Below are 144179 nucleotides of genomic sequence, written 5' to 3' on the forward strand. Positions count from 1 at the left end.
CAGTACCAGTGATAGTTTGATTGAGGAGAATGCAGACAGATTTGACAGTATTGGCAAGATGCGAGATACAAAAGCAAATTTGCATATCAATATATTAGTAAAACCAGTTGCACAGCAGCATCGGCGAGTGCCCTTCCATGTACGTGAGCAAGTTGAAGCAGAGATAAATAAGCTAGATCAGTTAGACATAATAGAGAAGGCAGATGGAGCCACTCCGTGGGTATCTCCCATAGTAATAGTACCTACAAATATAGGTGTTGACATAAGAGCTACCAATCAAGCTATAGAAAGGGAGAGACATCCCATGCCAACAATAGAAGACCTGATTGTGGATCTGAATGGTGCTTGATCTCAACCAAGGTTACCATCAGCTGGAGCTGGACACATGATCAAGGCCTATAACTACGTTTGCTACGCACATGGGTTTATACAGATACAAGAGACTGGGTTTCGGAGTAAACTCTGCTGCTGAAATATTTCAGAAATCAGTATCAGACATGATACAAGGTATACGTGGTGCTAGAAATCTTTCGGATGACATTATCATATATGGCAAAACACAACAGGAACATGATGAAATGCTAAGAGCAGTGTTCCAAAGGCTGAGAAAGTATAACATCACAGCTAATCAACAGAAATGTGAGTTCAGCAAGTCTTCAATTCAGTTCTATGGTCATACATTTTCCAGTGCCGGTATAATGGCGGATGATAAGAAAGTGACAGCAATAATCAATGTCAGAGCACCAGAAGATTCAACAGCTGTGCGTAGTTTCCTAGGCATGGCTCAATACATTGCTCGGTTTGTGTCTAACTTTGCAACTATTGCAACACCATTACGTACTCGTAGATGCAAGCCCAACAGGCTTTGGTGCAGCCTTAACACAAGAGATACTTGTAATATCATTGCATATGCAAGTCGTGCACTGACTGATACAGAGTCGTGGTACAGCCAGACAGAGCGAGAAGTCCTTGCAGTTATATGGGCTTGTGAACATTTTCACTTCTATGTATTTGGTTCTGAATTCAAGGTGATAACCGACCATAAGTCATTAGAAGGTATGTTCAATAAGCCTAATTCTAAATTAACAACCAGACTTGAAAGACTAAGTTTGCGTCTTCAAACGTATCAAGTAGTTCTTGAGTATCAACCAGGTGAAACCAACCCTACTGATAACATGAGTAGACAGCCTAACCAGCAAACCACTGTAAAGGCCATGTTTCACATATTGATACATACATAAATTTTAGAATTGAAAATGCCGTACCCCCTGCTATGACAATGGTCGAAATTATACAAGCAACATCGGAAGATGAAATTTTAAAAGTTATTAACACACAGAAGTGGTATAATTTGCATCACGATGTTGTACAATATAAAGCTGTCAAAGACGAACTGTCAACAGCCAGTGGAATTGTGTTACGTGGAAACAGAATTGTGGTTACAAAGAAATTGCAATAAAAAGCCATATGTTTAGCCCATGCTTGTCATCAAGGTGTTGTGAAAACAAAAAAAGTTGCTGAGAGAAACTCTTTGGTTTCGAAGTATTGGCAGAATGGTGGAAGAAACTGTAACCAGGTGCACACCATGTCAAGCATCAACACATGGACCAAAACCTGCTGGCGAGCCATTAAAAATGTCTACACTGCCAGATGGTCCTTGGCAAGAGGTCTCAGCAGATTTCTGTGGTCCATTCCCAAATGGTAAATATTTGTTGGTAGTTATGATTACAGTAGATATCCTGAGGTAGAAATTTGTCATTCTACATCTGCAGAAGCAGCTATCCCGCACTTTGATGCAATCTTTGCCAGACAAGATATACCGGACATTGTTAAAGCCGATAATGGCCCGCCATAAAATGGAGATGAGTTTAAACGCTTTTCTAAATATGCTGGATTTAGACATAGAAAAATAACACCATTGTGACCAAAAAGCTAATGGAGAAGCCGAGAGGATGATGCGAACGCTGGAAAAAGCAGTCCGTGCAGCCACGATAGAAGGCAGAAGCTGGTGCCAAGGACTTTTTCAATTTCTGCGTCAGCTACACCAAATTCAACTACAATAATTTCTCCATCAGAAGCTTTGAATAGTGGAAAAATGAAAACAACCCTGCCTCAGATATATAATAATAAACCCGATAGGAAAATTCAGAGAAAGAAAGAGAAAATTATGTATGAAGAAATATTCAGACACGCGTAACCATGCAAAAGCATCAGAATTAGTCATTGGAGACCGAATCCTTGTAAAACAACGAAAGAAAATAAAATGTCAACTGCATTCAATCCTGAGCCATATGAAGTTGTGAATAAGAAAGGTTGTATGACCACCGTCCAGAGAGGAAATCGTGAGATCACCAGAAATGCTTCATTCTTTAAAAGAATTCCTAATGGAAATAACGTAGAAACTAATCAAACAATATCGGACAATACTCAAATATCAGACAATCCTCAAACATCAACAAATCCACCAGAATTGATGCGTAGATCCAAGAGAGAAAGACATAAACCAAGTTATCTTCAAGACTACATATCTTAGTATCTAAAACATGTTATACTTTCTTGATTTTGGCAAAATAATCCCAGAAAGATGGCATTTGAGCAGAAAGCCGTCGACCCCTCCAATCACGTTTGATACAATTAGTTAAGTTTAATATATATATGATGTAAATTTCTAAACGTGTCATACTTAAGATGGCATTTAGGAGTAAAAGGACGTCGATTCCTTCACTCACAATGGAAACGATTTTAACTGTTAGTGTTATGTAATTTCTTTTGTTTCATTGAGTGAACATATGCCTATGTTTTAAAAATGTAAGTTGAATGTTCATGGATATTGATTTGCAAGTTCAAGTTCGTACTTTCATAAATATTGTTTGTTCTTTGACTTTGATATTCACAATATCAACAATTACAACTCGAACACTTTTAAATATTAATGAGTTATATTTGTATATACGCATTCGTGATTTTCCTTGTTTATCTAAAAGAGAAGAGCGATCAAGTATTCTACTTCTGTGTGATTTATGACCTTTGACCTAGTCTTGTTTTGTAATTAATTATACGGGCATGCTCAGTAGCACCGAGCAACCAGGAGCAGTCATCAGTTGGTTAAATAAACAAACCAGTCCTTTCCCTCAGATAAACTGTCTCACAATTGCTTAACAAGAAGCAGTTTGGTTTACTGTTCTAGATTCGAGCGTATCTCAACTAAGAATATCTGAAATGCGCCGGTGATCTTCCGTGGAAACAGTATCGTAGTGCTGTAAACTTGACACGTTTTTGTGACTAGTTATCTTTATGATTGGTTGTGATGGAATGCCGGCTTTCGTCGGGGTAATAATGAGTCCAACTGGTCTTTTGGTATATTTCACATCCACTGAATAATATTGTCAGCCATTATCGAAACGCAGACGATAATCTCAAATTACGCGCGTTGTTTGTAAACAGAAAGTAGTAGTAGAAAATAGACGCGTTTACCAAATATGGCAAACGGGCCCGGGCGTGATATGGAAAATTATTGCACGGCTTGCGCATCGGGATTCCCATAGCGTTACGAGGCCGGTCAATACGAGGTATATGATAATGGATATTACAGCGATATTGGATATGTTCCATCGTCGTCAACTACTAAACATGTATGCGTCATTTTGAAAATGGAATATAAATGGGGTGTCACCATCAGATGGAAATGCGACGGCTTCAACTTAATTAAAGCGGAAGGGTCGTCACCTGCGCACGCGCGGGAATAGAGTTCCAAGCGACGATAAAAACGCACGCTAAAAACGAAAAGGCTCATGGATAGACGCTTGTTTGTAAACAATGGCACAATATGGCCATCTGACACATGCTCATGTGATGATCCTCCCCGCTTTAAATAATATAAAATGCGTCGTCGTCAACTGCAATAAGAAACCGCGTCTGTGACTACTGCGCCAATATGTGTTAGCGACTATTACATTTCGATTTACGACAACTACTAATTGACGACGGTCAATAGGTCATAGTAATAGGTATTAAGTAAATAAGTTTTTTGCTGATTGCTTCCACTCCAATTGACAAATAGGCGTCGGAAATTAGCTTTTGTGAAAGAAGCAGCAGGATTTTGATGTATATTTTTTTTACAATGCAATAAAATTGACGCAGCAGCTGGTGAGTCCACGTACAGATTTCCATGAAAATATGTGTGATGTTAGCTTAAAACTACAATGTTGATGGTGTCAAGCGGTCACTGCCTTAATTAGAATATATTCATCGGCGAATTGAATATGTTTTGGCTTTTTTGAAAACTGTGTTTGAAACGATATATTCGTTAAAACAGTCCAAATATAACGTAAACTTGAAAGCTCAAAATTCTTGTACGAAACGACACACATCAACTGGATTTTGTGGCAATGCTGTAAATGAGTTCCGGTGTCAAAATGTAATATGTCCTACACGGCACAAGTAAAAAAAGAAGAACGATGGACCAAATAATAGGATTAGGATACTAGATGAATTTAAGCAAAGTAATCCAGAAGTTCGACTTGTGTGTATTCTTAAGGTCGAGCCAGGAAGTACAAGGAAGTACAATCATAACGATAACTATTTGATATACAGACAAGGAGGTATGTCTACGAACACAAAATAACGTTAAATCCGATCACGGTAACTCGTATGTACTTATAGAACGAATTGGTAAATGTTGTGTGAATACTCAAATGATTTGGGACAGTCATCCACAAAGAAACCCATAAGAACTGTGTTCAATTTCAGGTTTGAATATTTCTTTATTATCTATAGCTGTGTTTGAAACTTTCACCTAGTGGAACATTGGCTCTATATCAGCCGTCACAACCACAGCTTCTTGTCTAAAGCTCAGAAGTACACTTAAGATACTATTCATCAGATCAGATAAGTCATGCCATTTTGCCCAAGAGTTGAAAAACACTTCTTGGTTTATTGGAGGCACGATGGTGTGGCATGAACCACACTTTACCATCATTCCCATCCAGCAATTCAAATAGGAAAAAACAATGTATTTCTTGTTAATAATAACATCTGTTCTCAATCTCGTGTCAAGGTCTTAGAAGTCCAACATCAGCATTTATTTTTGGTAGATCTAAATCATGTTGTGCAGCCATCTTGTGATGTCTTTCTTTATATAATCATTCATCTTCCTTTATTGTGTATATATGTGTGGGTTAGGCCATTATATCTCTAGTGATGTTGGCTCTATTGCCACCTGCATCCAGTTTTTTGTTATTAGATACACCCTACTATCAGGGTCCAAAAACAGCATACATCTCTAAAGCTATAATTCCATCATTGGCTTTGCAAGTACAGGGGTAATGGCCATGCACAGTCCCACTATAAACTACAGAGGGACTGTAGGCCATTGTACTTTCAGAATTACCACCCTTATATGGGCCCATATGGCCTTGTTCTCTGCCTTATGTGATGATGTCTCTAGTGTTAGCTTACTAATCCTTTTGTAGTTCAGATCATGAAAAATGGTCGGGTAGAAAGCATTACAGGCGGTGCAGACTGTCCTATTTTTGCATATTTTACTAAATACCCTGGTCTTAGACATCCAAAAAATGATACCCTTTGACTTTAGGAAAATCAGCCTGTCTTCCTTGCATAATTTATCACATTTGTCCATGAAATGATGAACATCTTTGTAATCTTGCTGACTGGCTTAGAGCTATGGTTTCAGTGTTGTTTTGTTGTCTCTTACTAAACCACCTTGATCTGACTGACTAGGAGATTTCAGTAGCATAACTTCTCTTCACTATATTGGACATGCATGTGGGTTGTTACCTAAACCAGTTGTTCGATATACATGTTTTTAACTCTGCTTTCTAAATCCCATTGATAGCTAAAAGTGACAGACTTCTTTCGTTTTCTGGAATCATAGACCTTACTACTCCATCTCTCATGCATATAATGACAGTTTCTGCACCAGAAATCCTAGGTGGTCATAGAACGCCATCGTTCACAAAGCATCAATGCTCTGTGTGGCATATTCACACTTGCATAGAATGTTTCGTAATGCCAGCTTGAAATCTGGCCGGTCATCAAGTGTGCGTTGGCAATCATCTCTACATTGCCATACCTCTCCTCACTTTCTTTCATGGCTGTCGGATTTTCTGTTTCAGCATCAAGGTAGCTGTAACCAATCACTATTTGTTAGGCTCAACAACTATGCACTGCTCCAAATAATTCATATTTTTGTTCACATCTTTCGTAACTGGTAGTATTCAGGCATTGAATTGATATGATCTTTTATATTCTTCCATTCATATACTTTTTTTATATCGGTCCAAAGCTTCTGCAATATCCCGACTACCGCTTGGATGCTCTCTTCAGATGATACTCAATACAGAAGACCTATGATGAACATCACCAAGATTTCAATCACGAGAGCAAACAATATGAGTGTACATGTTTACTGTTATGTGTTACCGCTGTCAGTGATAGTATTTACTGTTACGTGTTACTGCTGCTCATGGAAGTGTTGACTGTTACGTGTTACTGCTGCTAGTGAAAGTGTTTACTGTTACATGTTACTGCTGCTGCTGCTAGTGAGAGTGTTTACTGTTACGTGTTACTGCTGCTCATGAAAGTGTTTACTGTTACATGTTACTGCTGCTAGTGAGTGTGTTTACTGTTACGCATTACTGCTTCCAGTGAGAGTGTTTACTGTTACGTGCTACTGCTGCTCATGGAAGTGTTTAGTGTTACTGCTGCTATTGAGAGTGTTTACTGTTACATGTTACTGCTACTAGTGAGTGTGTTTACTGTTACGCATTACTGCTTCCAGTGAGAGTGTTTACTGTTACGTGCTACTGCTGCTCATGGAAGTGTTTAGTGTTACTGCTGCTATTGAGAGTGTTTACTGTTACATGTTACTGCTACTAGTGAGAGTGTTTACTGTTACGTATTACCATTGCTTGTAGAAGTGTTTACTGTTACATGTTACTGCTACTAGTGAGAGTGTTTACTGTTACGTGTTACCACTGCTCGTAGAAGTGTTTATGTTACATGTTACTGCTACTAGTGAGAGTGTTTACTGTTACATGTTACTGCTACTAGTGAGAGTGTTTACTGTTACGTATTACTGCTGCTAGTGAGAGTGTTTACTGTTTCGTTTTACCACTGCTTGTAGAAGTGTTTACTGTTACATGTTACTGCTACTAGTTAGAGTGTTTACTGTTACGTGTTACCACTGCTCGTAGAAGTGTTTACTGTTACGTGTTACTGCTACTAGTGATAGTGTTTACTGTTACGTATTACCATTACTTGTAGAAGTGTTTACTGTTACATGTTACTGCTACTAGTGAGAGTGTTTACTGTTACATGTTACTGCTACTAGTTAGAGTGTTTACTGTTACGTATTACTGCTGTTAGTGAGAGTGTTTACTGTTCCGTATTACCACTGTTTGTAGAAGTGTTTACTGTTACATGTTACTGCTACTAGTGAGAGTATTTACTGTTACATGTTACTGCTACTAGTTAGAGTGTTTACTGTTACGTATTACTGCTGCTGCTAGTAAGAGTGTTTACTGTTACGTTTTAGCACTACTTGTAGAAGTGTTTACTGTTATATGTTACTGCTACTAGTTAGAGTGTTTACAGTTACATGTTACCACTGCTCGTGGAAGTGTTTACTGTTACGTGCTACTGCTACTAGTGATAGTGTTTACTGTTACGTATTATCATTACTTGTAGAAGTGTTTACTGTTATATGTTACTGCTACTAGTTAGAGTGTTTACTGTTACATGTTACCACTGCTCGTGGAAGTGTATACTGTTACGTGTTATTGCTACTAGTGAGAGTGTTTACTGTTACGTATTACCATTGCTTGTAGAAGTGTTTACTGTTACATGTTACTGCTACTAGTGAGAGTATTTACTGTTACGTGTTACTGCTACTAGTTAGAGTGTTTACTGTTACGTATTTCTGCTGTTAATGGGAGTGTTTACTGTTACGTGTTACCACTTCTCGTAGAAGTGTTTACTGTTATATGTTACTGCTACTAGTGAGAGTGTTTACTGTTACATGTTACTGCTACTATTGAGAGTGTTACTGTTACGTGTTACCATTGCACTTCGTAGAAGTGTTACTGTTATGTATTACCACTGCTAGTGAGAGTGTTCACTGTTACGTATTACTGCTGCTCGTGGAAGTTTTTACTGCTACGTGTTACTGCTGCTAGTGAGTGAGTTTACTATTACGTATTACTGCTGCTCGTAGACGTGTTTACTGTTACGTGAGCTTGCTGCTAGCGGAGGTTGAACTAAATGAACAAGTGATTTACAATGCAGTGGTGAGTGGGCCGTGTGTCAATAACTAGCAGATTTATACATGTAGTGTTGAATTATTAAACTTGTAGATGGCATTCAATATCATGCCTTGAGACACGTTTAACCTTTCAATAATAATTCCCACACCTCTTTACCTTTTTCTAACTTCTTGCATAAATCATAAAGGTCGATATGATAACGTGAGGTAAAAAAATATTAAAGTGAGATAATTCAAATTTAGGATTATATTTTATCAATAAATGTTAATTTAAGAGATTCTTATATCTTTGGAATTAAATTAGTCTTAACTAAACAAGTCTGTCAATACGGTTATATTTTGCATTGTTAATCTACATACAACATTACGCTGATTTGACAGGCATTGCATATCACCTTATGTCATTTGTCTTTTCAGCCAGTCGATGTCAATACACTTCTCCCGAATATATCCATGCTCTCGTCGCATGGGTGATTAATAAGGCTGCATGGAAAACGCATGCCGTTCCTTATTTTGGTGACAATCGGAAAATAATCACTGGATTGGTTCACAATTTTATTCACGAATTACAATGTTATCGACATTTGGCTTTCTGGCACAATCAATTTACCCAAATATGTATCTGAATAAAAACTTTGTGATTGTTGATGCGGAGAAAACGGTCTTGTTTTGTACTACATCCCTACAACATATGCAAATTAGAGAGTAGATCGTCATTAATTTCTATGGGCGGTGTCTTTTCATAATGTGTGTGTATATTTTACTTAGCATGTACAAACATGAAGTTATATAACTTGGAATGAAATGATTATAAAAGCTATATTATATTATTCAAAACTGTTCTGAAATCAATATTTTACTAAGGATTTTATTGTCGGCGACACAAAGGGGGTTGTCTGCAATTTGACGTTTATTAAAGAATTACTGTTTAAACACAGGCTGACAATGCCGGCATTGGTGTCGTACAGTAACAGGGTGTGGCATTCTGGGACATACTAGGAATGCCGTGCGTTGAATGGGCTGACATTTCAAATAGTACTTTAGAGTGCAACATATGTATGTATCGGGGTTTTCAATTAGACATTGCATAACCTCAATTCAACATATAAATCGTGAATACATATCATTATTAAAATACGACTTTATTGATCCCTACATAGACTATCGACAATCGGTCATACCTAATCTGTTATTATTAATAAATATTGTGTATAAACGTAATAGGCGTGAATAAATTTCGAACGCCGGGACAAGAAGTATGGAGTGCCGTTAGGGACTACAATCCTTCCCGTGAAATGCTTCGCATTTTCTATCAAACGCATTCGGCGTTTAAATGTCTAGGATACACAATTACATTGAGCCCGAGGACTGTCGACAGTAAATACTGTAAAACATATTTTTTTATTCAGCATGTTATTTGTTTTTTATGTTAATTCATCCTATAATTTTGCTAATTCATGATGTTCCTAATTTAACATTAAGTACATTCTCATAATGAATGATTGTTGACACTTTAGCTAAATTAATATTACGTTGATTCTCGTGTATTGGGTCGAATTCGTTGAAATGACATGTATCAATTTCCATTTTTACAGTAGTTTTAGATTACATGAAGACCGAATGTGGTATGTAACAAAATATTATTCACGACAAACTCGGTAACGTGATAGGTTTTATCATCAATAATTCATAGTTTACGTAATCACAAGGCGGCGACTCATCTCTGATGAATACCACTTCACATATGTAGCTGTAGGACAAATCAGATATAATTATAGTTATTACGTAAAGAAAATCGCCACCAAAAAGCACGTGCACGCAGTGAAATTAACGGGGGGGGGGGGGAGTAACAAATAATAGGTTTCATATACTATGCTATGAGTATTTAAAGCGGGAGAGTCGTCACCTACGCATGCCTCAGATGACCATAGCGTGTCAATGTTTACAAACAAGCGTCTACTCATGAGCCTTTGCGTTTTTAGCGTGTGTTGTTATCATCGCTTGGGACTCAATTCCCGCGCGTGCGCAGGTGACGACCCTCCTGCTTTAACCAATCTTGTTTGCAGTGCTGTATTGTCATTTGATGTTGTTTACGTGAAGCGTGACATTTTCAACGCATGCATTATAAATACATTGTGTGTAGATTAAAGGGCGACAGTCGTCGTGCCGCGTCCTGCTCGATATGGGACTCATAGCGACGAATACAACGCGTGTAAAATACATTGTTTATTTACATGAAATTCGAACACGCACTGCGCGACGACCACCGCGCTTTAAATTCGAACGCACGCGGCGTTTAAAAATCATCTTGACTTATTAAACGTACTTACCTGCAATATCTTTTGTTCTGCTGTCCTGTTCCAGGATTTCAAATAGTTCCAGTATATCTGCTTTCCCGCCATGGTTCTCACGGAACCTTTTTGCCAAATCTTTGCACACTTCATTCACATTATTGAGTGGTGTATCGGTCGACGTGTCGTCATCCAATGCGATTGGCCTCTCTGGGAGTCCCAGTATCTCATGAATATTCTCGAGCCTGTACAGCTCGTGGCGCTTGAGACACAGTTCAAGCATTTGGTCCTGGGGAGATTAACAAATCGACGTTTTCATATTAGTACTTATTTACAATTTATCAAATCCCGAATGATAAAGCTACGTATTATCGGCTCACGACGATTGTGACACCGCTTCAAAAGTACGTTTTCTTGAAACAAACAATAAAGTAAAAGTGAAATGGACCTTGTTATCGACTAAAATTCCCACATGGGTTGGAGGTGGCGGGTTAGAAAATAGTACCTGCATTTTTACTGTGTTTTCTATCAGCTGTGTAACATTATATCGTAATTCCTCGTTTTCATAACAGATGGATTGCTGCACACAGTCCTTCACGGTACGATCTTTCTGTGTAGAAAACATTTAACATTTACTGTGCAGGATGGGATATGTTAAACAGTCGAGGCAGCGTTCATATATGTGTGTTTGGACATTTCTCTACCTGTATTAGCTCGTATTTATATTGCACGAGAACAAATACCAATTATGTGTTTGTTTTAAAAAAAATAATGTCGGGGAAAGCAGAAATAATCCCAACAAAATATTACTTTATACTATGTTTTTTTCCCTTTGAATATATGGATATTATACACACAGAAAAGCTTTCTGAACTCAAGTCTAGAGGAGGGAACATAGTTTTTCTGTATCGACAAATTTACAATATCTGAAAATAGCAACTGCAGCAGAAATGATAAAATTACCATCGTGAAGACTAAAGTATCGACAATCTGTTAACTCACAGCTAAGTAACTGTGTCTTTCCAAGTCATTAATGCGGTGGTTCGCGTTTCCCTAGTGTTCTCGTGTGTCGTAAGAATTATAACACCTACACACTGATACGGTATTATTCTTGTAAACACCGTGACATACAAAACGACCAGCGATAAAACAAGAGGACACGCTTTGACGAAATACGTTTAGTTTATTCTGCGAGTGAAATAAACTGACTGGCATTATTCTCTCGTGTTTGTTCTTCAACATACACAAACACGCAAACCCCTCACTACTACAATATCACTAGAATATAAATCGGAAAACCCGATATACATCACACATCTGGGGCCTTTATTCAATTTGTATGATGCTAATATATTATTAATTTCTTAAGGCGCAAGGTGCAGTTAATTCAGCGCCTCGCGGACATATGTTAACTTATTGAATTGACGCTTAATGTATAGGGATCAACTGTGTACGGTGATCTGTGTTTCGTGGGCAATTTTCCTGCGAGTAATCCACAGATCTAAAAAAAAAATATTAAAGGGCGGCAGTCGTCACGCCGCGTTCTGTTCGATATGGGACTCATAGCGACGTATACAACGCGTGTAAAATACATTGTTTATTTACATGAAATTCGAACACGCGCTGCGCGACGACCACCGCGCTTTAACGCTGTAAACGGTGCTCCCTTCACTTATTTACGTCTCAACAAATCTTCGACTATAGGGGGCGTGATTGTTATGCACGATGTTGTCTGATAAGCACATGGAGGAATAAATTATACCGTAATTTAAAACATATTCCATTGATAGACATTGCGACAAGTCGAATTTTCTGTTTGCAGTAGATTATTTTGTATTAAATGACTACAAAAACCTCCCTTGTTTGTTTTATAAACATAATACAAGAAAAGCAGTATTACTTTTAAACAAAACAAAACAAAACATCTATAATGCTCTCTAATCGAAGTAACTCGGGGTTCTGTTAATTGAACCATAGATCCAAGGTCTATGATTGAACATCGAGTTACAATTTGGGCATGGTTTGGCAAAAGTGGGGGTTATTTTTTTAAACATATGGGCGTAATAATTTTTTTAACTCCATGTTCGTAACACAATGTATGTAACTCGAGCGATTGCCATGTGCATCTCGAGAAACAGCTGTGTTCGGCCCGGTGTTCGACTATGAATTCGAAAAGACAACTTGTTTGACTTAGCAATCGTTCACCATTTTATTCTACAGCATATTGACGGAAGACCAAAGTTATCCTAATAATAAGGATGTTATGGACAACGTCTCGTTTACGTCAGAGAATATCATCGTCTCTAGAGGGCGCATTTTATATGAAATGTGTATTACCGTATAAGTACGCCGAGCCAGACGAATACTAGCTAGTTGTAAATGACAAGATTTTAATTTAAATACGTACCTCGTCCCGCACTGTAACGTCTGCTGCATATACAATCAATAACCTTGTGACATCACTGTGGCCGTACCATGCAGACAAATGAAGCGCTGTCTCACAGTACTGTATCGAACAATAAATGGCAATGTAATTAAATAATGTTTTGCAATATTCAAATGTGATAAAACAAACTCCGTATCTCCGTATTTCGTCGTATTTCCTATGCTGGCTTGTTTTACGCACAAAACACGGCTTGTACGTTCGTTATGGAATTCAACATCAAATTATTATGCATATATAGGACTAGTGAAAAGATTGCATTAATTGCCAAATGTACACATAAGTATGTTAAAGCGCGGTAGTCGTCGCGCTGCGCATGTGCGGCATTTGTGTTGATAAACATTGATTTTCCCACAATCCAATGCGCTCTTCAAATGGAAATTACAAGTATGAGGTTTGACCTGGGCGCGACTTGCACTGATTACCGCCGGTGACTCCTTGATGCCTTCGAATAACATGAAAATTACCTAATTAAAGCTTGGAAACGTCTCAGTTTGTGTTCGTTGATCTGCGCAACAGTGAAAGTCGCCATCTTTGTTTATATGAAACCCATATATCTCGCTCATGCGCAGCGCGACGACTACCGCTCTTTAAAGTTGTACAATACACCGAAGTCGACAATCTCATATATTTATACATAATAAAATATCCAGTTCATAATAATCACGAGAACCAGCAGCATTCTGGTCATCCTTAGTGAAAAAAAAAATTACTTACATTGTTTTTTGCACCAACACGTGCTCCATGCTGAAGTAAGGTTCTTGCTGCTTCGTATTGTCCGTAAGCACATGCGATGTGCAATGGTGTGGCTCCATGCTAAGGAAAAAAAAAACAAGGTATAAAAAGCAAAAGTCGGGGCCTGCTTCAATCATTGTTGTTTCACTGTACATGCTATAACCTGGTTATGGCATGGTATACACGATTAAACACAGATTGTGATTCAGAATTAGATTGACTATCAAATAAGATATACGTATAGACAAAACTTCTCAAAATGGTGCCGCATTTGACATTTCTCCAAGGACCCCGGTAAGTTGTCATATTGTACCGTAATCCCAGTGGTTCGCTTGACAAAACTGGATTTTAAATAGATGGCGCCTTCCGGAGACCTGATCGACTATGCTATGTATGGCCATTACATATTAATATTGGTACTGATGACACAAGAAATGTTTTATTATAAAAATTCTGAGGAAAAGTTCGATAGTTACTGCTATTGCGGCTGAACATGTTGATAAAATAGACATGTTAAGATGATAAATTGTCTGTAAAAATACGTTTCAACATATAATGTATGTACCTGGGTTGTCTTTGCATGTATATCGGCACCTGCTTTAGTGAGTTTGCATATCGCCGAGTTACTACCAAACATGGCGGCAACGTGTAAAGGTGTAGCCCCAGACTGAGAAGAGTGACGATATATTAGTATATAAACTATATACAATAACATAATGTCTGTGATACGTGTAAATTGTCAACGTTTTACAACTACACACAATAATGCAATGTTCATGTTTTTAAAGCTTAATACCGCGATATGTCACTTTATATCATACATTCTTTTGGATTGCAATCGTGACATTATGCTGTAGATTGGTTCAAAACTACAACATTTAGTGATGGTTAACAGTATTTTATTGACGAACGACCACGATGTACAGCGCGCCTCTTGCGTCCAATTACATCATAAAAAGCGTTGTCGCTGGATGCGCTACGTGTAGCAAAATATTGCACAGAACGTTTCAAGAATACATTGGACTATAAGACCTGACGTGTAAAATGGTGAGTCGAAAACATTTAGGTTCCGCTAGAAAATAAAATCGTTTTCTGATGAAGGTTTGTAACATACATAGCACATGTGTGAAATGGAGTGAAGTGTGGTCGGATTCATTGAAATGAGTCAAATTAATTTGATTTACCGTAGTGTTTTTTCTTTCCAGATTCGCTCCACTTTTCACCAAAATATCAATCGTGTCAACATGGCCACGTGCCGATGCCTGGTGCAGAGGAGTCGATCCGACCTATCGAAGCAACATACCACAGGAAAAACAAAAAAAATATAATATCTCAAAACAACTAGTAAAGGCAATGGATGTTGTGAACGATTGCGTTCGAATTTGGAGTGAACAAACTACGTTTTCACCGTGACACTAAACAGCGATTGCGTTAGTTTTACTTTCGATGGATTGAAGTGTCAATTTTTCAATATGTTCCCAGGTATCTACTTTAAGATGTACATTATGGTTTTAGACCTATCTTTAATTTTCAAGTAAAATATTAAAGCCACATGAAACAAAAACTAACAAAGCAGGACAAATTGGTTTACCTAGTCTGCAACTTTTATCTAGTTAGCGTACATCAATTTTTAATGTAAAAAAATGCAAAAACATAGATTTTCAAGGAAGAGTATGTTCACATATATCGAGGAAGAGCAAAAAGTTTCATTGACAATTAGAGCTAACATAAAAGATGTAACATTGGTCTAGTCAAATGCAATTTTATTGCAGAACTATGAGTTTGAAAATTAATGACATCATATCTCATTTCATTTCATCATTGACCCATTAACAATTTTTTTATTCGCGCAATTAGCTTTTGTATAATTACCATGGGAGACGGCATGTTCACGCCTGCGCCGTTGTCCAAGAGTATCTGAACAATTTCACTGTGTCCATTGTTAGCAGCTACCTGCAGAGGGCGCCATCCATCAACCTACGGAAATTACGGAACCTATCAATGACACAGAAAACTAAGAAATCGACTTGATGCGACTCGTTGGATGAAAATGAAAAAAGGGATTATTAGGTCATAATGTGTATACTTATAATTTCCATAATTATTTCGATAGTTTGGCCTTTGATTATGATTGTTTTATTTATCGTAAATGTCAAATGTTAAAGCGGGAGGATCATCACCTGCGCACGCGCAGGAATTGAGTCCCAAACGACGATAACAACACACGCTAAAAACGCAAAGGCTCATTGGTACACGCTTGTTTGTAAGCAATGACACACTATGGCAATCTGACGCATGCGCAGGTGACGACTCTCCCGCTTTAAAATATAAAAAAAATATGACAAACAATTTGAGAAATATTTTATTTTGTATTTGCATCTAATTACACATATTTTGTATCGGTGTTTTTGTTAACAAGCTGTGGTTTATTGAAAAGGTTTGACATATTGAGTCCACTAAACCCAGTGTGTAAAACATGTATACTCACTTTCTCCGTATTAGAATACTTTAATTGAAAGAGCGCGTTGGGGTCACATCCGGGATCTTTAAGGTGTTGTTTCACGTCACAGATACTGCCTTTTTGTGCTGCTTTGAACAGTTTCTGTGAATTTGAGTGAATGACGTAACGTTATTTAATTCTTGTTTCGTGCCAGCGTGACATAAATTGCGTCATATAACAGGCTCGTTCGTAGTTTATTTTAACTGGCGTTATTCTTTTATGTTCTTCAAATCGAACAATCGCTTTTAAAAACATGTTGTGGTGGCAAATATATACTTGAATGGACTATGTGAAGGAACATATTACAACTAAAACGGGAACAAATATTCATGATGTATCGTGACACAGAAACTCACTTATAGTTCATTGAAAGAGGTCGCTACATTCTGTGTAAGATATGAAAATAATCAACCCTTTTATTTATTTAATCGAAGAGATAAATGTCAAAGTAAATGTCATCCAGTCTGCGGCATATGTCAATATTTGCATCAAATCTGATGACAACAGAGCGGGGAAAAAACATAATGTCATATCAATGTATATCAGACTTATACCTTTGACACGTGTTCGCTTGTCTGTTCCATTTTTTCTTCACCTCTTATGCTATTTTATATCGGCCTTTATATCGCGTCTGACAAAAAAAAATACGTGTTAAAGTCCACACTCTATCGCAAGTAGGAATGACGAAATTTAATATCATGTAAGGGGCTGCTCTTATCAAATAGACCATTTTCCGTTCACTGCGAGAATCACGCGTTATGCGTGAAATAGAACGTAAAAACAGGACAAACAAAGGTCATAGCGTCGTAGTCGCGTCAAACATCGCGTGGGATTCGTCAAAAGCGAAGTATTTTGGGGAACATTTCCATGCTTAATAATGTGCTGTCCACATTTGATGATAGGCAATTTCGATTAAGTAAGGGTATTCGGAAGCAAAATTCCTTTGTCGAAGATCGGCCGGTCAATGTAAGCTGCGAAATAAAGAAATTCTAGTTCAAAATCAAATCGTTCGATTTTTTGCGGCAGACGTTCGACGCGCGTCGTTCATGCATCTCGCGAGATCTCGCAATTGTTCGAAAAATCACCTTTTGAGTACAGGTGTAAAACGATTTCGTGAATAGCTTAAATACACTTGTATCTCTTGCACAAAAAAAACACAGTTCTTTTCAGCCATTACAGGTTCTCATATATACACATCACAACACCAGGTATATCATGTACTTTATATAATTAAAACCGTCATATGCTAGCTAGTATTAGTTCACATGCTTACCTCTGTCCGCAATAACAATCCGCGTCCAATTTGAGACCGACTTGCATAAACTGAACTGTTATCTCGATATTCAGAAAATCGAAATTCTCAGTGTTGAACGCCGAGTGGCATTTTGAGAACGTCACCCGTGATTTGTTTCGTTAATCGATAACATCACCGTGTACGTTTCTGTTTTTATCTTATTTACAAATTCACAAACAATGGTTGTTGTCTTATCCACAATCGCGTTATCATCTTTGGGCTCGAAGTGCATTAACCAAACTTCAGCAAGTGGTGGCGCTTTTCATTTAGGGGATTTTGCCTTTGAAGCACAAGAGGGCGCTCAGACAGCAATCTTGTTAGAGGAACAACAGCCTGAAAACATTCGGATATTCAAACACAGTTCGTTTTGTTTCCTTTATGCATCTCCACTCGGCATCAAAGCATGTTGGAAAATTGCCAAGAAAAAAAGATTTTACAAACATCTTCCTGGCGGCGCACTCATAAAATTATAACCTGAAAAGTGTTTAATGTTTTTGTGTGTAATCGACATTAGTAAGCCATTACAATACCACGTGACTTGTTATAGACCACACATAGGAAACTGACGCAACTATATACTTAATATACATCATACTACAATGCATAGGAAGGTATTGCAGTCAGAGACATTCTCAATATCTAGGGAGTAAATTAAAGTTCATAACTTATTTAATTTATTTATATATGTTTATGAACTTCTGCTACAATTGTCGTATTATTAAAATGTTATGCATGCACACTGTTTAACACTGTGTTATAGACGTTACGTTAGGAAATCAAAATATTGAGTTCTCAAATAGACTTGTCATTAATCAGTCATCACTAAAAGATGATTATTGTTATGCCTTAAAAGGGCATGTACAAACTATTCTGAAATGCCGGGGACCGAGAATTTGGCGGTGAAGAGCGACGTGCGAGAATGCTATGGCATTGACAACTAACAGCACGTCCATCGTGCTCAAACTAAGAATCATTAATTAATGAACAGAAGCGACTAGTTCAATACATACTCGATTCAAGTTTACCATGCGAAAAGTAATGATGAGTAGAGAGAGAAACAACTCAAAAAATAAATTAAAAAAATACTCAAGAATCAGAAAAGTTAATTCAGGTCTCCCTTGGGCTACTCTAGAATCGGGAGAGTGAAGGGCATTACTTGTACAACTCTAGGAGCAGAAGAGAGAATTACATAGCAAGTACTACTTTTAGATCAGGGAAGTGAATAATGCACTACAATTACTACCCCGGATTGGGAGATTTAAAGGAATCACTTGTACTACTCCTGGGTTGGGAGATTGAATAAAGGCACCTCTTATACTACTCTGGGTCCTGGGGAATTATTATATGCATTTCTTAGACTAATATAGCGCTAAGAGAATGAATAAAGGCATCACTTTATTATTACTCATTGCTTGTACGATTTTTGGATTAGAAGAACGAATAAATGAATTGTTTGTAATACTCTGATATCGGAAAGAGACTTGTACTACTCAGGAGTGTAGGGCACCACTTGTGCTACTCTGGGACCAGGAGAGTGAATAAATGAATCATTTGCGCTACTCTGGGACCAGGAGAGTGAATAAATGAATCATTTGTGCTACTCCGGGACCAGGAGAGTGCATGAATGAATCATTTGTGTTACTTCAGGACCAGGAAAGTGAATAAATGAATCATTTGTGTTACTCTAGGGCTAGAAGGTGAATAAATGAATCATATGTGCTACTCAATGACCAAGAGAGTGAATAAATGAATTATTGGTGCAAGCAAACTTGCTGTTTTTAAAGAAGAAGTCGAAAATGTGAAGTTGACGTCAACGAACGATAGATAATCAATAATATGGACAGAGAAAACAATACAATTTGGTGAAAACCGATGCATATTTAATCCATTCTAATTATTGATGCCAATTATGTGATTAATCATGCTATATGTGTTACATACAAGACACAATTCTGGATGTTTATCAACAAAATACACAGACACAGTTTATGTAAATAAGTTTTCTCTTTTGTTCTACCGATTGCATAACTGATTATGAGTAAAACTAAAGTACAAATTGAAATCAAAGGCCATATTAGTTATCCATGCATTGCCTTCTTATTAATTGATAATATTTCTCGTCATAGTTACACAAAAAATACGCTAAATGCATTCCAAATATATTTTGAAACCTCAGTATCAGGAAATTGTCTCCACACAATGTGATACCATGCAATTTCAATTGAAATTGATAAAACTATTTTTCCAAGCAGTTTGCTGTAAAGAATCAGTTTGCTGATGCCTGTTGTTCATGAATCTCTCACATTCCCTCAATCAAGTCTGATTTTCACAGAGCGTAGATTGCATTACATCATTCACATAATATATATTTGGATATATACACACAGACTGATGTAATAATATTGGTGGTATTCATCTTCTATTGCATTGTGATTACTCAAGTTGTTTTCAATCACAATTTGAAATATAGGAAAATGTTTAGAAATATTTTATAATAAAAGTGTTCACTGCTTTCTGAAATGCATTGTATACACATTTTCTAATCTACCCTTGTTGAATGGTCAAAACACAATTAAAAAGTACCTGGCTTAATATAAACTAAATGATAATTAATGTTGAAAAAATATTTATAAATAAAACACCAACCATAAAATATTAAAAAAAAGTGTAAAAAGCAAATAAAATACAAAACATAAAAAAATCTTGAATAGTACAAGTCATGAGTTAAAGCATCAGAGCCAGTCCTCATTATCACCAAATATGATTGCACTAATTACCATATTACTAAATATGGACATGCATGTACTAATTACCATATTACCAAATATGGACATGCATGTATTTATTACCATATTACCAAATATGGAGATGCATGTATTTATTACCATATTTCTAAATATGGACATGCATGTACTAATTACCATATTACCAAATATGGTCATGCATGTGCTAATTACCATATAAGAAGAAGTTAAACTGAAGTCAGATTTATTCAACTCTGAGAACGAATAATTTGAATTTGAAAATTTTCACACGAATATTTTCAGTCAGGCTGTACTTAATATGTGATTTTGTAATTGTTTTGATGTGGAATAACAACACCGAGAGTAGAAAAGTCACAGATAATACTTGAAAATATGCCACATATGGTAATATTGAAGACTGGTTACTATGGTAATACACAAATAAATAAAAACACAGATATGCTAAAAATAAATAAGGCACTTTATCAAAACAATGAAAGCACCTGTAGAATTGTGAAAACAATGAAAATGAAATGTTTTAGTAAACAAAAAAGGTTATTAAATATAATGTGTAAGATTAAATACATTGTTACAATATTTAAATATAATTTGCATACAAGCTTGGCAGTATCTGCATATGATAAGCATAAAAAAAACCTTCGTCTTAACATTCACTATGGAATATTCAAGTTCACTATCAAAAAATGCAAAAATTATTTAAATATATTTAATGTTCATTAGCATGGTAACCAGAATAAGGTATAAATTGAATAATAATTTCACTGCAACCCAAAATAAACTAAATTACATATTAGTATGTACTGGATTATAACATGATGTATGCATTCAACATGCCTTATTGTTATTATTACACATTTGAAAATAAATCAATTCATTATAATTCAATGAATGTATTCTGGTCATGATCAAAGAAAATTGAAATCAAATCATTATACCATTCAATGAAAGTTGAAATCAACTCATATTATCATTCAATCAATGTATTCTGGTCATGATCATAGATAATTGAAACCAAAACATATTACCATTCAATGAATATATTCTTTTCATGATCATAGAAAGATGAAATCAAATCATATTACAATTCAATGAATGTATTCTGGTCATGATCATAGAAAGATGAAACCAAATAATATTACAATTTGATGAATGTATTCTGGTCATGATCATAGAAAGATGAAATCAAATCATATCACAATTCGATGAATGTATTCTGGTCATGATCATAGAAAGATGAAATCAAATCATATCACAATTCGATGAATGTATTCTGGTCATGATCACACAAAATTGAAATAAAATCATAATACCATTCAATGAAAGTTAATAGCAAATCATATTACCGTTCAAAATCATATAAACACATTTTTTCTTGATTATAGATTTAAAAAACAAAATATTGTAATTAAAATGAAGCAATATGTTTGGTTGACATATGTTTGGGTTATCAAGGAATGATAGCGGTGACAAGAAAATGTTTGGAGGTCAAATTAAAAAACAATTGCTTTTAAATACTCTGATCCAGAACAAATCAAATCATTACGTAATTTGACATTAGCACAGTTACACTGACATATAAAATATTTGTGTCTTATTTGAATAATTACCATATTGACTGCATAAATCATGTTATAGTCCCCTCTGAAATCAACAAAATGATGACATATTCTTGGCCCCACAAATAATGTATATTGTTTTTTTATACAAGGAAAGCAATACCTAATACCATTGAGGTAAAATTGCTAAATTTTTTTTTTAAATTTATATGTTTTATAAAAGTGTAGCTAACTTTTGACATAAAAGCGAAATATATACAAATAACACAAACATTCACACCTGTGTGTGAACACCAAAATGCAGGCGGGTATTAATATTTGTTAACGACAGCCTCTTGAAAGCAAAACTTCTTACGTTAACACTAATACTAATCATTATATTTAATATAAATGTAAATTTTAAAATTAAAATAAATGTAAATTGCATCGTTCCAATTTATAGTTGAATGAATAATTAATTAATTTCCTTTTAAATTTTCCCATTAGTGTTTTCATTAATTCAAACGACAACAATTAAAGTTCTAAAAAAATACAATATTTCTATTAATATTGTTTGAGTTAAAGGTCCATATTACATAGGCGGGAAATATATTCACTTTTTTAACAGTTTTATCCTCTAGTGATGAAACATTCCTAAGACGTAGAAAAGAAGACAGTTCTCAGCACCATTATTTCTTTGATTTGTAGCCGCCAATATTGATGTTACAAGTGACTTACTATTAAAGTTCAATATGACTCCACAACCAAACAAAATCATTATGATCCACATTTACTTTCTTCCCTTCAAAGTCAACAATCTATCTTAGAGGGCGCCACATATAAGAAAGGTGTACTTTCCCTGTTTGTACAACACTGGATTTTAGTTTTGTCTTCAAGTATGAAACAAAGACTATCTGTTATACTATATTCAATCTACAAAATAATCACACAAACTCCTAGACTAATTGATGTGGTTTCTCACATGACAAACTACTCACATCATTGTGAGGGAATTTCCACAGAAAAATATGTAAAAAATAATTAAGCTGCAATACAAGTTTAAAAAAAAAGTCAAGTGACACATTTATTTAAATTTTTGTTCCAGAATTTGTTCTGAACACATTCAAATAAACTATCAAAGTTTGTTTTCTATTTAAAAGGTTCATTCAAAAAGAAAACAAAAACAAATAATAACTACATATTTAAGGTAAGAAAATGCACATTTTTAACCAACAAGAAAAATGAAAACCAATTTTTACAAAAATATGAAAAGCTCCAAGGATTTGTGAAATTATACCACTCAACCTAACCTAGAGGGCACTGTTTCCCCAGCTGAAAATATTTATAGTGATTCATATTGAGGGCGCTGCACACAAGGAGGCTATACAGTCAACCTTGTGATTGTCCACAGCTGTTTTGACAGTTTTAATTTTCAAGCAAATATATTCTTTAGCAGAAAACTTTTCCAATAAAAGACCTTTTTCAGACACTAGAATAAAGCAGGTATGTACCTTGTGAGAAACGAATAAGCATTTTTTTCATTTACATCAGTGATGATAATAAAATGATGATTCAATCAAGATATTAATTAATAATCACACGTTAGATTTAACTATTTGTTCTGTTTTCAACTATCTTCCAAATCAGGAAAAAACACATAATCATTGAAAATATTTTATATTATTATAATCACTTTTTAACAAACATAATTTATTTATATTTACAAAAATTTAGTTTCAAGAGATGAGAGAAAGGGGTATTCACAGACAGACAGACAGACAGACCATGTTTTGATATTTGTATGCAGTAGTTGCATGGGTTATATTACATTGTTTACTTCATATAAATGTAGTATATTCAAAATGAATACAGGCTAAATGAATTTATTCATTCATAGACAGGTCTGAATTCAATCTACAGTCAGGTCTGATTTAATCCATACTAAGACAGATCTGAAGTTAATTGATACTAAGACAGGTCTCAAATTAATCCACACAGATAGGTCTGAATTTAATCTATGCATAGACATGTCTGATTTAATCCATACTAAGACAGGTCTGAATTTAATCCACACAAACAGGTCTGAATTTAATCCACACAAACAGGGCTGAATTTAATCCACACAAACAGGTCTGAATTAAATCCACACAGTCAGGTCTGAATTTAATCCACACAAACAGGTCTGAATTTAATCCACACAAACAGGGCTGAATTTAATCCACACAAACAGGTCTGAATTTAATCCACACAAACAGGGCTGAATTTAATCCACACAAACAGGTTTGAATTAAATCCACACAGTCAGGTCTGAATTAAATCCACACAAACAGGGCTGAATTTAATCCACACAAACAGGTCTGAATTAAATCCACAGTCAGGTCTGAATTAAATCCACACAAACAGGGCTGAATTTAATCCACACAAACAGGTCTGAATTAAATCCACACAGTCAGGTCTGAATTTAATCCACACAAACAGGTCTGAATTTAATCCACACAAACAGGGCTGAATTTAATCCACACAAACAGGTCTGAATTTAATCCACACAAACAGGGCTGAATTTAATCCACACAAACAGGTTTGAATTAAATCCACACAGTCAGGTCTGAATTAAATCCACACAAACAGGGCTGAATTTAATCCACACAAACAGGTTTGAATTAAATCCACACAGTCAGGTCTGAATTAAATCCACACAAACAGGGCTGAATTTAATCCACACAAACAGGTCTGAATTAAATCCACACAGTCAGGTCTGAATTTAATCCACACAAACAGGTCTGAATTAAATCCACACAGTCAGGTCTGAATTAAATCTGTACAGTGACCATGCAGATATGGTCTGCTTTTAAATTATCTGTATATAGTCAATAGATGAAGAAGTTGTTTTAATCTAGACCTGGATTTAAATCACATCCTGTTTTAATCCATAAATTTAATCCGCAGGGTAAACCCAATTTTGATCCACACATATACAACCCTAGTAATAATCCATATAAATATAGACCTTGATTTAATCAACAGGAATGTACACCAGATGCAGATTTAATCAATGTGCATATTACCTCACATCAATCCACATATTATATAAACCTTTTATATTCCAACATACATCATACATCGAATACAGCTATATTTTTCAAAATATTTTGTTAGTTCATTTAACAAAACTAAAAAGCATACTATATTGTCACTTTTATCACATTCAGCAGTACAGAAGATAGAGATCGCTATCTACAAATGTTACAAAAATCAAAGTACAATCAAAATGGAGATAGTACATTCTTAAATATAAAACAGGTTTAGGTCCAAAAATATTTCAATTTTTTTTTTTACAAGTTAACATTCGGCAAATGTAAAACACACCTCTATATTGCACTGTCCATCGACACAAAAATACAAATCCTATATCTGGACTCACCCACCTGTACCTTCAATATTTCTATTTTCTGTAGGAAAAGTTCGACAACTATTTACTGTGAAAAACCATTCATTTTCACTCGTTTTTTTTGTGTATATATCTTACATCAACAAACAGTAAATAAACAAACCATAGAGAGAAAAAAATACACACAAAACAGCCAAAATTATCTTTTTAAGGAAAGAAATTCCAGCATTACTAAAAGTATTTTACAGTATATAAAATACGCATACATGAAAAGCATTTACATTTACAGCACCCCTCCCCACCCCACCCCACCCTGACATCAAGCCTATGTATTAATAGTATCGTAATTACTTGTGTCACCCATTCGAAGTTGTCCCCTAGGAGCTACCATAACATCGTCAATCAATGATGAATCCAAGTTGTGGTAATCGTTAAACGACATGCTATCATCTTTACGAAGCTCTATCGTCCAGAAGGGCAGAGGCGTTTTACGATAATGTTTACGACGATACATGTAGAAAACACTTCCAGCAATCATACATATTACGACAAGGGCAATCACGACAATTATGGTGATGACGTTTATAGTACTGTTGGCGGTCGTCGGTTTATCTGGTTTATAATCTGCAAAACAAACAAAAACATTGTTGCAATTGTAATGTACTTAATTAGACAGTGAGAGCTCATGAATATTCATGAAATTTGAATTTGCATAAAACTATAATTATAGTAAAGATGTATAAATGTTGTGATGTTAGTAAGGGATTTGTTTAGACAGTAAACAATAACAAGTCAAACAGCCGATGCTAAACAATAAAGCCTTTTAAAAAAGTGTTGTTTCTATTCCTACGAGTATTTCTCACACAGTGTCATGGAAAAAACTTTTTGACTAGCTGATTATGTTTATTTTATTTAGAAGGTGCGAAATTTAGGCACATGAATTTCTAAAGCGGTTAACAGTAGTGAACAAGTTTGTAACTTATTTTATTGTTTCATTATGGTAGTTACTCCAACTTTAGTAGTTACTCCTACTTTAGCTATCTGACGTAAATTTGCTGCCTACTGTAAAATGACTAATTTTCACTGGGTTTAAATTTCGCTGATTTACCATTTCAGGCATATTCAGTGGGTTTTAAATTCATGATTTTATCATTTAGATAATGTGTTCTATGCTAAATTTTACATACCGTATTCATTGGGTTTTAATTTAGCGCATTTTCCAGTCAGCGAAATAAGCAAAATTAAAACCCAGTAATTAATCCTTTTACAGTATTACTCACTTATGCAAATTAAATATTGGTTTGGGGGTAACTCATTTTCTGATAATGTAAGGGCATTTATTTTCACTATTTTTATACCTTGAGTATATTTACTGGGTTTTAAGTTCCTGGATTTGCTAAAATAAAGTATTTTACAGTATTTCAGAGAAAATCAAGGTTATGAGCAAACATTTGTGAACATACCTGGACCTGTGCAGTTTTTATGATAAATTGGATCACCATGGTAACCTGGTAGACACTCCTCACAATGATCACCAGTAGTGTTGAAAACGCATTTCAGACATTTACCAGTCAGGGAATCACAATTACCAGTTTGGTTCAGAATCACATTGTCATTGCAGTCACAAGCGGTACAGACTTTTAGCGTTGTGTTTGACATATAGAAATTGTCATCACACTCATTACAAAATTGTCCAGTGTAGTTTAGTTTACATGAGTCACATACCACATCACCGGTGTTATTGTTGAAATGTTCATCTGAAAAAGATTGAAAAGTTCACAGTGAAACCTGTCTAGACTGAACACAGTGCAACCTGTCTAGACTGAACATAGTGAAACCTGTGTAGAATGAACACAGTGAAACCTGTCTAGAATAAACACAGTAAAACCTGTCTAGAATGAACACAGTAAAACCTGTCTAGAATGAACACAGTAAAACCTGTGTAGAATGAACACAGTGAAACCTGTCTAGAATGAACACAGTAAAACCTGTCTAGAATGAACACAGTAAAACCTGTCTAGAATGAACACAGTAAAACCTGTCTAGAATGAACAGTAAAACCTGTGTAGAATGAACACAGTAAAACCTGTCTAGAATGAACACAGTGAAACCTGTCTAGAATGAACACAGTGAAACCTGTGTAGAATAAACACAGTAAAACCTGTCTAGAATGAACACAGTAAAACCTGTATTGTCAACTGAATAAGTAAACCTGTCTAAACTTGGAAATATTGAAAATTGTTCAATTAAGAAAAAAAAATTGGGATGGCGACTTTGATTGTTGCACAGATCAATGCATACATGATAACAAATTTTAAGGTTTACCAGGGTAGTTCCTGAGATGATTGGAATACATCCAAGGATTCTACAATATGCAAATTATGAGTTGATCAGAACTCAATGTTTATTAGAAATGTGTGGAGCAACGACTACTGCCCTTTAACAAGTAAGTTTAACAAAACAATAAAAGTTAAAATGATTGTAACATACCATAGTGACAAGTCTGTGTAGATGAATGCTCCGAACATGGACACTTCTCGCAACTATCTTCTGATGTCTTGTTATAATCTCTGTAGTAAAAGGGTTGACATTGACTGCAGTCGTCACCAGAAGTGTTATTTGCACAGTCATGACATATCCCTGAAAGGGAATAACAGAAAAGGTTTTATGTAATTCGAGGACACGTTCAAAACAAAGTTTGGTATTTCATTTCTACAATTAAAAACCAAGCTAGGTCTTGGTTTACACAAGTATAAAAAACATGGAGCCACAGCATTCTGATTGGTTAATAACAGACTTGACCTGGCGGTTCAGAGGTCATTGTTTCAGGTCAAATCATGCAAAAACATGATGGACATTTCCTTGCATCAACGGTTTTTGTATGATCAGAAACATTTTGTAGCAAAGATACCAGTGAACTAGGGTTTGACTGTTTTTCCACACATTCTAATAATTATTACACTGTAAATTTATATAGTACTGTAACAAAATGTGTGAATTTTTTGTGAACATTTTGTTTCGTCAGTATGAAAGTGTTGTGGATGATGTAACTCATTTCTAGATTATATTATATTTAAACAAAATAAATCTTCATCTTTTCTAAGGTGGTCCTTGGGTATATGCCATCCCTTACTTTCCTCTATTTTACATTATTGCAGTCCCTGAGCTTATGACTGGCAGACTTCAGTATCAGAATAATACAATTCTGCTAAAATTTGAAACGTTTTTTCAGAACTAAACTGTGATTTGAAACCATTTACTACCTTTCAAACTTTTTTTTTATCAAGACACTAAAGCCGAAATCTTACCCGTGAGTTTATCACACAATGTAGCATGTCCATTACATTGGCAAAGTGAACAACCGTCTGTTGTTAAGTTATAATAACCATCCTCACATGACGTACATTTATCACCAGTGACACCATCAGCACAGTTGCATCTTCCATATCTAGAACAGAAAATGATCATACAGTGTAAACGTATCAGCACTCGTTATCGATCTTGCGTATATACGTCACATGGAACTCACATGCCTGGTGAAATCGAGCAAAGATAATGTCATTATCCCTTCATGAATATTAATGACATTGTTTAATTCAGACAAATAAATAAGCAACAAAAAAGTAGAATAGTGACAAATTTAATGGTTGTGACATGGAAATAATTTTGCAAAGGTTTATTCAAGCTGTAAACAAATCACCCTTAAACAAAAATGAAGTAATGCAGTTGGAATTGAAACATCTTTATCATCTGTACATATTTCTATTCTATTATTTGATTGTTTTCACTTACAGAGCAATGTTCAGCAATATACGTAATGTCAGTTCTATGTTTTAATTAATACACCCTATCACAATCAACATTAACAGTGGAGTACGTGCAACAGAATTTCGACAATAGAATCTAAATTTACATCCAATCTACTCTATTTTCTCATGCATTTCTTTGGTTGGCCAAATTCGTCAGACAAGGTAATAAATAAACCCCAGTATGCCAACACTCACCTGTCGCATGTATTGTTTACCACACCAGTGCTGTTACATTGACATGGCTCACACGGTAAAGACTCATTATACCGAAAGTAGTCCTCTTTGCATATGGTGCAGTTGTCACCCTGGTAACCAGGGAGGCAGATACAAAGATGAGTTTCACTGTCACATTTATTATCAGATCCAGGAAGTTGACAACCAGGGCAATCATCTAACGAGAAAGAAAACAGAAGAGTTAGTTAGTACTACATTTTGTACATTAGTGTCAGGTTAGTTTTGTCAGGTACATGTACATCTCAGGCTAGTTTGCAGCCTGGAAAATTGCCCCTGTTTTGCTGTTTTGTCATAGCTACATTTTTGTAGGTCACACACATTTTTATTTTATTATGATTGCACTGATTAATGCTGGATGCATGAAGACGGGAAGAGCCACTGGTGGCGCTGTATACAATCGAGACCTATTAAGGCTTGCCGTAGCTCATTTAGATTTGAGAGTAAACTGCAGAAGCAGTTGTTAAATTTGGTGACCAGTTTAGTAAGATAGAAAGCGTTTATAGTCTTCAAATAAACACAATAGATAGAGTGAGGGTAAAGACCGAATATACGTGATTCCAGAGTTTCATAATAATTTCTATTAATAATTTCACTTTCAAATAATATTCATGAGATATGTGTACGTCATAAGCTTGTTAAAGGTTATTAGCATATTGTGCACATGCTTTGGGCCCTTTTCCATATTCCACAATGCATGCATCATCACAGTGAGGTCAATTGAAGTTTAAGTTCCATGCAACGTAACATTCAGCACCGTCAATGGGGTTTCACCGCATTGATGGCGCTGAACGTCGTCTTCATATTCGAAGCCCACACATAAGCGACGCTATCAGATATATACACACCAACCGAGCGACAGCTGAGGATTTCTACACACTCCCACCAAGTCATACGCTGTAATATGCAATTACAATTCTGGTTTCCCCATAACTCTGGATATATTAAGTATATAATTGTGAAACCTGACATAGCGGAATCGCTGAAACTTTAACTGCAGTGATGGAATTATATCTCCATCAAAATAAATACAGAATGCAATGACAAACCACTGGTAATATATAGGACATGTACCAAGCAAATCAATATCACCAATCAATATAAATACAGTTACTGCAGTTTGTGTTAAATTCAAATTTTGCACTACTGAGCATGTCACTGCACATATATGCAATGCATTGTGGGAGATAACTTCAAATTTTGCACTACTGAGCATGTCACTGCACATACATGTATACGCAGTGCATTATGGGAGATAACTTCAAATTTTGTACTACTGAGCATGTCACTGCACATATACGCAATGCATTATGGGAGATAACTTCAAATTTTGCACTACTGAGCATGTCACTGCACATATACGCAATGCATTATGGGAGATAACTTCAAATTTTGCACTACTGAGCATGTCACTGCACATATATGCAATGCAGTATGGGAGATAACTTCAAATTTTGCACTACTGAGCATGTCCCTGCACATATACGCAATGCATTATGGGAGAGCATTTTCCTATTGTATAAAGTAAGCATCAAATACATGTAAGCTAAAACTAAACACAGTGAATATTCAACTTTAACATTGTTTTTTAAAGGCCTATGATTAATGTTTGCATTGGTTGATATGGTAACCAGTGGTCATCAGATCCAGATCGGTATTATGGGACAAAAAAGTTATGTATGCATTTAATGTTGATATTAATCCTAATATTAGTTGTGTTCACGTTACACGAAGTACGGGCTAAGATTTAAGCTGATTTAGGCTTATCTAGCATATTTGCATTTCGGCTAGACCCAATTGCGTCCACGCACAGGAAAGGCCAGTCATTAGCACGGGCTAAGGGGTGCCATTAGTCGGTGACCTTTGGTAAGCCGCTATTTACGAACGAAAAATGGATGACACGCGCGAGGTTCTATTTCTGCTGCTGGCATGTTTCGTTCTAATTTTGAAGCGACGTGCACAGGAACGCAAGAGAAGACGGACCACTTATTTGGATGCACATAAACAGTATACAACGGGTGTAACAGAATACAGAGTTTTATTAATGCATGTCGTAGACAGCAAACCAAATTTATTTTGTCTACGATTGGAGCTGCTGTACGCTCTACTACTACAGTGACCCGATTAGTGTGGAAGCGAGCGCGGAGTAATGACTGGTGGAATAGTGTCGTTATACGAACATGGGACAATTTTCACACCCAAAGGTCGCCGCAGAGGGCGCTTAGCCCTGGGCTAAGCGTTCGCGCATACTTCGTTAGCCCGTGCTAAGGTCTAGACCGCGTCTTAAATTTGGATCAGATTTAACCCGTACTTAGCATTCCTTAGCCCGTGCTAAGCGTTCACGCACATTTTCTTAGCACGGGCTAAGGAATTTGACCTCTTAGCCCGTGCTAAGGAGTTGTGCATGAACGCAACTATTGTTCAAGATTTGCAACAAAGGAGGGATATTATTAACAATCATGAATTTAATATTAGTATTAACTTGAATTCAATTTTTTAAGTTACTTTTTTTTTATTTCCTTTCAGGTGATTTTGACAAGGCTTTTTTTTTCTTCATTTTAATTTGTACTATAGGATATTTATCAAAAGTCAGTCACAATTCAGGAAATTGAGTTTTCCGTGGACATGTTGATCATAAATCAGTGTCTGTGGCTTGGCGTCTCTGTCTAAGTAGTGGTCTAAATGCATGCAATGTAAAACATAATCATGGTAGTTAGCAAAAATGTTTTTTAATTTGAGCCTAGCTTAAATTCATGCATGACCCCATTCTGGTATTCATTTGGAGGTATTGTTTTTAGCAATAATTAGTATACAGATTACTGAAAGCTAGTACCAGAGATAATGCTTCTTATACTGAAAATATTTTTCGAGTATGTAGCACAAAAAAGAATAACAATATAGCTTCAAGCAATACCATATGTTATCTTTGGTATTACCCAAGAATGACCTTTTTATCATACTGTATTTACAACTGTATCTGTATGAAAATCGTAAAAATAAACACTAGAAAGAGGATGAGTGTGAAAAGTAGCAGGTGAAATCTGTGAGAACAGCGGAGAGGACAGTGCACATACTCCGGTATGTGAAATAGCTATTGTTGTGAAATACGCTAATATTTGATGCAAGGGTTATTTTTGAAAAATTTTTAATATCCGAATTATCGACTCAAATTATTTCTAAAACTAAACAAGTACTCAGTAAATTTAGGAATGGAATATTTGTTATAGAATGTACTGGATCAAAGAATAACACTGGGGTCAACAAATAACAATGGTCAAATTATATGCATGGTGTGGATCAAATACCACAGAATATTATTACCACAGCTAATAATAGTGACATCATGAATATCACAGCTGCATGCTCATATACATGTAATTTTTAAATACAGCTGTATATACCGGTAAATTAATTGTTGCCAAGTTTTATTGTTTTGGAATTACTGTCAAAGCTGATTGGACTTTTTTGTTTGGTAAATAAAATTCAAATTCTTATTGATAGAGATTACAACGTCCAGAAATTACCAGGGAGTGTGACCTCTTGAGGGTCATTACAGAATGTACATTTGTTTGTGCCCTGTTCGTCCCTATACCAGTATATTGGGTGCATTTTAAATTGCACAATGAAGGCATGATGAATATGAACTTTGCACGAGTTAACAAATCCAGGTATCCATGGTTATGTAAATAATTAATTACGTTACATAATACTATTTGTTATATTTGTTCTGCAAGTACAGAGATGTATTCATGGAAATACGCAAAAAGCACAAAGGAATTAAATGTACATGTAACCTGCTTATTCTAAGTCAGTGTTGCTGAATATCAACCATATTTTGTCTATTACATTTGTAGCTGTGCACTTCCAATAAAAGAGCATATCAACTGAGAATATAAAACATGACTTATTTTGACTCCTGAGACACTAGTCTATCAGTTAAGTAAGCATATGCACTACTATATGTAATAGAACACAGTAATCCACTAATGCTATTATTTCAAATTGCATTCAAGATTGTGTTCCTCACAAGAAATTTTTACATTTACAGTATTCCTACATGTATGAGAAATATACATCACTGTAAAACTTGAACTAGACTGTTGTGTGTATGCATGAAATATATCCTTTACAAGAGTATATGTACATGTGTACTGCATTGCATCATTTTAATATATTAATAGTCATAGATAACACATTGTTAAAACAGGAATTATATTTTTAGTATGAACAAACTTTTTGAATGCATTTTCTGAACTTGAACTTTGGACAGTTGCACATGTAAGGGCGCCAACGTTTTAGGCAAAAAAAGTGGAATTGGCCTTCGTTTTATTGAAATCATGTAGTGAAATATAAGGGTACTAAAGTGTCAGGTAAGGCATCAAGGTACATGTAATTGCCTTCATGGCCTCTGTCAATTCACTTCAAAGCTATGCATTTACATTTATCTCATCGACGAATACAAAATGGCCGTCATTGTTTCATGGAAACAAATTCATATACAAGTACTTTAGTTTTTAATTTGCATTTTTGTAAATTAGAATTGTGCATCTTATGCTCCATGGTTTTGCTTTGCATGGTATTGTTTGCACTGTATGCAATGCACAGTTCACCAGGGCCTGTCAACATTTTTACAAAGACAATGTCTTTGATTTTTAGAACATTTTTTTTTTGGGCATAATTTCTCAATTTTACTTCAATTGTCATGATAGCAATATGTTCATTTTACTGCAGGTGCTATCAGACTGGCACGGTATTGTCAGATTGTTGGATGAAGAGACAGGTACAAGTAATATTAAAAACCACCATTCAGTGAAAAGTGATAAAAGGTAACCATGGTTACACATAAATAATAAATTATGCCAAATTATGCCAAAAAAATATGCATGAGATTACAAACTGAAATCTGCACACAGCCAAGGTTCTGGAGAATATACATGGATAATGTACTCTGTCTATTTTTAGACTGATTACCGTCCTTACATATTACATATTACATATTTACATAAATTTACCTAATGATGTAAATTACATAATTTAACAAACAACTATATATTATACTCCCAATGAACTGTTTTTTAAAGTCCTGGAAGTTCTTAGTTCAGAGGAGTGTGTTTGGTTTTCATTAAATGTTCTCGTATTTGAACATTATTTTTTTAATGGAGACATCAATAGAATACATGTACTTGTCTAACTACAAACTAATAAACAGTACTTACGGTAATAAACTTCCAGAGACACTTAAGTAACTGTCATTTTTGCAATTCAGTTCTCATTGTGTATTTAATTTTGAAGACCATAAGCATATATCATTTTATTATTTGTTATAATGTGAGTAATACATGTGTAAGATATACAAAACAATTATCAGTGTTTTAACGGTTTATTAAAATTCAATTCACATTTTGGTATCTACACAAATATGCAAAATAATTTCCATTGTACATGTATATAATTATTCTGTAATGTTCTGTCTATGTATAAAGATTGAAGTGAATTGCTCAAGGCAAGTATGATTCACATGTAGATATATATATGAAATAGAATATGTCAAAAACAAAATGGCCATCTTGAATTTTGAAAGTGACCTGAATCAACTGAAAATAATTATCAAAACTTCTATCAAGTTTAAAAAAAATCAAAGTGATGCATGCTCAAATCTGATGTCAAAATACCTGATTTTAGACAGTGTACTTTTACAACACAAATGGCCACCAGTTGGCCATCTTTGGTGAATCACAAAATCACCACACATGCATGCATGTATAAAATAAGTTAAGTTATGAGAAGGTTTGAAGAAAATTGATCTATAGGTGTCTGAGATACATGTACATGTACAGCTCCAGATGCACCCCCTTTGTTTGAGTGGGAACATAATCGTGATAATAAATAGGTATAAGTACTAAAAAAACTTGAGAAAGACATTAAATCACCGTTAAAGCAAGTCAGGTAATATTTAATTCAAGCTTTTTCTCAGAATTGCAGAAAAATAAAAAATAAAAATACAATTTTTATGATTTTTGGCTATACATAGATTTAAAAAACAAAAAGTAATACCATGACATGATAGAGCTCCTGTCGGTGCAACAGTGAAAAAAACTGATATAAGTCGGCCATCTTCGATCAGAAAATATTACGTATAATTTACAGTGTAGAAGATTGTACATATTATATGTTTGAAAACAACATCTATATTTATAAAATATAAAGCAAATAACATGCAATACATGCTATTTTCAGAGCATGCTCCATCACAGACCCAATAATAGACTACCGTAAAATCTGTATTAGAAGCTGCATCACTGATAGAAGTCATACCCATTTTTTTTGAACAATTGAAACCCCAAAATTCACCATTTCTCATATGTTTAGATGCTCTGATAGAAGCCACAACCTCTGTTGCATTGTACTCCTGTGGAATACTTTATTTTCGCTGTAATTAATTTTCGCTGAAAAGGCTTTTTTGGGCGTTTTGTATGGAATTTATTTTCACTGATATTTGATGAGTTTAATGTGAAATATAGGAAACAAAGTATATTCGCTGGATTTTATTTTCACGAAATCATCCCTCCAGCGAAAATAGCGAAAATAAATTCCAAGCGAAAATAAAGTATTCTACAGTATTTTACTAGAAGTCGCGGCTTCTAATACAGATTTTACAGTAATATGATGACGTTCAGAGAGTAAAATATTTCTAACGACAGTATAAGTGTCAGTTACCAGGAAATATTGTACATTTCAATGAGATTCAGTGATTTTAAGAATTGATGACCAAATTTGGGTGTGCAGATATATGACGCAGTTTTAGGGGTTCTCCCTCTTTAATGGGTCGATCACCTCTTTAGATGTACATTTTCAATCACTATAAAAAATGCTTATTTGTTTATGAGAGCTATTTTTTCAGAAATTTGTTTTAGATTAAGAATGAATATCATGAATTTTTTGAAAGCTAACACAATTAAAAAGTTGGCATGCGTATACATAAACAGTTTTAGAAACAGGAAGTCAGCATGCTGGGCAGCACCAGCTGATCATCTAAATATCGTATGATTTCTATAATCATACATATGCTAATTACATGACCATAAATAGATATCGGTATGAATACATGATTATGCCAACAAAACTGGTATTAATATTACAATGCGATGATTTGAGCAATTGGTTTTAGGTTCACGAAGGGAGAAAATGGGTTAAACTGGTATTTCACAAGTTCATGTCGATTTCATTTAGCAAATTTTACTTTCTGTAAAATACTTTATTTTCGCTTGGTGTATAAATTTTCACTGTAGAAATGATTCAGTGGAAATAAAATCCAGTGAATATACCTTTTTCCTATATTTTGCATTCAACTTGTCAAAAATCAGTTAAAATAAATTCCATACAAAACATCCAAAAAGTCCTTTCAGCGAAATTTAATTCCAGCTAAAATATTAGTATTTTACAGTACCAACGAAAATAGTGAAATTAAAAACCAGTGGATAATTGATGTGTTTTTCAGTAGATTAAAAATCTTGGTAATTGAAGGGGGGAAAGGTTAACACAAATGGGAATGGGATGCAGACATTTAAAGAGGGGGAGTCGTCACCTGTGCATGCGTCAGATGGCTGTAGCTAGTCAATGTTTACAAACAAGTGTATACCCATGAGCCTTTGCGTTTTTAGCGTGCATTGTTATCGTTGCTTGGGACTCAATTCAAGTGCGTGCGCAGGTGACGACCCTCCCACTTTAAGTTAAAAAACACTTTAACACAGCAAAAATTAAGGTATAATATTTGGTAAAGTGAGCGCCCAGGAACAAAAAAATTTGGAACATGAATCCCTCCGGCGACGAAAAAAAATGGTGATAATAACCAAGGAGTGAGAGACTTTTTACCTCGCGACTGTATACTATTTTTTAAATTATTTACATATCAAACAGACATATATAGTAATATAATATTTTGATATTTGTTGTGTTATAGATACCATATGGCATTTTGCCCATTTTAACATGCCGGAACACATCAGTCTATCAGATAGAGGGACTGTGGCTGGAATAATCAGCAGTTTGACCATGCAGTGGTTGCTGAATGCCCTTGTACACATAATAATTTAAATACTTGTCTCAGTGGACTAACATTTGTTAAAGTAGGCAGGAGAGCAAAACAAAATCAACTGAAAAATAAATAAATATTATATACACATGTAGTCAGAGAATACCAATTAACACATAATTAATTACTAGTATCCACATTTTTACATGTATATATAATACATTTAATAATCCATGGTCACAAGGATATTTTATTTTATTTGAAAATTAAGAAACTTGTGAGTTGGGACATACATGTACATGTTTATTTCGAGTGAATAACTGTCAATAATTCAAACAAGTTCATTTATTGGTTGCTGAACCAAAATCAAAGAAAGCTTAGAAAGAACTCCCATGTGCTGAGAGTATTGGAGACACATTAAATATAATTCGAAATTACTTAGCTGAAAACTAATTATGCAAATCAGAAAATTAATATGACCAGATTTGAGTGTAAAACTAATGAGGTCTGCGCAATGTAACAGAAAATCTATGTCTCCAAGTTTAATTGAAATGTGATTAGAACCAAAAAATTATGAATTATTATGCTTATTAGGGAATTAATATGAACAGATTTTTACCCCAAACTAATTAGGTTTGTACATTGTCCTAGAGCATCTTTGTACTAAGTTTCATTGAAATGGAATAATTAGCACCGTGAAAACTCCAAAATTTCGACCCCTCTAAAAATTTGACCGCCTATTTATTTGCCGGGTTTCGGTGTTTTATTTACCTCCAAATTTTCGACTCCACTAAAAATTGCCGACTCATTCTTATTCGAAAATTGCGACCAGTTTTAGTTTTCCCCCAAACGAAAAAAAAACCGATGTGAGCGTTCAAACGGGACCTTCCTCAAAGGCATGAATCCGGGTTTCTGATTGACTGAGAGATTTTTATTTTATTGGTAACGAAAATATATTCTAAATAAACGAAGTTTCAAATAAAAACGAACACAAAAATCTCGGCATGCTGCGTTTCTGAATTGTTGATTATTACTGTACTCAGTAGTGATTATAATAATGTACACAAAATAAATTTGTTGAATGGTTATGAAATACAAATAAAAGTCAACTTAGTTTCATCGTAAGCGAATGATTCCGGTCTCGTATAAACGTTTGATGCTGTAGGATATCCGCCATGTTCTCTTAGGTCAAATAGGTCAAATCGCTAATTAACCAATCAAAAAGCTGGATGATGCGAAAACGGCATGATTTTTTTTAAATAAAAAAATTAGTTGTTTTTAAAAAATAAACTGGTCATCTGAAGAATAATTTAACATTGTTCACAGTGATAACAGCTCATTCTCGAAAGGAAGCTTACCCGCTCACGCTAGTCACGATAAAAATCATACATGTGTACTCTTGAATAGACAGACGTCAATGACTACGGTAAAACTTAGACTCTATTTCAGCCGGCAGGATTGATTGAAATGTCCGAAAAATGACGCCAAAATACACCTTAAAAGTCCCATTTTATTTTCTTAAATCCCATTATATTTTTTAATCCAAGGGCGAATTTACGGCAGAATTTGGTCCCTCAAATCACCGGTACGGTGCTCAAATAAGGGACACGTGAGCTTTGATTCTAACCGGATACATTGCACTGGGTCGGGGAGATCGTTTGCTAAACTTCCATGTATCTTTTGTCCAATGGGTACCTGTACTTCGAACATTCGCAAGTTTTCCTAGGTAGTGCGAGACAGCTTTGTCTTTTGACCTATTAGTTTTGTGCTGACCTCTTCTCCGCGTCTTGATGTTTTGTTTTGCTTGTCATAATACTCACTGATTGATGACTTTGTTTAGATTTTGAGTTACAACTCGGCCACGACCTTTGCTTTTACCGTGAAACATGAGGAAGTTTACGTCAATTGACGGACATTGCATTTTTTAAAAACTAATGAAGCACACTGTCTATCATCCCCATTTTTTTTTGCTGATTTCTATTCTGAAAAATTCGACCGTCCGAAAATGCACCTTAATTTTGACTCTAAAAACACGTCACATTTCTAACACAAATTATTTAAAACCGGTCGAAATTTTGGAGTTTTTACGGTACTTTAGATATCAGTGTGAAAGATTAAAATTGGTTAATTATGCAAATTAGGTAATTAATATGTACAGATTTTAACCCACAATTATTCAGGTCTGTCTATTGTCCTACAGCATCCATGTACATTCATTGATATGTGATGTATAGTACCTGAGATATCAGTGTGAAAGTTGGTTAATTATGCAAATTAGGTGATTAATATGCACAAATATTTACCGGAAACTAATTGGGTCTGCATAATTCTAGATTCATTGAAATATGATGATTAGTACTTTAGATATCAGTAGAAAAGCTGAAAATTAATTATGCAAATTAGGTAATTAATATGCACAATTATTTACCCTAAAACTAATCAGGTCTCTGCATAGTCCTAAAGGATCTATGTACCAAGTTTCATTGAAATGCGATGATTAGTACTTGAGATACCCGTGGAAAAGCTGAAAATTAACTAATTATGCAAATTAGGTGATTAATATGCACAAATATTTATCGAAAACAATCAATCTCTGCATAGTCCTTGAGTATGTAAGTACCAAGTTTCATTGAAATGTAATGCTAACTACTTATATCAAATGCTGAAAATTAATTAATTATGCAAATTAGGTAATTAATATGTACTGATATTACCATAAAAACTATCAGGTCTGTGCAGTGTCGTATTACATCTATGTACCAAGTTTCATTGAAATGTGATGATTAGTACTTGAGATATCAGTGGAAAAACCGAAAATTGACTAATCATTATGCAAATTAGGTAATTAGTATCCACGGATTATTACCAAAAACTAATCAAAACCTAGCATTAGTTCAGAGCATCTATGTACCAAGTTTCATCAAAATCCAATGAGTGGTTGTTTAGATATCAGTGGAACAGTCATGGAACCACTAAAAAATAGCTAATTATCATGCAAATTAGGTAATTAATATGCACAGATTTTTACCAAAAATTAATCAAATCTGCGCATATGTTCAGAGCATCTATGTACCAAGTTTCATCAAAATCCAATGAGTGGTTCTTTAGATATCAGTGGAACAGTCATAGAACAGCTAAAAATTAGCTAATTATCATGCAAATTAGGTAATTAACGAGCATGGATTTTTACCAAAACCTAATCAAATCTGCGCATTGGCCCAGAGCATCTATGCACCAAGTTTCATCAAAAACCGATGTATGGTTCTTGAGATAGCAGTGGAACAGTCGGACACACATACACACATACACACACACATACACACATACACACATACACACATACACACATACACACATACAGACACACTAACTGCAAAGACTCCCATTTTGTGCTTCGCACATGGGAGTCAAAAAGTCAAATTTTTAATAATTGTTAAATAATCTATACAATCCTATTTGAAAAACCCATTACATTACATGAATTCTCACTTGTTTGTAAAAACTCCAATATCATTTCCCAATGTTTGTTTGACAACAAATTTCTGGTATTATCAATGTATATTTGTTCTTAAACATTGATAATAATTATTTTATACTACATATGTACAACAGAGATTCAATTTTAGCCTTTATTTCGACGCACTAATTTTTAACAGACGCACATGATAATCATAGACGAATACTTTCATTTTTTGGTCTTTATAATTAAATTTGGTGACTCCTTTTTATCTGAAGCATACTAATATTTATGAAGAATTCACGACACATCATATCTATTACTTCATCACGAGTGCACTGTGACCCACTAAACTTAGCTGATTTACACAAGAAAGTGGGATTACCGGTACCATTGATTCTTTCATTATTTAACTGTATTGTGTCTACAATCTACACATACATTGCATCGCACAATTAATCAGCACTAAGCCACATTATATATTACCGGTATTATACATCTGTCACGGTAACGTTAAAGTTACAGCGTGTCGTAATTTTGCAGGGTATTTTCATCTTACCATATAAGGAAATGCATGTTCCAAATATGGAATGATTACGCGCGTAAGTGTCCTCTAATGATAAAAACAAACATGGCTGCCATTAGAGTTTGGTTGATTCTGTTCTAAAATTTTTGGATTTTGGCATTCCCATGATGTATCCTTGGAAGGGGAAGATGTATAAGAGAGCTATGTGTCAGTCGATACTCTCGCTATACTGTCTTCGTGCAAACTTTGAGGTAATCTTGTAATAACCTCATATTATTACTAATTTAGGCAGAGGGTTTTCAATGTACATGTATGCAATAGTAAATTGATTTTTTGTGCAAAATGTAATTTAGCGATCATAATTTTCTTACAAGCAGCCTGTCGGCTGAGATAGCCCCGCTGTTAGCATTGCACATTTCATTTCCAGAATTCAAAAATATCACTTTTCACCAAAAATGACAAAACTATTCATCAATAGAATTAAAGATATCATTACAAAATGAACAAATCTGAGAGAGGTCCACATGTAGTACTTATATATGTATTATCAAAGCAATTGGACTTGTGGTTTTTAACAAGAAGTCGAAAATATCATTTTTTATCAAAAATTACAAAAATAATCACCAAAATTAGAGAATTAAAGATATCATCACAAAATGAACAAATCTGAGAGAGGTCCACATGGAGTACCTATATATGTAATATCAAAGCAATCATACTTGCGGTTTTTAACAAGAAGTCGAAAATGACAAAAATATTCACCAAAATTAGAGAATTGAAGATATCATCATGAAATGAACAAATCTAAGAGAGGTCTACCCCAGGTACATTAACACCAAGTACCAAAGCATTCAGGCTTGTAGTTTTCAAGAAGAAGTCGAAAAGTAAAACATTGACACAGACGCCGACAAACAATCACTCATATGATAAGCTCCGCTCGACAAAGTCGACAGCGGAGCTAATAATAAACAAGCAGCCTATCGGCTGAGATAGCTCCGCTGTTAGAAATGCACATTTCAATTAAAGAACTGAAGACATCATCAGAAAATGAACAATATGTATAGTATCAAAGCAATCGGACTTACAGTTTTTAACAAGAAGTCGAAAATATCACTTTCTACCAAAAATGACTAAAATATTCACCAAAATTAGAGAATTGAAGATATCATCACGAAATGAACAAATCTGAGAAAGGTCTACATGTAGTATCTATATATGTAATATCAAAGCAATTGAACTTTTGGTTTTTAACAAGAAGTCGAAAATATCACTTTTTACCAAATATGACAAAAATATTCACCAAAATTATAGAATCCAAGATATCATCACGAAATGAACAAATCTGAGAAAGGTCTACATGTAGTATCTAAATATGTAATATCAAAGCAATTGAACTATTGGTTTTTAACAAGAAGTCGAAAATATCACTTTTTACTAAAAATTACAAAAATATTCACGAAAATTAGAGAATTGAAGACATCATCACAAAATGAACAAATCTGAGAGAGGTCCACATGTAGTACCTATATATGTAATATCAAAGCAATCGGACTTGTGGTTTTTAACAAGAAGTCAAAAATATCACTTTTTACCAAAAATTACAAAAATATTCACCAAAATTAGAGAATTGAAGATATCATCACAAAATGAACAAATCTGAGAGAGGTCCACATGTAGTACCTATATATGTAGTATCAAAGCAATTGGACTTGCGGTTTTTAACAAGAAGTCGAAAATATCACTTTTTACCAAAAATGATAAAAATATTCACCAAAATTAGAGAATTAAAGATATCATTACAAAATGAACAATTCTGAGAGAGGTCCACATGTAGTACCTATATATGTAATATCAAAGCAATTGCACTTGCGGTTTTTAACAAGAAGTCAAAAATATCACTTTTTACCAAAAATGACAAAAATATTCACCAAAATTAGAGAATTAAAGATATCATTACAAAATGAACAAATCTGAGAGAGGTCCACATGTAGTACCTATATATGTAATATCAAAGTAATTATACTTGCGGTTTTTAACAAGAAGTCGAAAATATCACTTTTTACCAAAAATGACAAAAATATTCACCAAAATTAGAGAATTGAAGATATCAACATGAAATGAACAAACCTAAGAGAGGTCTACCCAAGGTACATATACACCAAGTATCAAAGCATTCAGGCTTGTAGTTTTCAAGAAGAAGTCGAAAAAGTAAAACATTGACACGGACGACGGACGACGACGGACGACGACGGACAATCACTCATATGATAAGCTCCGCTCGACAAAGTCGACAGCGGAGCTAAAAAATAAATCTATATTGGTCTCTGAGTGTGATATATTTAGTAATCACTTCAAAAATGCAATATGGAGAAAAACATGTAATTTACATTATTTTCTGATACTGTAAATTTAATAATACATTAGACCATTGTCCCTCCACGCCGGTGTAGAGGGACTGTGATTAGACTACGATATATAGTGGCATAAAAACGCTGTTCTTGTATCAAGCATCTGAGTATTCATTAAATAAAACATTTCACAATCTTTAAAGCATGGGAGTTGTCACCTGCGCATGCTTCAGATGGCCATGGCGTGTCATTGTTTTACAGACAAGCGTCTACCCATGAGCCTTTGCGTGTTTAGCTTGTGTTGTTATCGTCGCTTGGGACTCAATTCCCGCGCGTGCACAGGTGACGACCCCCCCCCCGCGCTTTAATATGCATGCGGAGCAGTTGTTTTGGCACATACTGGTACAGTAACAATCAACACATACATTGTACTTTATGCATATTAATTATTTGCTACCAAATAATGTTGTGTGTTCTGCAAATGCAACATTTTTTAACTTATGATAGATCACAATAAGATTTACATTATCAAAGAACAACATTGAAAATTACATGTTTCGTCTACATTGCAACATCCAATGAAATGACAAATTGCGTGACATCTACACTGTACATCTATAAGTTAGGACATTCAAACTCAGTCTTTTGTATAACCATATATATACATGTATAAGGCACTTCAGTTGAACAAATAGGCGTATAATAGCAATCAAGAAAAGGAGGTTCAGCAGAATTAAAGAATATACGTCATGTCTGTTTTATTTGGGTTTCATACCATCAGGACACCATAAATGAAAACAAAAATCGGGTCACAAGTCAAAATTTGCACTTTTACGTTGATTCCATCGTGAGATTACTGTAAAACATGTCTTTTCTGACCAAGGTTTGGGGATTTGTATACAGTAATCCGGAACATAAAAATCTGGGGCGCTTCTATTTTTTCTTTGTTTTTATGGAAGTGATAACTGCGCATTTGTTTTAGCATGCGACAGACAAGTATTGTGAAAACAGGAAATCAACAATGACAAGAGAGCTTCGCTAAATAAAATTGCATGCCGCTTTTTCAACATGTTTTACAGTATTTCTTCATATCTCAATATTTTGCTTGGTGACATAATAAGAAAAAGTTATTTATTACTATTATTGACGTGAATTCTAATATTGAGAAAAAATTTAAAAAAAAACTGACATACATGTATAATTGAATATATCCAGGATGATATCAGTTATCAATATATATAATGGGAGGATTACTCCCATGATGCATTGTGTATGCATGTCCAGTCACATGCTTAATAAAAGTGAAAAATTTGGTTCGAACTGACTCAATCATGCGGGTTGTGTTTCATGTTACATTGTCTATTTCAATAAACCATGCATCATTATTTTTGGGGTCAGTACCCAGCATAGTCGCTGCAAGTTGTCAACTCTGATCAGCTTTAAATGCCTAAATCAACTTTTGTCACGTTTTCGCAAAATAAACTTGCATAATAATGTGATATTTCATTCAAGAATAATGATCAATTACATGTTCGATAATGAATTTACCTCTACCCAATAAAAAAAAATAGGTCTTCTTGGCCAAAATTATCAAAGCAAAAAAAAAAATAAAAATATTAGACAATTTTCAAAGGGTAAAATTATAGCTCATCACTTATCTTTAGCCAGACTACTCTTAATCCAGGCGACATTTGTATCACCAATGTGTAAACAAGAACACGGTCATTTTAATGAACGGATCGCCCTAATCGTTTCTAAAATTAAATAGAGACCAAGCACTGTAACGGCAAAATGGTAAGTGTAGGAATATTTACTGCAAATAATCATCCAAGCATGCAGGGACCACGAACAGATTCTATTAGTAATAAAAAGATGGTAAAAGCCTAGATCGCTCAATATTAGTGTCACTAGCACACAATACATGACACCGCTTTCTGTACGGCCGTGCACTTCAGAGTATTAATTTAATAAACAACACCTGAACACATCACAAGTAAAGCCAATTAAGGGAGATTAAATAGTCGCCATGAGAGATGTCATCATGCAAGTCTTTTACATGTACACTGATTTAGAATACACAGTATACATGTATGAGAATATGCTAAAACACGTATGTTTAGCTAGTATTTTAGCTAATTTAACAAATTTCTAATGTCAAGATGTCGCTAATTTAAAAGAATTAATATTCCTACAGTGAGATTGTTTTTGTATTGAACCAAATTCACTAAAATGACTTAAATAAAGAGTTTTACATTACTGCTGTATGTTTGTAATACTGAGAAATAATAATAATCTTTATTATTATCTAATCTCTTTAGAATTTTGATATTAATATTAAAATAAAGTACAATAACACAAAACAGCAAAGAGGGATTATATTATGTGATGATTATTACTTGAGATATCAGTGGAAAAGTCAAAAATAGATTAATCATTATGCAAATTAGGTAATTAATATGCAAAGATTTTTACCCAAAACTAATCAGGTCTGCACATTGCCCTAGAGCATATACATGTATGTACCAAGTTCTATCAAAATCCAATGCATTATTATCAAAATATATTATTTTGTTCATTGTACCAAGTCAGAACAAAAAGCTGCCCATGAACGACCAAAATTGGGTTTTGGAAAGGCAGAAATGCTAGACTTTGATGTATTTTCTTTCACATTTGAAAAAAAGCCTCTTTGTGGCCATCTTGTGAACCTGGCTATTTCTTGTTACACAAGGAGAATAACAAATTATTGCTTATCAAAATTCAGACAGTCCAACAAATAAAAGGGTTAAGTAGTACATGTACGCTGCCATTTGTTTTTCAGTGAAAAAGCTCATACAAAATTGCATTACTGTAAAACTATTCATTTTCACTGGCATTTAGTTTCACTATTTAAATGTTTTGAGCAATTTCACAAACTTGGCAAGGAATAAAGAAATATCGTTATTCCACGAACATAACTTAGTAAATTTTACTTATTTGCAAAAATACAAAAATAAAAACCAGCGAATCATTAATGCGTTTACAGTACTGTAGAATACTTTATTTTCGCTTGGAATTTATTTTCGCTATTTTCGCTGAAGAGATGATTCCGTGAAAATAAAATCCAGTGAATATACTTTTTTTTCTTATATTTCAAATTTAACTCATCAAAAATCAGTGAAAATAAATTCCATACAAAATGCCCAAAATGCTTTTTCAGCGAAAATTAATTCCAGCGAAAATAAAGTATTCCACAGTATTTATTTATATATTTATTTAGTTAGATAGCTACTTAACTTAAAAATACATGTATAAGATTTATTTTCTATTTTTTTATTACAAATTGTATTGCACTGCATGACCTACATATACCGTAGTAATTATGAAATATACACCATATGAATCAATGCACACATTAAGTTAATTAAATAATTAGGTCACTGTAATTAATACTTTCATGTTATACAAACAAACAGTTTAAGCAATAGTTGAATAAATTACCGCTATAAAAAGAGTCATGTGACAGGCATCCTAAAAAGCAGATGCTACATGTACAAGATTTATTTTAACTCTAGAAATATTTGCGTTCTTTTGACCAAAATAGCCATTTTCAAAATTGACCACAAGATGTTTTGGAATCAGTTTAGCCATTTTCCCTTAAAGGAAAATCATGTGAACATGAAACCAGTCTAAACTGAACCCTTTGTGAACATGATACCTGTTTACAAAATTACGAGTTGAATGTAAAACATGGGGAAAAACGGTTTATTTGCTGGATTTTATTTTCACTGAATCATTTCTTCAGCGAAAATAAATTCCAAGCAAAAATAAAGTATTCTACAGTTTTCAACTTTGTTTTTCAGTAATACTGTAACCACCAGTAATTCAGAATACCGGTAGTTGGATTTTTGTCGACTAAAGTACAATATCAATCACTGTAGAAACTTCAATATCATAATCTTGAGAACTCTTGCCTGAAACTTTCAGACAGTTTGTTTTGGGTGGAGCTGACATACATGTATATTATTTTGAATTTTCTAAAGTCAGAATGGACACAAAATGATATTATTTTAATAGTCATCTGTTCATGCCATACTTTACACATTGTGTTTTGAAATGGCAATACAAATAATAGAATTAGTGGATCAGTATTACTGCAAAATACTTTAATTTACCTGGAATTAATTTTCACTGAAAAGAAAATTTCGGCAATATTGTATGAAGTTTATTTTCACAGGTTTTTAAATATTGAATGATAAAATATAGGAAAAAGGATATTTCCACTGGATTTTATTTTCACTGATTCAATCCTTTAGTGCAAATAACAAAAATTAAATTCCATGTAAATATAATGCATTTTACATTATACATGTAGTAATTAATAATTACACGTCCAGACTGAACTGATGTATTTACCGGTAGGAAATTATCAATTTGGAAAATTGTATACACTTTCCATGTACAATAAATCTTTCTTTGGCAGCCATTTTTGCAATGAAAATGGTAGAGAGAGAATATATTTGAGAATGTTTTACCTACACAACTGAATACATTAATGCAAGAGTTTGTGAATGAAAACACAGATACTGAATAAATATAATGGAAAGCTGTGTATAAATCTAATCAACACAGTGCATCAATACATGTATTCCACCATAGACCCTACAATAGAATACAGTGTCTATGGTTCCACAAACTGTTGGAGTCATTTTACATGTACACATGATTTTGAATTGAAAATAGAAGAAAAAAGCCCCCCCCCCTCCCAATGGGTTGAATGCATTTGGTTAGTTCGAAATATAACGATTTGTTTAAATCTTAGATAAAGGAACACCACTGTAATTGAATTACTTGTACTATAGCTATAGAGTTCTGGAAGCTACATTTGATTCAACTTTATTTTAAGCACCTAGCAAAGGTCTAACGGCAGGGCAGAGAGAAAAAAATAGAATTAGTATACTCTCATATGTTGTGTTACATGTACATGTACATGCTTACTGTATATTTGTCACTGCTACGCTGCTGCTGCTAGAAAGTACTAGTCAAAACCTTGGAATTGTCGATGAGTTCATTATTCCTCGGCAATTTCAATGAGAGAATGATATTTATTTCATGTTTGGGTTCATTAGATGAACAGGATGGATTGCTTACTAACCTAATCAGAACTGGCATCAAAGTGAATAAAATGATATGATCCAAATAATTCTATTTTAATATAGAAGAATTTCGGATAAAATGTTGCCAGTTTTTAGACGCAAATTCAGGTTATGGCTTAACTGTTACTTTGTAATAAAAAACCCAATTTGCACCCACCCATGTCAAGGTAAGTCTATCGGCATGGCGACATAACAGTTAACTTGATCTGTACAATCTGTATATTTCATTTGAAATCATTTCCATAAATTTGTACATATTTGTAAATAATTAACAAGTATTTGAATTCCAGTATTTAAAAAAACAATTATATTTGTCTTTCGCCAAAACCAAAGAGTCTCCTGATGAAATGATTTTGAGGCAAAACACTGGTATTACATGTATTTCATTCACCACAAGAGTAGAAGATATAGAGTTCCCCTTAACTTGCTGGTTAATTTATACCAATATAATATAGAGAGAATGAAATTTGTAGCAGAGATTGAAAATTTATAAATAAACAAATTTGACCTTGCTTTTATTTTAATTTTCAAAAAAGCAGTGAAAAATTACTACAATATAATTGTGAATTTTATGACGGCATGAATGGGTTTTATGAAAATTGATAAAAAATTGATAAAACATTTACCCTGGAAAATCCTTTGCTGCATCCAATTCCAAAGAAGAGCCTTATGTATTTGCTATAGAAATTATTTAGTAATGCCCATTACCCACAAGTCTTTGCAGGTTTCCTTTATAGTCATTGGTTGATTTACTGACATGCATTACTACACGTGCTATGATTGGTCAAGTTGTTGTCAACAGAAATATATATAAAACAATTAGTAAATATTTTATATAAATAAATGCATGCCTTTACAAAATTCACAGTATCATTTGTGATGTTCTTTTACTTTGACATTTTATGTAGGCAAGAATTTTTTTTTTATGGAAACTTTTGAAATCCAAGGACAAAAACTATATTTATAGACGCTGCCCCAGAAGATCCTTATGTTTTATTTAAATGCAAAGATGACGCTGTAGAACCTACAGTATATGGTATCACACATTACAAATGAGTCTTGGCTGGTTTACTTTAATCATTGGCCTACTGTAGAATACTTTATTTTCGCTTGGAATTAATTTTCGCTATTTTCGCTGAAGGAATGATTCAGTGAGAATAAAATCCAGCGAATATACCTTTTTTCCTATACTTTACATTCCACCTCTCAAAAATCAATGAAAATTTATTCTATACAAAAAACCCCAAAAATCTTTTCAGCGAAAATTAATTCCAGCTGAAATACAGTATTCTACAGTATTTATTATAATGCATACATTATTTTATGTATGGGTATAGCCAATATAATGATTGATGAAATGTATTCAACAGTCAATTGTAATTTATAAAATATCTATAAATATTTTATAATCTATAAGTATTTCAAATATAATAGAAAACATTCATGTCTTCATGAAATTCACTGTAGTGCAGGTACAAATGCAGGTACATACATGTACAGTGTATAAGTAAATACCATTCCTGCCCACAATTAGATTATCAATAAGCTATAGAGAGTGATAGAATGTATTATTAAGGTCTTCGTGAAGCACAAGGAGAAGAATTTCTTATGCACAAGAAACTATTGTTCCTTCTCTGCCCTTGAATCTAACAAGGTTTTCAAGAAAATTATGACCAATGTTCAAGTAATTATTATAAATTCGGCAATATACAATTAGTACTAAAATGTTCATTATTGTAAATTGCCGAAAAATGCAAAAACAGCAAAATATGCGCAGGTTTACTGGATCTCTTATTAGGTGTTGCCTTTTCGCCAGTTTCATTAAGTCACATTATAATCACTTTTGTACTAGTTTCATTATAAAGTCAGAGGGTAACTCTAACCAAAACTCTAATGTGTTACCTCCATGGTTCTATAAATGAATGCAACACATCCTGTATGAATACACAATATATACTTTCATTTCACCAATGCCAAATGTTTCTCCGACATTTAATCCTCTTAGACAAACAACATTACAAAAAATGTTCAACTACATGTACATTAAAGATATCAGAATAATCATTCACTGGGTTTTTATTTTTGTTTATTTCATATTAATGAATAAATATACTGAAATAAAACCCCACTTAACATTCAAATTTAACAACAGTTTTGTTACTTTCACAAATCTGTCAAATTAATAACACAGTGAATATCTTTTAAACATAAAATCTATTAAAATTAAATCCAGTGAACAAATATGTTATATCAGAGTTATCATTTATCGCATGTACATGTACATCGCAAGCAGATTGTTTATTTATTGCAGACACTGGGTGATTTAAGCCACAACATGGTTTTATTTAAATTCACTCACATAACTTTATATATATATATATATATATATATACACTGTGAAATACTTTATTTTAGCTGGAATTAATTTTCGCTGAAAAGGCATTTTGGGTGTTTTGTATGGAATTTATTTTCACTGATTTTTGACGAGTTGAATGTGAAATATGGGGAAAAAAGTATATTCGCTGGATTTTATTTTCACGGAATCATCCTTTCAGCGAAAATAGCGAAAATAAATTCCAAGCGAAAATAAAGTATTCTACAGTATATAAATATATGGCCTTATACAATATAATATGATTCAATTCGAAAAAATGAATTGTCTGTATTGCAGTCATTTCCAATATCTGTTCAACATTTACTCTAATCAACCACTTTCAGAGAAATACAATTTTAATTCTGTGCGACTCGATATCATTGACAAAAATGCTTCAATCAGTTTATTTTCTTTCATCTCTTTTGTTAATTTAAGACTTTGAATCTATTCAATTATTTAAATGTACAACTATGTACCTGTATATGACTTATTAATATTATTATTTATTGTCTATTTTGTTCATTCTTTATAAGGGTCATGGATGAGACTAGTTCTAGGGAACTATTTTCATGATCCTCACTATCAACAATTTATATAAATATCTAAAAATATATACTGTGGAATACTTTATTTTCACTGGAATTAATTTTCGCTGAAAAGGCTTTTTGGGCGTTTTGCTTGGAATTTATTTTCACTGATTTTTGATGAGTTTAATGTGAAATATAGGAAAAAAAGTATATTTCGCTGGATTTTATTTTCACAGAATCATCCCTTCAGCGAAAATAGCGAAAATAAATTCCAAGCAAAAATATAGTATTCTACAGTATATCTAAAATTCAAATTATAGACTTATTTACTTTAACTTTACTTTTATTTACTCATCTGTTTATATATCACATTTATTTGTATATTATTATATGTATATATGTTTATCGTGAAATAAACTTCATTCATTTCACCAGAGTGAATAAGCAATGTTACAAAACAATTGATCCAAGTCACTTAAAAATGTGTCACACATGCTGTTGATACAAAAGAACTTCCTGCATTTGTTCTATTAGCTATTGTTTATACGGTATATACAGCATCTGGACAGGTCTGACACAATGGGTAAAATGCCCAACAATGATATTATGATTGCATTAACACTGAAACTCAGGGTGACCCCTATATATATTTTTTTTCATTTTAATAGAGGTAGTAGCTTATACAGGTTGTGAGCTAATATTTTCTATAATTTATTCTGTAAGTTTCTTAGGGCCTTAACTCTAATCCTAATTTTGCACCTTCCTCTCTTGTAACACAAAGATTTATTTAACATTTAAATACTAGTACTAGTTACGCTCTTTTGTCTTTTTTTATAATATTTTTACTTATATTTTGTTATTATTTTAAAACTCTTTTTTGCTGTACTTATCCTATGTAAATCTTTTTATACAGAGGCAATAAAGTTATTAATATTATTTATAAGCCCCCCCCCCCGAGTACACATTTGGAGGGACATATAAAAATGCAATGGGGTGGAGTGTTAGGGTTTGGGTTTAGATTATGGGTGGGGTGGCCTGAGAGTCAAAGTCCTGACAGTGATCTAAAAATAATAACAACTATTAGTGAACCTGTGTAGAAAGAACTAGAAATGTTATCACAGTCATCAGAACAGATTTTACATGTTTTCTAGAATTGGGTTGGAAATTTCGATGTGTTCTAAGATGTAAAACATTTTTTTTTTAGTATTACCTCCTTATTTGCTGTAAATTTGATTTGACACGCCATTACACTAAGTATTGCTACATTTTACAATCACATCGTTAATCGACCACCAAAGTAACAATGTACCAATAAACGAACGTAAAATGGCCCAACACACTGCTGACTCACAAATTCGATGAACATGTGAGGTGTGTTGTGTTGTGTTGCGTCACATTTGAAGGTTACATTTCCATGGCTTTGTGTAGCGATTGTTGTTGATCGGGTGATCGATGGGATTTCCTGGCAGCGTTCAACTTACCTTGGGTATGCGTCAGTAAAAACTGGCTCGCCAACAACATGAATGGTATCCAAACAGCGAATCGGAAAGTCCGTTCATATAACATGTTCGTAAATAAACAGTTTAAGCTTTTAAAAATACTCCAAAATCCTGGTAAAGAAGTAGAAATCCAAGAGAAAACCACCTGAATCAAACGTTTCGTTTCGCTTCCACTATGCTCTCAATTCTACTGTTTTCTATGACGTCAGTGTCACCTGATTAATACTTCCGGGTTGTGCAACGGACAAGGCGTGTTCGTAAAATTGCCCTCAGTGTCTTGTAAAAATATTACATTTGTTTTTTGATGAACGACACTGCCCTCTCAGCCAACACTGCATAGTTATATAATAATAATAATAATAATAATAATAATAATAATAATAATAATAATAATAATAATAATAATAATAATAATAATAATAATAATAATAATAATAATAATATTCTTGAGCGATGTTCTCTGAGTCACACACCGTTGCACCAAACATGAATACAAATCACATTAGGAGAAAAAATAACAGTTTTCAAAATACTTTAAAAATAACATTACCATTAAAATCGAAGAACTGTCTTCTAAACAAATTAATAGTCTGAGATATAATGCATTGTAGCGGCGGTGGATGAAATATCATTAATACCTGACCGACACGGGGGAAATATTCTATGTAAAGATTTGTTTCAGTCACAAGAAACAATAAAGAAACTTATTTTAGATTTCTGATCTTCGTGATAAAAAGTAACAAACTGAACATACCGGTAATAACAAATTAAGAATATAAGCTATTCAAAAAGAATTGGAACTATACTATGATTATTAAAAAGTGATCGTGGTTCTTGGAATTTCCACAGTCACATGAGAACAGAACTGACTGGTAACACCGTAGTCTGCACTTATTTGTGATCTGTTATCATTTGTTGTTGGGCTCAGCTGTCGATTAAAAATGCGCAAATAACCGAAAAATCCCTGAAAAAAGCAATTGAAAAAAATGAAACGTCCCGGAAATGACAAATAGTCATAGTCAGTGTTAATTAAATAACATTATATTCTATTTATCAGAAATTTCCGGATCAGCAGTATTATTGAGTAATGATTGATATTAAAAAAAACACAATGTATATTGGTCCAAATTTCAAAATTCGTGTTTCAGCGTACTAAAACTCGGCGAAATAGCATTGTGATTTGGATTGACGAATTAGAATAACCTGTCATCAGTTGTGTGTATCAGAGAGGATGCTGGGAGACGACGTGTCGAATGGTGCGCACGCATCACGATTGGAGAACCTTTAACTTACTAAATATTATATTGTTGTTTTGACGTTAATTTATAGATTGTGGTAATATTTCATATTTAGCATATAATTAAAATCAAAATTAATATAAAATTATTGTTATTCGACATTTAGCACTGTTATTTGGTACCATAATCATACTGTTTTATATTACGAATCATGTCTATTACTTTCAAAAATAACAATCCACCAAGCTAGAGAGACTCGTGGCTACTACAAAATGGCCGACGCTAGTAGACAGGAAAAGCTGGCTGCAGCTCGAAAAAAGGTATGGTTCACCGATAGCCGGTTTTCAATTTTATGTTTTGTAGCTTTCCCCGGGTGAGCGGCTTTCGTGGGTGCTTGCTCGATCTACTCGCGGGAAATATCACTGCAGTACTTGTTGGAAAATAATAATCACAATACTGGCACACCTCCGGTACGGAACCCAGGGAGAGAGTGTTACCTTTAATGTTTGGGTAGCTGGCAGCTGTGCCACAACGATGCTAGATTCCTAGTTTCAGATAAATTTCGGGAATCTGGGATATTTATCCCAACAATCGCTTATTATCTTAAGCTATGCTTCAATATTTAATATTTATAATTATAATATTTATTTTAATAGACATTTAGAAGAAAGTTAGTTGATTTTTTAGTGGTTTACGTCATGCAATAGCCCCAATATTTGGTGTGTTTTAATTACTCGTATGTGAGTTTTAAAGGATACGAACATAATATTGATTCCTGCAAAATGTACTAATTGCAGAACTCTTAATTTGTCCTCTGGGGGTTGATGGTAATTTGAAAGAGCGCAAGCATGGATCCTGTGAACTGACATATTACCATGAATTTGTTGCATGTCGTTTATGTTGTCAGAGTATAGGACAAACCTATTTCTTTCATTTTTATAAATATTTATTGCAATGGCAGTTAAATCACAGACCTTAGAGATTTTCTAAGGTCTATGGTTAAATAAAACCAGTCAATCAGTGTGCACGATGCTGTCATTTGAAAATGTTCTGATGCTATTCCATTGGTAAATAGAAAACTCTTGTTTCAGATCAAATTGGGAAATTTATAAAAAAAAAATGATTAACACAATTTATCAAGGAATGAAGCTTGTGCTCTTTTAACACGTGTGATATATTATTGTCAAACTTGTACAAATGACTTTTACTGTACAACATGCGTAAATTACATTGATTGACACCTTGAGTATCTGCATGTAAGGTGTGGTGAATCTGTACATGTCTTGCATTCATACTCACTGCTTATATGTTCAACACACTTGTTACTCTCTTCCTGCCAGCCTTTCCCAGTATTGTGTGTTTGTATCTATGTGCTTGGGGATATATTCACATTTCAGTTTAATTAGACTGTACAATAACATTTACAGGTAAAAATATACTAATCAGTCAAGATAAGTCAGCAAATTATGAATAATTTAAAATCCTAAATATTCATAACTTAAACAGCAGTTGCAGTTTTTATAAGTGCGTGCAGTGATGTGTTGGCTGTTGTAATTTCTGATCGATTGTGTATTTGCTGCATGGAATGGATAGAAGTTCCTGCTTATCCAATCAAATTTGGATTTGAACGCTACAGATTACAAATTTGTAAGCTTGTATCAAATATGCTTTTGCTGACTTCAGTGTAATTTTGTTCAATACCAATTATCATTTGAAACAAATTATGATAAGTTCTGCATATTGAATGGAAGTAAAGTTTGGTTGTTGCGAAAAACATCTTTCCAGCATGACAATGTTTCTGTGAAAGTTTTAAATATCCTGAAAAATTCCTGAAACGTTCATTGATAATATGATTTTTTTTGCGATTTATTTGCTAATATTTGAAAGAATTTTGAAACTATTGGTAGAATCATATTGTATTGTTATTGGTTATCGTTAATAACATTTCTGACATACATGTATCAGCTTATTAACTTCTGCAATAAGAAAACACATCAAATCTCAGTTGTGTACAGAATCAAGCAAATGTTCTAAAATATTAACATAGAGCAAACAAGAGAAATATTTTTGTATTGAACTAGTACTACATGTATGAGGGAATCGGAATTTAAGGGACTGACTATTTACAATGTATTGCAATTGCTCCTCCTGTAACCACCTGCATGAAAATACTATAAAAGCATTTATTATCACTGGCATTTAATTTTACTATTTTTAGCAATTTCACTTTTAAGTTCATTTGGTAGAAAGTTTTATTGCCAATTTTCATATTGACATGGATTTAATTGCGGATTTCACTCACGAACAAAAATAGCAAAACTAAACCAGATGGAAAATTGTAATATTTTTTTTCTCAAAATTTTCCTGTTCCCCCCTACTCTTCCCTAGCTGAAGCAGTTCCAGCAACAGAAGACCTCTGGCAAAACTCCTTCCAATTCACCGACAGCATCTAAACCCAGAAGTAGTAATAAAACCAAGAAGAACAAAAGTAATTCAAAGAAAAATACAGTGAACAATGACAGCGATCGAGCATTGTCGCCAGAAACCACCACATCTGCAACTACAAATTGTACCGAGCCTCTCCAGCCACCCGTAAGATGTTTTCTATTTTTTGATTTTTATCTTATCTGTTGTCAAAGTTGTCATAGTCGTTAGCTTTTTTTTTACATTCAGCAATGTGGTGGTTGCCCGGCACTGATAAGTGTGTAGTGGACATATTTATGCTGTTAACTGAATTGAACTAACATTTGTGATGCACATGGAAAAAAAATTATATGCCAGTTGTTAGGTCGTATTCCGTTTACATGTACCTGATTGTAAGCGTGTTCTATTGTGTTATGTCTCAGTGTGTTAATACTTTGTACAGCACACCAGTCACTATTATATAAATGTTTTACCCGGCTTACACTATAGTTCCTATTAATATTTTGTAATATGTCACTTTTCATGACCTCTAAAGGTCACACATCCTGGTGCTTTCGTAGGTATGAAATTCAAGAATAATCTATTTTATTGATATTTCAACACAATTTCCTAGACTTTACTATATTTTTCTCCAACTTGTGTAAAATGTTTCTTTTAGGAACAAAAAGACGCATTAAAATGCCCCAATCATGCATGATTGTATTGTATTGTATTTCTGCCATTCACAGTACCAACGAAACTACCAAGATGTGTGACCTGTAGTATGTGGGGTTCGTGAAAGTGGACTAATTTAGTGTACTATGTTAACCCATTGAGCACCAATGTAAACTTTTGTAATCTTTCCACGATATAAACCCACATAATTTTTTCAAAAAATGTAGCTGATGGAAAATTGTATCCATTTGGTCCAAAATTATAAAAAAAATAAATATAAAAATGGTGAACAATTTATAAAATGTTGTGGAAAAATTGAAAAATTGTGGCTTTCATTGGGTTGAGGTGTTGGTATGGAAACTTGCATGCTTGATAACTAGAAGTACATGTACCGGTAATCTGCATGTAATTCGCCATGTCTGCAAAATCAACTGATGGATTTTACCAAACATGCCAGCGAGGGCTTCCAGCCGAAATGTTGGCTTCGCCTGACTTTAATACATGTTTTGCTTGGAATTTATTTTCACTGATTTTTGATGAGTTTAATGTGAAATATAGGGAAAAAAGTATATTCGCTGGATTTTATTTTCACGGAATCAACCCTTCAGCGAAAATAAATTCTAAGCGAAAATAAATTATTCTACAGTAACCTGAATTTGTATGCTTCAATACATGTATAAATTGATGGTTCACACAGCATGTAACAATCCTTGCCATTCAAGCTTATACAGTGTATGATCTAACTTAACATAAATAACAAAAAAAATCGGTCTTGTACATGTACAATGTAGCTATAATCCTTGTTTAAGTGCTCCTACCTGTATGCCAGTCTAACACTGCCAATGTCTCAGAGTCAAACCATGTGTTGTAGGAATGTCATTGATGCTTTAGCTGTCTGAATGCCAGAACCATGATAGCCATTCTACATTTAGACTAGGTCTAAATGAGAAGCCCATCTCCAATAGAAGTGCATGTACAACTGTATGTACAAAAAATTGTATTTGTTTTGTACTGAATCATTGAAATATTACTTATTTGTACCGTAGAAACACCTCTGTAATTTATACACGTATGTACAAAATGTACAAGTGTGTATGCTACTGAGAGAAATATGGTATTCATTTTTTTTTATTTCTGGAGATAACTTTTGGACATGCAACTGGATTCGGTCAATAAAGGCAATAGAAGATGTTTGCTTATTCATTTGTTTTTTTTGCTTACAATTTTTTTTATTTATTCACAGATATCAAGCGATACATCAAGAGATGACAGTCTAAATGTTTCATCTCCATCAAATCCTGTACCAGAGAGGTATGTTAACTGATAACATAACTGGGACCGATCCCATTTTTACATTCATAATACTTCATGCTGCTTACAAGTGTTTTCTTTTGCAATCTGATACAAGATGCCTAACTGACAGCCATCTTTGTTTTTCCCAAAATAAAACATTTCTACTAAAATGATTCTGAAATCTCAGGCGTGAATGCAGATTTGACAGAACCTTTTTTGCCACCTGCACTGCACCACCTGATTGCATGTGCACAACTAATACATGCAATCTTACAATGAAAAGTATGGATACTATGCCGCGTCATTCTTTTTTAGCTCCCTAGCCTTGATTAAACTAGATGCTGCTTCAAATATTGGACTCAGATATTAGAAACTGTTAGTTTTTAAATATACACAATAAAAATGAAATTTGACATATCTGTATCAAACGGGTGTACAGGTATATAGTGCATTGTGGGACAGTTTATGTAAAATGTGCCTGGATTACAAATGGTAAAAATGTGTTCAATTGGATGCAAACTGTCAATCAATCATTTGCGTCAAATGTAATTATGATTGGGTGTATACTGAATGTAATTGTAGTAATTATTGAACAACCAGTAATTATATTTTGTCCATGGCTATATTATTGAGTTCAATTCACATGTCTGCTGTGATATTTACTGGTATCTAAAAAACATATTTTTACCTGCATTGTAACAATTTGTTTCAGGACCATTATTGTGTATAGCTAATTTTTACAGTTGAATTATTGTCATAACTTTCGATTGAGATCCTATAAAGCAGGGTTTTTTTTTAATTTCTCAGGCCAATGTCTTCGACTGAAAGCTTGCGGCAGATCTCAAGACAATTGAATGGTCTCATGTCTGAGGTATGTTGAATGCCATTAAACCATGTGGGCAGTTTGTAAGATTTCAAGCCATTTAGCCCCTAATAATAATAATAATAAAAATAAAATTTTTCTTGCTTAAATTAGAATTAATAATTCCAGTCAACATTTTCATTTGGGTGGTGGACTAAAAGTAAGGGTTATTAAGCATGTTGGATAAATCGTGAAGACAAAGAAATTGTATTTTTTTTTCTCTCTAGTACATGTATAAGTGTGTATAATAATAATAATACTAATTTTGTGTAAATAATCACTAATATGTCATAGTGACATAGTGTTGTACATTGTATAAAATTATTTATCGATAATAGAATATTTTATGTTCTGTGGTTAATATGGAAAATTACATTCCTTGTTGCTCGTTTTAGAAGTACATTTCCAATGCATGTATGCCTGAACAATATTTGCTTTGGTTTTCTTGTATTAGAAGTACCTTTGTACTGATTATTGTTGTACTACATGTAGCTATCAGGATGTTTATAATGTGCACATGTTTTTCTAATGGAGGAAGGTGTACTTGCATGCATTCAGTGGGTAATAAGGTGGTCAGAAGTTGATTCCGCATTGGTGTGGAATAAGGAATACAAATTAGTTTGGGAACACCATCTGTAATTACACAAGTCACTAGTACAATATATTTAGATTACCGGTATACACTGCTAAGGAGAGATAAGTTTGTACAATGTAGAGTGCTTGATAAATTGTTAGAATTATAATTTATTATTGGTGAAATATGCATCAAACTATGCATTCCTGTTCTACACTAATGCTGCTGATTCATCTAGTGACTACGAAAGGGTGTACCCTTGCCTAATTTTAGACCACTCTGAATCCTGATGGTATAACACATATATCTCATACTATCTGAATCGCCATATAAAATTAATTAATTTGTTGAAATTATCATTAACACACACAGTTTGTGGAAGTGGATTCTCAATATATTGAGAATCAATATATAATAATTTAATACTTTTGAGAACAATTTCAGACTCACTAAGCAAATTGGTTATTGACCCCTTCACTATGCCCAAAACCACTGCAATGTTTGGACCTACTTTGATGATGTAAATGTGCACCAGAAAGGGCGAGAGTTGGTGATGGCACAATTCCATGTCATGCATGTAAGGTTACCTTAGTCTTGGGTGTTCCCTCCTTCCCTACAGGCATCATTCTTGAATAGCATGGATGATCCAGTTATTGATGAGGATGCTGGTATCAGGGAGCTTGAGGTATGTGGTAAAGCTTTGTATTTAGACCAATTAAAATACGATAAATACTTTATTTTAGTTGGAAGTAATTTCGCTGAAAGGACTTTTTGGGTATTTTGTATGGAATTTATTTTCACGAGTTGAGATGAGTTGAATGTAAAATATAGGAAAAAAGGTATATTCACTAGATTTTATTTTCCCTGAATCATTCCTTCAGCGAAAATTAATTTTAAGCAAAAATAAAGTATTGTACAGTAGTGTGTTTTTGATAATACTGGCAACAAAATGGGGGTAATAAGTTGGTAGGTATAACTTTTATTTTGTAATATTTTTTTATTTTACTCAGTCTTGCAATTGTTGTCAACATACGGTTAGATAGGAGCAGTTTGCAAATGAAATGTTCATAAATACATGATGTGTTAGTACAGGCTGTAATTTTTTTGTATGAAGAATTTGTCTAACATGTTGCTAGAAACAGGAAGTGAACATCCTCCAGTAGTGACTTTTTAGATTTAGTCATGAAATTAGACAAGGTTGAGTCACCGGAAACACACTACATGTATATATTAATTTGCATAAATTAGGCAATTTTGTTATTTCATTATCTTTCAGATTTAAAAAAAATGTATGCATAGGTAATTTGGGGTACTATACCCCAGAAGTATGTGCATATTAATTACCTAATTTACATAAACTAGGCAATTTTCTGACATCTCAATAACTAATTAACAGATTTAAATAAACTTGGTACATACTGTAGGTTGTCTGGGATATCCCACAGACTGCGACCCACTCATGTACAATCAAATGGAAATCTACTGCTATATATTTTTGGAGGATTATGAACCTCAACTCTGCGAACCAGACTGTTTTTATATTGTGCATCTCAAAATAGCTGTATAGCAAACAGGTTCTTGTTGAAAAGACTGATCCTAAATTTGTAATACAATTCACGCCTCCATTACTCGTCAATTTAAATTTCAATGCCCCCATTACCCTCAGTACATGGAAGTTCTTTCTAAGCTTTCTTGTTTCTTTGTTATTAGGTACAAAATGATCATAATTTCTGCATTAACAGGTGGTATTATTCAAAACATTTCAAAAAATAGCAAAACATTTATGCAAAAATTAGTTATTGCAGTATAACTCTGCTTTGTCTCTAATAATGCACTAACCATATACTGCCTAGGTGTTTCAATTGTTGGATGCTTTCACATACATGTGTTTGTAGCTTGCAAACTCACTAAATGTCGTCTTTGGCTTATAATATTGTTATTTGCTTTTTAGTCGCGTAATCGTGAACTAGCGTCGGCACTGGAGACTAATGTCCAAACTAACCAACAACTGACTCTGCAACACGAGGAACTAGTAAGTGGACAGTTTTAATTTTGATATCTTCTTGTATCTACAGCATGTATTTTATGATGTTATTAAAGGGGCACTACCAGTTAAGCCTAATCTCACAACAAATTTACTTTCTGGATTAAAATTACAATGGATAACAAAAGATAGATTAACTTTGTAAACAACATAAAAAATAGTGTCCCATGATTCTTTGGTGCAATCCGTGGGATTGAGTGGTTCCCCCTTAAACCATGTTATTAGCCTTGAGTGGACTGTCAACAGTCCCTCAGACTTAATTTGTTTATTTTTCTAAGAGAATAAAATGAAATGCCAAAGGCGACTGCACAATACCATTTCAGCCTGAGGCTATTACAGCTCTCAATACCATCACACAGCATTGTGGATAACGCAACATTGACTGGCCATTGATATCATAAATTTATTAACCAATCTCATAGTGTGCAGTGTTAGATCATAAATTGGTCGCTTGTTGAGTGAGCTTGCTGAAGTGAGGGTTGGCATCTGACCATATTTATTTCATCTGTACTGAACAAACTTAGTCATGAAGACCTCAAACCAGTTTAGTGACAAGTCATTGATAGCTAATTGCAAGGCAGTGTTGTAGTTCTTACAGTGCCGATGGGCAGTGGAAGGACACCAACTGACGAAATTGTATCCTTTCTCTTTCACTTAACAGTGCTATGATTATTTATTCAAAAAATCCTAAAATAAAACAAACGGATGTGTGACCTGTGACATTCTGACCTCAATTGTCTGTATGCCAATTTTATTATGTCATCATTCAGCATGCTTAATTAATATCAACACTGAACACATTGCCGAAATGACAACAGCATTTCTTAGACGACTTCAGCAGTTCATTTTTATTCTCTCAGGGAAAAATAAACAAAGTAGGCCTGAGGGTCCATCTTACAGTCTAGCATTGTGTCCTGAATGCAAATTTTATAGGGGAGATTACAAATCCATGTATGTTTTATATTATTTATGAAGCTAAATGTTTTGAAATTAAAAATAGCCGACATGAAGCTTTTGCACTGATGTCGTAGTGACCAAAGAATAATGTATGCCACACTGATAAACGCTTTGTGGAATGGAGGATGGTCCCGGCATAAGAGACTGTTATTAAATAAAAATCATTTTTGTTCATAAATATTATAAATATAAACATGGGTTTGTGCTTTTCCCGGTGTTGTTAGTTGAAGATCAAAACGGGTATTTATGGTTTAGTCTCCATGTGTGTGCGCGCACGTTCAGAGCCATCTCTCGGAAACCCCCTGGACCATTTCTTTTCAAACCTCATGCATACTTTATAGTACCTTATCAGATACATATAGATGTGTATTGATTTCATAATTTGGACTCAGATGGTTGCGATTTTTGTTGTAAAAATACACTAAAATCAGGTATTTTATGTCTCAAGCACGTGTTGGCCGATTTTCTTTAAAACTTGGTGAAAAGATTAACCATTATGGGTAGTTGATGCATACCACTTTAATTTGTAAATTTGGCTCTAAATGGCTGATTGGTGGCCATTTTGTTTTTGAACCAGTTTGAAAAAGCAATTTAAAAAATGTTCACTATGCATAGCTCAATTATTCGTAATTGTGCATAATTTTGAGATTGAACACAAATAAAGTATGTGCTTTGGTCATTTAATGAGTTAAACAATGTTGACATTTGTTTTTCTGCTACATGTATAAACGTGATATCGTTTATTGTATTGTAACAATGAACTGTGCATTGCAAAAGCTTATATTTTTCTAAGCTTTTCAATGTAGTAGATTTCTGTGTAAGTTGATCAGAGTTTAGAGGTGGTTATTACCCCGATTTCATACAATTTCGAACTATGTTCTATTGAAATATTAGGTATTCTGCAAAATTGTTAAATTAAATTAAAATACCACTGTGCTTTATGATGACAATCATCCCACGTTAACTATTATGGCTATTCTGTTAATTAAATTATTATCCTCGCATGCTGTCTGTTGTGTAAATGTGTGTTTTAGGCCGTGAATTCATATCGTGCAAAAGTTACAGACCATACTTTCTGCACCATTTCATTCACTGCTACAGAAAAGCCAGTACCGAAAAGTACAAGAGCTGTTAGACAAGGTAAAATAATCACGTTGACTAAATCATCAAATATTCTTACTTCTCAGTGTGTTTGTGTTTATGCTACACCTTTCTTAGTTTCACACTATAACATCTTTAGTTTATGTTACAGGTTTTAAGCACACTCTATGCTTGTTGTATTGCATTATTCATGCTTGTGATTGTTCGCATTTTAATTGTTACCGTAGTTACAAGTTTTCTTCACATTAATTCACCACATTGTAGTAGTGTTGTTCACGAATGTTAGTAATAAACATGCTTATACACATGGTAGTGAAAACAATAGAAAATAAGCAGTCCGAATGTTAGTGATAAACATGTTTATACACATGGTAGTGAAAACAATAGAATTTAAGCAGTCTGAATGTTAGTAATAAACATGTTTATACACCTGGTAGTGAAAACAATAGAATTTAAGCAGTCTTTAAAAACCTATATCAATATAGTTTTCAAAAGTGTTATGAACATTCTTTTATATTGAAAATGTACCTTATTTTCGTTACGTTCCTTTCCTTTGTTTATATTGAATTCAGCAATGCAGTGCTCACAAGGAGAATAGAATCTGGTTTACATCGGAAATATAACCGTGTTAAATGCTGGATGTTAAACTCTGACTAAATTACGAATTACCTCAAATATGCACTTAGGTAGTACAGGATTATATCAACCACTGCTACGTGTTAGTCGATACAATTGTTGATTTCTTGCATATTACATAGTGTGCTTAATTATTCATGAATTCATTCAATTCGGACAAATAAAGAGTAAACAAAAAAAATGCATGTTTACCTGTTGTGGTATTTGAATAATTTTGCTGGAAATTTGTTCATGCACTAAACTTTTACAATTACCATAGGACTCAAAACATCAGTATTATTTGTACACATTGTTTGTAGTTGATCTCTTTCACATACTGAGCTTCTTAATATGGTTAGTAGATCTACCCTATCATGAACAACCCTATAGCGTTTCACTGACACTGGTTACTCATTTCACCTCATGACCTAATATTAAAGATAATATCAAACTTTATAGAATTTTTTTTTGATTGGAAAATGATTCATATTCTTTTTTATGAACTTAATATGACAGGGGTGGACTGCTTGATATTCAGCTTTGGTATACAGTCTGAGATAAAACAAAGTGATTTCACATACATGTACCATATTTGCTGTATTAGTAGCGCATAGTTATTTCTACGCTATACATAATACTACAATAGCAATTTTGGTTTACTGTACTACATGTATGCGCTTCTAATGTAGCAAATATGGTAATTATAACATAATGTAACATAATAAGTATCAATTGACTACCATACATCTACTACATGGATTGTTTGTAAGCACCTGTAATTCTGTCTGAAAATTAATGCGGTCAGCACCTGAAAATCCAGTCTGAAAATTGAACACTGTCAGAACCTGAAATCTAGTCTGAAAATTAAACACTGTCAGAACCTGAAATCCAGTCTGAAAATTAAACACTATCAAAACCTGTAATTGAGTTGAAAATAAAAACACTGTCAGAAAATTAAACACTATCAGAACCTGAAATCCAATCTGAAAATTAAACATTATCAGCACCTGAAATCAAGTCAAAACACTGTCAGAATCTGAAATCCAATCTGAAAATTAAACACTGTCAGCACCTGTAATCCGGTCTGAAAATTAAACACTATCAGAACCTGAAATCCAATCTGAAAATTAAACACAACCAGCACCTGAAATCAAGTCAAAACACTGTTAGAACCTGAAATCCAGTCTGAAAATTAAACACACCTGAAATCCAGTCTGAAAATTAAACACTGTCAGAACCTGAAATCCAGTCTGAAAATTAAAACACTTTCAGCACCTGAAATCCAGTCTGAAATGTCTATAGTGTAGTTGCATTAGTTTCTGGTCATATTACACACTAAAAAAAATCACAGCACAGAATTGACAACTTCGCCATGAAGGTCTCATTTTAAGGTCACTGAGCAAAAAAAATAAAACTTCACTGCATTAATCATGGTGAAAAAGGTTTTCTAAATATTGTCAGTGGTGCTTAGAAATGTTCTGTTCTGATTTTCGAATGCGATTTGTTTGATTGCAGGAAAGAGTGGAACATGAGAGCAAAATGTTGAAAGAGATAGGCGCATTAAAGGAACAGTTGCAGGTTCATATTCAGACCATCGGCATCTTGGTCTCGGAGAAATCCGAACTACAGACGTCTCTGAATCATAGTCAGATGACCTTGAAACAAAAGTTAGGTAAGGAGGGATTTGTTAGACATGTGACATTATGGCCAGTGTTCTGTGAAACTTTTCAAAAAGTACTTTTTCATCTAGCATTGGTGTTTTTGATTTTTTTGATCTGTTAAAGATGGACTACAGACTAACATTTTGCTTTCATTTTTCATGTTCTCATACTTCCATATTAGTACGAATTGCTTGTTTCAAATATATATTAGTGCTTGATTTTATGAAAGTTTAAAAAAAAACAGTTTCCTTTATATTAGACTGATCTATCATGTGTTCTAAACGTTCAAGGTGATACTAAGGAGAATCATGTAAACTTTTATTTTCAGATGAGGTTGATAACCTTAGTACAAGACTACAGGCATCACGTCATCGTACTGCTGAACTAGAACGAGATTTAGCATCAAGAACGAACTCCAGTAATCTTTATGAAAAGGTACATCTAAATCAGTCAAATTTGGCTTTGGTAGATGTAGTCTGAGCTCAAACAAAGTGATTTCACATACTATATTTGCTGTATTACTTTCAACATTTTTTCTGCAGACAAGTAAAGAATTTGAAAGATCAAGAGATCAGCTAAAAATGGATGTATATAATTTAAGGTAAGTTTAGACAAAAATATATCTTATGCATGGCTTGAAATTTACCATTGAAAGCCAAGGAAGTATTTGCTTGAATGGCACCACTTTAACCTGTTAATCACTAGACTTTCTTGCTCAAATTTATCTGCACTTTTTTCCTATATTCTTGAAATGAACCTTAATTATTGGAGCCAACAGACAAAATTAAAGTCAATTTTCAGTTTTACTCCAAAATTTTGCTATTTTTGTCCTATCATCTGAAGAAAAGTGCAGACTATAAACAGGACTATTTTGTGAGTTTTAGATGAAAAGAGGGAAGTGATGGTGAGAAGATTAAAATTGCACTCTTTAACTTTATTGGGATTATTATATGAAATATTCCAAGGTCTGAATTTGAGTTCAATATTTACATATACCAACCAGAAATTTCATTATCTGTGCATCTGAAAGTTGGTGATTGTTTCAGCTTCCCATTCAATTGGTTGTTCCAATTACACATGCTTACACCTTTGAATAGTATTTTGCCACACACAGATCTATGAGGATTCACTTCTGAACAATTCGCACATAGTCATACTGAAATATGTCACATAATATTCCCCAAACCCCCATAACAGCCTACAGTATGAGTAAGCTTAGAATGTAACTTTTTTCTTCAAAATAGTCAAATTTTACAATTTCAATCAAAGGAATTATTCCAAATTTGGTTCTTAGAAAAAGAGACTAGCTTCAGTTTTCATGCTACATTTTGTATGTATACTTTTCATTGACCACCACTAGAACCTGGTTAATTATATTCAAAAACATTGATTTTTCATTTGGGTGTGAATGATTGGTTGTTGCCAACCTGTCACTGTATGTACCCAAAGAACATAAACATGTGCATTCTCCTACAAGTTCAAAAACAGCAATAATTCAATTATAATCTCATCAGAGCCCAACTAATTGTTCATACTTTCTGCTGAAGATGTTGAGATCACGAGTACATGTTATTTCTCACCCTAAAGCACTAATTGAAGTGCTTAGAGCTATTTTCACATTAATTTTTTTCATCTTCTTCATCTATTTCATCTACAAGATGTTCAGCTCACTAGTACATGTCATTTCTCACCCTAAGGTGCTAATTGAAGTGCTTGGAGCCTTTTTCACAATGAATTTTTTCATCTTCTTTTCGTGAGCTGGTTTGAGAAAACTGCTTAATGGAGTCTCAAACTTGTATATTTTTAGAACCTACTGTGATATGGTACAACTAACTTTCAACTTGTTATTGGTAACAAATATATTATCACATCATGTGACTATTTACACATTAATAATTTTTCCAAAAAAAGGCATGAAATGTTAAAAAATCTTCATCTTCACCTTCTAATTCCATTGATCTGTAATGCACCAAGTGCGTTACAGTTTGACAATTCTTTATTGATATCTCATGGCAGTGTAATTTGCTGTTTGTTCACATATGACTAATATACTACTTGTTTTAACCTGTTTAATAATTATATTTCAGGCGAGCCAACGACGATTTAGCACAACAGAGTTCTGAACTATCAAGTCAACTTCAAGCAAAAGTAAGTCTGACTTGGTTGAGATGTACTTGTACGTACTAGATCATAAAAATTTGTTATTCGAAAATTTATGTGAGTTGTCCAAAGTGGTGGAAGTGAATGATCTTGATCTCATGAATACATGTATTATTGATCTAATAAATATTGATTATGAATATTCATGACCTGTTAAATAATGATCATGAATATTGATGATGAATATTCATGAGCTGATGAGAAATGATGAATATTCATGACCTGTTAAATAATGGTTATGAATATTCATGACATGTTAAATAATGGTTATGAATATTCATGACATGTTAAATGTTTATGAATATTCATGACATGTTAAATAATGGTTATGAATATTCATGACATGTTAAATAATGGTTATGAATATTCATGACATGTTAAATAATGGTTATGAATATTCATGACATGTTAAATAATGGTTATGAATATTCATGACATGTTAAATAATGGTTATGAATATTCATGACCTGTTAAATAATGATCATGAATATTGATGATGAATATTCATGAGCTGATGAGAAATGATGAATATTCATGACCTGTTAAATCATGGTTATGAATATTCATGACCTGTTAAATAATGGTTATGAATATTCATGACCTGTTAAATAATGATCATGAATATTCATCATCAATATTCATGAGCTGATGAGAAATGATGAATATTCATGACCTGTTAAATCATGGTTATGAATATTCATGACCTGTTAAATAATGGTTATGAATATTCATGACATGTTAAATAATGGTTATGAATATTCATGACATGTTAAATAATGGTTATGAATATTCATGACATGTTAAATAATGGTTATGAATATTCATGACATGTTAAAATAATGGTTATGAATATTCTGATCTATCAAGTCAACTTCAAGCAAAAGTAAGTCTGACTTGGTTGAGATGTACATTTACATACTAGATCATAAATATTTGTTCTATCAGTCCAACTTGTTTATACGACTTTTTTGGAGCTCATGGGATTTTTACAGAATTACTTCTTTGATGTGTTGTAGATTGACTGTAAATTTGACTGGTTGTATGCCTGCATTATTTATTCTAGATTTCTGAATCAAATAGACTTGAGGATGCTGTGCGGGTATTGCAAGAGAAAGTCAACATGTCAGAGCTGATGGTTCAGCAACTGTCTAGTACTGGTAGTGAAAGCCAGCAAATGTTACAACATTTACAGGATGAAAAACGTGCAATGACTGAGAAAATGCAAATGGTATAATGTTCAACTTTTTGAGCATCAACTTTAGACGGCATTCCCAAATTTTAAAACCCACCTAATTTTTAACTCCGCTGTCAACTTAGTCAAGCGAAGCTCATCATATGAGTGATTGTCCGTCGTCGTTCGTGTCAACTTTTTACTTTTTCGACCTTTTTACCTTGGGTATTGGGGATATTTTACTATAATAGGGCGTGTCTACATCGCGCGTTAAAATTTGCATATAACATTAGCGCGTAACAAAGTTGTGATAAAGGAAAGAGTGCTAAAAACAAGGATCATTGATTACTTGAAATAGATACCAGGAGGGGGGGGGGGGGTAAAAGAAAAGTTATATAACAATTTGTTATTTAATAATTTATTAAAATACATAAGTTTGTCCAACTCCCTATGTTATAACTGTAATATTATTATACATAATCCCAATTCAAAAGCTTGGTGATTAAAGCCCAGATGGTGACCAGTGGTACTTATTGCTATGAACTTTGTTACAAAACATGAATAGAAAGTTTTGGTTTTGGGTGACCCAGGCATTACTGGATTTATTTTCATTATCCTTCTCTATTACAGTAGATTGCTTTGGAAATCAATTTATAAATGAAAACCAGTGAAATGACATAAAATACACGCTATACATTGTTTTCATAAATTATTTTCAACTAAAACAGAACAGATTTTTTTGTCTTGGGTGAACTCAGTTTTGCTGATAACCGTATTTGCTTTATTAGAAGTGTGTTTTCTAAAAGTGCATGAAAACCAAAAGTTGCATTTACTGTATATTGGTTCAATGAAATATGACCATAGACATAGATTAACATTTACATACATGCGCTACTAATAGAGCAAATACAGTATATGCATTTCAAAATCTCCTTCCCAACTTGGTGAATCCATTAAGTCCCTGAGGATAAAAGTTATGCCAATATTAATGTATTTCTTTCTTCCTCCCTCTTTCCTTTCCTTTTCTGCTTGGTGTATCAATTGCATGCTGTACATTCTCCATGCATTCTGCATCTTCTTGCTTTCACTTCATTTAGTATCAACAATCGTTTCAACAGTTGTCATTGGAAAGAGAAAGCCTTACAACACAATATCAACAAGATACTGGTCATTTACAGCAGCAGATACAACGGTTAGCCACCCAGGTAAATAAATATGTTGTAAGAAATTACTGTACTGTACCATCTTTTTAGCTAATCTGTAATTTGCTAATTCAAGATGTCGCTAATTTAAAATATAGAATATTCACACAATTAGATTGTTGGTATTTCACCTAAAGATTCTGTTAATTCATGCATTCAGTCAAATTCTCTAAAAATGAATGTCGCTATTTCAACGTGTTTTACAGTAGTTAGCGAGACAAGTGAAAAGTATTTGTGTTTTCATTTACAATAAATTATATAAAACTATTTCCGCCACACACATTTTTTTCTTGTTGAGTTGTGTTTCACAAGCTGCATAATAACCAGATAACTCTGCGCTACTATGTCAGGTAGATATTAGAACATTTACACTACATTGGTTGTACCATTATTATCTATCTTGTGCTTACCCACAGGTGCAGTCACTTATAGCTGAAAGAGATGATGTATCTAAACAACGAACTAGGCTTGAGAATAGATTGAAAGAAACTGAAGAAAGGTTAGGTAAGTATCAAAATTGTAATGCCATCCACTACTTCAAAAATGCTCTGTACTAAAACCAGATACATGTATACTACACTGGTTTACAGCTTGCTTACCACAATGATACACTGGTTTACAGCTTGCTTACCACAATGCTACACTGGTCTACAACTTGCTTACCACAATGCTACACTGGTCTACAGCTTGCTTACCACAATGCTACACTGGTCTACAACTTGCTTACCACAATGCTACACTGGTCTACAGCTTGATTACCACAATGCTACACTGGTCTACAGCTTGCTTACCACAATGCTACACTGGTCTACAGCTTGCTTACCACAATGCTACACTGGTCTACAGCTTGCTTACCACAATGCTACACTGGTCTACAGCTTTCTTACCACAATGCTACACTGGTCTACAGCCTGCTTACCACAATGCTACACTGGTCTACAGCCTGCTTACCACAATGCTACACTGGTCTACAACCTGCTTACCACAATGCTACACTGGTCTACAACCTGCTTACCACAATGCTACACTGGTCTACAGCCTGCTTACCACAATGCTACACTGGTCTACAGCCTGCTTACCACAATGCTACACTGGTCTACAGCTTGCTTACCATAATGCTACACTGGTCTACAACTTGCTTACCACAATGCTACACTGGTCTACAGCCTGCTTACCACAATGCTACACTGGTCTACAGCCTGCTTACCACAATGCTACACTGGTCTACAGCCTGCTTACCACAATGCTACACTGGTCTACAGCTTGCTTACCAGAATGCTACACTGGTCTACAACTTGCTTACCAGAATGCTACACTGGTCTACAGCTTGCTTACCACAATGCTACACTGGTCTACAGCTTGCTTACCACAATGCTACACTGGTCTACAGCTTGCTTACCACAATGCTACACTGGTCTACAGCTTGCTTACCACAATGCTACACTGGTCTACAGCTTGCTTACCACAATGCTACACTGGTCTACAGCCTGCTTACCACAATGCTACACTGGTCTACAGCCTGCTTACCACAATGCTACACTGGTCTACAGCCTGCTTACCACAATGCTACACTGGTCTACAGCCTGCTTACCACAATGCTACACTGGTCTACAGCCTGCTTACCACAATGCTGCACTGGTCTACAGCCTGCTTACCACAATGCTGCACTGGTCTACAGCCTGCTTAGCACAATGCTACACTGGTCTACAGCTTGCTTACCACAATGCTACACTGGTCTACAGCTTGCTTACCACAATGCTACACTGGTCTACAGCTTGCTTACCACAATGCTACACTGGTCTACGGCTTGCTTACCACAAGGCTACACTGGTCTACGGCCTGCTTACCACAATGCTACACTGGTCTACAGCTTGCTTACCACAATGCTACACTGGTCTACAGCTTGCTTACCACAATGCTACACTGGTCTACAGCTTGCTTACCACAATGCTACACTGGTCTACAACTTGCTTACCACAATGCTACACTGGTCTACAACTTGCTTACCACAATGCTACACTGGTCTACAGCTTGCTTACCACAATGCTACACTGGTCTACAGCTTGCTTACCAGAATTCTACACTGGTCTACAGCTTGCTTACCAGAATTCTACACTGGTCTACAGCTTGCTTACCACAATGCTACACTGGTCTACAGCCTGCTTACCACAATGCTACACTGGTCTACAACTTGCTTATCACAATGCTACACTGGTCTACAACTTGATTATTACAATGCTACACTGGTCTACAGCTTGCTTATCACAATTCTACACTGGTCTACAGCTTGCTTACCACAATGCTACACTGGTCTACAACTTGCGTACCATAATGCTACACTGGTCTACAGCTTGCGTACCATAATGCTACACTGGTCTACAACTTGCTTACCACAATGCTACACTGGTCTGCAGCTTGCTTACCACAATGCTACACTGGTCTACAGCTTGCTTACCACAATGCTACACTGGTCTACACTTGCTTACCACAATGCTACACTGGTCTACAGCTTGCTTACCACAATGATACACTGGTCTACAACTTGCTTACCACAATGCTACACTGGTCTACAACTTGCTTACCACAATGCTACTCTGGTCTACAACTTGCTTACCACAATGCTACACTGGTCTACAATTTGCTTACCCCAATGCTACTCTGGTCTACAACTTGCTTACCCCAATGCTACTCTGGTCTACAACTTGCTTACCCCAATGCTACTCTGGTCTACAACTTGCTTACCACAATGCTACACTGTTCTACAGCTTGCTTACCACAATGCTACCCTTATCTACAGCTTGCTTATCACAATGCTACACTGGTCTACAACTTGCTTACCACAATGCTACACTGGTCTACAACTTGCTTACCACAATGCTACACTGGTCTACAACTTGCTTACCACAATGCTACACTGGTCTACAGCTTGCTTACCACAATGCTACATTGGTCTACAACTTACTTACCACAATACTATCCCCAATGCTACAACATACCTACAACATTACTGCACTCAACTTCAAGTCACCAGGTTTATAATATGTTTTATATCTCAGCGTCAGATACAGAAAAGTCTCTATCTGCATACCGGGAGGACATGAACAATAAATTGGACCAATTAGAAGAGGAGAAGCAGCATATACTAACACAATATAAAGCACAGGTTTGTCTTAAATGTGATTTGTGTAATTAGATCTTCTCAACTTTAGACAGGAATGATTAGTACTACATCTATAATAGTAATTGCTTCTATGATAAGCAGTGTTGTTGCAAATCTATATCTGCCACATGTTGTGTTTCCATCAGGTGATGTATGATTCGGTGTGTTAAATTTTCATTTTTTAACAAATTTCACTAGATTTTAAACTCAGTGTTTTCTTGTTTTATTACCAATCGGCAGTATAAGTGCATGTTATCCAGTAGTGTCTCATTGACAAGATGATAATATTATCTCTCAATTTTCAGATGAATGATAATGCACAGTTAGCAAAACTTTATCAAGAAAAAGAAGAAAAACTGGAAGAGTTAGAGAATTCCGTAGTGAGATTGAAAGAGGAGGCTGGTGACAAGTCGAAATTATTGGAAAGCATGCAAAACGACAAAGCTACCATTAGTAGAGCACTTTCACAAAATAAGGAACTTAAATATCAACTAGCTGAATTACAAAATGGATTTGTTAAACTGGTGAGTACAAAATTTACTTGCATGCACCATCCTTGGCTTTAACTGTTGTTCCGTAATGTATTGCTTTAGTTTGAGATGTTGAATATGTGAAAGGTTGAAATCTTGTTGACCAAAGTGGTGGAAGTGAATGATCTTGATCTCATGAATACATGTATTATTGATCTAATGAATATTCATGAGCTGTTAAATAATGATCATGAATATTCATGAGCTGTTAAATAATGATCATGAATATTCATGAGCTGTTAAATAGTGATCATGAATATTGATGATGAATATTCATGACCTGATAAATAATGATTATGATTATCCATGACCTGCTGAATCATGATTATGATTATCCATGATCTGATAAAAAAATGATGATCCTGAATATTCATGACCTGTTAAATAATGGTTATGAATATTCATTCATTCATTCATAATGAGCAAGACTACTTTCATTTTGTTCAATTTTGTTGATAACTTCATAATTTGTCGTACAGCAATTTGTACAAAAAAGAAAGTGAGATGGAAATGTATCTTCTATTGATATTGTATTTAGGTCTTTCAGTATTTGACTTCTCCATCTGATGTTGGTTTGACGTAGCCCTCTTCAGTCAGATATCAATCTTGAGATGTGCATAACAAAACAATCTGTGAATTTGCTGGCAATGTTGTTGTTTGGTGGATCAAACAATATGGCAGTGACATAATAATCAAATAATCACAATGTCATGGATATTTAACATTCTTTGTTGATTCGATTGCAGAGTAATGATAATATGGACATGACAAATAAGTTCGATTCTGAGCAACATGTCACTAAAGAATTAGCAACTAGACTTAGTCAACAAGAAGATGAACTAAACGATGTCAGAGATGAGGTTAGTTGTTCTGCATGTACATGTGTAGTTCTTGTCTTTATTTCGTTATTGTAACCATGGTTTTTTATCTCAACTGTCCACCTACATGTAGTCAACAGAGTGGAGTCATTTATATTACTGATTGTCCGTCGTTGTCAGTTGGCATCAACTTTACATTTTCAACTTCTTCTTTAAAATGGCAAGTCCACTTGTTACTGGTAATCAGGAGAGACAGAAGTGACATTAAATGTCCGGGAAAAAAACATTAAAAAGAAAAATACTGGTAATCATGCGAGGTATAAAACTCTTCTTGCCTTGCCTTGTCAAAATCGAAAATATAATCACAACAACAAAATCAATATGGTGAATTATTTCGTGAAGTTAATGTTTTAATTATATCCATATTATACAAAATTGAGCAAGAATGGGAGAATGGGAGAAAAAGCACAAATGTTGATTTCATTCTGGTTTTATTTATCTGTGGCTGTGGTACAGCTAATACTTTATGATTTATTGCATGATTTCGCATTTTCAGTTACGTTCAAATGAGAAATTATTGGAGGAAACTAGAGCGCAAAACTTTGAACTCAACAAACAGCTTGCACAACAGTCACAGCTAACAGACCACATGCGGCATTACGAAGCACAAGGTCAACTCACTGAGACTCTGCAAAGGGAGCTAGCTTCTGCTCAGGTAGGTCAATATCCATCAGTGAAATCTTTTCCAGAATTGCTCCAGTCCATACTTCTGTTTCATTATAACTGTATCCTGTGGCTGTATGAATCCTAAAGTCTCAAACACAAATTGTGTGGCCTTTGTTTTCACACATATTTTAAGTGTAATACGAGAATTTTCATTTACCAAATTGCAAATATTATGTATTATAAATATTTTTCAAAATAACGCATGTTGGATATATTTATTAAGTCGATGTTGTGCCAGAATAACTGTTTGCATCACAACAAATGTCTGTGCATCAGTCACGTATAATTAACTTAGAGGGCACACTTATCAGAAAGGTTGTTTATTCTGCTAAAATCTGGAAAAGAAAAGCTTGATTTGAGATCAGTGGGGCATAAAACAGTTAACCCTATATATTGTTCCTGTCCTCATGCAGTGCACATATATAGTCACTATATTTTTTTTGCAATGAGTGGTGGATTACTTTTCTCGAATGTAACTTGGAAAATATATTTGAGTGAATACATAAAATAAAATGCAGCTATGTTTGAAGCCAAAAACACAGAACAATATTGCTCATTACAAGTGAATGTATATATTAGGCGAGGAGCACATGCACATTCCATTTACAATATACATTACAATTTGATCTTTTATGTGTCTGTGGAATGTTTAGCACTTCACCAATAGCTCTGTTACAGGATGATACATGTATTTCCAAAATGCAGGACATTAATTATTTTAATATTTCTTATTCCATTCAGGACACCATAAATATCTTATCATCACAGAACAGTGAGTTAAGAGTACAATTAGCAGCATTAGAAAACCAATTAACCAGACAAGGTAAAAAATACTGTGAATACTTACAGGCACATGTATATACTGTAAACCTCTCCTTTTTCACTGCTACAAATCATGAAATCGTGACAACCATGATGCCAAAATTTCTATGAAAGTCACTGACACAAAATTTTTCCACTGACTCGTCTCAATTTTAAGATTATATATCGAGATTAAAAATTCAGTGACAGCATGTCTGAACAGGAAATTTTTAATTTTAATGTGTTAAAGTTCTTTTTTGGACATTTCAAGTTTTGCTGAACTGATTATTTTCTCTGGCCAGGTTTTAATATAAAGTCAGTACAATGTGTCAGTGATCAAGTTGCATCATATATTAAAATGATTACATGAATAAGTTATAATTTATTCTCAATGTTTATATTTATAGCTTCGAATCAGGACGCTGCTGGTGATGCTGGAGTTAACAACAAAGATATGGTAAGCCACATCAAATGTAATATTTTAAAATATTTCTGATGAGATCAGTAAATTCAACATAAGCTGCATCACAAGCTGAATCTGGTAATGATTCTGATTGGATATGTGTTAATCTATCTACTGCTTACTGAATTTTATATGTATGAACCAAGGGATACATTTAAGGTAGAGATGCAGGTTCGTGGGCACTTGGGAGTGAAATTTTTTTTTTTGGCTTTTTATATAGACTGTTAAAATTTTGTAGAATTGTGAATGGTGGAACATACTCAAAAAACGATTTTAAAATATAGATAACAGGTGCAAACATTCTCTCTTTTGAATGCTTAGCACGATTTAGCAAATAATAAAAAAGTAACATGGTGAAAAAAAGAAATGACGGGATCTCCATATTATGCATTATATTTAACTTTTAACAAAACAATAATACATTTATATTTGGAACTGTTACAGTCATTTTAATTATGAGCATTAGCAAACCTCTTACTGAGTGCATTGTTATGCAAATTAGCAATTATCTCAGCTTCTTTTTAGTGTACATCCCAGAACTTTAAAAAAAAATAGCTCCTAGACTCTTTGACCTTTTGTTTTGAAATTTTCACAAATGATTGACAATGTGTTTATCTTCAAAACGCCGTTGGGGCATTGTTTTTGGTTGAACAGTGTTACAACAATCGTACAGACAACTAGCTTGGGTGTTAATGCATAAACTTGAAGTAGTGCAATTTGAGCTGCTGCCCTGCAAAATGTACAACTGGTAGACAGTTTTCAAGACGACACTTTCTTCATAGTAAACAGATGTACCCATAAACCAATTTTGACAGGAAACAGAAGCATGGTTTAGAAGCTATTTTTTTAAATCAATTTTGACCAAAAAAGAACATTTTTTGTGCATATTTGAAACTACAGTGTCCATAAAAAAAAATACTAACAAAATTTTAAAATTTATACAATAAGCTTTCCGAAAATATATAGTTTTGTGGACAAGGGAGGTCATCTTGGTTTCCTAATTAACTAATTAAAATACCTGTCAGGTAAACTGCATCTCTACCTTAACTGTTAAGACGTCAGGGTATCATGCTGGTAGCTGGATGCCATTAAAATTTATCGCCAGATTTTCTTGACGTCTACCATATGGCTTTATTTTATGCTTTCTCACATATCCAAGAAAAAAATGTCTGGTCTTTGAACTGCCTTGGTTGCCCCAAATTATTTGGTAATTCTGATGAATACTTACAATGCTTCAACACATCTACTGTTGAAAACCTCCATGGATAGTGAATGGTGTCAGCAGGGTACATGTATGTGTTAACACAAATTTGTATGGAAATATGTCTTTTAAAAAAAAACACATTTTTTTAGTTTTCTGACAGTTGTTCTCAAAAAAAAATAATTTTGTTCTGGCTTAATAAAAAACAAAAAAAGACTATGTAACACTTTGAAAAAAAAAACTAACATTTCACTTTTATTTAAAAGACCTTAAATCGCACTCAATTTTTCAGTTTGATGATTTTAGGATAGTCATTAACTCATTAAAATCGGGAATATTTAATAGCACTAATACAATTTTTGACATTTTGCTCAGTGAATAGTTGCATCAAATAAAAAGTGGGGTTACCCAAACTTGTTTCCATGGAAACAGTAACTTTTCCTTATTAGTCCCCGTTCGGACGCAGTCCGAAAACGGGGACTTATGTTTTGCCCTGTGTGCGTCCGTGCGTCCGTGCGTCCGTGCGTCCGTGATCACCTGTATCTCGAACATGCATGGACCGATTAAGTTCAAACTTCACTCATACATCACATATTATATGGGACATATGCACATGCATTTTTTTCATGATCCGATTAACGATAGCCGAATAGCGGACATTTTAAGGCCGAAAATGCATCAAAATCGCACATTTTCACCATTCCGGACCCGGATCTCAGTTATGCATGGACGGATTTTGTTCAAATTTGGTACATACATTAAACATAATAGGACCTTGATGCACGTCATTTTTTTTTTTGGATCGGGTTCGAAATGGCCGACTGGCGGCCATTTTGTTTTAAAGAATTCAGTTCTGGATCCGTATCTAAGACATGCTTGGATTGATCGAGTTCAAACTTCACACACACAAGGTACATCATGTCACAAATATGTATGTGCATTTGTTTCATGATCTCATTAACGATAGCCAAATAGCGGCCGCTTTAAGGGCGAAAATGCATTGAAATCGCACATTTTCACCATTCCGGACCCGGATCTCAGTTATGCATGGACAGATTTCATTCAAATTTGGTACATACATTAAACATAATAGGACCTTGATGCACGTCATTTTTTTTTCGGATCAAGTTCGAAATAGCCGACTGGCGGCCATTTTGTTTTAAAGAATTCAGTTCTGGATCCGTATCCGAGACATGTCTGGATTGATCAAGTTCAAACTTCACACACACAAGGTACATCATGTCACAAATATGTATGTGCATTTGTTTCATGATCTCATTAACGATAGCCGAATAGCGGCCATTTTAAGGCCGAAAATGCATCAAAATCGCACATTTTCACCATTCCGGACCCGGATCTCAGTTATGCATGGACGGATTTTGTTCAAATTTGGTACATACATTAAACATAATAGGACCTTGATGCACGTCATTTTTTTTTTGGATCGGGCTCGAAATGGCCGACTGGCGGCCATTTTGTTTTAAAGAATTCAGTTCTGGATCCGTATCTGAGACATGCTTGGATTGATCGAGTTCAAACTTCACATACACAAGGTACATCATGTCACAAATATGTATGTGCATTTGTTTCATGATCTCATTAACGATAGCCAAATGGCGGCCGCTTTAAGGGCGAAAATGCATTGAAATCGCACATTTTCACCATTCCGGACCCGGATCTCAGTTATGCATGGACAGATTTCATTCAAATTTGGTACATACATTAAACATAATAGGACCTTGATGCACGTCATTTTTTTTTCGGATCAAGTTCGAAATAGCCGACTGGCGGCCATTTTGTTTTAAAGAATTCAGTTCTGGATTCGTATCCGAGACATGTCTGGATTGATCAAGTTCAAACTTCACACACACAAGGTACATCATGTCACAAATATGTATGTGCATTTGTTTCATGATCTCATTAACGATAGCCGAATAGCGGCCATTTTAAGGCCGAAAATGCATCAAAATCGCACATTTTCACCATTCCGGACCCGGATCTCAGTTATGCATGGACGGATTTTGTTCAAATTTGGTACATACATTAAACATAATAGGACCTTGATGCACGTCATTTTTTTTTTGGATCGGGCTTGAAATGGCCGACTGGCGGCCATTTTGTTTTAAAGAATTCAGTTCTGGATCCGTATCTGAGACATGCTTGGATTGATCGAGTTCAAACTTCACACACACAAGGTACATCATGTCACAAATATGTATGTGCATTTGTTTCATGATCTCATTAACGATAGCCAAATGGCGGCCGCTTTAAGGCCGAAAATGCATTGAAATCGCACATTTTCACCATTCCGGACCCGGATCTCAGTTATGCATGGACGGATTTCATTCAAATTTGGTACATACATTAAACATAATAGGACCTTGATGCACGTCATTTTTCTTCCGGATCAAGTTCGAAATAGCCGACTGGCGGCCATTTTGTTTTAAAAAATTCAGTTCTGGATCCGTATCCGAGACATGTCTGGATTGATCAAGTTCAAACTTCACACACACAAGGTACATCATGTCACAAATATGTATGTGCATTTGTTTCATGATCTCATTAACGATAGCCAAATGGCCGCTTTAAGGCCGAAAATGCATTGAAATCGCACATTTTCACCATTCCGGACCCGTATCTCAGTTATGCATGGATGGATTTTGTTCAAATTTGGTACATACATTAAACATAATAAAACCTTGATGCACGTCATTTTTTTTTCGGATCAAGTTCGAAATAGCCGACTGGCGGCCATTTTGTTTTAAAGAATTCAGTTCTGGATCCGTATCCGAGACATGTCTGGATTGATCAAGTTCAAACTTCACACACACAAGGTACATCATGTCACAAATATGTATGTGCATTTGTTTCATGATCTCATTAACGATAGCCGAATAGCGGCCGCTTTAAGGGCGAAAATGCATTGAAATCGCACATTTTCACCATTCCGGACCCGGATCTCAGTTATGCATGGACGGATTTTGTTCAAATTTGGTACATACATTAAACATAATAGGACCTTGATGCACGTCATTTTTTTTTTGGATCGGGCTCGAAATGGCCGACTGGCGGCCATTTTGTTTTAAAGAATTCAGTTCTGGATCCGTATCTGAGACATGCTTGGATTGATCGAGTTCAAACTTCACATACACAAGGTACATCATGTCACAAATATGTATGTGCATTTGTTTCATGATCTCATTAACGATAGCCAAATGGCGGCCGCTTTAAGGGCGAAAATGCATTGAAATCGCACATTTTCACCATTCCGGACCCGGATCTCAGTTATGCATGGACAGATTTCATTCAAATTTGGTACATACATTAAACATAATAGGACCTTGATGCACGTCTTTTTTTTTTCGGATCAAGTTCGAAATAGCCGACTGGCGGCCATTTTGTTTTAAAGAATTCAGTTCTGGATCCGTATCCGAGACATGTCTGGATTGATCAAGTTCAAACTTCACACACACAAGGTACATCATGTCACAAATATGTATGTGCATTTGTTTCATGATCTCATTAACGATAGCCGAATAGCGGCCATTTTAAGGCCGAAAATGCATCAAAATCGCACATTTTCACCATTCCGGACCCGGATCTCAGTTATGCATGGACGGATTTTGTTCAAATTTGGTACATACATTAAACATAATAGGACCTTGATGCACGTCATTTTTTTTTTGGATCGGGCTTGAAATGGCCGACTGGCGGCCATTTTGTTTTAAAGAATTCAGTTCTGGATCCGTATCTGAGACATGCTTGGATTGATCGAGTTCAAACTTCACACACACAAGGTACATCATGTCACAAATATGTATGTGCATTTGTTTCATGATCTCATTAACGATAGCCAAATGGCGGCCGCTTTAAGGCCGAAAATGCATTGAAATCGCACATTTTCACCATTCCGGACCCGGATCTCAGTTATGCATGGACGGATTTCATTCAAATTTGGTACATACATTAAACATAATAGCACCTTGATGCACGTCATTTTTTTTTCGGATCAAGTTCGAAATAGCCGACTGGCGGCCATTTTGTTTTAAAAAATTCAGTTCTGGATCCGTATCCGAGACATGTCTGGATTGATCAAGTTCAAACTTCACACACACAAGGTACATCATGTCACAAATATGTATGTGCATTTGTTTCATGATCTCATTAACGATAGCCAAATGGGGGCCGCTTTAAGGCCGAAAATGCATTGAAATCGCACATTTTCACCATTCCGGACCCGTATCTCAGTTATGCATGGATGGATTTTGTTCAAATTTGGTACATACATTAAACATAATAGGACCTTGATGCACGTCTTTTTTTTTTTCGGATCAAGTTCGAAATGGCCGACTGGCGGCCATTTTGTTAAAGAATTCAGTTCTGGATCCGTATCCAAGACATATCTGGATTGATCAAGTTCAAACTTCACACACACATGGTACATCATGTCACAAATAGATATGTGCATTTGTTTCATGATCTGCTTAACAATAGCGGAATGATGGCCATTTTAAGGCCGAAAATGCATCAAAATCACATATTTTCACAATTCCAGAACCGGATCTCAGTCATGCATGGATGGATTTTGTTCAGATTTAGCACAATGTGTTGTACATATGCAGGTGCATTTCGGTCATGATCTGCTTTGAATGTATATGTCACTCAAATATGAACGGAACGGGGACGTGTCATTGACAATGACTTGTTTCCCTGTAGTATTATACCCAATGTGGATTGGAAAATGCTTATTACAAAACATAGTTTGGATACACATGTCACTCCGTGACTCCCCTGGACCTCAGTCAATAGTTCACTGTGACCCCCAGGACATCAGTCAATAGTTCACTGTGACTCCCCAGGACCCCAGTCAATAGTTCACTGTGACCCCCAGGACATCAGTCAATAGTTCACTGTGACTCCCCAAGACCCCAGTCAATAGTTCACTGTGACTCCCCTGGACCTCAGTCAATAGTTCACTGTGACCCCCAGGACATCAGTCAATAGTTCACTGTGACTCCCCAAGACCCCAGTCAATAGTTCGCTGTGACTCCCCAGGACCCCAGCCAATAGTTCACTGTGACCCCCAGGACATCAGTCAATAGTTCACTGTGACCCCCAGGACATCAGTCAATAGTTCACTGTGACTCCCCAAGACTCCCCAGGACCCCAGTCAATAGTTCACTGTGACTCCCCTGGACCTCAGTCAATAGTTCACTGTGACCCCCAGGACATCAGTCAATAGTTCACTGTGACTCCCCAAGACCCCAGTCAATAGTTCACTGTGACTCCCCAGGACCCCAGTCAATAGTTCACTGTGACCCCCAGGACATCAGTCAATAGTTCACTGTGACTCCCCAAGACCCCAGTCAATAGTTCACTGTGACTCCCCTGGACCTCAGTCAATAGTTCACTGTGACCCCCAGGACATCAGTCAATAGTTCACTGTGACTCCCCAAGACCCCAGTCAATAGTTCGCTGTGACTCCCCAGGACCCCAGCCAATAGTTCACTGTGACCCCCAGGACATCAGTCAATAGTTCACTGTGACCCCCAGGACATCAGTCAATAGTTCACTAAGACTCCCCAGGACCCCAGTCAATAGTTCACTGTGACTCCCCTGGACCTCAGTCAATAGTTCACTGTGACCCCCAGGACATCAGTCAATAGTTCACTGTGACTCCCCCAAGACCCCAGTCAATAGTTAACTGTGACTCCCCAGGACCCCAGTCAATAGTTCACTGTGACACCCTAGAACCTGGTCAATTGTTCACTGTGACACCCTAGAACCTGGTCAATTGTTCACTGTGACACCCTAGAACCTGGTCAATTGTTCACTGTGACGCCCTAGAACCTGGTCAATTGTTCACTCATGTATTGCATTGTTTCATTGCAGGTTGACATGTTATCATCTTCAATAAGACAGTTAGAAATGGAAAGAGAACAGCAGGCCAAAGAGATTGCTGAACAACATGAGCAGTATCAGTCTTTATTAGAACAAATGGAAGTCATTAAAAAAGAACAAGCTTCAGGTAGGATAGTATCTGTGGTCTAGGAGTATAGCACCCTCACAAAATCTTTAAGTACTGTAAAATACTTTATTTTTAGCTGGAATTAATTTTAGCTGAAAAAACTTTTTTGGTGTTTTGTATGGAATTTATTTTCACTGATTTTCTGGCGAGTTGAATGTAAAATATTGGAAAAAAGATATATTCGCTGGATTTTATTTTTACTGGATCATTCTTTCAGTGAAAATTAATTCCAAGTGAAAATAAAGTATTTTACAGTAACTTTCTTGTGGCCTTGTTGTAAACTGCAAGTCGGATTGCTATGATATTTTATATATATATATATATATATATAGGTACTACAGGTGGACCTCTCTCAGATTTGTTCATTTCATGATTATATCTTCAATTCTCTAATTTTGGTCAATATTTAATATCTCATTTTTGATAAAAAGTGATATTTTCGACTTCTTGTTAAAAACCGCAAGTCTGATTGCTTTGATGCCATACATAACTCTCAATTTTCTAATGATATCTTAAGTTCTTTAATTCAAATGTGCATTGCTGACAGCGGAGTTATCTCAGTCGACAGGCTGCTTGTAAATTTTTTTCAATGATTTCAATTTTAGTAATATTTACATAATATAAACTGATTCCTTTTCTCTTGACAGCACCAGCTATAACACCTGAGGGAAACTTCATTACCAAAGAAGCATATGAGACCTTACAGGTAGCTATGGAGAAACTAGAAGACAAATTTACGAAAGTAATGAGGGATAAGGCTGAGTTGAGTGATAAGAGTCAAGAATTGGAACATGTATGCATGCAGCTAGAAGGGGAGACGGATACAATTGGTATGTTACTTATATACCATAGTTTATCTCTCAGTGGGTATGATGTACTATATATATATCAGACTTGACAAGCCAGATTTCAGTGTGGGCTGTTTTCCAATGGATGTAATTTCAGTTCCCATGTTGCTAAGTGAATACCAATTTTAAACAAACCATTTGTCAGTCTCTTGGCTGTTTTAGCTTTCATAGATGTCTTGTAATGTAACATGTGTGGTACCAAGATATCATAGACTGATAACTAGCAGAAACCATTTGATACCCAATAACTAGCAGAAACTTTTTGACACCCAATAAATTGGGGAAACCTTTTGATACCCAATAACTTGGGGAAACCTTTTGATATCCAATAACTTGGGGGAAGCTTTTGATACCAAATAACTTGCGGAAACCTTTTGATACCCAATAACTAGTGGAAACCTTTTGATATCCAATAACTAGTGGAAACCTTTTGATACCCAATAACTAGTGGAAACCTTTTGATACCCAATAACTAGTAGAAACCTTTTGATACCCAATAACTAACGGAAACTTTTGATACCCAATAACTTGGGGAAACCTTTTGATACCCAATAACTTGGGGAAACCTTTTGATACCAAATAACTTGGGGAAACCTTTCGATACCCAATAACTAGTGGAAACCTTTTGATACCCAATAACTAGTGGAAACCTTTTGATACCCAATAACTAGGGGAAACCTTTTGATACCCAATAACTAGTGGAAACCTTTTGATACCCAATAACTAGTGGAAACCTTTTGATACCCAATAACTAGTGGAAACCTTTTGATACCCAATAACTCGTGGAAACCTTTTGATACCCAATAACTAGTGGAAACCCTTTGATATCTAATAACCTGTGGAAAGCTTTCGATACCCAATATCTTGTGGAAACCTTTCGATATCTAATAACCTGTGGAAACCTTTCGATACCCAATATCTTGTGGAAACCTTTCGATACCCAATAACTTGTGGAAACTTTTTGATATCCAATAACTTGGGGAATCCTTTTGTTACCCAATAACTAGGGGAAACCTTTTGATACCCAATAACTAGCGGAAACCTTTTGATGCCCAATAACTAGCATAAACCATTTTGATACCCAATAACTAGGGGAAACCTTTTGATACCCAATAACTAGGGGAAACCTTTTGATACCCAATATTCCCATTTAAAAAATAAATAAAAGGTTGCTCCCAGAACAAACTGAAACATAAAATATGTTCAAATGATGCTGATGCAGCTAATATGATATGTTAAAAGTAGATAATCTGCCCTAACTTTCCCATCAATTTTATTTTGACCTTCAAAGACTCTTAAACTCAGTGAGTGGCTGTTGACTGCATCTAATTTCTTGTTACTCATCCACACACTTAACCAAATTTTGTTATCGGTTGGCTTAATATAACCCCAACAGACCGTATTTTTGTGAAAGATTGGTATTTTTGTCCTGATTTATAGGAATCTGAAAAACGCGTTTCACAACTTGTCTCTTATTTAGTTTTATGCGTCATTCAAGATGGCGGCTCCATGTTGTAAATATCGTATTTATTTTATTATCACGTGTGCGCCAGCTGACTGTGCCCTGGCCCTGGTACCTCACAGATTTGCAAAGTGGAAATTTTATTTAAAAAAATTGTTGTTCTTCAGGTGATTATATTAGTTTATACCATGAACAAAGAGAGAAACTTAATCAGAAACAGACTGAAAAAGAAGAATATGTTAGTCGGTTAGCGAAAGAAAAAGAAGAAATGCAGGTGAGTGTTCTGTCGTTTCTGTGTTTATTTTCTAACTGAACGTGCCCAATCTGAATGTTCATACATTCTTAACTCTTGGGTACAGTGAATGCTTGTACATCTCTTGTGATAATCAAAAACAGTTGAAAGATAAATATCATAAGCTCTCTCACCAATAACATTTTTTAACTGTTTCCATGGGAAAAATATTATTTCATAAAACAAAGCGAACTGAACAAAATTTTGATGAGACCTTTTCTACTTTAGCTGTTGGCCTACTTGGCAAAGTATAGCTGTCCATATTACGAATTGTCAGTCGTCATCCGTCAATATCAATTTTACACTTTTTTCTTAAAACTGTTAGCCCAATTGCTTTGATATTTGATATTCTCTAATTTAAGTGAATATTTTGGTCATTTTTTGTATAAAAAGCTATTTTTGAATTAAAATGGCTAGCTTAATTACTAATATTCTACCGTACTTATCCGGGTAAGAGCCCATGCCTGGGCAAATGCCCACCCCCCACTTTTGACACAATAAAAAAGTTGAGGTCATATCCGGGCACACGCCCAGGGGGTCTAGAAAACTATTTTCTACTCGTTGACTGTGGTTGTATTAACAGTTGACTTTCTTGAAGTCTGTTGCGATACTTATAAAAATTGTTAATTGCGTAAAACAAGGGGTGAACGCAAAATAGCTGTGACAGCCTTCTGCCTTCGGGGCAGCGCGTTCTGAATCATACCATGGAAGATGCATGATTGTAGCAACCCGTACCTGGGAGAGTGGTTGAAATCACGTTATTTTGGATTGACCTTTATGATGAAATACTAGTAGTGATGTCATTATTAGCCAATCAGTAAAGCAGATGCATAAAGGTCAAAAGACGATTGCTAGACTGTAAACAAAAGCATCGTGTGCCATCGCAGCAGAGCGACCCCATTTTTCTTGTCTCCTTATTATGATTAGACATGAATGAAAAGTGCCAAGCTGGCAGACTGCGAAATCCGTGGATTAAAAGTGCTAAGTCCAAATTGTGTGGGACGATATCGACGAACTTCAGGAATAAGTTGTAGGGATTTTGTTCGACGGCTACAGTGACGCCGATATGGAATTTGAGGGTTTTGAGTTTGACGAAGATGGCAATGAACGTACAAATAAAGATCTGAGAAGTGTTTTCAAACAGCTATGAATTTTTATAATTTTTACTGTGTAAATTTGTAAATTGATATTGATCTTGTATGACGGTTGATTCGTAATTTGTCAAGACCGGAAATCATTTTACGCAGTTTAACCTGTGACATTTTAATTCATTTTGAGTTCACGCGTATTGGGCGTGTTTGTCGGCGGGATAATCCTAATTCAAATGATTCCTCACTGTCAATTTTTATTATTTCTGGTTTATTTGTCACATTATAAGCAATACATTATTTTTGTTCTACTTCTAGTGTTGCATATTGTTCATTTATTTCCGTTGCGTGTTTTCATTTGCCGTTCTATTCCCTGCCGCAGTTCGAACTGCGTGTTGTCAATTTTCGCGAATTTTCGCCCACCCCTTCTTTTTGGCAATTTTCCATGTTCAAGACCCTGGGCTTATACCCGGATAAATACGATATATGTAGACACCTTGGGTGGAACACTGACAAATTTGTTCACTTTGTGATAGTTTTAGTATATATTTTTTGTGAAAAAATGCTATTTATAAAACAGAGCTTTATATCAGTCAACAAGCTGATTGTATCATATATTCAAGTCAAACGTTTTATTCATTTTTTTGTGCGTGAAAAGTAGTTCAGTGACTATATATTTGTATCTGAGTTTTGTGAACATCTTAAAAAAAATAAAACTACATTGTCAAATTAAAAAAAATCTTATTCGTTTTATAGTACACCAATTTGTTATATTTTTGTTACATTTCACAGTGCACAAAAATACAATTGTTCTTTCTATTGATGGCTGTAAATGTTCTCATACATGTATTTGTCTTCTACAGAGAAAACTGGGTCAGCTACAGAGTTTAGTTATGCAGCTCCTTGGGGAAAAACAGTATTTACATCCATATAGCAGAACTAATAATAAACTAGGCCAAATGCTACCAGATACCACGATACCAACATTGGCTCAGACCACACCCAATCAAAATAAAACATTTGGTAGTAACTTAGATAGTACTCATCTAGACGGTAAGTCAGGTATTAAATCATTTCTTGTGAAGTTTTTGTAGGAATACCTGAACAAATTGAGTCAATGTGAAGCAATTTACAAGATTGTTTTTGATTGGCTACCAGTCCTAACACCTAACAGTTGGGCCAATCAGAGAGCATCTTGTTTGTTGATAGGCATTTTGACATAAATGTAAAAGTATTAATTATTCATTGTGTTTTAATTTTGCTAATAAGTAAAATTCACTAAATTAAATCTGTGTGAACATGGCAAATACCTAGACAGTATCACATTCTGCCTTGTGTATATGCTTCGACCCATCTACCCAAATGTAGTTCACTGATGCACTGTCTGTCTGACTGACTCTCCGTCTGACTGACTATCCGTCTGTTCACTTTTACATACATAACTAAAGAAATTCAACACTCATAATTTTAAAATTTGGTCTGTATGATGTTCGTACACTTGTGGTGGAAACAATGCATTGCATATATTACAGAGGGGTTACGGTTTCTATTAGAACATCTACGCAAATGAGAAATTGTGATTTTTTCGTTTTCAATTGTTAAAAAAGAATAGGTGCGACTTCTATTAGGGATGTGGCTTCTAATACAGATTTTACGATATGTCTGATGGCCATGCTGTTCAGGTCAAGACAAGATGTGTCAATTGCATCCCTCTTTGCTAACTCCATTCCTACTAGTACATTACTGTTAGCTACATGTATATTCAGTTACAGTAGCAGGTACACCGTAGTCCACCAATCAACACTGAGCTTTACTCACTTCTCATGAGAAACAATGCTTTCCTGTATTACTCGTATATGTAGACCTGAAATTCATGAAAAAACAGACTTAATGACCAGTTTGACTGAACCTTTTTTTCAACATACACGTAGAAGAAAACCTGAACCATCCTGATCTGATCTCACTTATCAATTTTTTTTTCATTTTCTGTATTTCAATTATTTTTATCCAGATTATGACTGGCCGTCTTCAGACACAGAGAGTATGTCCTCGGACGAGGTAGAAATAACTGGGAACCATGTTGCACCGCTCACACCAAACTCAACGAGTACACCAAGTAAATATGTACCTCAAGGTGAGAGAACAGCCAAGCAGATCATGGAACTATTAGAGCTTATGGGATCACCAAATAGCATCGACAAACATTCCTTATTAGACCATGCTTTTTATCCATGCCGTTGTTGTTCAGGAGAACTTATTACGTTATAACGACAGTGAACCTCTGCAAGTATTTATCCCCCGATCCCCCTAGATGAGGAATATTCAGAGAGGGACTATATATTCATCTGTTACCATGGCAATAGGTGAACTTGTTGCATCCGGTGATGGTGATGTTTATGGATTCTTTGCAGCTACAAGTCAACATCAAAAGATCTCTATCCCATACTCACTGTATTCTCCCATGCATTGTCTACAAATTCAGTGTTTTTCGATTGTTGGCTTTGCTTCCTGTTGAGTTATATCGTTACAATGCCTGCTCTGCTTTCGGGGCAGTTTTTATTCAATGGTGTCGGAAACAATGACAGGAATTATGTGAAACAAGCAACACTGTACTGCGTACAAAGAGATGGCACAGACCAGCTGACAAGAATACACTGCAAAAAAACTGAAAGATGCTCAACACAGTGACTGAAATAATTCAAATTGATTTCACAGCAATCTGGTTTATTTGTTAATATGTTACCTTCTGACAACCACTTCTCGTGATGGAAGTAAAACTTTTGCACCATGGAGATACCATCTTATCTGCCTCTATACCCCCCCGAGTAAAAACCAATTATTACTACAATTTCATGTACATATATTATTACCAGTACAATTTATTGTAAATTTTTTTTCTGCTGTATTATTCTATAAATTATGAATTATTTCCGAAATGTCTTCAGTTGATGCAATATATGTACATAATATTATAGAGCAAAGAACTAGTACGGAGTATAGTGTTATGTTGTTTATATTTTACAATTTCTTTGAAATTTGTATAAACACGTACTTTATATTGGTTACAATTGGTTGAGGGCTATTTGTATGTGCTTCTGTTGCAAAAAATATGCGTCCCTTTATTATTATTATTTTTCATTCCTAAATAAGCTGATTGAGGAGATGTTTTGTTAACACTGATAAGAAGCTGATAAGCTTTTTTAATGTACCTTATTATGATTGCACTATTATACTTTCTAGTAACATAAATTCTGATGGGATTTACCAGGGTGTGAGATGGGTGGAAGAAAACAAAATAAAACACAGAGGTATGTTTATTCCCAGTTGATCTGTGGTGGTATGGAATCAAACAAGGTACAAACCCTCTGTGTTTTAAGCACATTACACAAATCTTAAATTTGGTGAAAAACTCATCAACATTCTTGACATATCAGGAGAGCGTGGTCAGATAAATTGTGTACAATGATGTACACTCTTATCTTACTTGAAAATACTTACTACAGTAGTTATATACAGTCCCGAATGTGATGAAGATTTAGGAATAATCGTTTATATTTGCTACCACGTTTTCCTCACTGCATACAAAGTGACATTCCCATACAAGCTGAACATTGAAACTGGGCAGTGCCTACAAGCTGAGCAGTTCCAACACGCTGGGCAATGCCTACACACGCTGGGCAGTTCCTACACATGCTGAGTTGTACCTACACGCTGGTTTGCAAGTCGTATCATTAATATCTCATCAGAACAGAATCAGAAAACAATATTCTTTTAATTCTCTGATAATTGAGAGAGACATGCATGCAAGCCTTCCTATTATAGTCATAAATATGCTACATTAGCCAGCTAAAAACCCCTTCCCCAGATGGAGATAATGCTCCAACACAAACGTCTTATTACTAGCTTAATACAAAGCTAAAATTAATTCAAACTGCTCTGATTGTGAAAACTTTGTGTGAAGATTTTATTTTAAAGCCAATATTACAAGAGTTTAAGAGAAGTCGTCCCATTATCCCAAGTTTTGTCGGCCTTCAAAATAATATTTAAACGGTAGATGCATTTTATGCTAATTTGAACAGGGCAGTGGATGTGCTGCTGGTTCCAAAGTATCACCACAATGATAATGAACTCAATATCTTTTAATTATATTTTTTGTGAAAATCCAACTCGCAAAGGTGATGCAGTTTCTGTTCCCATGGAAACTTTTGTTCTATTTCACAACAGTGTGTTGTGAGAGATGTAGTCAAATAAATATACATTATTTATAAATACATGCATGTATACAGTGTCAAGTTTGTCCTGTTCGTGCATATCAGGGTGTTTGTCTCCAACATAATGATCAAACTGGTGTTTCAGAGCACATGTGAAATATAATGTGATATGAATATGCATAGATTGTAGGAAATGTGTCCTAAATATTCAAATTTGAGCACTTTGACAATCATTTCGTTGTTTTTTTTGTGTTCATATTTTACTTGCTACTGCTTTTGAAGCTTATTTTGACGCCTGTAGATTTACCTTTGTTTTTTCACCATAATTACCAGGAGTGATATTAGACAAGGAAAATGTCATCATAAATTACTAACACAGCTTCAAATTCACTACCAATAGCTTGTTCATTACATAGAGTACAAAACTTTGCTTTGAAAGTGTTTGATTATATCTAAGGCTTCCTATTGGCAATGAATGAGAAGAAATTTGAAACTTTGGATTCATATTCAAAATTTAATTTAAAATTACAAGTACAGTATGTAGCTTATTCTTTTCTGGTTCAAATACCATTGGCAGCCAGACTATTATAGTGAATTGGGTTTAGGATTCCATAGTGTTAGACACATAACTGATTTGAGTTAATGTGAACAAGTCATTGAAAATGACACAGTCCCCGTTAAGTTCTCTTTGTGCTCGTCATACATGTATTAAAGCGGAGGGGTTGTCGCGAGCATGTCCTTGAAACTTGAGTTTCAAGTGGCGTATACAACAGATTGTTTATTTACATCAAAACACATGTTTCGTGTCATAGTAATATGGCCAAAATAAAAACAGTCGTTATTCAGCCATCTTTGATCTGATTATGAAACACACTGATATGTATGATGTATGTGCCAAATACGAATGAAAATGGTACATAAATTGTGGAAATCAAATCAGATGGCTGTCAATCGACCATCCTTGACCAGATTTTGAAACGAATTGTCATGGACATGCATCCTAACATGTATAAAGTACATGTATGTGCCAAATTTGAATGAAAACTGACAGAGCACGTCCAAGACACTGCATAAAAAAACAAAAACAAGATGCCTGCCAGTCGACCATCTTTGATCCAATTGCAAAATAAATCGTCATGGACATGTATCCTAACATGTATAATCTATGTACCAAGTTTGAATGACAACTGACAAAGCATGTCCAAAATACAACATTTTCAAAAAACAAGATGGCTGCCAGTCGGCCATTTTGAATTGAATCGCTAAACCACTGCAAGTGCATATGTCCCACATAAGGTACTAGGCACATGCAAAGAATGAACGGAATCTGTTCTCAGGATTCTGAAATATGACGTTGGATAGACTGACACTCGGAAAGACAAACTCAGGAACTCACGGACGGTCAGGGACATGTATCCTGACATGTATGATCTATGTACTAAATTTGAATGAAAACTGACAAAGCATGTCCAAAATACGACATTTTCAAAAAACAAGATGGCTGCCAGTCGGCCATCTTTGATCCAATCGTGAAATAAATCATCATGGACATGTATCCTAACATGTATAATCTATGTACCAAGTTTGAATGAAAACTGACAAAGCATGTCCAAAATACAACATTTTCAAAAAACAAGATGGCTGCCAGTCGGCCATTTTGAATCGAATCTCTAAACCACTGCATGTGCATATGTCCCACATAAAGTACTAGGCACATGCAAAGAATGAACAGAATCGGTCCAAGGGATTCTGAGATATGACTCCGGACGGACGCACAGACGCACGGACGGACGGAGACCGAATTATAAGTCCCCGTTTTCTGACTTCGTCCGAACGGGGACTAATAATCTTTTAACAAATGCTGTCCAAGAATTACCGTTAATGTTACCAGTATTGAAAGCACAGTCCAGAAGAGAATTATTTTTAATTGATTTTAGCCTTTCATGATACTTCAACATTTGTGAACTAATGTCAATAATAAGAGGATAGTAACAAAGTTCAGCTCTAGTAACTTGTTAAAATTGTGTGTTGTCATTAATCAAATTTTTGATGACAATTTTCTTCAGTAATACCTATATACGTTAAATAATAATGGGCTTAAGCTGCACCCTTGTTTAACACCACGAGATGATACAAATGGTTTGGTGCAACCATGACCAGTCTTAATAGCATACCTAGTATTTGTATACATTGACTGAATCAAATTAATACATTTTCCTGTCACTCCTGCTTTTCCTAATTTAAAGAATAGCCCTTCACACCAAACACAATCAAAAGCTTTGCTTAAGTCAACAAAGCAGGCGTGAATGATATTTTTTGCCGGTGCTATTTTTATATTTATGGATAATTGAAAATAAAAACATGTTTACTTGATAAAATCTGATGGAATAATTTATTAATATAAGAAAATAATAATGGGTTATGTATGTGCATGTATAAGAATATTGTATACGTAAGGGACGACGTCAAAAGATCGATGTCGGATAAAAAACTTAATTCCTTTAGTTTTTTTCCACACCCCCCTAACCCCCACTGAAACTTAATTGATAAATATTGGTCATGGCGTCAGACTACATTCACCATTAAATACAAATTGATAATCGGACAGGAGTATTGCATAGCAGTTGGTTGTCGGGTGGGTGTAAAAAGATTTTACAAATGCACCTCATTTGACGCACAGATTTACACTCGAACCAAACCATTTTTCTGTTTTTTTTCCCTTTTCGGTTATTTCTGTCCATGATTGGATAGAAAAAAACGAACTACAAATAATCCAAGATATTTTTGACTTCATTAAAAAATAAAATCGTTTTTGTCAGATGGAAACTTTTTGAGGTCAACCCCCCCCCCCAAACTAAAGGAAATATGTTTTTTATCAGACATCGATCTTTTGACGTCGTCCCTAACTTAGACCAACATTTTGACTTGTATAGTAGTATTAAAAAAAAACGTACCAAATGTTGGTGCGGTATTTGAATAGGATGTCTAACAATAATACATGAAAATGGAAAATTTGTGGAAGTCTAACGTACCTGTGACAACCCTTACGGAAATACAAGGCTTCTGGCACATACTTGTGGCAAGCTTGCCACAACTTTGTGGCGTGTGTACCACAAGTGATTTGCGGAACGCTTGCAGCATATGCATATTTTCGCATGCAAATTAGCACTTGTGGCAACTAATATGGCAAGGTTGCCACAAAGTTTGCGGCATGTATGCCACAATTTCTTGTAAACTGCCAGAATCCAGCTTGTGGCACAGTTGCCAGAAAACTGCTTGTGGCAAGGAAATATAGGTAGGCACATCCCCCCACCCCCACAACCACCATGCACTACCACCACGCACAAAACCCCACCAACACAAACACAAACACAAAATCAAACAATGGATTTATTCTGAGTGAAGCAACAAATTTTAATTGCCTTATTAAACTAGTGGTGATTTACAGGATTTGCAAAGTGCAAAATATTATTTTTGATAGTAAAGTCTAATAATAATTTTGAAAAATAATGATAGATAATATCATTTTTAAACATAAAATATAAAATAACAGAACTGAAGGTAACTTCACAAAATGTGGGAGGTCCACTCAGTGAATACACATGACACATCCCCACTCTGTGACATAAACACTGAGGAACCATAAATATGTCAGGTCTGTTTCACCCTACAAGTATGTCTGAACGAGGCTTAACAAAGCAATTGGAATACAAGACATTATTTTTTGATACTAAAGTCTAATAATTTTGAAAATTGTCATTTTTAAACATAAAGTTTAAAATAAGAAAACTGAAGTTAATTTCAAGCTCTGTGACATTAACATTGAGAAACCATAAATATGTAAGGTCTGTTTTAGTCTACAAGTACCGGTGGTATGTCTGAAAAGGGACTAACAAAGCAATTGGAATACAAGACTTTCTCTGCAACCTATTTTTAACCATCCAGTTAAAAATCAGAAAAATTATGACATTGCTGTGAATTTAGAAAGATTTTCCAGGACCATACAAACACTGCAAGATAACACTGGATGACCATCATAACATTCCACATCGGCAGAGCTTGAAAATATATAGATTGGTTGAATTCTCTCATTACACGGCCCAAAGACACTGTTCGTTTACACGTTGACATGTGTACGACATTGACATGTGTAATTTGTTTATGCCAAACACTGAAAAAGAAAGAAACAAAAATTAATCAATTGGTTGTGGTTCAAGACAAAAGTCACTTATAAATATTCTATAATCAATTGCAATTAGGTGTACATTGTTGTACACAGGAGAAAATGACAACTTTTGAAGAGACAAGAAAATGACCTGTTTTGCCACTCTTGATGTTTAGACACACAACACATAGTAAGTTACAATACACAGTGAGAAATGAGTTAGTGTGAACAAGAGACAAGATATGAGCTGTGGGATAGATATAATTTCCCGGATTTGACCTTCTTGTTTGTCAGTCATTTGTTTTGTTTTCTTGAATTTGTAAATTTCGTTTTGACGACGTGTATTCGGATATTGTTTGGCTACATTATTCCTACTGTATTCAACTGAATTGTTCGCCAAAATCACGGAAATTAAACTGAACATTGGTCAATATTCAACAAGATTTTAATGTTAATTTATAAAAGATCGATCGAATCGGTAACGCATCATGACATGCAAGCAGCAGATGACCTTGGATTACAGCGTTTGTGTCATTCTGAATAAAATACGCAAAATCGACATTGCGATTACGGCCAGCATAGACTCACACAAACAAAACATATTTAGCTCAGTAAAATTAATATATATTTATATTATATTCTTACCTGTGAAAAGTGACAGCTCTTTCAACGTGCGTTTGACCGGTGCGCGAGGAGACGATACAAGTTCGCGCGCGAAGTCAGACAAGACAGTCCATGCACTTTGACCTTTTTGTATCTGTGCGAATTTCATTTCTCCACATAAAGTCGTAACATTTTGCAACGATTAGTAAAAGCGGTTACTGAGACCACATCGTTCGCCTGCACGGTGTTCCGTTGTTCCGTTCGGACATTCAAGATGCTGAGACCATGGAAAAAATAACGACTGGTATGTTTCGGTAAAAAAAATATTTCAATCTACAGCCTATGGATGTAAAAATGTACTCCGTGATTTTGGCACGTACGTAAAATTGAAAAAAAAAAATTATACAGAACGTGGCAAGCGGAGATATACGTTGTGTTTTGATTGTTTTTCTTTAATTTCTGTTCTGTAATCTTGTTTTTTTATAATACAATACAATATAATGTTCTTACATTGACAAGAAAAAAAAAATTGCATACTTTTGTTTTCACATGAAAAGTGCACCAGCTTTTAAAACATCAAATTGCCGACGTTTTACAATTATCTGGGAGAGCAGCGATAATTCCCTGCCACAAAAGTAGGTGATTAAATTTAAAACCAAGTTGATAAAGATCATCCAAGGTTTTAAATTTAGCACATAATTTCCTTATTGATAAAACCACACCAATTCATTTCATGACAATATCTTGAATTTTTTAATTTTTGTGAATAATTTTGTCACATTTTCTTGAAAACAGCTTAACTGAATGGTTTATTAATGTAAGTGCATTCCTTGGGTTTACCACCATAAGATTTTGCAACAGTGTCTTCAGTTTGGATCAAATTACTTTCAGAGTATGCAGCGGAGCTATATCAGCCGACAGGCTGCATGCTTATACAATATTGGGCTAGTACATTTTTCATTCATTTTATTTCTGACAATATATTTTTTGAATTCAGTATAAGTTTGTAATTTGTAAGTCAAATGTGATGCGTAATAAAGAAAGATTTTAAATACATATTCAATGTTGACGTCACACAACTTTTTTTACTTAAGGCTAAGATATACATATACACTTATGCCCACTCTATAAATTACCACTTTTACTTTTGCCGCATAGTTGCCACAAAATTATGTTTACTCTGTGTTGTGGCAATGTTGCCACAAATAACTAAGTAGTTGCCAGAATGATTGCCACTACTGGCAATGATCGGCAACTAGTTGCCAGAATGTTCTGGCAATCAAATATGCTTGCGCTATGCTTGCCACAAGCGTGCGAACTAGTTGCCACAAAAAAACAGTTTGGTAAGGGAAACTTAGAAAGCATATGTGACAAAACTAGGACGGTAATATTGGATGGAAAAGCAGGGAAAGTATAACTTCGAACAACTGTTTATATCGAAGAAAAATGTAACAGGAGTCGGTGATGCCTACATTTTATATGATTTTATTAGACAATAATGATTTATATGGGATTGCAGTGCTCTCTGCCGGCAAATGAATGTTCATTTGTCTGTTTATTTACAACACTGCTTTGCTGCCTGTCGCAACTTCCTTCCTACTCAAATTAGTAAATAATAATAACTTTATTGTTATCGAATCTCTGTTGTGATATACTGTAAAATACTTTTTATAGTATGGAATTTATTTTTACTGATTTTTGACAAGTTGAATGCAAAATATAGGAAAAAAGGTAAATTCACTGAATCATTCCTTCAGGGAAAATTAATTCCAAGCGAAATTAAAGTATTTTACAGTAGATAAAATTACAATAAAGAGTAAAATTATAACAATAAAAATGTAAAATAAGTACATTGCATCAGGGAGCTGTAATGAGAGCTCCCTGATTGCATAGATGGTGTTAGTAAAAAAAAATGATAGTAAGAAAACGAAGGTACAAGAATAAACTGTCCCATGAGGGCACCTTTCGTATTGCAACTTATCCACAGCGTATATCCTCGGAATGCGGTGTCGCACCAGTACAAATAAAAACCGTATCTCATCAAATCATTGCCCAATTCAAGATTTAGCGTATGGACGATAATTTATAAATGTACTTCACTTGCAGTTGGAACGACCACGGCTAGAGGTATAATTTTTACCGGAATACGGGTAAGAACCGCATATAAGAACCTCGCTCTGATTGGCTGACACTACGAACTGGCTGCCTAGCACGCTCAAAATTCACCTCACGCATGCTCACTTCACTGTTTTCGTACCAGAATCGTAGCGAGAATGAAAATGCAATGTAATGTGATTTTTACCATCGCTATTTAGGTTTTGATGAATATCTGACTAAATCCATCAGGTAAATCACGTTCATTAGAGAAATATCTCTTTATATGATTGCCAACTAAAGGTCACTGACTGCCCTTTGGTGTTTTTTCTTCAAAAGGTTCTTGACGCATCAAGGTTCTATGTTTCCGCGATCAAAAGCCTGGTATTGATTCATATTTACTCATAAGATCATATATCAACTCCGTAGATCTATATACAATCTATAATATTAATAATATTATTCTCTAATTTCATATTTTAATATCAAGGTTCTTAAAGTACCATATATTGTATCAAATATAAGGTTCTTGGAATTCTATGCTTATTAATTCAATTTAAATCATATTTTAGTTTTGTAACCCCACATATCAATTTAATAGTTCCATATACAATCTATAATATTAATAATATTACTGTCATATTTCATATTTTAATACCAAGGTTCTTAAGTTACCATATATTGTCCCAAATATAAGGTTCTTGGAATTCTGTGCTCATTAATTCAATTTAAATAATATTTTAGTTTTGTAACCCCACATATCAAATTAATAGTTCCATATACAATCTATAATATCAATAATATTACTGTCATATTTCATATTTTAATATCAAGGTTCTTAAGGTACCATATATTGTCCCAAATATAAGGTTCTTGGAATTCTGTGCTCATTAATTCAATTTAAATAATATTTTTGTTTTGTAACCCCACATATCAATTTAATAGTTCCATATACAATCTATAATATTAATAATATTACTGTCATATTTCATATTTCAAAATGAAGGTTCTTAAGGTACCATATATTGTACCAAATATAAGGTTCTTGGAATTCTATGCTTATTAATTCAATTTAAATAATATTTTAGTTTTGTAACCCCACATATCAATTTAATAGTTCCATATAAAATCTATAATATCAATAATATTATTGTCATATTTCATATTTTAATACCAAGGTTCTTAAGGTGCCATATATTGTCACAAATATAAGGTTCTTGGAATTCTGTGCTCATTAATTCAATTTAAATAATATTTTTGTTTTGTAACCCCACATATCAATATAATAGTTCCATCTACAATCTATAATATTAATAATATTACTATCATATTTCAAAATGAAGGTTCTTAAGGTACCATATATTGTACCAAATATAAGGTTCTTGGAATTCTATGCTTATTAATTCAATTTAAAACATATTTTAGTTTTGTAACCCCACATATCAAATTAATAGTTCCATATACAATCTATAATATTAATAATATTACTGTCATATTTTATATTTTAATATCAAGGTTCTTAAAGTACCACATATTGTACCAAATATAAGGTTCTTGGAATTCTATGCTTATTAATTCAATTTAAATAATATTTTTGTTTTGTAACCCCACATATCAATATAATAGTTCCATCTACAATCTATAATATTAATAATATTACTATCATATTTCAAAATGAAGGTTCTTAAGGTACCATATATTGTACCAAATATAAGGTTCTTGGAATTCTATGCTTATTAATTCAATTTAAATAATATTTTAGTTTTTTAACCCCACATATCAATATAATAGTTTCATCTACAATCTATAATATTAATAATATTACTGTCATATTTCATACTTTAATATCAAGGTTCTTAAGATACCATATATTGTACCAAATATAAGGTTCTTGGAATTCTATGCTTATTAATTCAATTTAAATAATATTTTAGTTTTTTAACCCCACATATCAATTTAATAGTTCCATATAAATCTATAATATTAATAATATTACTGTCATATTTCATATTTCAAAATGAAGGTTCTTAAGGTACCATATATTGTACCAAATATAAGGTTCTTGGAATTCTATGCTTATTAATTCAATTTAAATAATATTTTAGTTTTGTAACCCCACATATCAATATAATAGTTCCATCTACAATCTATAATATTAATAATATTACTATCATATTTCAAAATGAAGGTTCTTAAGGTACCATATATTGTACCAAATATAAGGTTCTTGGAATTATATGCTTATTAATTCAATTTAAATAATATTTTAGTTTTTTAACCCCACATATCAATATAATAGTTCCATCTACAATCTATAATATTAATAATATTACTGTCATATTTCATACTTTAATATCAAGGTTCTTAAGATACCATATATTGTACCAAATATAAGGTTCTTGGAATTCTATGCTTATTAATTCAATTTAAATCATATTTTAGTTTTTTAACCCCACATATCAATTTAATAGTTCCATATAAATCTATAATATTAATAATATTACTGTCATATTTCATATTTCAAAATGAAGGTTCTTAAGGTACCATATATTGTACCAAATATAAGGTTCTTGGAATTCTATGCTTATTAATTCAATTTAAAACATATTTTAGTTTTGTAAACCCACATATAAATTTAATAGTTCCATATACAATCTATAATATTAATAACATTACTGTCATATTTCATATTTTAATATGAAGGTTCTTAAGGTACCATATATTGTACCAAATATAAGGTTCTTGGGATTATGTGCTCATTAATTCAATTTAAATAATATTTTTGTTTTGTAACCCCACATATCAATTTAATAGTTCCATATAAATCTATAATTTTAATAATATTACTATCATATTTCAAAATGAAGGTTCTTAAGGTACCATATATTGTACCAAATATAAGGTTCTTGGAATTCTATGCTTATTAATTCAATTTAAATAATATTTTAGTTTTTTAACCCCACATATCAATATAATAGTTCCATCTACAATCTATAATATTAATAATATTACTGTCATATTTCATATTTTAATATCAAGGTTCTTAAGGTACCATATATTATACCAAATATAAGGTTCTTGGAATTATATGCTTATTAATTCAATTTAAGTAATATTTTAGTTTTGTAACCCCACATATCAATTTAATAAATCCATATACACAATCTATAATATTAATAATATTACTGTCATATTTCATATTTTAATATCAAGGTTCTTAAGGTACCATATATTATACCAAATATAAGGTTCTTGGAATTCTGTGCTCATTAATTCAATTTAAATAATATTTTTGTTTTGTAACCCCACATATCAATTTAATAGTTCCATATAAATCTATAATATTAATAATATTACTATCATATTTCAAAATGAAGGTTCTTAAGGTACCATATATTGTACCAAATATAAGGTTCTTGGAATTCTATGCTGATTAATTCAATTTAAATAATATTTTAGTTTTGTAACCCCACATATCAATTTAATAGTTCCATATACAATCTATAATATTAATAATATTACTGTCATATTTCATATTTCAAAATGAAGGTTCTTAAGGTACCATATATTGTACCAAATATAAGGTTCTTGGAATTATATGCTTATTAATTCAATTTAAGTAATATTTTAGTTTTGTAACCCCACATATCAATTTAATAGTTCCATATACACAATCTATAATATTAATAATATTACTGTCATATTTCATATTTTAATACCAAGGTTCTTAAGGTGCCATATATTGTCCCAAATATAAGGTTCTTGGAATTCTGTTCTCATTAATTCAATTTAAATAATATTTTTGTTTTGTAAACCTACATATCAATTTAATAGTTCCATATGCATTCTAAAATATTAATAATATTACTGTCATATTTCATATTTTAATATCAAGGTTCTTGAGGTACCATTTATTGTACCAAATATAAGGTTCTTGGAATTCTATGCTTATTAATTCAATTTAAAACATATTTTAGTTTTGTAAACCCACATATAAATTTAATAGTTCCATATACAATCTATAATATTAATAATATTACTGTCCTATTTCATATTTTAATATCAAGGTTCTTAAGGTACCATATATTGTACCAAATATAAGGTTCTTGGAATTATGTGATAATTAACCATATAAATGGCTATTACAAATATTCTTAGTATGTTTTAATCTAGGTTAATCGACAATAAGTCTCCTCAGACAAAACAAATTTCACTTAGTGTCACAGTGGTAACACCTCCTAGGTGCAATCAACATGGTTAGATACATTGTATCCACATCAAAGTGTGAACTGTCTTGGTTGCAATGCGGATGCTGTTCCTGGAAGAGATAAAAAAATTATAGATAAAAAATTATAGACTTTTGTTTAAACATATGTACCCTCTGCAATACCACAATATTAACTGCACGCTATAACATATGTATACTAATATTCAAAACTGAATAAACCTTTTTTTTTATTTCAGTATTTCTCTACAAATTACAAAAAGAAGGCAGAAGAATTTACAGACTATCTGCAAACAAAAAGATTCAACTTCATAAAGTGCCTTGAATAGAGGGCACATTTTTTGTAAATAATATATAATATAATATACTTTTTTTTACTTCTGTATTTCAATTTTTTTTGTATAAGGAATTCTATGATTTTTTTCTTTGAAGTATTTTTTTGCCATTTCCATTTTGCCATGTTTTTGTGACTTCTTGTTAAAAACTGCATGTCTGATTGCTTTGATATTATACATATAGGTACTACATGTGGACTGCTGTCATATTTGTTCATTTCATGCTGATAACTTTGATTCTCCAATTTTGATGAATATTTTTGTAATTTTTGGTAAAGTGATATTTTTGAATTCTTGTAGAAAAAAGCAAGTCCGAATCGATTGCTTTAATACTATACATATTTTCCATTTTCTAATGATATCTTCAGTTCTTTAATTGAAATGTGCATTGTCAACAGCAGAGCTATCTCAGCCGACAGGCTGCTTGTTCCTATTATTGGAATCAACAGACCAAATTTGAGTTGACTGTTATTCTTTTATTAAGCAATTAGTCCCTAGCCAAAACAAAATATATCAGATGCCATACTACTAATGATAAGAACTCCATTGTGTACTCTATATTTAATATGTCAATAAAGTATTACAGTATGTCTTTAAAGATGCTACTTAGATTAAAAAGAAAGCAACTACTGATATGAAATAAACCATAATAATATACTCTCCAAGAATTGTGAATTGCACAGTTCAGTAACTCAATATATATAGTATAAATCATAATTTCTACCAAAATTTGACAAGCAAATTTTTTATCAAAAAAATTGGCTAAATAATGATTCAGTATACAATAAATAAATAAAATATTTGGTTTATATGTCGTATTGATAATGTGCTTCTAATATCTTTTTTTTGTACTATTTTGGAATTTTATACAACTCATTTGTTTTTGTAGTTTTTAAGTGATATCTTCTAATGTGTTATGTGTGATGGTCATTCTGTTCTGATAAGATGTGCACATTAAATACTGATTTACATTACTCTGTGATAACAGATTTTACACTGTTTTTATTTAAATTCAACACTCATCATTTGGACTAATGGACAAATAGTCAGCCCTAACTTCATGATATTTTGTAAGTTTGACGTTGGTTCTTTGAGTTAAATAATCCTGCTTTTGAAGTGGTTACATTTTTGGAGTTGATTGTATTATACATGTTGTTTTATATTTTATGAATTGTCATACTTTATATGGGTTGGAGTACAAATAAAGAACAAATTAGGAACACAAAAGGTGTGAATGTGTTGATTACACTGAAGAAGGCACATAAAACAGTGTGTTAATCCAGAGACCGGGTAAAATGATAAATTCTTTGTTTCTCTGCATGCTCTTCCGGCATAAACATGAAAAAATTCCATTTAATAGGAGATGTCTATGCTAACAAAACAATGCTAGTTGCGTTTTTTTTATAATTTTTCATTTTCTAGATATTTAACTTTTCATTAATTTAAGTGGTCCACCGCAAAGGATTATGCATAAATTATGACATCATATCCACTGTTGTGAGAAATTGATAAAAAAGTTGAACTTCAAATTGGCTTATAGTTTATAGCCTGGTAGCTTACATGTACCGGTGACGAACACGCATATAAAATACATGTTGTCATGACAACTAACTGAAAATATTCATTTTTGTGTTTATTGTTTACAATTCATTGATCCAAGTAGGTTATACAGTTTTTTTGTGTATTTCCATTATTATATTTATATACATGAGTAATGTGCACACCAAAATTTAAACTAATTTGACTCAGTATCTCTCAATTTTCACAACAGTGAATATGATGTCACACTTTACCCACAACTCTTTGCTGGAGAATCAAGATGGTGGACTACATAATACTGATTAAAAGTTTAATATCAAGAGACTGAAAAGTGATATAATGAAACTGTAAATTGCTTTCTCCTACATTGTGGAGTTCTTTTTTCTAGAAGCATTATGTTGTTTGCCATGACTTCCCCTCTAACAGCTGTGGAAACCTAAAATCCAGTCTTCAAACACACCTACATTATAACATTTTGCATTGAAAAGGTTAACCAGGATTATGAAAGAAGGTGTGTGCTTCGGAGTATGTGTGTTATAAATTGTAGAAGTTTATGTTGGGGGGTCGATGATTTTAAGGTGGCTCATCATTTTGTAGTTAACAACAAAATACCATTTATGCCCTGCTTCATTTTACATTATGAACGGTATAATGCAACTATTTTTTTAATGTGAAATATCTCTGAACATATACCCCCACTACTGCATGTGTACTGAAAGGTGTTGGTTCGTCCAGTCAGTATTGGAGCTCGTTGAGTTGGCAGCGAATGTCTTGGATTGTTCGCTCAGGGCTATTAACATAAACATGCCCGCCATTTTGTCAGTGTCGGAGAACGCCTTTACAAATAGTTTCAGACAACTGTCACCGTCTATTCGTGAAAATGGGTCAACGAAGCCATGCTAGGGGACGATGTACAGTGTTGGCTGGTGAAAATATAATGTATCTTGATCGTTGTCAAGAACTATTCCAAAAATATGGTTTACAAAAAAAGATAAGATTCACTTTTTGTCTATGACAAATCAAAGTGAATTCATAAATTGTTAAAATACATCATCAGTCGTTTTGTGGTAACTCCTATTGCATTAATACACAAATCAACATTGTTATGCAATTTAATACCTGCTCTACAAAAATGTGAGTAAGTTTCTGCCTCAAAGAAACTACACGGTCGTGTACATCACATATACAGATGCATCATTGACAAATGAATAATATAAAACTGTTATAAATCATCTGCTACATATAAAATCGACTTAATGTAAAAATTGTTGAGAAAGTTAGTCATAAATCGCATGGAACCGGGAAATAAGCATTCTTTCGTGTGAAACAGTGACGTATTTTGAGAAATTACATAGAGCACAATGTTAAAGAATTATTGTATTTTTGCCACTTTTTAAAACCCAGATTTTAGAAATAATTGAGAACACCAAAAAGTATTTCATCGTTTACAGCCTACAGTATAAAATATCTCTGTCTTAGGAACCTCAGGTAAAGGCACTAGAATTTTGACAAGATGGCCACTATCCATAAAAATAATACAATCATAATTTCCTCGAAAATTAAGCTGGTGGCCCCAACTTTTTCAGTCAATATCCTTTATATTGCTCGAAAGTACAATTTATTGGAAAATAAATAAATTCTGTGTAATTGAAATCATGAGTAGGCTTCTACCTTAAACTAAATTGATTAGCTCGTTAAAATCAAGGATAAATTATAGTATGCGATCACGTACACTAGTTTTTGGGTATATTTGTTAATCTATGTATTATTCCTCTTACTGTAAACTATTTACCAAAGCTATATATACTTTCAGATACTTTATTCTTAAAACTTATGACCAGATTTGTTTTTTTTTTAGTTGGTATTGTTAATCAAAAATGTATAGTCACCGAACTACATGAAGATAAAGTTTGTTGAGCTCGTTGTCATGATGAAAATATTGCATCAATTATGTTCGTGTACGAACAAATCATGTATAATATTGGTGGTTGTCACGCATCATTTTATAGCTCCACCTTATCTATCCGCCTTCATTACTATTTCATTTCCAGTTAGACAAACTCGTTCTTCATCCACTATACGGTTATTTGAACCCCGTTATAAACAAGAGTATTACCGAAAGAGGGCATTTTCGGTTGCTGCACCATAGCTCTAACGCACTTCTCAGATCCTTTTGCCTTGCACCTAATTTGTCTGCTTTTCTCAACTAAAAATGTTATCTTTACCATATAGTGTGTTTTTATCTGGTTTTAATGTAATCTTATTTTTCTGAATAATGTATTTCATAACTAGTTTATGTAAAGCGCATTGATATTATATGTTTTATCTAAATTAAAATTAAATTAAAATGTGTATTATAATAATAATCATTGAAATATTCTAACGAACATTTTAGATAATTTTACGTTACAGGTTTGCTTTAGATGAGATTAATTGTCTGGTAGTAAATGTAGGAGTTATGTTTTTTGCATTGCACAAAATTGTAACATGCCCACGTTACAATTGTGAAATTTGTTAGATTTGTATTATGTTTCCATCTGTCGGGGATCACGTGAACATTGCTTTCAATGTTAAGAATGCGTATTGTGAGATGCTTCTGGCAATTACTATATTATTATTTCGATAGAAAATGAAAACTGCGTTCTATCGATGTGTAATATTATACTCAATGAAAAGCCCCAACCAATTAATTCTGTGTGGACTAGATATCAACATTACAAGACTCTCATTGTACACTCTACCAATAAATGTTTACTTACGATCTTTGAGATGCATTTATAAGAAAAAGAAGAAAAGTTATTCAAGTTGTTTAGGTCAATGTGATGGTCAATTGAATTTAACACGTATAGTAGAGAAGATATAGCGTATCGACAATCTGAATGTGCACGTACCAAGTGATTTCAGTGAAATTTAGTAATTTTCTCAGATTTTCATTCGGGCGAGCAAGTTTGGTTATCATGATTATGTCGCGTAAAATTTAATCACCCCGAGAAAACCGCACAGAGACTGCTGATATATGTCGACAAAAACATTTCCATATGTCGTACTTACGGCATCGTCATTCGGTCTTCGATTCTATGTGTCCTCTTATATTATCAAATATAAGCAGGTTCTTATACTAACGAAATTCATACACATACATGGTTCTTACTTTTTGTAATAATAATAATTATTAATAATTGGTCGTGTTAGATGACTACTTCTTGAAGCTATTCGTATCATCATAATTAATAATGAAATATGATATTTCCTTATTATTATCTAAAGAAGGTTCTTATACTACCGAAATTCATACACATACAAAGGTTCTTACTTTTTGTAATAATAATTATTTATAATTGGCGGTGTTAGATGAATACTTCTTGAAGCTATTCGTATCATCATAATTAATAATAATAATGAAATATATTTCCTTATTATTATCTAAAGAAGGTTCTTATACTACCGAAATTCATACACATACAAAGGTTCTTACTTTTTGTAATAATAATTATTAATAATTGGTGGTGTTAGATGACTACTTCTTGAAGCTATTCGTATCATCATAATTAATAATGAAATATGATATTTCCTTATTATTATCTAAAGAAGGTTCTTATACTACCGAAATTCATACACATACAAAGGTTCTTACTTTTTGTAATAATAATTATTAATAGTTGGCGGTGTTAGATGATTACTTCTTGAAGCTATTCGTGTCATAATTAATAATAATAATAACAATGAAATATGATATTTCCTTATTATTATCTAAAGAAGGTTCTTATACTACCGACATTTATACACGATATAAGGGTTATTTTTAGTAATAATAATGAATAATAATTGGTGTTATATGACTACTTCATCATAATTAATTATCAAATAGTGTATTTCATCATTATTATCAGGGGATGGTTATTAGTTATATTTGTAAATAATGCTTATATAATGTCGATTTTCTCGAGCTATTCAACAAGGCCATTAATCACTTAAGTCCCTGTATGTTATTTTTATTTTGAGAATTTTACACCTCTTTTCCACACTTTGCACTCTATTTTCACACTTTGCACTACTTTTCCACAACTATGCACTTTAGTTTCACACTTTGCAACACTTTTCCTTAACTTTGCCCCTCAGATTCGCACTTTGCACCACTTTTCCACTACTTTGCACTCTATTTTCACACTTTGGCCTCTTTTCACAGAAAGTGTGAATAAAGTGTTTCGAAATAGCTTGATGTACAGGGAACTAATCTTTGTGATTAATACGGTAATACATTATCCTATCAAACAAATATATTTGTTGCCAACACACATTTTTATTGTGCGATATATGTTATATATTGCTACTATAAGGATACAATTTAATTCAATTGTCTGTTTGATTTACATGGGCATGGTGCTAAATTGAAATTGAAGCATCACATTTATATTATGGAGAGGAGTCTATGATTAATTACAGTTATGTTCAGCCCAGAACTGTAAGGAATGTCATAACTATGAATAATTTAACATTTTCTTTTCAGTGATTGTTGTATGAACTTATGGGCGGTTTGTTTAAGGAATGGTAATCACTAGCTCATGGAATTTTGCATTTTTCTAATTATGTTAACAAGTTTGTTTTTTGCTGTTACAGTTCCTGAAATTAAATGAGAAAGAAAACATGTTTAAATTTTTAGTTTGTCTAGCATGAAAGAAGAGATTGCTTGTACAGTGGCGGCTCTGATAAATAGGAAACATAGCACATTGTGGGCCAGGGCCGCCACAAAATCATACTGAAACACAGCGACTTACATACAGAACAATAACAATTTCTATAATTTATATTACAAGACCCATTTATATAGCATGAATTGGCTAAATGTATCTGATTTCCAGGCAGCATTTAATGATTGTAAGGTACTTACAGATTTGCATAAAATAAAGTCTTGAAATATGAGGCCATAATCACAAGTCAACAGTTTAAGCAGTTTTATTAATAATAACAATTAACATTGGTACATGATGAATGCTCTTACAAAAGGGTAATGAGTACCAAAGGGTGTAATCCAGTTATTGCAGAGGTATTGTACATTGCAGCAACACAATATGATGAGTTTATCATGGCTAGTTTTTATCTACAATAAATTAGTATTATGAGATCTGACCACCAGAACAATCCATTAATATGTTACTGTTATGAAGTCACAATGTTTCCAAGCACCAATGGCTTGTAATCATGCTTACTGATGGCTTTTAATTAACATTAGAATATATATATTCAAATATTCAAAGTAAACATTCAGTTGACTTGATTTAATAGTGTTATAACATTAAACAGCAGCAAATAACTCCCAAAAACTGAAATTTCATGATCTAAATCATTTCATGTGAAAATTATAAAAAAATACATTATATTATGCAATATAAAATGTAGTAATTTCAATTTGTCCGAATACAATAAATATGACTCAAGTGAAATCATCATGTTCGCATACATGTAATTAATTTCCAAACATAGTGTAACTATTACAACCTTGCCCATTCAAGAATAGATATTGCAGTGCGCAGTCCCTGTCAGCCATTTTTGACATAATCACAAAATCATTACACCTGTAACAGACTAAGTATACAAGATTTGAAGAGAATTGATCAAGGTATGCCTGAGATACAGCTTTGAATGCATTCCCCGTTTTTGACTTAATAATGAATACAACATTAGGAAGAATACAAACTAGACTGTTTATCTGGCTGTGATAAAAATCAAATACATGCTATGGTATTTATATTCTAAAAATAATCTTGTGTAACTTTAATATTACATGTACTACATCAAGGACCCTCATACAAATAAAAACATGAACTGCAAACACTTTCCAAAATAATATTTAGCAATATATCTAATGATATTTAATGAAAACAACATATGGGGTTACTGCATATAAACAAACATTACGTGACCTAAATGTTTTCTGTACGGACTTGTTGAGAGAAGATTTGTGCACAAACATACAAAGCCACACCATCATACTGTACTAGTAGATTATCAATTTCTTCACTCTGGAATTAGATTGCTCTACCACTTGGCTATTCAAATGGCACCATTCTGAATACTCATCTAGATTGTATGCCCTGGAGCAACCTGCAAATAAAAAAAAATGGATTCATTTTTATTGATAATATTTCACAGCAAAGAAACTGTTGATATTTATACTACTGGTACTGAAGAATAAGCTGGAAAAAACGATTAATCTTACCATTCATGTTACTATTTATTACTTACCAGTGTGATTCTTCCAATGAAGATGATCAACATAAAATCTAGTCTTCTGAATGAAACATAGATCTCTATTCAAGAAGGATGTATACAAATTGCAAGCATTGTCATAAATGACAACAGAAGGTGCTGTAATGATAAAATATACATGTTTATAGTAATAACAAGTCATGTCATGACACAGTCTCTGGTATTCAATAGTATACAACTTATATTTCTACTGAGAATCTATAAAATACTGGCTAAAATTTAATATATACATTACAAGGGACTGAAGATGTGAAAAAAGCCGAAACATAATTCTATACATTGATTTATGTTATTCATATCACACCTCAATGTAAGCCCTCTATGATACAACTAATTAAATTGTGACTGACTGACTGACACATTTTTGTGACAAAAGTATAAGTGCACAATATGGATGCAGTCTAGAAGGTACATTACCATAGAATAACTTTTCTACTACATTTGATAAGCTTGTTAGAAGGCTAATATTTCAAACGAAGAACCAACCAAACATGAGACACTTAATATTCCCTGCAAAAGTGCATTCTACATTGAAGAAAAAGAACCATGGTTAATAAAACATACCCATGCGGAGGGGTGGGGCTCCAATTAATAAATCAATATTACTAAGAAATATATATATATCTGCATATGCTGATTTAATATACTTTTGCTATATAATACAGATGTGGCAACATTGAATCTGGCAAAGTTAAACCGGTCAGAAGAAAGAGGAAAATGAATGTGTCCAGCAAATCTATTTTAAACAATATGCATGTTTCTAGAATTGAGTCAATGACATATTATATAAAATGTAAGTATAGATACATGTATATACAAAAAAACAAAAACAAATGACCAATATCTGATTAGGTAAAATAAAAGTTAATAATAGAATAAACTAGCAAATAAAATTTATTACCTTTATATGTTGCAGTAACAAATGGTGGCAGAGCATCAATTTGTCTATCTACAATAATCAGAATTAAAAGATGATTTAATACAAAAGCAGGTCTATTTGTGTAACATTGTAGTTTTATGAGCACAATTACAATATAATGTCCGAAAACTTTGAACTTAATAATTCTAAGCATGTGTGAGAAAAGGCTAGATATGGTTGGATACACACTCACGCACACCAAGGTCAATTCATAAGTCCTCATTTTTAGACTTTGTTCGAACAGGGAATAATAATTAGTAAAAGCAAATCACTTTCAGTTCCCTTTGTTTGTGGTTATAGTCCATCATTCCAAATACATTGTACTGAAGACTGCAGGCAAATACTGTTTTGCGGTCTTTAAGTTTCAATATAAGTTGGCATTGCAGGAGTGATTTCTTCACTGCATATAGGTTCAGGTGAAGATTCTGGTCTGACTCAATAACATCACTGTCTGTTCCAGATTTTGCACCATGTACAAAAGACTAAAAATCAACATAGAATTTATTCTATGACATAAATACATAATATTATAACAATATTTATTTTAAAAAGGGCAATAACTTAGCAAACTCAATTTTCATACAATAATGGCTATCATATTAGCTCTATTATTAGAAGCGCAACTCTAATAGAGGTGAACCTCTACTAAATCATTAAATTATTTCTTATTTTCACCATAAAAATGTAAATGTATAAGATACGGGTCAAACATTGACAAAAATATTTGATAGAATATTGTAAAACCAAAAAATAATTTATAATGTGTATTACCACTAAAAATGTTGTTATTCATGCATGAATATATATTAAAATACAACTAAAAGCCATCGAATCACTATATTCAAGAAGAAAATACTGTGCACATTTCAGCTTATCAGGACTAGAAAGATTTTCCTAAAGTTGTTAGATCTACTACGGTTTGCTGGCAATACAATTTTGAGACAGAAAATTGACAAAATTCACATCTACCTGGTTGCATGGTCGTTTTGCCCTAACTATTCTTGGCAAGTGACTGACATATTCTGCTTCGTCATGAATCTGAAGTTTTGATCTAGAACATTAAACCAGATCACGCCATGCTCTTTTCATATTTCTGTAAGAAAGAAAGATTATATTTATATGGATTCGATCATGGATAACGGCACCTTGAAAGTTGTATCAATGCATCAAGAACCATTTCAAAAAAGTAAACACACCAAAGGGCAGACAGTGACCTTCAGTTAGCAATCATATGAAGAGGTCTCTTTCAATAACAAGGCTTTAAATTGAATTAATAATCATATAATTCCAAGAACCTTATATTGTGTGCCCCCCTGTTTTGCCAAAGTAATAAACTTTATTTTTCATGTACCTATCTGTGTTTGTGTCATAAATGGTACTTTAAGAACCTTTTTATTAAAATATGAAATATGACAATAATATTATTAATATTTTAGAACGCATATGGAACTATTAAATTTATATGTGGGGTTACAACACTAAAATATGATTTAAATTGAATTAATGAGCATATAATTCTAAGAACCTTATATTTGGGACAATATATGGTAACTTAAGAACCTTGGTATTAAAATATGAAATATGACAGTAATATTATTAATATTATAGATTGTGTATATGGAACTATTAATTTGATATGTGGGATCACAAAACTAAAATAATATTTAAATTGAATTATAATAAGCATAGAATTCCAAGAACCTTATATTTGGTACAATATATGGTACTTTAAGAACCTTGATATTAAAATATGAAATATGACAGTAATATTATTAATATTATAGATTGTATATGGAACTATTAATTTGATATGTGGGGTTACAAAACTAAAATATGATTTAAATTGAATTAATAAGCATAGAATGCCAAGAACCTTATATTTGGTACAATATAAGGTACCTTAAGAACCTTGATATTAAAATATGAAATATGACAGTAATATTATTAATATTATAGATTGTATATGGAACTATTAATTTGATATGTGGGGTTACAAAACTAAAATATTATTTAAATTGAATTAATCAGCATAGAATTCCAAGAACCTTATATTTGGTACAATATATGGTACCTTAAGAACCTTCATTTTGAAATATGAAATATGACAGTAATATTATTAATATTACAGATTGTATATGGAACTATTAAATTGGTATGTGGGGTTACAAAACTAAAATATGATTTAAATTGAATTAATAAGCATATAATTTCAAGAACCTTATATTTGGTACAATATAAGGTACCTTAAGAACCTTCATATTAAAATATGAAATATGACAATAATATTATTACCATTATAGACTGTATATAGAACTACGAAATTGATATGAGGAGTTACAAAACTAAAATATTATTTAAATTGAATTAATCAGCATAGAATTCCAAGAACCTGAAATTTGGTACAATATATGGTACTTTAAGAACCTTGATATTAAAATATGAAATACGACAGTAATATTATTAATATTATAGATTGTGTATATGGAACTATTAATTTGATATGTGGGATCACAAAACTAAAATAATATTTAAATTGAATTAATAAGCATAGAATTCCAAGAACCTTATATTTGGTACAATATATGGTACTTTAAGAACCTTGATATTAAAATATGAAATATGACAGTAATATTATTAATATTATAGATTGTATATGGAACTATTAATTTGATATGTGGGGTTACAAAACTAAAATATGATTTAAATTGAATTAATAAGCATAGAATTCCAAGAACCTTATATTTGGTACAATATATGGTACCTTAAGAACCTTGATATTAAAATATGAAATATGACAGTAATATTATTGATATTATAGATTGTATATGGAACTATTAAATTGATATGTGGGGTTACAAAACTAAAATATGATTTAAATTGAATTAATAAGCATAGAATTCCAAGAACCTTATATTTGGTACAATATATGGTACCTTAAGAACCTTCATTTTGAAATATGATAGTAATATTATTAATATTATAGATTGTAGATGGAACTATTATATTGATATGTGGGGTTACAAAACAAAAATATTATTTAAATTGAATTAATGAGCACAGAATTCCAAGAACCTTATATTTGTGACAATATATGGCACCTTAAGAACCTTGATATTAAAATATGAAATATGACAGTAATATTATTGATATTATAGATTGTATATGGAACTATTAATTTGATATGTGGGGTTACAAAACTAAAATATTATTTAAATTGAATTAATGAGCACAGAATTCCAAGAACCTTATATTTGGGACAATATATGGTAACTTAAGAACCTTGGTATTAAAATATGAAATATGACAGTAATATTATTAATATTATAGATTGTGTATATGGAACTATTAAATTGATATGTGGGGTTACAAAACTAAAATATTATTTAAATTGAATTAATAAGCATAGAATTCCAAGAACCTTATATTTGATACAATATATGGTACCTTAAGAACCTTCATTTTGAAATATGAAATATGACAGTAATATTATTAATATTACAGATTGTATATGGAACTATTAATTTGATATGTGGGGTTACAAAACTAAAATATGATTTAAATTGAATTAATAAGCATAGAATTCCAAGAACCTTATATTTGGTACAATATATGGTACTTTAAGAACCTTGATATTAAAATATGAAATATGACAGTAATATTATTGATATTATAGATTGTATATGGAACTATTAAATTGATATGTGGGGTTACAAAACTAAAATAATATTTAAATTGAATTAATAAGCATAGAATTCCAAGAACCTTATATTTGGTACAATATATGGTACTTTAAGAACCTTGATATTAAAATATGAAATATGACAGTAATATTATTAATATTATAGATTGTATATGGAACTATTAATTTGATATGTGGGGTTACAAAACTAAAATATGTTTTAAATTGAATTAATAAGCATAGAATTCCAAGAACCTTATATTTGGTACAATATATGGTACCTTAAGAACCTTCATTTTGAAATATGATAGTAATATTATTAATATTATAGATTGTAGATGGAACTATTATATTGATATGTGGGGTTACAAAACAAAAATATTATTTAAATTGAATTAATGAGCACAGAATTCCAAGAACCTTATATTTGTGACAATATATGGCACCTTAAGAACCTTGGTATTAAAATATGAAATATGACAATAATATTATTGATATTATAGATTTTATATGGAACTATTAAATTGATATGTGGGGTTACAAAACTAAAATATTATTTAAATTGAATTAATAAGCATATAATTCCAAGAACCTTATATTTGGTACAATATATGGTACCTTAAGAACCTTCATTTTGAAATATGAAATATGACAGTAATATTATTAATATTATAGATTGTATATGGAACTATTAAATTGATATGTGGGGTTACAAAACAAAAATATTATTTAAATTGAATTAATGAGCACAGAATTCCAAGAACCTTATATTTGGGACAATATATGGTACCTTAAGAACCTTGATATTAAAATATGAAATATGACAGTAATATTATTGATATTATAGATTGTATATGGAACTATTAATTTGATATGTGGGGTTACAAAACTAAAATATTATTTAAATTGAATTAATGAGCACAGAATTCCAAGAACCTTATATTTGGGACAATATATGGTAACTTAAGAACCTTGGTATTAAAATATGAAATATGACAGTAATATTATTAATATTATAGATTGTATATGGAACTATTAAATTGATATGTGGGGTTACAAAACTAAAATATGATTTAAATTGAATTAATAAGCATAGAATTCCAAGAACCTTATATTTGATACAATATATGGTACTTTAAGAACCTTGATATTAAAATATGAAATTAGAGAATAATATTATTAATATTATAGATTGTATATAGATCTACGGAGTTGATATATGATCTTATGATACCAAATACCAGGCTTTTGATCGCGGAAACATAGAACCTTGATGCGTCAAGAACCTTTTGAAGAAAAAACACCAAAGGGCAGTCAGTGACCTTTAGTTGGCAATCATATAAAGAGATATTTCTCTAATGAACGTGATTTACCTGCTGGATTTAGTCAGATATTCATCAAAACCTAAATAGCGATGGTAAAAATCACATTACATTGCATTTTCATTCTCGCTACGATTCTGGTACGAAAACAGTGAAGTGAGCATGCGTGAGGTGAATTTTGAGCGTGCTAGGCAGCCAGTTCGTAGTGTCAGCCAATCAGAGCGAGGTTCTTATATGCGGTTCTTACCCGTATTCCGGTAAAAATTATACCTCACGGCTAAACGTGTCAAGGGCGCAGCCATATTCTTTCGCAAGTCTTTATGGGTAAAGGATGTGGACGTAGCGATAAAATAGCCAGGGGTGTGAATATTTACAACGTTGGGGTATCTTATTGCACCAAGTCCATCGCAAATCTTAAGTATTGAATTCCTATTCTCAATTACATAAAATAGTAAAATGGTTAAAAAAAACGTTCCTGTCATGGGAAATTAATGTAATATTAATTGCAGTGTGTGTTGACCACCCCTCCAAAAAATATTGGTGTACATCCATTGATTGCGAAATCGTGAGAAAGACTAGATCCGGTCTATGTTCCTGCTGTAATTCTCACCCGTATTTATAATATACTTTTACCATATTGTGTGTTTTACAGTTCTCTTTAATTAGAAGAAAATGCCTAAAAAGAGAGGACAAAAGGGTAAAAAGGGGAAACAAGACGATGGTTTCAAAGACAAAGACGATAAGGTTAAGGATATGATGTCAACACTTGCTCTCGAGGACTCGGGAGATGAGATCGACGATGACTTGGCTCCGTCAAGGGGCAGGGGAAAGAGTTCCAAACCTAAAGGTTAGTCGTGTTTGTCTCGGTGCCTTTGATGGTGAAGGCGTGTTTGTCTCGGTGCCTTCGATGGTGAAGGCGTGTTTGTCTCGGTGCCTTCGATGGTGAAGGCGTGTTTGTCTCGGTGCCTTCGATGGTGAAGGCGTGTTTGTCTCGGTGCCTTCGATGGTGAAGGCGTGTTTGTCTCGGTGCCTTCGATGGTGAAGGCGTGTTTGTCTCGGTGCCTTCGATGGTGAAGGCGTGTTTGTCTCGGTGCCTTTGATGGTGAAGGCGTGTTCCGCTTTATATAGTAGTGCAATGTTGTTTAGTATAATTGCAGCTGGAACAAGATGGATTATCATTTGAAAAAGTCGCTAAAATAATCAGCGAACCGCTCACCATTGTAATAGTATACAAGTAGAAATTGCATTGTGAAGCTCATTATATTATAAATTTAACAGTTAACAAAAACAAAGAATTTTATAGAGACGTTCTTGAAGGCAATAAATTTCTCATAGTTTGAAAAATTGAATAATAAATAGAATTTATTAATTTGCTTGATGTTTCTGATGAAATTCTGTTTTTTAAAAATGTGCAACGTGACTTTATTTTGAAATGAGTAGATTTTTTTGGGTACTATTTCTAATCATTGTTATGTCGTTGGACAAACTATGTATATGTATTGAGTCGAAATTAAATCATGTTTAGTTGGAAATGTTGTAATAAAAGTTGTAATTTCAAAGTAAGATTTCTTTTTGTGTTTACCTTATTTTGGCTGATTCATGTAGCTCAATGTGTTAAAATACACATGTACAACCTTGTGACAGGGCTTGAGAAGGCACCTATTTTTTAGGCTAAAAATACCTCGACATAAAAGAATAACATTGGGAATATTGAAGGCAAACTCAATGGACATCGAGGTAGTCATACATTGTGTACATGCTTACATGAAGCTCAACCCATGGTTTGGGTATACAAAAATTATTATTTCCTTCACAAACAAGTTAATTTAATGCCAAATCTGCTGAAATTAAAACCAATCAATAATTGTCATACTGCATCATTCATTTGTCTGTGTTTAAATTTTTCTTGACAGGTGGTTTTGCACTGCTTGATGATTTGGACGATGAAAATGAAATGAACAACGAGAATGATATTGATGGAGGTGAAGATGAAGCGCCTAAAAAGGATCAAATTCAGAGTGAAAAGAGGAGAGATTTACCAGATATTGATCCGACTAAGACAGGTATGTAGTACCGTAGGTTTGGGATGCAAACATACTCTACCCGATACATTTCAATGTATGTGATCAAAACGATGCTCATAAATTTCAATTACATTGAATTTCATGAAGGCTCGAATATTTTTTTTATATAAAATATTCATGAATGTTTTATACATTTTAAGGTAGAGATGCAGGTTCGTGGGCACTTGGGAGTGAAATTTTTTTTTTTTTGCTTTTTATTATTCAAAAAGTCTTGGCTATATAGACTGTTGAAATTTTGTAGAATTGTGAATAGTGGAACATACTCAAAAAACGATTTTAAAATATAGATAACAGGTGCAAAATTATCTCTTTTGAATGCTTAGCAAGATTTAGCAAGGCTGTACATAAATAATAAAAAAAAAAAAAATGGTGAAAAAAGAAATGACAGGATCTCCATATTATGTACTGTATTTAACTTTTTACAAAACGATAATACATTTAAATTTGAAACTGTAACAGCCATTTTAAGTATGAGCATTAGCAAACTTCTTGCTGAGTGAATTGTTATGCAAATTAGCAATTATCTCAGCTTCTTTTTAGTGCACATTCCAGAACTTTAAAAAAAAATAGCTCCTAGACGCTTTGACCTTTTGTTTTGAAATTTTCACAAATGATTGACAATGTGTTTATCTTCAAAACGTCGTCGGGGCATTGTTTTTAGTTGAATAGTGTTACAGCAATCGTACAGACAACTAGCCTGGGTGTTAATTTATGCATAAACTTGAAGTAGTGAAATTTGAGCTGCTGCCCTACAAAATTGACAACTGGTAGACAGTTTTCAAGACAAAACTTTCTTTATAGTAAACAGATGTACCCATAAACCAATTTTCACAGGAAACAGAAGCATGGTTTAGAAGCTATTTTTTTAAATCACTTTTGATCAAAAAAGCACATTTTTGTGCATATTTCAAACTACAGTGTCCATAAAAATAAAATACTAACAAAACTTTAAAATTCATACAATAAGCTTTCCGAAAATATATAGTTTTGTGGACAAGGGAGATCATCTTGGTTTCCTAATTAACTAATTAAAATACCTGTCAGGTAAACTGCATCTCTACCTTAAGTGATGATTGAAAACATACTTGTTAACTGATGCATGGCAGTAAAAAACCACTAAAAAAATTTTCATAAATATATGTCAAATATTCATACCTTTATGAATTTTACTGTATATGACACATTATCTTATTTTGAATGAAATCAAGTACTATACTCTTGTATTTGCATGTTTCAAGATTTAAAGTTACTGATGACTTGTATAAAACTGTTTTGTGATTGGTGTCATGATATTTCTTTCTAAAAACTTTCAACTGCTGTTACATACTTATATTTTGCAATATAATAATTCAGGAAATGTAAAATTCTTTATAAACTATGACTTAGTCTTGATATGTGATATTTTATTTGATTATAGATGATAAACCAGCAAAGAAAATGACCAATAAAGAGAAAAAGAAACTCAAAAAAATGGTAAGTTTAAAGCGAGAGAGTCGTCACCTGCGCATGCGTCAGATGGCCATAGTGTGGCATTGTTTACAAACAAGCGTCTACCCATGAGCCTTTGCGTTTGTATGTTGTTATCGTCACTCAATTGAGCTCTACATTGACAGGAAACAAGTACTCAGTGTTTTTGAGACAGAATAAGCATCAGTTCTGTCGGCGCTTCAATTTCAGCGTGTGCGCAGGTGACGACCCTCCCGCTTTAAGTAGACAATTACTCAATGTTGTGAAACAACTCAAAGTTATGATGAAGCGTGTACAGTAATATAGTGCGATCTATTTAGTGACCTGCTCGTATGCACATTTAAAATAACAACCTTTGGTCACTCAGTAATATGAATTGATCCATAAATGATGACTTTTTGGGGAGTGTACAGCTTAGTGTGTTTCTGCAGTTAAACACAAGAACTCCGGGGTGGAGATAATAACGGGTGTAAAATATGCATTTATATCTGAATCTACTAAATTTTGTATTGTACATTAATAATTTGCAGTAACCAGTACTGATTTAGTTTCTTTTATTTTTTTGTTTCATTTCTGAACAGCAAGAATTTCAGGAGCAGTTAGGAGACTTCAGTGTTCAGAGTCAGTTCACCGTATCACAGCAAGAATCCACAGCAAAAGGTGCATTGTTGGAAAATGCCACAGATATCAAGGTATGCAAATTAGTAGTGCCCTCGTATAGCTCTAGCGCTTTCTCCAATGGCCCGATTATCAGTGCTTTGGCTTTGATACCCTTCTTACAACTTTGATAAGTTCATTACGATAGGTACTCATTTATTTAGATACTTTGTCTGTGACATTCAGCAATGCTATTGGTCTGAACAAGTTTGATTGACATGTGTATGGAACTCTCGCATAAATATGTGCGATTTGAATGTGATTTCTGTTGCACATCACCACGCATGGGTATGTAAGTTGCCCGCCCTTATGTTTCATCTGCCTTTGATATCAAAGCAGGCTGCTTTACTAATTCTGAAAATATTTAGATTATTAAAAATAGAATATTATGTAATTTTCTTTCAGATTGAAAATTTCTCCATTTCTGCTCGTGGCAAAGATCTTTTTGTAAATGCATTATTAAGTATTACGCGTGGACGCCGTTATGGTCTTGTTGGCCCCAATGGGTGAGTACTGTAAAAGGCTTAATTATTCACTGGGTTTTAATTTAGCTTATTTCGCTGACTGGAAAATGCGCTAAATTAAAACCTAGTGAATATGTAAAATTTAGCATAGAACATATTATCTAAATGATAAAACCGTGAATTTGAAACCCACTGAATATGCCTGAAATGGTAAATCAGCGAAATTTAAACCCAGTGAAAATTTGTCATTTTACAGTATATGCTGCAGAAAAAAAAAGTGCTCCACACAAAACATCTGGAACTGCAAAGACGGTTTGTCTTTTCTGTTCTTTGCATATCAATGAGCTGAACATATGAGGTTATCACCTGAGGTAAATTTTTGGTGAGCTGGTTTATACAGTGATGTCATGGGCTATTGTTTTACATGTATCAACTAGCTCTACAATTAAGTGATACATGTATTAGAGGATAACCTTTTTATCACAGGACCAACTTCAAAATTCAAAACTGTAATCTTACAAAACTACAATAAAAAATGATTTACTGATTAGGGGCCTCTAATCTCAGCCACATGTGTTTGATTGGTATTGCCAATAGTGCTCTTCATCTGAAATGTACCCAATTTGGGACAGCCCCCTCAGTGTTGAATTTTTCAAATTCTTTCTTTTTTATGTTCATCTAGCCATGGGAAGACTACATTATTGAATCATATAGCACAGAGAGTTTTAGCAATCCCGCCAAATATAGATGTTCTTATATGTGAGCAAGGTGAGATTTATTACTGTCTTGTATATTTCTCTCTACTAGTATATCAAACATAACGCAATGTGACGATTCAATGTTTCATATCAGGTCATGTGTCACTGTTTGATAATACAGTCCTTATGATAGTCCTTCATATTTATGTATGGGTCTATATTGTCAAAAATAGATTCAGTGGGCATCCTTGTTTTCCCGCAATCAACATCATACACTATTTGATAACCATGATCTTTTCCAACTAAGGTCCATTTATTTTGATATTACCTCATCACTTAATACCTTAATAAACTGGTTCTATTCAGTGCGTGTATTTAAGTGCGCCCTCTATGGTGATTCAATATGCCACCATTTTGTTTTATATCCATTGCCATATGTTAGAGTGATTCTGATTGGTTGTATGTTTTAGAGGGGCTTCCAATCAGATCTACATATTTTACCAAGATCAAATGCATGACCTCTTTATACAATCATGCACAGATTTATGTTTACATTTACATTGAGTTGGTGAAACAATGTAATTCAGATTCCGACACAACATGCATCTGTGTATATTAACTTGATTTGAATCAGAGGTATATTAGACCATGTACTCACTCATTTGACACTGTGGTAAACTGATTAAATTACAACAACATATTCAAGTAATGGGTCATTTTTTTTCTTGTTATTTAATTTTATCATTGTAGTGCTCACATCTATAATATATTTTTTTTCATTCAGAGGTGACTGCTGATGAAACACGAGCAATTGACGCGGTTTTAAATGCTGACAAAAAGAGATTGGCTTTACTAAAAGAGGTACTGTGAATATAATTATAATAATTTATCTTGTGTGGAATTATATTAGAGGTTGGAAAGTATAGAGATAAAATTTACGTTGGTTTTGACATTTGCAATTTCTTGTCGTCTTAATTCATATATACTTTTTTTTTTTAGTAGTCACTTGTTTGTGATTACAAAGTGTCAGAAATTCCAATGTTTACATCAACTTTTACTAGAGTCTACCATGTACCAGATTTGGCCATGAATTTGCCCTAGGCTGTTAAATGGGAGTTTGGGTTTTAAAAAAAAAAAATTGACGATGTTTCAGCAGTTTATAAGATGTTATTTTAATTTTTTCTGATGCTTAAAAGCGAGTCTAATTTAAGTTTGACTGTGGTCATTGACGACTATTCAAGAGTATGATGTTTATTTTTACTATCAGCTCATAGAACACCGTCCAAACTAATGCAAGACAAGACGAAGCATTGCAGTTTTGTTTGTTTTTATTTGAAACTTCTTTTAAAATATACTTTCGTAACAAATACATTTATGGATGGGCCAATTTACGACAGAATCCGGTACAATTGAACACTTGAACTATGTGACTTATTTGATGTAATTTGTTCACATTACATAACCAAAAAAAAACATTAGGAGGGAAAATATTTAGTTGTTCTCATCATATTTTATAATTTTATATTTTATTTATTTATTTATTTATTTTTTTTTATTTTTTTTATTTATTTATTTATTTATTTATTTTTATTTATTTATTTATTTATTTATTTATTTATTTATTTGTTTGTTTATTTATTTATTATGTTACATACTTTGTAGGAAAAAGAACTAGTAAAGAAAAGTGATGCTGGTGACGATTCTGTCACTGATCGGCTTAAACAGGTAAGTTTTTTGAAAGAAAAAAATAACAATTGTTTTAATTTTAAGCGAATGTCTATTGTGCAAATAATTGAGAGATGCATCAGGGGAGTAACAAAATTCATAGAGGACATGTTTTCTTTGTTTTCTACTACTCCTCATTTATTTTCATATTGTGCTCTTATATTTATTGTCCAATTATTCATCACATTCGCTAGGTATATGAAGAATTGGATGCAATTGGAGCCTCATCCGCTGAGGCGAGAGCTAGGAGAATATTAGCTGTAAGTTAACCTACTCCCAAGTATCATGAAGCTTTAGCGACTAAGTTTGCATTTTACACTTCAAACGCCATTTTACACTTCAAACGCCATTTTACACTTCAAACGCCATTTTACACTTCAAACGCCATTTTACACTTCATGCATACATGATTGCATGCGTTCAGTGATTTAAATCCATCTCCTTCATGTGCTTTCTTTAATGTAAATTAACAAATGAATTTCAATGCGACGTAAATATAGCACACATTTTTTTGGAAATATAGAAGACATTCCTCACACATTTGAATATGAATATGTATTTATGGATGGTAAAATAAGTTATAAAACTTGTGCTGCTACATGTAAAATAATTTATATTAAATTGGTTTGATGTTTTTTCAAATATATTTAAGAAAAATGGTATGAAGCGCAACCAAATTTTTGCTTTAGATGTTGTCCTTGTCTTGCTTGTGGTTCAGTGATTAGTTCAGTATACATTGATTGAATCTGTTGACAATAACAGAATTTTGTTTTGTTTTTTCACTCAAGGGTCTGGGTTTCACAGCAGAAATGCAGCAAAGGGAAACTCATCATTTTTCTGGTGGATGGAGAATGCGTGTCTCCCTAGCACGGTAATGTTTCTTATCTTGTACTCAATACAGCCTACTTAACTTCATCTTTAATTCCAGTGATGTATTTCAAGCTTGACTGCCTAATGCTTTTTCAAGTAATATGAATTCTTTTATCAGTATGTGATGTATTTAATTGTCCCCTACAGACAAAGTGTGTCCATGTTTCAACTTATTGATATGCACATGAAATCAGTTTGCAATTTAATTCAATATTAAATATTTTGCGATCTGAATCAAAATTGTCTGAATGTTTGTGTTGAAAATTCATCAAAATCTATCACTATTCTACTATTTTGAAAATCATTGGGAAGATTTAATTTCAACTTAAATACACACATGTACATAGAACATCCAGTGATGTTGTAGCACATATCATTTTTTTCGATCAAATGTACATGTGATAGTCATATTGACAGTGTGGCATCTTAGATTTTGAGGTTGGTAACTTTCACATGTTTCCATTCCAGGGCATTATTTATGGAACCAACATTATTGCTATTAGATGAACCTACCAACCATTTAGACTTGAACGCTGTCATTTGGCTAGATAAGTAAGTTTCTCTCAGAAATAATATGTATTTTTTGCTGTTTGTTAAATCAATACCAATAGGCTCTCACACACCGTCCTACACTGCATACAATTTATGGATCAATGATAGATTGATATTTTATCATATTTTTAATTTTTACACCAACTAAAACAGTTATCTTCAAAATTGGAAGAAGACTTTATTGGTTGTATCCCATGACCAACAATTTTTAGATGATGTATGTACAGATATTATACACTTAGGTACGTACCAGTAAACTTGAACCTTCACCCTTGAACCCCAACCTTTCATCCACAGATTATTTTCCATCAAATTTCTACTAGTCTAGGGAGTCTTGTAGGATATTTGGGGGTGATTTATACACGTTTAGTGGCTCTGGTATTAAAGATATGTTGAGTTAATTTACACAAGTCTAGGGAGTCTGGTAGGATATTTGGTGATGATTTATACCAGTTTTGTGACTCTGGTAAAATATGTTGAGATAATTTACACAAGTCTATGAAAGTCTTGTAGGATATTTGCGGGTGATTTATAACCAGTTTTGTGACTCTGGTAAGATATGTTGAGATAATTTACACAAGTTTAGGGAGTCTTTAGGATATTTGGTGATGATTGAGGTATGTAAATGTGTCGAAATGGGCGTAGTGCGAGTGGTTAGTGCTAGTAGCACTAATCCGAAATAGTACTAGATCTAGTGCTAAAATGGCACTAGATCTAGTGCTAAAATGGCACTAGATCTAGTGCTAATATGTACATAGTGCGAGTGGCATTGATATCGCATTGTCAACGACGTCAATACATCCCGTAATTGTCCGAAAATGAATTAATATTTATGTAAATTGTTGTATCTTTCATTCATTGGAAATGTGCTGCAGTGGGAAAATTGAGAATGTACATGAATGTCATTGTCCACGTTTGTCGTAATCACGGTTACTAAAAGAGACCTTTGAAACAACGCGATCGGCCGGGAAACTAGCTCCACGGACAGTGAAACTGCAGGTCAAACTTCGCAATTTTTACAAATTGTGAATAGATACACTGTATGAAATCGTATTGTGTGGAAGTTTGTGTTTTCAGCTTCGGTGGATATAAACTTGTAACTTGTATGTAAATGGGGGAATTCAGCGTTGATTTTTTTTAAATCGCTGACGTGCCGTTTTATTTCTAGTCGGCGCCACATTTAATGAAAATAGATCTTCAATGAAATTATGATGCCATATATGAACTAAATAAAAAAATTGTATACTCCTAGTCTAAGGTTGGGGTCCCTGTAAAACTCGGTGGATTTTGTGTGTACGGCGACCTGTGAATGGGCATGTCGCTCAGTACCGCTGGGAACCAGACAGAAAATGAACCGTTGTCTGGTTGTCATGACATTGACCTTTGCGGACATAATCAACCAATGATAAAAGTGGATTCACGCAATCCTGTTGTTACATTGTACCAAGGAGCATAGACCTTAGAATGTCTATGCAAGGAGGTACTAACGGAAGCAGCGACAACCCCTCTCAAGTGGCCATTTAAGCCTCTTAACTGACTTATTCCCCTTTGTTTCAACCCAAGTTAATCCTGACAAGGACACTGTCAAGCTCATCTTTACACAAGTAACCAGTTAGCGGAATATGATATAACCTCGCCGATTTTTTAACATGACCATATAATATATGTCTAGACACTTTCTCAGCAATAGTATTTTTTAGGAGTCCTATTATTTGTTCTAGACTCTCGAAATTTTGTTCTTGTTACAGTTGCTAATAATTAAAACATGCGAAATCTGTGAAGTTACAAGTTAGTCTGTTGAATTTCCGGTTGTGAAATGCGTATTTTAACCCTTCACAGCTAAACAAACCCAGTGCGCATACGTGATGACCGTAGTTTTGTAATGCGGCGATTTTTCGGCAGTTTTTAAATATTTTGGCGTAATTTTTTAGACATTTCAATCTTTCCGGACGCCTAAAATAGTCTATTTAAGCACCGTCCCTCAACACGGATGGTGATTTAAATTTTTATTCAAGAGCGTGTTTATTGTTACAAGCGTGAATGGGTAAGCTTCGTTTGGACAAAGAGCTGCTATCACTGTAAACAATATTAAATTATTCTTCTGATGCTCAGTTCATCTTTTGAAAACAACTATTTTTTGACTTGAAAAAAAAAATCATGCCATTTTCCCATCAAAATCCAAGCCAAAATATCGTACTACAACATCGGCAAATCTCTTCCGCGTTGCGTTCAACCTATTTAAATGAGCTATGGTGATTTGAACACATGGGCATCCTTCAGCATTTTGATTGGTTAATTAGCGATTTGACCTATTAGCTCAACTCATGCAAAAGAAACATGGCGGATACCCATACAGCATCGAACGTTTATATGCGATCGGAATCATATGCTTACGATGAAACTAAGTGAATTTTATTTGAATTTCATAACAATTCAACGAATTTATTTTTTGTGCATTATTATAATCACTACTGAATAATATTCAACAATTGTGAGACGCAGCATGACCGGATTGCGCAACCATAATCATTTGCTACTACGCAATGCAGTTGTGTTTTTATTTGAAACTTCGTTGAGAATATACTTTCGTTACCAATAAAATAAAAACAAATGTATTTGAAAAATGACACTGGGCGATATTGTAATGAAATTGCAGGCGGTCTACTTTTTAATTCAACAAGAATTATTAATTATTATTGTTAACTCTGCAATAGTTTCTTTCGTCTTAGGTGGCCCAACTGACGGTGTTGAAAGTCTGCTTAGTTAGATACTTCAATGATGAAAATGGAAGTCCCCAAAAAATATTTGATGATTATTTTTTGAAATTCTGAGCCCAAAATAAGTGCCCACCAGCCGTGAAATCCCCAGGGAGATTTTCGGATGGCTAATTTACGACGGCATATAAAGAAAGTATTATTATGGATATCTCGCGTATATTGCCGATGTTTTATACTGTTTGTAGTTTGAATATGAAAGTGGTTGTTGATGCCCCTCCTATTATTCGACGTCGTTGACAATGCGATAACAATGCCACTCGCACTGTGCACATTTTAGCACTAGATCTAGTGCCATTTTAGCACTAGATCTAGTGCCATTTTAGCACTAGATCTAGTACTTTTTCGGATTAGTGCTACTAGCACTAACCACTCGCACTACGCCCATTTCGACACATTTACATACATGGATGATTTATACCAGTTTTGTGACTCTGGTAAAATATCTTGAGTTAATTTACACAAGTCTAGGGAGTCTTGTAGGATATTTGGTGATGATTTATACCAGTTTTGTGACTCTGGTAAGATATGTTGAGATAATTTACACAAGTCTAGAGAGTCTTGTAGGGTATCTGGTGGTAATTTGTATCAGTCTAGGGCAGCAGATATGATATATGGGGTGATTTCCTTTGATTACAAAACACAACCTTACTTAACAAGCTTAATAAAGTTGAAAGTATTATTCATTTTCAGATAACCAGAAGCTTTATTACTACAAAGGAAATTATAGTAAGTCGATACTCGGCCAAATCAGGTTTCTATTTTCATATTCTGATTGTCAAATACTCAGCATTAAAACACATCATTTGCTAAATACATTCTCACCATAGTAGCGCTAGGAAAGTTACTAGTTGACATGGGAAACTACTGGGTAGTACATCAACTACTAGTAGTTGCCCCGGATGACGTTACTCACCACGTGACTTGCGATTTCTAATATGCAAAACAACCGAAGAAAAACTACCCAATTTAGCTTCACTTCTCCACCTGGTAGAACATATTTTTGGTTCCAATGTTCCCTCATGGAAATACATGTAGACGTATACTTGTGTCGTCATGGTCATGCAATACATACTGGTGTACTGTATTTTATTGAATGGTTTTTAAATATGAAGAATTTAAACTTGGGTTATAAACCTTCATTCAGGCATTCCAAAAGTTTGCTTGGAGGTCGCACAATTACACTCCATATGACATGGGCAGCATACAACTCCATTAGAAGTGCATCTTTAATAGAATTACTTGTAAAGCAATAGTTGAATCAACAAGATATATTGTATACTAAATAATTTAAAATATGATTTATTTGGGGTCATTAATGTAAACAATGCAGTACTTGTAAATATTAATTATATTAATACTTAATCATTTGTCATACAATGAACACAATTGTCAATAACAATAAGGATTTTGATCACATGACTTGTCAAGTCACATGACCAAATCTTCCTCACTTCTATCCTATTCATAGACAGACTGTTTTGTATTTTCACAATATTTCTTGTAATTTCAGATACATTTAAAAAGATGTTTGTACAGAAAAGAAAAGAACAGTATAAAGAATATGAAAAACAGGTAATGAATTCTGTGTGAATTTTCGCTTGGATGAAGAATAAATCAAGTGAAAATTCAAAATAATATTTTAGTGACAGGTGACATTGATGTCACAGTACCATTGCAAATACAAATGTTTACATCAACAGTAAAATCCTTTATTTACACTTGTAATGATTTTTTCGCTATTTTTGCTAAAAGGATGAATATGCCTTTTTTTCCTATATTTCACATTCAACTCGTCAAAAATCAGTGAAAATAACTACCATACAAAACACCAATAAAGTCTTTTCAGCAAAAATTAATTCCAGGTAAAAAAATGTATTTTACAGTAGAGTGTTTTGCCACAGATACCATATTCCATTTATGGGACTATGTGACATGGCTGTGTGACCATCTTTCTATCATGATGGCATTATGACAATTTAATGAGCTATCCTGGTGTCAACCAAGGTTTCCCTAAAATCATATCTGTTACTGAGTGAATCTCAGCCAGTGGATTTAATCTTCCATTGAGTTTGAGACAACCCAGTATACATTGATATCTGACTATTTTGTTTTTATAGGAGAAAAAACTAAAGGAATTGAAATCCAGGGGACAATCATCAAAGCAAGCCGTAAGTATTTCTCAGTCAGATTAAACTCTGTTGCAGATGGAGGATTCAGTTGATTTTAATTCTGGTCACAAGTGTATATTATTACCAATCTATGCAAATAACATTTTGATCATGCAAATAGAGCAACTAATCAGATCTTCTGTTACAGGCAGATTTCTTTGAAAGGCAGTTTCTAATTGGTTGACACAATACAACACAAGAAAGCTTCTTGATGTATACATTTTTGAGATTGGAGCATTGTGTTATTACGTTTTTTTTTAACTGTTTTTTACGTTCACTGGTGTTCTTTAATTATAGATGCTCTTATATGTTTTACTGATTCATACCATGTACTTTTTACTTGAATGCTAGAAAAATATATACAGACTTAATTTGAATGATTTATTTTTGCAGGAAAAGAAAACAAAAGAAGCACTAACGAGAAAACAAGAGAAAGGAAGAAAAAAAGGTCATGAAAATGAGGAAACAGCACCTGTAGAATTATTGAAAAGGCCACGGGAGTACACTGTCAAGTTTACGTTTCCCAACCCGCCGTCGTTGAACCCACCAATACTGGGATTACATTGTGAGTTTTGTAAAGTATACAAATATTGTGTGCTGCTTCACAATTTAAAATACACTTTGCTTCGCACTGTTAAAATTTCACATCTCTACTACAAGTAAAACACATTTATTAACAACAAAGGTAAATATTAGGGGTGGGTTATAGTGGGCCAGTGTTGAAGGATTTTTCACAATTTCCTGTTTTAAAATTGACGTAATTATTGATTTTGACAGTTGCCGTGAAGTTTTCAGGTTTTTTCCAGGACAAAATACTTTGGGGGGGGGGGGGGGATAAAATCAGAATGTCCTAATAATTCATTATAACCATAAGTACTAAGTGTTTGTAATGAAATGAAATTTTGAGATATGGTGTGAACTTTTTACCATAGGAACCAATAGTAAGGTCCAAAAATCACAATTTTAATAATTGTTTGACCTGCATTTTGTGCAAAAATGAGTTTGCTTACCATACATTTCAGTGAACAGCATAAAATAAAACCATAGTGTAAATGTCAAGAAAATCTAGCATTGTTTTAGTGGCTGCCAACTACCTTAATTTTGAAACTATTTTCAGTCTCTTTTTTTTTTTCTGATGTTAATTTTTCAGCTTGTACCTTCGGTTATCCTGGACAGAAAGAACTTTTTAAAGATATAGATTTTGGAATTGATTTGTCCTCCAGAAGTGAGTATTCTCTTTATCTCAGCAAATGTGCTTTGCAAGTCAACTTTTGTAACCAAGACATGAATGTAAAGATGGACCATTTCATTGGTTACCCACTCTCTGCTAGCTGGAATTGTGTTCACCTCCACAGTCTGTGAGTAACCATGATGTTGATTGGCTGACAGTATGCTGCTAATCTGCATATGCTAATTTTTTTGATAATGGATGCCAGTTCTGTTTTTCCTCTTGCACACTTCATCAACTGATAGTTGCTACAGGAAAAAAAGAGCTCCATGCATCACTCTATCCTTTATGACGTTATGATAAATTTACATGTGCAAAATTTTACCAATTTGTTAATGGAAAACTAGTTGTTAATTTTCCATTTGGTCCAAAAATTACAAAATTTACACCAAAATGTTGTGGAAAAAATGGTGGTGTCCAACAAAATCCCATAATGAATTGACCTTTAATTAAAATGAGTTTGACATTCTTGTTTGGTGGCTATCTGTGAATGTTTGACTGTATTATCTGTTATTTGACTCATGATGGGCCTCTTAAAGAAACTCTTCATTAAACTACACTATAAGTAGTCTGTGTTGAATACGTTTTATTTGCAGTTGCTATTGTTGGACCGAATGGTGTTGGGAAGTCAACTTTTCTGAAACTTTTGACAGGTGACCTTGTGCCGGTAAGTTGATTTCATAGCAGTTCTTTATGACTGAAATGATTTGCCTAATAATGCCTGAAAGAAGACTTAAAGTGTATATAACTTTGAAAGTAGAACATAATGATGGGTAGATATTTTTGCCAGGCATGTGATTTTTAATGACAATTACGATCATTAGGTCTATAAATTGCCTGGCCTTAAATATATCTAAGCAGTTATTCTGAGAAAACAAAAAAATTGAAAAACCCTCAGTATTATCATTTCCAATGGCATCCCCACAAACACAATTATGGTGTCAATTATTGCCACCTAGAAGGTACACATGGGAGGGGAAAAAAAGTTTCTCTTATTATTTCCATGTTGTGTTGTCATTTCCAAGTGGTTATATAGGATAGCTAATTTTTGACTCCCATGTGCGAAGCACAAAATGGGAGTCTTTGCAGTTAGTGTGTCTGTATGTGTGTGTGTGTATGTGTGTATGTGTGTGTGTGTGTGTATGTGTGTCCGACTGTTCCACTGCTATCTCAAGAACCATACATCGGTTTTTGATGAAACTTGGTGCATAGATGCTCTGGGCCAATGCGCAGATTTGATTAGGTTTTGGTAAAAATCCATGCTCGTTAATTACCTAATTTGCATGATAATTAGCTAATTTTTAGCTGTTCTATGACTGTTCCACTGATATCTAAAGAACCACTCATTGGATTTTGATGAAACTTGGTACATAGATGCTCTGAACATATGCGCAGATTTGATTAATTTTTGGTAAAAATCCGTGCATATTAATTACCTAATTTGCATGATAATTAGCTATTTTTTAGTGGTTCCATGACTGTTCCACTGATATCTAAACAACCACTCATTGGATTTCGATGAAACTTGGTACATAGATGCTCTGAACTAATGCTAGGTTTTGATTAGTTTTTGGTAATAATCCGTGGATACTAATTACCTAATTTGCATAATGATTAGTCAATTTTCGGTTTTTCCACTGATATCTCAAGTACTAATCATCACATTTCAATGAAACTTGGTACATAGATGTCATACGACACTGCACAGACCTGATAGTTTTTATGGTAATATCAGTACATATTAATTACCTAATTTGCATAATTAATTAATTTTCAGCATTTGATATAAGTAGTTAGCATTACATTTCAATGAAACTTGGTACTTACATACTCAAGGACTATGCAGAGATTGATTGTTTTCGATAAATATTTGTGCATATTAATCACCTAATTTGCATAATTAGTTAATTTTCAGCTTTTCCACGGGTATCTCAAGTACTAATCATCGCATTTCAATGAAACTTGGTACATAGATCCTTTAGGACTATGCAGAGACCTGATTAGTTTTAGGGTAAATAATTGTGCATATTAATTACCTAATTTGCATAATTAATTTTCAGCTTTTCTACTGATATCTAAAGTACTAATCATCACATTTCAATGAATCTAGAATTATGCAGACCCAATTAGTTTCCGGTAAATATTTGTGCATATTAATCACCTAATTTGCATAATTAACCAACTTTCACACTGATATCTCAGGTACTATACATCACATATCAATGAATGTACATGGATGCTGTAGGACAATAGACAGACCTGAATAATTGTGGGTTAAAATCTGTACATATTAATTACCTAATTTGCATAATTAACCAATTTTAAGCTTTCACACTGATATCTAAAGTACCGTAAAAACTCCAAAATTTCGACCGGTTTTAAATAATTGGTGTTAGAAATGTGACGTGTTTTTAGAGTCAAAATTAAGGTGCATTTTCGGACGGTCAAATTTTTCAGAATAGAAATCAGCAAAAAAAATTGGGATGATAGACAGTGTGCTTCATTAGTTTTTAAAAAATGCAATGTCCGTCAATTGACGTAAACTTCCTCATGTTTCACGGTAAAAGCAAAGGTCGTGGCCGAGTTGTAACTCAAAATCTAAACAAAGTCATCAATCAGTATTATGACAAGCAAAACAAAACATCAAGACGCGGAGAAGAGGTCAGCACAAAACTAATAGGTCAAAAGACAAAGCTGTCTCGCACTACCTAGGATAACTTGCGAATGTTCGAAGTACAGGTACCCATTGGACAAAAGATACATGGAAGTTTAGCAAACGATCTCCCCGACCCAGTGCAATGTATCCGGTTAGAATCAAAGCTCACGTGTCCCTTATTTGAGGGACCAAATTCTGCCGTAAATTCGCCCTTGGATTAAAAAATAAAATGGGATTTAAGAAAATAAAATGGGACTTTTAAGGTGTATTTTGGCGTCATTTTTCGGACATTTCAATCAATCCTGCCGGCTAAAATAGAGTCTAAGTTTTACCGTAGTCATTGACGTCTGTCTATTCAAGAGTACACGTGTATGATTTTTATCGTGACTAGCGTGAGCGGGTAAGCTTCCTTTCGAGAATGAGCTGTTATCACTGTGAACAATGTTAAATTATTCTTCAGATGACCAGTTTATTTTTTAAAAACAACTAATTTTTTTATTTAAAAAAAATCATGCCGTTTTCGCATCAAAATCCAAGCCAAAATATCGTACTACAACATCAATCTCTTCCGCATTGCGTTCAATAACATTAACATATTTAAATAAGCTATGGTAATTTGAACACGTTGGCATCATCCAGCTTTTTGATTGGTTAATTAGCGATTTGACCTATTTGACCTAAGAGAACATGGCGGATATCCTACAGCATCAAACGTTTATATGAGACCGGAATCATTCGCTTACGATGAAACTAAGTTGACTTTTATTTGTATTTCATAACCATTCAACAAATTTATTTTGTGTACATTATTATAATCACTACTGAGTACAGTAATAATCAACAATTCAGAAACGCAGCATGCCGAGGTTTTTGTGTTCGTTTTTATTTGAAACTTCGTTTATTTAGAATATATTTTCGTTACCAATAAAATAAAAATCTCTCAGTCAATCAGAAACCCGGATTCATGCCTTTGAGGAAGGTCCCGTTTGAACGCTCACATCGGTTTTTTTTTTCGTTTGGGGGAAAACTAAAACTGGTCGCAATTTTCGAATAAGAATGAGTCGGCAATTTTTAGTGGAGTCGAAAATTTGGAGGTAAATAAAACACCAAAACCCGGCAAATAAATAGGCGGTCGATTTTTTAGAGGGGTCGAAGTTTTGGAGTTTTCACGGTACTAATTATTCCATTTCAATGAAACTTAGTACAAAGATGCTCTAGGACAATGTACAAACCTAATTAGTTTGGGGTAAAAATCTGTTCATATTAATTCCCTAATAAGCATAATAATTCATAATTTTTTGGTTCTAATCACATTTCAATTAAACTTGGAGACATAGATTTTCTGTTACATTGCGCAGACCTCATTAGTTTTACACTCAAATCTGGTCATATTAATTTTCTGATTTGCATAATTACTTTTCAGCTAAGTAATTTCGAATTATATTTAATGTGTCTCCAATACTCTCAGCACATGGGAGTTCTTTCTAAGCTTTCTTTGATTTAAAATGCTGACAATTTTAGAACACTACAAATTCTTGATCTAAATGAAAACAAGCAAATAAGAAAAAGGGCATATGCAAACTTGTTTCCATGGAAACTGATTTTCTGCTCTATAGTCCTACTTCTTAAAGCGAGGGAGTCGTCACCTGCACATGCTATAGCGTGTTGTTTACAAACAAGCAACTACCCATGAGCCTTTGCGCTTTAGTGTGCGTTGTTATCGTTGCATGGGATATCGTTGTCTACCCAATGAGCCTTTGTGTTTTTAGTGTGCGTTGTTATCGTTGCTTGGGACTCAATCCCGCGTATGTGTAGGTGACGACCCCTCCGCTTTAAGTTGGTCAAAATGCAGGTGAACTCGCGTTCATAATTCAAAAACTGATTTGGTTATTCCAAATTTTTTCTTCAAACTTTCAAATATCCAGTTACAAAGACTCACTTCCTGTCCTGGTGACCTTGTTTAATTTCTGAGTTAGTGTGCCTATGCTAATAAACAATATTCGTCTGACTTTGTCTATGTTATAGTTAATGTATTAGTTAGATATGTATGAAAAAAAACAATTCATGTGTGATTTGATTTCAGCTGCAAGGAGAAAGACGTAAAAATCACCGTCTTCGTATCGGTATGTATAGTCAACATTCAGCGGATCAGTTAGATTTAGAAGAATCGTCCGTCGAGTATTTACAGGTATGTGCCATATATGCAATGTACATCATGTAAAAAATGGGGGGCACAATTCATGCCTAACTCTTGTTATTTTTACCATTCACACAGACTAGAACATAGCAAACTCTGCCTAACTTTCTAACATACAAAGGTTAACAAATCTTGCCTAACTATGCTATATTTGCTGCACTGGTGTGCTTGCCACATGATCAAGTCTTTCATAAATTCCGCATAAAGTCCATATTGTATGTATACTCCCACTTCACTTTCTTGATATTGACAAACCCAGTTTTACTCGTCATATTTCACTTTCTATCTACAGAGGCTATTTAATTTAAATTATCAAGATGCTAGGAAGACATTGGGAAGATTTGGTTTAGTCAGCTACGCTCATACAATCCGAATTAAAGATCTATCAGGGGGACAGAAATCCAGAGTTGCGTTTGCTGATCTGTCCTGTAGGGAACCAGACGTCTTGATCATGGTAAGTTGTAATGGCTTAAGAAAGTGTCATAGCTGGACAGAATAAATGTATGTAATGTTTACTGTGTATATATGCTTCTCTGGGTCATTATTTAACATAGCATACATCTATTTCTCTGAGGAATTTTAAGTTACCCAAGAAAAATCAAGCCCATTTCTCGATGTGTAGGAATGGTTCAGGTGCAGTTGATAGCATAATTCTATATAACCCCATGTGACCACCTTTTGACCAATCATGGCACAGAATTTGGAAATGATGTGTTATAGTATTGACCTTCACTTCAATAACTTTATTTATTAGGTGCCTCTGATTGAATTTATCTTCAAGAGCAGTAGTTGTTGCAGTGCATCCTGTTTGATATTAGTTTCCATAGCAACGTATATTTGTCTACACGAAATATAAACGTAGGCTACATGACAATGATCACTGTTCAAGCTTACCCATCCATCCACTCTTGTTTGTCTGTCTCAAATGTATAAGTGTACATAACGATATTTTTTCATGCAATGGCTTTATTTATCTAATCTCTGTAGGATGAACCGACAAATAATCTAGATATAGAATCAATTGATGCCTTGGCTGATGCTATGAATCATTTTGAAGGAGGTAAGTACAGTGATTAACATGTGCAAATCATCAGAGTCATAGTGTATCAACCTTGCATATTTTGTTACTCTAATTCAATAAAAGTATGCCCTCTATGGCAAAAATGACAACTTGAGGTATTGAGGTCACAGTTGTAAGCACTTCAACTTTTTTTTATTTATTTCAATCAAATAAAAGTATGCCCTCTATGGGGAAAATGACAACTTGGGGTATTGAGGTCACTGTTGTAAGCACATCAACTTTGTTTATTTGTTATTTCAATCGAATAAAAGTATGCCCTCTATGGCAAAAATCTTCAGGTTTTTTAGGCCACTGATGTGTAAGTACTGCAATTTCCCCTTGAGATGAAAAGTATTAATAAACGTAACCAAACAACTGCACCACACAGACATGAATTCTTTTTGATGTCATTGACTTTCGATTCCATGAAGGATTTTAGATCCATATTACATAGTTGTTGTTATTTCATATACGCAGTGACGAATGCTGTATTATTACTATTATCCTCGGGGACGGACATCCAGGCATTTTCACCGCCTGGCAACCCTCGGGGTGAAAACAAAGACCAAAAACTCGCAGAAAACGGTACTTTGCGATGGTTGTTGAGACTCCCCTGAACAGTGTAACAAGATTAGCCCTACGTGTGTAACATATATGAATTTGGTTGTTCAGGATTACTTCAAAGTTGAGTTTGTATTGTTTTCTTGAATTTTCACCTGCTCAACCGGCGTTCCACAGTGCGTGTCTTAGCAATGTGGAACGTTTTATGACGTAGCTCCACCCCGAGGATATTGGTTTAGTTCAGATGTGAAACAATGCCCTCTCTCGCAGTGTAAAGTCATGATATTCAATAAATATCACAATATACAGTCAATTCTTCAGGAAAGGTAAACCAATATGCAATATTGGTTTATTATTTTCTGTGTAATTTTCTGAATCTGACCTGATGCCTGCTAAAAATTAACACTCTCAAAGTATGTAACATTGTGCACTGTTTTATTTCTTTTTCAGGTGTTATCATAGTGAGTCACGATGCTCGTTTGATTTTGGAAACTGACTGTCAGCTTTGGGTCGTAGAAGACCAGACCATTAATGAAGTAGATGGGGATTTTGATGACTATAAACGTGAAGTATTAGAACAGTTAGGAGAGCAAATAGCTGAAGCCACAAAACCTTTCAGTAAATAAATTGTTGGGTGGACAATAGCACTTGCATTGTTTGTAGCCTTCAATGAACTGTTATTTTCTTCAGCAATCTGCAAGTCAACAGCGTCCAACATCTTAAACAAGGTGATTATCTACCAGAACTTTAAAGTCAACTTTAGTCTCCATTCACAGATTTTTTTCCCACAAATTTTGATCAACAGATAGTGACAAATTATTTCTATCTGTTACAAAATTAACAATATTGGCGTTCAAAGTAGTAATTACAAGTCGCCTTGTTATTTACAAATTGTTGAGGATGACGAAAAACAGAAACATTTCATTCCGAGAATGATAACATTTGTGTTGACACTCAGTTACATAGGAAACATAAAAAAGACAAATTTTACAATCAGTAATATGTTAACATGAGTGTTATCTCAACATACAACAGTAAGCTGCACTGTCATATTGTACATGAAGAAAAGAAATATGTTCTAAACATTTTTATATCTACAATAAATAGAGCATACAAAGTAATGGTGGTATTATTTATTATGCTATGTCGTGTGCACTGTTCAGTTGCCTGTATGATCCTGTATCATATGAGCAACTGTGATATCTGTGTTCCTGTTTGTTTAATAGGGGTTATATTTTTCATTTGATCCCCCACTACATGATATTTCAACCCTGTGTTTGTTCGTTCCCAGTAGACGTAGTACGGAACAATAAGACTTGTGTTTTGGACGTAACAGGATCAATTTGACATGATTTATTTTATGCTTAGATTAAAATTATTATCACTGATTTAACCATCTAGTTAGTCATCATATCCTGTCATTTATGTTTTCTGAGCACAGCCAAACACCAAATGCAGAGAACATTTTTTTTTCTGTTGTGTAAATCTTCTGTTGTGGTGACTAATATAACGTAGACAACTGAAAGTGAACAATGCTCACAGAAATGAGATCACATGTTTTTTAATGTCAGAGTAAATTGCATATTGGAACATGAAAATTACATAAATATACGTAAATAACACTGTTTACACTTTTCACTGGAATTCTATTTTACGGCAATCCCGGGAAGGTGAATCACATGGTACCATGGAAAGAAGAGACGTGCGTATTTCTCGCCGCCAACAAACATAAATATTTCTTGCGGTGATAGCTAACACTACTGGTCTTTATTTTGATTTAATTTCAAGTTTAAACGCACCTGCTTGAAGGAAAACACCATAGAGTACAAACATTAACACTCTGTTCCTGAAATACGATAAATTTAACCTTCAAGAATAAAAGCGCACATTTGTCAATTAAGAAAGCGCATGCGTTCCTAATAGAGGAAATCGGGTATATTCCACTAGTAAGAGTAAACAGTGTCCATCCTGCAGTACGCATACTCAAATACCGGCTTTCTACTTTTAACACTTGTCCACATCCAATTTAAAGATTTCTTGCTGATGTAGGTACACACATGATAAAGAAAGCATATGCAACTAACACCTTAGATAATGTGTGGTATTGAAAGGATCAGTGTCAAATATCTACCAGTAACTACGGGGTACATGTTCTAAACAAAAAATTAGTTCACCAATCATGCAATAATTAGGTTTGTGAAAATGGCTTCCTGTATGAGAATAATAAAAACTTTTCCATGAACTATAATTGCAATCTAGTTGTTCTCTGGGAAATCTCTCAATAGTCAGTGGTCAGTTTGTGCTCAGATATATGGCAGTGCCATGTTAACATCATCGTTTTCAGTATATTGCCCAGCAGCCTGTGCTGCCAAACACAACCGTTGAAAACGCAAAAAACAGTACCGGTACCTCGGACTAGTTGTTGAGGCTCTCCTGAACAAGATTACCAAGAGTGTACCAAGATGTGTACATGTGCAGCATATTTACATTTACATTTCGTTGTTCTGGATTGTCTAAGTTGAGTTTGTGCTTTCTTGACTTTAGCTGTTTTCACCTGCTCTTCGATCGGCATTTCACAGCACCTCATGCAGAGCCCATAGACGTATATAGCTCCCGCCACGCCACCCGAGAGTATTGAACATTGACCCGAGAGTATTGACTTCCTTTGCATGAGGGAGTATTCACACAGTGACACTTGTCATAAACTCTTTTGTGCTACTAGTATCTTGGTCTCCGATCTTCTCTCTGTGAATTCAAGAAATTATAGCATTGCTCAAATCCAACAACATTTGGATCCATTTTGTTATTCATTATTATTTCGGGTTTTTTTTGGGGGGGTATAGAATATCATTATTTATTTATTAGGATTTTTTTTTCTTAAAGGGAGTGGAAGTACCGGCAGCACACGCGGTCACTGATTTTTTTTCTCTCGCCGTGCTGGAAACAAATGATTTGGTTACATTTACGGTGGACAACTACCATAATATTGGATTGCGTACGTAATGTACGTGCTGACCGTTTCTATAAACTAGTTTGAACCCTGGACTTGTTATTGTAGGGTTTAAGATGTGTGCTCAATTGTTTTTGTTTTGACTAGACGCCTCCTTGAGGTAAATGTTTTCAAACCATAAACAATAACAATTATCCGATAAACACCAGTAAAACACGAGTGCATATACAAAAACGTTGCTGGCTCTGGTCTAGTCGAACACCAGTAAAATAGTCATTGCGTGATCTGATATGGTGAGCAAAATTCTGCCGACTTGTATAATGTTGCTCACCTAGGCCCGCTCTGTTTCAACTCCATTACGACATAAACTCCCCCGAATGGAACGACTTTCGTTTCAGTGTTAATGATTGACGACCCTTAAACTAGTTCAAGCGGGGGACCCCCTACTGTATTGCGCAATTTTGTTTATATGCTTAGATGAACACAACTGCATCGATCAGGTTTGAACGTATTTTTCAAAAGTAGCTGCAATCAAACCTAAAAATAAAGATGACCACATTGGCCTCTACCCCATCCTTGACTATGCCGACCATAATTTATACATTTATAGGTTATGCACATAGTCTGAATAAATGTCGATTTATAATGAAGAATTTGGAGTACATATCTTGCTTATTAAAGTATACGATTGCCACATGTACAGCATAACGCTGAATTGAATAACACTGCTCAAATAATAATCATGTTCGTACTTTTTATTACTTCTAAACATAGTTAATACAGAAAATGTTCTTCTGTCACAAACGTTTCTATTTTGACAAGAAAATGTACAGTAAGTCTATTGACTGCACTTTAAATGTTATTTAAAACATTGCAATGTATAATGAAAAATGCTAAATACACAATACAAGGTATTACTATTTGTATTATATTAAAAATAGATAACAATACCTACAATTTGGATATTGTAAAAATGTACTCTGTCCAAACGTTCGCTTAAATATAAATGTGAAAGTAACACAGTATAATTCTCTATATACAAAAATGTAGTTTAAATTCGTATTTATTCAAATATAACAAAAAGATACACAATACAAGGTAATACAACTGTATTAAAATAAAAATTAGATAAAAAAAGCCGACAATGTGATATTGTGAAAATGTACTCTTCAGTTGTTCAAACGTTCGCTTAAATATAAATGTAAAAGTAACACATTATAATTCTCTACATAGTTAATTTATTAAAATACAATAAAACAAATCATGTAATTTTAAATACATTTCATTTACATTTAATTAAAATGGAGATTGTTATGCGAATGCAAAAAAAAATACATAAAATGCATATTGCGAGTAATACTGTAATTTATGTGTAAGATTTTTGTAATGAATAAATAATTTATGTATACACAATGTCACAGGTATCGATAATGATTTTGAAGTGATCAATGAGTGGATGGGTATGACAGTGCTTCTTATATTTGTATTATTGTAACTATAATTTTGCGATTACCAAAACTTGAAAGAACTACCAACATAAACAAATAAATTATAATGAAACATATATTTAAAAAATGAAAAAAAAAAAAAAAAAAATTAAGCAAATACGATAATTTCAAGAAACAGTGTCTTCAAACTCGAGTTGGATAAAACACATTCTTGGACATGCTGACTTATCTGAAGTAAAGATATATATAATGAGGGAAACATCACTAAATTAACTAAATTGTTGACAGAAAAATAAAAAAATAAATATTTACAATCATGGAATCAGCATGTCCCAAAAACAGAATTTCAGCAAACAAATTACGAACGTATAATTTGTTTAAAATGGAATATCATGAATTTGAATGATATTTAACATAAATTCAGGATTTCAATTTGAGAAGAATGGTTACCAAGTTTCGACTTAGTGACCATAATTTGGAAATAGAATTAGGCAGGAGAAAATTCCAAAGAATCGAGGCAAACAACAGATTGTGTAAAAAAAGCAACACAGGTACAATAGAAAATGAAGAACATTTCATACTTGACTGTTGCTTCCGAGAAGACTGTAAATTAAAAATGTGTAAAAAAGCTAAGCGAAATTAAATGTACACTTGCATTTTAAATAGTAGTACTACACTTGCAAAATACTTAAAAAACACAATTTATAAACCTAATTGT

The 144179-nt window shown here is 33.6% G+C and overlaps 6 protein-coding genes and 2 long non-coding RNA genes across 19 annotated transcripts in view; 3 read left to right on the top strand and 5 right to left on the bottom strand.

The window, feature by feature from the left end:
• Window positions 1-9975: 9975 nt before the first annotated feature.
• On the bottom strand, window positions 9976-16834 carry LOC144343459 (uncharacterized). Its single transcript, XM_085491873.1, has 10 exons — window positions 16805-16834; window positions 16239-16352; window positions 15623-15727; window positions 14935-15036; window positions 14316-14417; window positions 13733-13831; window positions 12980-13078; window positions 11078-11182; window positions 10612-10861; window positions 9976-10031 (listed from the first exon to the last, which is right to left on the bottom strand). The coding sequence occupies exons 1-10, from the start codon at window positions 16832-16834 to the stop codon at window positions 9976-9978; spliced, it is 1062 nt and encodes a 353-aa protein (XP_085347999.1).
• A 2695-nt stretch (window positions 16835-19529) lies between these two features.
• LOC100376545 (multiple epidermal growth factor-like domains protein 9) lies at window positions 19530-53352 on the bottom strand. Its single transcript, XM_006825243.3, has 6 exons — window positions 53150-53352; window positions 29237-29432; window positions 28541-28680; window positions 27723-27872; window positions 26696-26989; window positions 19530-25856 (listed from the first exon to the last, which is right to left on the bottom strand). The coding sequence occupies exons 1-6, from the start codon at window positions 53232-53234 to the stop codon at window positions 25558-25560; spliced, it is 1164 nt and encodes a 387-aa protein (XP_006825306.3). The 5' UTR covers window positions 53235-53352; the 3' UTR covers window positions 19530-25557.
• Window positions 53353-54644: 1292 nt separating this feature from the next.
• Window positions 54645-92813, top strand: LOC102801315 (golgin subfamily A member 2-like). 5 transcript variants are annotated; one of them, XM_085492486.1, is made up of 25 exons: window positions 54645-54725; window positions 56794-56997; window positions 58727-58794; window positions 59584-59647; window positions 60832-60897; window positions 62164-62244; window positions 64315-64353; window positions 66445-66601; window positions 66919-67025; window positions 67133-67191; window positions 68678-68738; window positions 69814-69978; window positions 71019-71126; window positions 71540-71627; window positions 74180-74286; window positions 74589-74807; window positions 75560-75673; window positions 76188-76346; window positions 77099-77180; window positions 77566-77615; window positions 84715-84850; window positions 85498-85680; window positions 87328-87434; window positions 89404-89593; window positions 90552-92813. In XM_085492486.1, exons 1-25 carry the CDS (start codon window positions 54678-54680, stop codon window positions 90806-90808), a joined length of 2919 nt encoding a protein of 972 aa, XP_085348612.1. In that variant the 5' UTR covers window positions 54645-54677; the 3' UTR covers window positions 90809-92813. The 5 variants fall into 5 exon arrangements, with proteins under 5 accessions (XP_085348612.1, XP_085348613.1, XP_085348614.1 ...); XM_085492487.1 differs by having other exon boundaries at window positions 71040-71126; XM_085492488.1 differs by lacking the exon at window positions 64315-64353.
• Window positions 92814-96140: 3327 nt separating this feature from the next.
• On the bottom strand, window positions 96141-97648 carry LOC146732648 (uncharacterized). The gene is made up of 2 exons (XR_014926783.1): window positions 97562-97648; window positions 96141-96922 (listed from the first exon to the last, which is right to left on the bottom strand). It is a non-coding gene; the product is annotated as an uncharacterized LOC146732648 (long non-coding RNA).
• A 2132-nt stretch (window positions 97649-99780) lies between these two features.
• LOC146732649 (uncharacterized) lies at window positions 99781-105400 on the top strand. Its single transcript, XR_014926786.1, has 2 exons — window positions 99781-99865; window positions 104078-105400. It is a non-coding gene; the product is annotated as an uncharacterized LOC146732649 (long non-coding RNA).
• Window positions 105401-110649: 5249 nt separating this feature from the next.
• Window positions 110650-118064, bottom strand: LOC146732650 (uncharacterized). Of its 8 annotated transcripts, XR_014926832.1 has the most exons (7): window positions 117951-118064; window positions 113868-113991; window positions 113171-113380; window positions 112881-112928; window positions 112397-112504; window positions 111956-112078; window positions 111798-111814 (listed from the first exon to the last, which is right to left on the bottom strand). XR_014926832.1 is itself a non-coding variant. In XM_085492144.1 (5 exons), the coding sequence occupies exons 2-5, from the start codon at window positions 113875-113877 to the stop codon at window positions 111708-111710; spliced, it is 288 nt and encodes a 95-aa protein (XP_085348270.1). In that variant the 5' UTR covers window positions 113878-113991; window positions 117951-118064; the 3' UTR covers window positions 110650-111707. The 8 variants fall into 8 exon arrangements, 3 of the variants coding, with proteins under 3 accessions (XP_085348270.1, XP_085348268.1, XP_085348269.1); XR_014926833.1 differs by lacking the exon at window positions 113171-113380; XR_014926831.1 differs by having other exon boundaries at window positions 112881-113380.
• A 166-nt stretch (window positions 118065-118230) lies between these two features.
• Window positions 118231-140184, top strand: LOC100373252 (ATP-binding cassette sub-family F member 1-like). The gene is made up of 23 exons (XM_085492264.1): window positions 118231-118317; window positions 118552-118746; window positions 119813-119962; window positions 121401-121456; window positions 122032-122142; window positions 122513-122613; window positions 123254-123339; window positions 124054-124130; window positions 124932-124994; window positions 125189-125254; window positions 125783-125865; window positions 126333-126416; window positions 126570-126658; window positions 129884-129919; window positions 130704-130765; window positions 131311-131361; window positions 131755-131926; window positions 132512-132586; window positions 133186-133256; window positions 137329-137433; window positions 137735-137896; window positions 138430-138502; window positions 139514-140184. The coding sequence occupies exons 2-23, from the start codon at window positions 118572-118574 to the stop codon at window positions 139687-139689; spliced, it is 2124 nt and encodes a 707-aa protein (XP_085348390.1). The 5' UTR covers window positions 118231-118317; window positions 118552-118571; the 3' UTR covers window positions 139690-140184.
• Window positions 140185-142747: 2563 nt separating this feature from the next.
• Window positions 142748-144179, bottom strand: part of LOC100373403 (TNF receptor-associated factor 2-like) — a 5835-nt gene continuing 4403 nt past the window's right edge. The window contains exon 7 of the mRNA XM_002732108.4: window positions 142748-144179. This exon is cut by the window's right edge and continues 1558 nt beyond it. The gene's annotated coding sequence lies outside the window, so the exon portion shown is untranslated.

Source organism: Saccoglossus kowalevskii, chromosome 17 (genome assembly GCF_978046115.1).
Source record: "Saccoglossus kowalevskii chromosome 17, keSacKowa6.1, whole genome shotgun sequence".
Lineage (NCBI taxonomy): Eukaryota > Metazoa > Hemichordata > Enteropneusta > Harrimaniidae > Saccoglossus > Saccoglossus kowalevskii.

Bases quoted from the DNA above. Each gene is read 5' to 3' on its own strand.
- LOC144343459 (XM_085491873.1), bottom strand. From the start codon at position 16,834: ATGGAACAGACAAGCGAACACGTGTCAAAG. The intron at 13,079-13,732 runs GTAAGTAATTTT...TGTTCGATACAG, and splicing joins GTGTTGGTGCAAAAAACAAT to TACTGTGAGACAGCGCTTCA. The intron at 11,183-12,979 runs GTACGTATTTAA...TTTTCTACACAG, and splicing joins ACGTTACAGTGCGGGACGAG to AAAGATCGTACCGTGAAGGA.
- LOC102801315 (XM_085492486.1), top strand. From the start codon at position 54,678: ATGGCCGACGCTAGTAGACAGGAAAAGCTGGCTGCAGCTCGAAAAAAG. The intron at 54,726-56,793 runs GTATGGTTCACC...ACTCTTCCCTAG, and splicing joins TGGCTGCAGCTCGAAAAAAG to CTGAAGCAGTTCCAGCAACA. The intron at 58,795-59,583 runs GTATGTTAACTG...TTAATTTCTCAG, and splicing joins TCAAATCCTGTACCAGAGAG to GCCAATGTCTTCGACTGAAA.
- LOC100373252 (XM_085492264.1), top strand. From the start codon at position 118,572: ATGCCTAAAAAGAGAGGACAAAAGGGTAAAAAGGGGAAACAAGACGAT. The intron at 121,457-122,031 runs GTAAGTTTAAAG...ATTTCTGAACAG, and splicing joins AAAAGAAACTCAAAAAAATG to CAAGAATTTCAGGAGCAGTT. The intron at 122,614-123,253 runs GTGAGTACTGTA...ATGTTCATCTAG, and splicing joins GGTCTTGTTGGCCCCAATGG to CCATGGGAAGACTACATTAT.
- LOC146732650 (XM_085492142.1), bottom strand. From the start codon at position 113,121: ATGAGGACTTATGAATTGACCTTGGTGTGCGTGAGTGTGTATCCAACC. The intron at 112,079-112,880 runs GTAATAAATTTT...TTATCATTACAG, and splicing joins TGTTACTGCAACATATAAAG to CACCTTCTGTTGTCATTTAT. The intron at 111,815-111,955 runs GTAAGTAATAAA...TTTTATTTGCAG, and splicing joins TCATTGGAAGAATCACACTG to GTTGCTCCAGGGCATACAAT.
- LOC100376545 (XM_006825243.3), bottom strand. From the start codon at position 53,234: ATGTTATATGAACGGACTTTCCGATTCGCTGTTTGGATACCATTCATG. The intron at 26,990-27,722 runs GTATGTTACAAT...AATCTTTTTCAG, and splicing joins TACACAGACTTGTCACTATG to ATGAACATTTCAACAATAAC. The intron at 25,857-26,695 runs GTATGTTCACAA...TTTGTTTTGCAG, and splicing joins TAAAAACTGCACAGGTCCAG to ATTATAAACCAGATAAACCG.